Source organism: Brachionichthys hirsutus, unplaced genomic scaffold (genome assembly GCF_040956055.1).
Source record: "Brachionichthys hirsutus isolate HB-005 unplaced genomic scaffold, CSIRO-AGI_Bhir_v1 contig_783, whole genome shotgun sequence".
In the NCBI taxonomy this organism is placed as follows: domain Eukaryota; kingdom Metazoa; phylum Chordata; class Actinopteri; order Lophiiformes; family Brachionichthyidae; genus Brachionichthys; species Brachionichthys hirsutus.
The window spans coordinates 1-144179 of NW_027180366.1; the positions used below are offsets into that span (position 1 = coordinate 1).

A 144179-nucleotide genomic window follows, 5' to 3' on the forward strand; every position below is an offset into this window, starting at 1 on the left:
AATGAATCACATATTAAAGCTGTAATTATTTTCTTAACTCACTCGTGAAATCCCTTTCTGTCAATTAGCCAGAAATGTTTTTATTTATTTATTTGATTAACTAGATATGGGAAAATAAATCTGGTGTAATTATTTTGAATCATTAATTAATTCATTAAATACCTAAATTAATGAATTGCCCACTTACACCCCCCCCCCCCCCCCCCACACACACACACACACTCACATGTGGAAAAGGTGACCAATGTGTTGATTCTTAAGTGTTTAACTTCCCTTTGTGTATACCAGCCATAATTCCAACACGTCTTCCTCCAGTGATGTGAGCTCTTATCACGCAACACAGATGTCTGAGCTGATGCCAGTGGGCTCAGTTGGGTGACGGAAACGTACTCGTTTTGTGTGGTGGCACCTGGTGAGAGAACTGGTTTCCGAAGGGCAGACAGATAAATTATTTAGCCGGAAGCTTTGAATCAACACGGCTCAGATGGCAGCACATGAGAAGGATGAATTCATGCAATGTGCACAAGAGGACAAGGCGCTGAAGGAGAGGTGCCCACGAGTAGGTGGAGAAGAAAAGTGCTGCTCATTGTGGAAGAATGGACAGAAGAGCTGCGTTACAGATGATCAGGGTCGCATTTAAGATGCAGGTGATGAGGATGAGTTACTGTTTGTGCCGCTTCTATTCTTATTGCTCACAGGATTTATTGTCTTCAGATTATTTTAGTCATGAAAATCTTTGAACCTTATTTAAAAACACTGAGGGAAAACGCAAGCACATTTTGTTTATATACAAGTGTGTGTGTGTGTGTGCATGGTATTATGTGAGGTTTTGCAATCATGCACATTTGTTCGTTTGCTTGCAAAATAGCTGCTCAAGCTTTCAGTAGATTTTGAACAACATTATATATTTGTGAATCTGAATCTCTTTTTTCTTTTGTTCAACACTGGAGGATCTGACATTTTTCTATCATAATAACATGAAAACCAAAAGATGAATCCAAAACAGTAATAATGAGTAATAATGTATCTGTGAAAGAAAAGATCTGGATCCACCATCATATCACAACTCATATATATACTGATGATAAACATGCGATTGAGTCGATAGGATAAGATTTCCAGGGTCAGTTCTTATTTTGGCACGAAGTAGATGAATGAATCAAGCTATCTTTATGCATCCACACAGATGCGATCATCTAACGCTTGCCTGAGTGACTCCGACAAAGCCGGCATAACTGAATAGATATTGTTTGACTGACACGGCGAGGCTTGTCAGAGGGGCATTAGCAGACCATTAGCATTCCATGACATTTTCACATCCATCCAGAAAGCAAAGGTGGCCCTGTAAACAAAGTGCTGTTGTGGTGAATGGCAAGGAGAAAAGGGAATAGAATGTAAAATGGCATTGTTCCGTGGTCGAGGTAGCCCGTGTGCATTCTAATGTGGATCTACAGGCCAACCTCTGGCTGGCTGAAACAGAAGAGGGAGACGATAAGGGAGTGGACGAGTGGGACATGCAGCAGGGTAATTGAACGTGCTTGAGATTTTAAAGGCCAAATGCTACCAGAGGTTATCAGCTGCGGAAACAATCTGAATTTTATATGAGAGAAACTTATTATCCAGGCAAAAAAAAGCATAACTTCACAGAGGGCGTTCAGGATAAAGCAAGATCTTAGATGCAACAAGCAAACTTTAGAGAGCCAGTAAAGCACTCTGACATTACTTTAATCACCTTTTGTACCACATTTGAATTGTGTACTTAACATTCTTTTCAATAAATAGTGCTCCAGTTTAAAACCAGCCATTCCCTTGACAATAATTGTCTTGTGTAATGGAACAACCCTTATAATGTGGTATTTGTTTCGATTAACCTGCGCACAGTGAAATAGCTCTTTTCATGGATACTGGTAAAGATGCTTACATCATCACTTGTGTTACACGCAAATGTGAAAGATAAAATATGTCATCACAACCGATGGTTCATCACTGAGCGAGGTGAACACAAAATTACTTGACAATACACTCCAATGAAATATGTTTTGTCATTTGAGGATGCTCCAACACAATCCACACAAACAGACACAGTCATAGCATTTTCTAAATCAGTGGACAGCCTAAAGGAGAGCCCCAAGGCTAAAGGGATACTGATGACAAATCTGCATCTCATAAAACGGGAACACTCTTGCGCTGATCCCTGGGAGTGCAGGGCTGAAAAACAACATAGCTGGCAGATTCCTCTTCTCATGATAAAAAAAAAAGCCTTTCAGGACTAACGACACAGCTTGGCGGTAGTTCAAATGACTTCAAGTCTGAAAAGCATGAATTCATTGGGATTACAGTATTAGAAATCAGTTGTTGTATGTGCTAAAAATCAAACAATCAGCTATCAATTATACAGCTAACAAAATGTTTTTTATTTTCTTCCTGGTATTTTATTTCCTATTCGGCAAGAAACCAGCTACCTAAGCGCTACACGATGAAATGTTAAAAAAAAGAGTAAATAGTTGTTGTTTTGGCGCCTTCTTGTAAACAAAGTGTTTTACTCACCGACTCCAGTATTCATGCAGTCCACAGCCTCAGTGTCTGTGGCCATAGTTGCCCGGGGCAAGACTCACAGAAACGTGGCTGCGCAAACGGCCTCTCCGCCCACCACCAAACATACAGTCACACACCAGTGTGAGTGACACTGCAGGCAAGATGCGTGAAGTGTCTTGCCCAAGGACATAATGGCAGAGAGTGACAAGGATGGAGTGGGATTGAAACCCACCAACCCTTTAATTATCGGATGACCCGCTCTGCCTTCTGAACCACAGCCGCCGCTTAAAGCAACATTTTATATGAAGCACCACAAGTTTCCTAGGAGTAATTTCTGACTGCCGTGTTGTTAAAGCTGCAGACACAACAGAGATCGAGACAGATTTCCGTGCTCTAAATTTGAAGCTATAGAGAAAGTCATGATGTATATTTAGTATGTCAAGAGAGCAGAGCTTGCTCTTTAAAAAGCTTCTGAAGCCATAGCACAGGACAGTAAGGCATAGTATACGGTACAGTGCATTATGTGACATTACACTACAGTACAGTTTGTTTTTCTTGAAATATTAAACTGCATTATTCACTTTTTAACACTTTAGTTTAAAAATAAATAAATGAAATCTTTATGTCAGTTTAAAGCTCCGCACAGGAGCCTGCAGCTCAGGTTGCCGCACTACAAGCGCTCCTCGGTTGGGAGGCCCCTGCTGGCTAGCCTTTGGATGACTTGCAAGTCGCCGCTGTGCACCATTGTTATTCCTTTTCTTGCCACAATCACTCACATGATCTCAACTCAAAAAGGAAAGCATGCTTTCTAGCTCCTTAGAAGAGCCACAAACTGGGGACTACTGTGTAAAGAGCAATTTGCACAACACAAAAGCTTTTTGTCTCCAGCCCTTTGACTGCGAGACAGGTGGCTACTGTGGGAATAACCTGGCTTGCCCCTTTGAAAAATGACAGCGACAAAAGGGGTCGAGTAGGGGCAAGCCACGGAAAGGAGAGGATTTGTGTTTAATCACAAAGACTATAATGCAAGTCATTGTATCCTATTCAGTCCTATTTTGGTTTGACTTTATGATGCTCTTGTCTCACACCGAAACAATGGAACATGTATTTGACACTTCACATAAAATATTCCTTTTCTTTATTTTCTCATTAGTTGCAGATATGGCACCAAAGAAAAATGGGTGATAAATCAAGACAAATACAGTGGAAAAAGAAGCCTGATCATATATAAATATAGAGCACATAACAGAGAAGAGTGTCAGGTTGTCATTACAAGGTGTCGACACAGAACAAGATAAATAACATCACTGGGACAAAGCTTTCTCAGCAACCTCGATATTACAGCATCAACTCATTATTCCCAGGGGTATTTTAGAGAGTGGAAGGGTGGCAATTTTTTTCGCTGCGGCAAATGTCTTCATTTTGTCACCTTGCGCTGCTGATAACATTAGTGGACAAGTAAGAACACAGCCTGTGTGAGCGCTCAAGTTTCTCCCAGATGGAATGTGATTCCCAATCAGAGGAGGCGAAAGCAAGAGGAGGAGGAATGCCTATGGAAAGTGGAGTTGCTACCAAGAGGAAGCAGTGTCCCCCCCCCCCCCCCCCCCCCCCACTGGTGAAGTTGTCACACTGGGCCGATTTGCTATTAAATGCCGACACAGTGCGTCTTCCTTGACAGGATAAAATGAGATCTCTGAAATGCTCCTCTTCCAGTTATTTAGCACGACTGCAGTCGCCCTCCTGTCAAGAAGTCACTGGTTGCTGCCCAGCCACCATGCGAAAGAAGCCCGTTGCATTGAGACGGCAATATTACTCCTGGAACACATTCAACGCAGGGATGACAGATTCAGCAAAACAGTCATTCTGTTTCTGTTTGAGCGACTCTGACAACCAGATTTGCAGCGACTTGCGATTCTGTCTCTTATGGCCTCACCATAAGGCCCCCCCAACCCCTCCTCTTGGCACCAATTATCTGCCAAATCAATACTAAGAAAGAAGGTGGTCCTAGTAATAGTATGGCTACCGGCTATCATGGCAGCGCAATTGGATGCTTTTTTTTGGGGGGCGGGGGGGTGTAACTGAAATAGCACGATGAATGGCACAATGTGACAAAGCCCTTAGGTTGAACAGAAAATGACAACATGTCCACTCAAACAGGAACGCTGGGACCCTCAGAGCACTTGGTATTAAGCATTTAAATACAGTACATGTTAAGAATGATAAATCACAGCTGTAGCTGAGACGGTACTCACGGAAATTACAGCTGAATTAATTTAAAGAAGCCTTTTAAAGATTCGATATTGGAAACTATCAAAGTTCAGCTGCTTAACTGAGCAAGACCTTTATTTATTTTTTTACTTTTCATTTATACTCCAACATCAGAAGGTATGCACGCTCTAGGAATTAAGGCAATGCTTCGTTTTAAATGAGATTTTTCCATAAAGCAACTGGTAACGATCCTGCTCACATGGATAGGTTTAATCAAATTTACCAAATAATTCAAAAACTTGAACTTGTTTAAACATATTGCATGTTTCTGCAGCCAGGATAAACGGACAGACCATGCCCGTACAGTGCTTTTATTTAAACGGTATTACTCTGATCGCTGGGTACATCCATGCACAAATCCATAATCCATAATTAAATCTTTTCTCAAAGACCTATTTTTTTTTTACTTTGGTTAAGACCAAAATGTTTATGCTGCAAGTTATCAGAGAGGAAAGGGAAACGGCCAACTCCAGAACTAATCAGAAACCACAGACCTTTAACCCATTTTCTCTCATTACTTCATGTACACTGGCTTGTTTCCACAACCAAAAAAAAGCCCCTAATCTAATCAAAATAAAGTAAGAAAAAAAACTAAAAACAGAAACATTTCTATAAAAAAAACTGTAAATCCCCTCAAATTATACTTTGAAGTGGCTTAGAGGGTTTTTATCATTAAATTGGGCTACCTCGAATGCGCACTCGTACACATAAAGGGCAGAGGCTGCACAGCATGTTTGAGTTCTGCATAAAAATTGTACAGAAATTAAGTATACAGTATACAGGTTAGAGCAGCGATTCCATGGAAACAGACTATGATTCATTTTTCTGTCCAATGTCTATCCTTGAATCTGTGGAAATCGAAGTATGTTCTCTTCAGATGAAGGTTTTTGCTCGTATGCATGAATGTACCCAGAATTTAATAATGACAAAAGTAGGATGAAAATCTGGTCAGGATAACTGAATTGCACAGACTGATATCATTCCATGTGCAGAACAAATTTCCCAGCATGGTGATTTACAGACTTAGACATACATGTATATAAAATGCGCTTGCTTTTGCAGTTTGATGAACAATCGTATTTGCTTTTAACTGGGAATTTGACAAGAGGTTATAATCCTGCAGTCAGACCACCAATTAGTGTAGCCAAAATTCAAGAAATACTTTGGCAAAAAACCAAAACAATAGTTGCCTGCCGACAAGCTTGTGGTGATATCGTCCATTAAATGTATTGTTTTAATTTATTAGGAATTAATTAATCTGCTTTGCCTTACTTTCAGTCTTTCAATTGGCCGAACGAGATCTCTGCAAAAAACGATGTTAAACTATTACTTCTCAACTTTAACATTATAGTGATACTAATGGTATTCCTTCATTTCAATTCAGCTGTAATTTTTTTTTAATCATTCATGTAATTGGAGATCTGGCTCTTATGACATGAGGATTCTCATAAATTAAGCAGGGTGCTCAGTCTGTACCAAAATATCTCATATGCATACTTGGTGAGAGTTTAAAAACAACATGGGGCAATTTGGCACTTTTATTTACCCACCTTACCAGAGGATATGACAGCTAAAAGATGTTTAATCTTATCTTTGAGATTTGAGTAAAAAGCCTGTGTGGAAGTCAGGCAAACTTCATGTTCCTGATGGGTGGAAAATCAACAACAACACAAAACGATGAAAATTCTCTTCATCCAAAGCACAGAAGGACCTGTTTTAGTAAAACAACACATCAGTAAGACTGTAAGAAAGACGTCGCCACCCCAGAACTCCATTTACATTCATTGTGATCTGGGCCTCATGGAGATTGAAAACGTAGACATGAAAGAATATAAGGAACAAAAATGGACCAAAATAGCTGCGGAAACGACACCGTACAGAACATAATGGTATTCTGCTCTGCTCTGCTTAGCATATTTATCATCTGTACATATCACGCCTATTGTACACATCTTTAAGTCCACGCATGTACGTCACCCCCCTTCAGACTAACCCAGGCTTCCACTTCAGAGGCTACATATGCTGCACAACCCCAGAACCCCAGAGTTTCTGATTTCACATATGCTTCATTAATGCTCCGGACCTCTTTGTGTTCTTCAGTGTTGTGGCTGGACTAGAAATATTAATGTCACAGGTGGAAAAAAAAAACCTGTCAATTTGCTGTTAAACGCAGACTTATCCAGAGCGCTGGAAAGCCGGCGGGAGTTGGTTACCTATGCGCGAGAGAACTATGAAATGGATTTCATATGTTGCAACCTTATACTGTATGTTGTGCTTCCTGTACCCCAACATAAAACATTTATCATAAACCTTTGAATAGAGCTTCTTTAACATTTACAAGTTATACAAGTTACCAAAATTGCTTCACTTCTTATGCTTCCAGCTTTGATGCTTAAGCAATGCAAAGGGAGACAACAAGAAGAGAAAGGAATTGAAGTCATCATTAACAGAAAAGATAAGAAACAAAGACACGAGTCCTCAAAACATTTTTCATAACCAACAATGAACGGAATTTCCATTTTCTCTCTTTTTTTTACAACACATTTTTTAAAAACCCCGCTGGTTAAGGTTATGGTCTCAGGTAGATCTTCCACAGTCAATCTTCACAGTTTGTGTAAAAGCAGAGAAACATTCTCCCTAGAGTAATAAAATATGACTATTATTATGGTCATTATCATCTTTTATTCTCATATTGTTCCATATAAATGGTGGAGGGTAGGGGCGAGGCATGTCACCCCAGTGAAGAGCCTACAGTTCCAAAGTTCCTACTCTCCCCCCTGTACAATGCAATGTTTTATTCAGCAGTTGTTCTTTTCTTTAGTTACAAAATGCTCACCCTCAGGGAAGGAGAATTATGGGAAGAAAGAGAGGGGGGGATTCATTTGGCAAAGTGTCTTTATCCTCCTGATTGATCTTAAACTGTCTTTCTGCAAAAACAAAGATCAAGAGCCTCCCTTTCCTGGTTGCCGGTGGTGGTTTCCAAGTGGTTCCCAAATCTGGTCTGCCAGCACCGCCTAGTCGGCCGCCCTCGCATCCAACTACCAATCGGCATAGGCTTAGGTGCATGCACACACACACACACGCACACACAAACAGACACACTTAGACGCACACACAAACACAAACTCACAAGACAACTGTCCCATCATGCGTTAAATCCGGGTGTAGTGCGGCCGCCATATTCCCTCCGAACACGCTTGCCCTCCCCGTCAGCACTTGAGGGGCAAAAGAAACATGTAGAAAATAGCCCATCAGAGGAAACATGAACAGAGATGTGTCCGATGTTGATTAACACCCAGGCTCACGATTCGGTTTGTAATCTGAAGGCACTTTGTTTCATGGCAGAAAGTAAAGTGGCTTCTGTTCCACAGGCGGACCGCTGACTGGATATTCGAGTCAGGCCTAACTACCGTAATCGGATTTTTCAATCCTCTCTGCTCGCTCCTCCTTTTCCTCCAATCCTCCTCCCCTCTCTCTCTCTCTCTCTCTCCACCTTTACTTAAACTCCGTCTCCTTTCCGGTCCAGCTGTCTACACCTCCACTCATTCTTCTGTGATTTTATTTGCTCTTCCACCGTATGGTCAGTTGGCCACTTGGACTCGTGAGCACAGTGTTAAAATATATACGTAGGCAGCTACAGGGGAGAAAAGCCGACAGATCAAAAAATGTTGCCACAGTCCTTGTTTCTCTACAATACAGCACCAAGCAGAAAAAGAAATGCCAAGGACTGATGTGAGGTTGGGCTCTAGTGAAAAACAGGTGTCGGTGATTGGCATCAGGTGCAAGAAGATGAAGATAAAGATGCACAGAGAAAGGTCTGATTCCATATATTCGTGAGTGGGGAAATGCTTTTTCCTCTTAAAAAGTCAGCAGTGTCTATATTCCGCCGCCTTCCAGAGATATTTTCAGAATATCATAAAATTGTTCTTGTGCTTTACAAACTGTCCTCCCTCGACGCTTGTGAAGTCTTTTGCCAAAGTCCAAGCCTGTTCATCCGCCGACCTGCCTTTGTGCTCGTAAAGACACCCCAAGTCCTGCACCGAGGGCTGGTTTATGTAAAAGAGGTCTCTTTAAAAAATATTAACGCATCTTCTTTATTACGTTTTGTGGAACTTTGTATTTTTTTTATTTTTTAAATCACTATTTTTTCTCTCTTTCATGTGATTCGGTCCCTTCGCGGCCTGCCAGGGATCCCCCTGCTGCTTTCAGGATGCATGAATCTTTGGTGATTGGATGTCGAAGGTAAAGTTCACAGACAGCGGGTCACCTTTGACCTTCAAGGAGGGTCATCACCAAGGCGATGCATAGCAGCCATATATGGGAGGATTTGAACGGATCCTTGGAGTTGAGAGCTAGACACAGAAAAGAGAACAGCTGTTGATTTGATGCACTCGAATGATAACATACATAGGGACACAACAAGAGCACAACATCCATTGAGACAGATGTATCTGAATGATTTCAGGAAATATACTTATTCAATTCCATACAAAAAGGCTAGCTGCCTGGAACCAAATCAATCAAGTGTAAAAATCATATAATCTGTTTTGTTTGTTTGTTTATTGTTGGACTTTTCCAAAACCGATAAGAAGATGAATAAATAAATGATTCAAATGAAGTATTAAAGTGACGCCAGAGTTCAAGAAGCATGTGGGAATAATATTTTCAAACATATTGTTTGCCTGTTAATGTACCTTTTCAAATGCACGCCATTTTCTACGTCCTGCTTTTAAGTTTTTCTTTATTCCTGCAGTGTAATTACAGGGCTCCACTCTGCCAGCATGGCTATCATTCCCGTAATTACAGCACTGTTGCTACAGCAACCATGCTTTCCCCGTGAGGTGGTAGTTCAATGTTGGGAGTCTAGCTGTCTGAGGTTAGGCTTCTTCTCGTAAATCACATTCTGATCGAGCAGGAACCCGGAGCTATGATAAGATGGACACTAGAGGGGATGTGAGGGCACTCACTGGGCGGTGGGTTTCGACACTCCCCCTCCTCCAACGTGACATCATCAATGGCGATGTCTCCTTCGATACCTGGACCCCGGACGCCTTCGATGACCACCTTCAGAGAGAGAGAGAGCGAGAGAGAAAGAAAAGTCTTCTTCCTGAATGTTCAACCTTGATTGTGCTTATAAACAAAAATAAAATTAGCACTTGTCTGAGAAAATAACTGAACATAAGCAGACAGTGTAAATTTGTTTCCGCTGTCATAAAATATAACGAACTGGTAATGTTTGTTGTTAGTAGAACAGTTAGAAGCCAGAGAGAGGAACAAAAAAAAAAACCCACTGAAGTGCGGCTGAAGCTATAATTACTTCCTACAACTGCAGTTGTAAAAATGATGGAGAATATTGCAGGTCTATATTCACAGCCCACACAAATTAGGCTTCCTGATGGCAAAGTGTGAATGATAGCGCTTTCTCAACAGCAAACACTGTCTATGGATCCCGTCCACCCCTGGGCTTAATATCGAGGCAGGCGGAGCGCCACATCAATAAGCATCCCCTGGTGAAACTAATACTTCACCCACATAAACACAGTCAGAGGAGAAAATAGAGGGCAGCAAGGGGAATATAATTGTCTTCTATTTTAGTCTTACCTGGAAGGATGCTGTTGGATGGACGCTTACTTTGGCCTGCTTCCAGCGGTCGCCTTGGTTACCACTCAGCGACCACACGGCGCCCTCGGAAGTCATTTGGCCCTTCTGCTTTAGGAGGGCATTTAGAGTTCCTGCATGAGGAGGACAGACAGTTGTATACAGAGATCAGAAACTCTGTGTCGTTTCCATCCTGTTGGTGGCGGGCCAAAGAACATGCAGCATATGCTGCTGCAGTGTGGTCAACTAAATACACTAAAATACACATAACTCAGATAAATTACTAAGTGTAAATGGCACAACTATTTCAGTAGTGAATATTTTGGGTAAATTAATTTATATGGTGCCAAATCCTAACAAGGAGAGCAGAGCTAGACCGATCTATTCCATTCTACAGACACCCGATAAACTGCATTTAAAAGGCAGAAACCTCAAGCAGAGCCAAGACTAAAGGTGAGCAGAGCCTCTGCTTTGAAGGGTTTGGGAGAGAGAGAGAGAGAGGGAGTGAGAAAGATTGGGAAATGGGACAGGGAGACAAGGGAAGGATAGGTGGAGAGAAGGTGAGAGGATGAGGGACACCGATATCTATCTGCAACCACAACAGTAATAGCAGCTTTTATAAATAATAAAGTTTGTAAAATCTGAACTATTTCATTAACGCCACTGATAACAGTAATAGCTATATTTGTCATAATAATGTCAGCGGGTGTCGAACGCAACATCTGTGGTATAAGGTTATCATGCAGCGATGCAAGACAACCGTGTGAGAGCAACACTTAAAGTGTAGGGAAGCGGTCCGTTTGATTTTACTGATCTGACATGGAGCCTGGCCGAGTTAAGTTTCTCTCTCCTGCCCGTGCTCTACCTCATCATCTAAGACAAGTCATACCAAGGTTTATTTGCTGTCAGAGAGAACCAGCGGTGACAGAATCAGGATGAAAGAAATAGAAAAACACAAGTGCGAAGATAGAGACCAATCCATCCAGGTTATGACTCCATACTGAATGAGCCATGACAGAATGAATGAATGAGATCCAAATAAAACAAATTAGGTTCACACTGTCATATTAAACATTTTAAGAGAGGAAACAAAACAGGACGGACCTGGTTATTTCAGCAAAGAACGTCTTTTTATTAAAAACCTTATTGTGCTCAGGAGATTATAGAAAAAGTCATGGCAAAAGGTCAACATCTACTGCCACCGCAAATAATCTAAAGTACTGCAAAACCAAAAGCTTTAAATGGCAACGATGCAACTTTTCTACTCTCCCAAATACTACAATACTGGCCTTATATGGATGCGGCACAGAAATTGGGTCTACATTTAATATTCATCTCTGACTCCCGCATTTCAAATTTAAGTATTCCCACACATTTAAAGCGGTACAGCAGCAAAGGTTAAATTCAGGTCATGTGAATTGATACATTTATTAAGACAAGTTCTGCCAGCACTAATAAATTATTCTCTGGATCATATTATTTCCAAGTAATTACCAGTAATAGCAAAAGTGTTCCGATAATTTTTTTGGTGTTCACACTTTACACTGTGGAGAATGCCAAACTGGATTCCTGCACTAGAGAAACTACTGGATATCACTGCTGAAATGAATCCAACAACTGGAAATCCAATATGAAGGTTCCATTCCAAAGTGGATACGTACGTAACCCTCACCCAGAATACAGTGAGACAGAATAAACTATATGCCAGGTCTGCATTGGAGACTCCTTTCAGTGGGACATCTCGTCTGGGCCTGGAGCTTTGATATAAAACTTTCAGATGATGACACCGAGTGCAACCACTTTACCGTCTTCTCCAAGCACACCGATTGTGGTATTTCTCTTACTTTGGCATGGAGAAACATAGAGCAAGACAGCGTGAGCAGAAACCAAAGACCCAAACTATCTCCGACACCACAGCAAAGCCCTGCAAGACCACTGCGCTGAAGTCAAAAGGCATTTCACACATATGGAAAACAGCACATTCGGGTTGGCACGATTGGGTAGTCTAACAACAGCAGCAACTACGGCTGCAACCTTGCTTCTTGAAGCATCTTTGCCTCAGCGTGGCACCTCATTACTGTACAGTCCCCTTCAACAACAGCCTGGGGCGACCCGACGGGAAGCCCCGGTCATGTTCTCTCATCAGCATGGCGTACACTCCCCCCCCCAATGACAGCACAATCTCCAGCGAGAGACGAGCTCCAGTAAAGAACATGACCTGCTGTTTCATCTCCCGTTGACGAGTTTAGGATGTAGGAGGATTCCTCGCTAAGCTGACTGGCTTACATCTTCTTTGAACTCATCGAGACGTGGGTGGTTATGTCAGTGTCATCACATCCTGAGCAAAGGCATATGCTGTTCACTCTTTGTATTACTTTCCCTTAAAAAAAAAAAAAAAAAGATACCTGCTGCAGACACTGAAATGTAAAAAAAGATCAGAGAAGACGAGGAGGTGAGTGTAGTGAAATGTGAGAAATAGCTCCTGGGGGCGGGGGGGGGGGGGGGGGGGGGGCGTACCACCCTCCTCGCTAATGAAAGGATGACTCCATTGCTTCTCAGAAGGTCAGGCTTAAAACAGACTTGCTTGGTGTGCTTTGCTGGAGACTTAATCCCATAAACAAATGCGACACGGGCTCCAAAGGCAAACTTTGATGTGCGGCTCAGTAATTAAGTGTGACCTCTCAGGTATCCCCCTGCGAGCTAACTATGGAGGAGTTCCTTTGAGCCTGTGCCACTGTTCTCATCAGCGTGTAGGCGAAACTCCTAATCGACTGATCCTGGCCTTCAGTGGTGCCGTGCCACGACTCCACTGTGATTCACCTCAGCAGCACAGTCCCAAAGAGCAGCAAACTCGCAGGGTTTCAAGAGCTGCGCCGCGCCGCGCCACGCCCCGCCACGCCCCGCCACGCCCCGCCACGCCCCGCCACGCCACGCCACGACTCGCAGATCCAAATGGAAAAGATCTTTGAACTTGATAAAACAACACAGCTCCCTGCAATAAGAAAGGACACGCAGTACAGTTACACATATGCTGCTTGGACTATTTACCTCAAGCTTCCTCTTCTCCACAATAAAACACTTCAGTGTTCAGGGGAACATTTCTATCACAGCCAGAGATGCAGAATACTAAATGGAGCATAGCTATGTGGGATCTGAGCAGGGTTTCAAGTCCTTGACATTTAGCCCATTCATCATTGCACGCCACAGTCTGGGCATGGGCTTCGCCACAGACAGGGAGGGCAGGGAGGAGAGGTTCTGGCTGGCGATCAATTTGAGCAAATTGGAAATGTCACGGCCTACTCAACCTCAGCAGGGAGCCGGAGGAGCTCTCATCTCCCTGCCAAGTTGCCCTTCGACACCTCTATCCTTACACGCTCTCCGCCTTCCCAGCCTCCACTTCTACACATGTTTGGTCCACTCCCCCCCCCCAACTCCGGACATTTGGACTTTCCTCCGAGGATGGCTGAAATGTGGACCGGCTGATTTTCAGAACCTGTTGAGCCATGCTGTCTACTCAGTACCAAGCGTAAAAGGGTCGGGTCAGCCGAAATACATAAATATGAAATAAAATGAATATGTCTGCAGCTTATTGTTATCTGGCTGTGCACAGACTGGCTTTATTTGGAGTCTCATATTTATTTTCTCTTGAGTTGTTTGGCACTATCAAATACTATCGAGGTGCTGTGCACGGTATATTTGACCCTTCTGCTTTATTTTTACTATTCACATTTTCCAGAATCTAAATTTGCTGCGACATTTGTTGATAAAACAAAATAAGTCTATCATCAAATCTGCCAAAAAGGCAAATCTGAACACACATAAAAAAAGCATATTTATAATAAAAAACAAATCTTTTAGCATTAATTCACTCATTTTCCTGACTGCTCTATCCGTAGTCCGGGTTGCCGTTGTTGCTGCAGCATATCCCAGCAGTCTACGGGCGAGAGGTGGGGTACACCATGGATGCATTGCAGGGCCACACATAGACAATCACACTCACACCTACGGATAGTTTAGCCTCACCTCGGCTGCTTGTTTTTGGCAGTGGGAGGGAGCCGGAGAACCCGGAGAGAACCCACGCAGACATGGGGAGAACATGCAAACTCCTCACAGCAAGGCCCCAAGATGGAATCGAATCTGTGACCTTCTTGCTGTGAGGCAACAGCGCTACCCACTGTGCCACTGTGCTGCCCAGCCTTTTAGCAATCAATGTGAAAAATATAAGATGGATTAACCAAAAAAAAATAAAAATACTAAAGTCAATGCACCCAAATGGAGAGCAAGAGGAGAAGAGATGATGCTGAGCCGTTTGGAGTTGGAGCATCAGGTCCGACAGAAGCTCGGATGGAGCAGGTGCAGGGCGGAGCTGACTGATGCCACCGGTGTCCCACCTGAATACTGAAGTTAATGTTGCCAAACGTTCGCTGTAGACATCTAATCATGCGAGAGTAGACCATAGCTGGCAGCTTTTAGCCACTTCACAGGTTACTGATCCTTTCGTTCGCAAGCGCCACTCTTTATCTATCGTTTGGTACCAATTTATTGAGTTACGGTATTTTTTAGTGTTATGTAATTTTTAATCAAAATGATATGGGGATTTCCTTTATTGAAAAGCCGTGATGACACTCTCTTCTTCTTCTCCCCCCCTTGTCGTAACGACGATGATGATGATGGAGTCCCACCTGTCTCTTAAAGCGTTAACACATCCGTTTTTGAACATGAGAGGCTGCTTTGTTTTGGGTTGTTTTCATGTACCTCAGTGAACCAATCAGGAATGTATTACTATTTCTGATCCGTGTCAAGCTGATCTAATCAAACTTTTCCAAACAGATTTGGGCCCAAGTTTTTTGGGGCTTTAATACTTCTTTACGTAGGATTTTAAAATCAGCTTGGAGTGGCTCTAAAAGGAAAAGACACTGTCGGAGCGAGATGCAAGTTATTGTGTCTCACCTGTAAGACAAACTTTGCTTCAAGGCTGCTGCTCTTATCTGAGTCCACACTTTGCTCTGCATGTAAAAGGGCCGCTAAGAGCTTCAAGGTTGAGTTGAATTACTTTGAATTAGTCTGGATCATTGTGTGGTTACACTGGGTGTTTTCAAGATACCAATGCCAAATTCAATTCATGCATAGAGTTACCTGTAAGATGTTTTTGCAAAGTATTGAAAGGTGTATAACATCTAAGACCATGTCATGTGACGTCCTCTCTGACCTGCCTTTTGATTATTTTGACAACGTGGGCAGCACTTCTATTCTTCAGAAGAACACTGGATTTCTGTAGACGCTATTAAATTCAGAAAGCCTGTACAATTTACAGGCATTCCATGAGGGCTGACACACCGTCTACGGTGAAGGTCCATAACAAGAGATACCTCCGATGTTAGCAAAGAGAGGTCACGAGATAAAAGTTGGAGATATATGTTGGCTTCAGTCTTAACAAGTAATAACAAGCCAGAAAGAGTTTGGTGTTAAATATTGCCTTAAGACATTTGAAGCTCCCTTTGTGATTCTGAAAAAGGGCATTCTAAAATAAATCTTACTGACCCCCCCCTCCCCTTTTTTAGGCTTAATTTCAAAATGAGTTCTGGCTTTCTACCTAACAAGCTGCTCTCATGGTACCAATTTAGACACCAAGCTGACCCTGCAACTCCACCCAACAGCGCCCCTCTCTCGGTTTATGAACCGGCACAGCAGCTAATGATACAGGCAGACGATGAGGCAGACAACCCGTTACTGGAGGCTTTCAACAATGCATGAGCCTACAGTTATTGCGCAAGAGATCCAATCTTACTCAGCACACCCAAACGCATGGGCAAGCACTCAGAGGAGTCTACAGTGTTAGCTTGTGGGCCTGCTGATTGCATCCCTGGTGAAGGGAGCCAAAGGAACAGAGAGGAAAAGAGCTCTCCTTCAGCCTCGATTGGGCCGTGCGAGGTTGCCATCTACAGCCACAAAGGAATGCCGGCACTAATGTGCTGCATTTGTGCACACACCTTTGAAGGGTTTTGTTGAGAAATGAAATAAAAACATATTTCTTTTTGCTTGAAACCCCTGATGGTTGCACTTCTGAAAGTTAGGAATCAAAGCCCCTCCCCTTCCCATTGGGACTGTCTGACAGCTTACTAGAGAAAGTGCTGCTGTTCTCCCTTTTCTACCTGGGCATGACTACTCTGCACAAGGATGGAGGATAGCAAGTTAAGATTCAAATGTACCTGTATGTATTTATCTTCTTACTATATATATATATATAGTAAGAATACCTCCTCAGCAGACATATGGCAAGTAAAATCCAAGAAGAACAGATTAATTTGCCATACACTTTGGGAACACTGAAGCACGTGAGGAATCCTCTTACCTATGTGTTTTCCGTTCATGTGGTAGAAGAAGCCGAAGCAGTACCCCGGCGGGTTGGTGATACCGTAAGGATTCTTGGGTGCTATGTTGAAATACGGGCTCACGAGTCGAGCCCGGTCTCCGTCTTTTCGTGGTCTTGACGTCTCGATGTACATGTAGAAACCTTTAAGCACAGGGACATATAAAGACATAAATGCATGCAGGGGGATACTCCATCACCTGGCTTTACAATTCAGGTTACTGAAGGAGCTGCTTCTTATTTCTGAAAGTATAGTTTTTCATCCATCCATCCATTTTCTTCCTTTGCTTTGCAGGTCACGGGTGTTGCTGGAGCCTGTTCCAGCTTGCTATGGGCGTGAGGAGGGGTACACCCCGAATGTGTCACCAGCGCATCACGGGGCCACACAGAGAGAATCAACCACTCACGCACAAAATCCCGCAAACAGTTTCTGACAATCTACTGAAGACCGGCACATTTTTTGTTATACTCTAAAGAGCAGGAAACAGCAGGTGAGCAGACTCCTGTGATAGAACGATGGAAAAGGTTTTCCATGAAGGTCACCTCTGCTTTTATTAGTACAATGCGATAACGATGGGGTTCCGTTTAGACTCCCGAATCATGAGCAGCAGCAGCGGAGATGGCAAACAGTCTTCCGATGCGTCTGATGCCAGAGTCCGCTGGACGCAGGCGTAGCAGGTACCTGGTGAGAGGCTCCACTTTTGTCCAGCCAAAAGCAAATGGAATGTCTCCCTTGGTTGAATCTCATATCAGATAATTATATGCAAACAGGAATGGGGCCCGGAATGAAATGTTGGACGTTTTGAAACCATTAGGTGATTAAAGCCAATGCATTATTTACTGCTTCAGCTGCTGCTGGTGCTACAGCACCATAATGAGCACTTACAGTATATTCCGCCTCAGATGGGTTCCTACAAATCTAATTTAGGTAATTCTGTATTTATTAAGTTCTTGAATATATAATGAAAATAGAGCATCCAACAGATTTTTGTATGTACAAGCCTCACGTGCTTAACAAACGGCTGGGATTCTGGTAGGGGAACCGGATTCTGTTCAGGGATATGAAGTCTATTATATGATAAATAACACACTATTTGGGAGAATGTTCAGGTGATTGTTATCCTGATGTGAATATGTCATCAATATGATATTTACTGATGCTGAATAAATGTGTGTGTTTTCCAGAACAGAAGTAAAGCTGAGAAATCCAGTCAGAATAGGTGGAATAGCCTAGACGTTAATTGAACTCTGTCCCCATAGGGCTCCCGAGAAGCTGCTGCTCTCACTGCTACAGCATAAAAATGTAACATTGCAGAAGTCACTTTATGATAGCTGCAGGTAGTTCACTATTTCCCCTTTAACTTGAATCAAAGTCCACCTCTCATGCAGCTAAGCTATAACCACTTTAATGAACAGTTCAATCTCAAATCAAGCTTTCAGGTGACTTACCCTGCTTGGAACCGCTGCGGTCCCCACTGGGCCCTGTGTTGGGCGTGTACTTTGTGTCGCGGGTAGCGGCGCTGTGACGTGTCCAGTCAAAGTCATCGTTTTTGTCCTGCGTGAACATGCAGATTGGCTCATCCTCAAAGCTGCAGTGAAACTCTCCTGGTGAATGAGAGAGCAGAACCCGACTTTAGCATGCACTTCATTATGAAGGAGCATGAACCGCCGAGATGATGAAGAGCCTGTGTGTATCTGAACTGGCTCCCAGAGGGTATACCATTAAAGCCCACTATTAAGACATGGATTGCATTTAATAAATACACAATCACACACACATTGCCCCGAGAATGAAGGATGAAGGTTGAGCTACAAAACTGTCATTTTTGCTGAAGTGATTTTAGAAACTTTCTGTTATTATGGCTGAAAGTAGAGATTTGTTGATCGCCCTTGGATGTTTGCCTCACTAGCAGGACTCTGTGTAATCACTTTTTCAAATGGACACCACCTCCTTCCTTCTTTATCACGCCCCATCTCCTGTCATGTAGATATTACACCCCCCCCCAATTCCCAACCTCCCCTTTCCTCCTTTGTCGCTCTCCACGCCTCTTTGACCGCAATTTTTAAAGTAGTGAAGTAGTTTCAAGTTGCCCGTTGTACTAAGGTGCAAAAATAAATTTGTTGTGTGCTTGCAGTGTAACAATGACAACGATAAAGCTTTCTTTCTTTCTAGTGGAGTGTTCAGGGAGATAATGAAGGTTTTGTCACACTTCAAGAAAAAAATAAAAGTAATTGTAAATACATCACATACGAGGGAAAGGGCAAACGTGAAAGCACTGATAGTAGGTTGGAAATCATATGCGTGGGGGGCTAGTCCACTAAATGTAATGAAAGGGTGCCGGGAGCATCTCTAGTGTCAAAACCTCCAGTTAATCCTTGCAGCAAACGAACAACAACACCCAAAATAAAAGACACAACACTGCCGAGAAGTGTCCTGAATGAGATAGTAAAAAGGAATATTTGGATTCAGGATGCAGGCATGTGTTCTGTTAAATATTCATTGATTTATTAAAACATAGCTGGGAGCAGTTTAGAGTGGTGACCTTGAGAGGAGTAGAGTTTGCTGCTTTGACTTTGGTGATGGAGGTAACACAGAGTGATGAAGAGCGTGGGCGGATGGACAAAGGGGACAAAGAGGGAAACGATGCCGGAGAAAAGCTAGTAAGGGAGTGCAGGAGAGAAAGAATCGGCAGAGTGAGCGAGCGGAGGAAGGGGCCGAGTTGCAGGCACTGTTGACTCTTCTCCTCACAGGCATCCACATTTAAATGGAGGCCTAGCTCCCAGCGTTAGACGTTAAGCCCCCCCCATCCACTATGAGCTAAGGAAAATTGTTCCACCTTCTGTGAATGGAGGAGATAGGAGGATTTGGAGAAGAGGCAGACAAGTGGAAAAAGCAGAGGCAAATCAGGTAAGGAGGTTTCCTTCAGGGATTTGGGTAATGATGTTGGTGATTAGGAGTTTGTTATTCTGTTGGCAGTGTTAGTGTGAAAACCCGACAAAAAATGCATCTTAATACAGGAAATAAAGAAAGCACAATACATAACGGCACACTGCAGCACAATAACAAAGTGTACACACACACACACACACACACACACTCCACCCATCAATTCCTGCAGAGATCTCAAACTCTCACAGCGTGCAACAGGCAGATGTAGGGTTACTAGGAATTCCTTAAGTTAAGTTTGATTTATTTCCACATAACTTAGTGCCACCTTATAGAACACCTTAAATTGCATCTTAAGAGCTTGCAGTTACAATAATTATGTTGTTCTTGCAGAGACAGAAGGAGAGTTTTCTCTAGAAGGACATGCTATGTGAGGTACACATCACTTACTCAAGTGAGGGTTGATGGGAGCTGTGAAAGAAAAAGGACAGGGAAAGTCATTAGTGCAGAATATCCTGGCTATCGAACATCACGTGATGCACTGATTAAAAGATGTGCTTACGGAACGTTATGGAACAAAGTTACAGTGAACACAACGCAAGCATGCACACAGTAGCTGCTTCTATCAATCCTTGCATCCTGCTGTCATCCGCTGTTTAGGGACCGCGCTCTTAAACGTCTTCATGTACAAAACCTACTCTTAAGTCAATGTTTCTGCTGCAAAAAGGAAACGAAAGACACCTATAGGAAGATCGGAAATCCCACCAGTGATATAAGAACACAAGTAGCACATCAGAAAAGATCCGAGTCCCTCTTCATCGAGTGGTTTTTCTTTTTTGTGGAGTGTAAACAACAAGACACGGGCAAACAGAAAGCTATCCAGTGCAACACATGCATTCAATGAGCAACGAGTGGACAGAGTGGAAGATGTGTGGGTGGAAAAGGTGACAGCAGTCACTCGCCCCCTGTTATCAAATGAAAAAGACAAAGGGATTAGGAGGACCAGCCTGACCACATTAATAAGCTTAGTGGAAAAACGGCTTATCATTACTGCCGTTAAATGACATTACTGATGGTCGCCTTCAAGGTGACTTCCAATTACAGAACTCAGTCTATTTAATTCTTCCATTTAGAGGTCGATAAAAAAAAACCCAAGCCCTGACTAATAACTACAAGTAGTTTTCTGCTGATTGCTTATTGTTCCCTCTGTGTTTCCAACACCATCATGGTGGGGGGGCTTTTCGATCAACAACTGATGTGATTCCAGTCAAACGCATGCGTACAGCAGCTTTTGCATTCCTTTCACCGAACCTCGGTTCAACGCTTCCCTCATTGATAATTTAAGATGGCACCGCAGAAGCAAACACAGAAAGGTCAAGGGTATCACGCAGAGTAGCACCGAGCTAGTTTGTCGGGACTTCACTTTTTGCAGAGTAAATACCATTTAGCCTGTCAAGAAGATTCATGAGCATTTTCATGATCGATTGCTGACCGACTGAATAGATGCAATACATCAGGATTCACCGCAAAAGCACGTTGCTGCTTGATTTATGGAACCCCACTGTTGGTGGGGAGAATTGATTTTAATCTAACCAATTAAAATGAGTAATAACCGATAAAAGAAAACATGTGCTGAAGAGTGAAGATGCGCCGCAGAGCTGGTGGAATTGGCCTTTTTTTTTAAAAAAAAGAGGTGACTCCTGCTTGTTGGTTCATGAAAATGCACGTTCCACTTGTTTATTTGAGTTGTAGAAAGAACTTACGGATGGAAAACATGAGACAATATAACATTGTAATTTACAATTAAATGGGAGAAAACATTCAATAATGATGCACATGTCGCCGCACTATGAGGGTTGCATTATTTTGGAAAGAGCAGGCAGTGCACCCTCAGCAAATGAAAGCTCTAATAATCTTTTATGTTGCAGAATGTGAATACCTGCTTCCCAACACCCGGCGTTCTCTGCTCAATCTACTCTGGGCCACACAGGGAGGCTCTGCTGCATTGAGAGACTGCAGCGCACGGACATCATGTGGGTCGTTGCAGGAAAAATGTTTTAAATGACAACCAAGAGCCTCAGGCCTGTGAAACGGATGCCGAGTTCTCCTCTATTCCTCCAGCTCACCCCCCCCTGTTTGCCTCATCTTTCACTTTCAGCCTCCCATTTTCCTGCTATTTTTCCCTATTCCCTATAAAATCCTTCGTGCTTCACCCTGCTTCTTTCTTCCATTACGGTTATTAAAATATGCCAGTTCTTTCCAACACCCCCAGGTGGACTCAGTGTGCCTAAATCCAGATGCATTCCATATGAATATGTCTGGTCCAGGAATGCACAGAGCAGGTCCCTGGGATTCTTGGACTGCTGCGGCTTGTATGCTTTTGACATTTTACAGCATTTTCTTTGACCATTTCTGTATCACCTCTGTGGGCAGGATGCCAAACGCCAATTTACTCTGTGGCTGTTTAATTGGTGAGCTATTGTGTGAAGGGTTATCGTTTCTGATGCTCAAGCAGCACGTCAATTGGAAGCCTCTGTCACTGCTGCATGAACGTTTGGCTGAATGGGTGAACAATTGCTTTTTTTGTGGAACGTTTGCATGGTCAGTCAGACAAGAGAGGAGCTTTGTAAATGCAGGACATTTACAATTTAGGTTTTAAAAAGACGAAATGACTTCAAAGACTCTCAAAATCGATGTTAAATCCTAGCACGCTACAAAGGCTTCACAAACACCTCTAATTTCCATCCTAACTCTGCAGCACCCCCTCCCAGCCTAAACAGTCTCATATAATGATCCAGGTGTAATTTTGATAGTTCTCAAGATGTACGTAAGCGAACTCGTTGACCGCCAAAGCACAGCGATAGCTGGAGAACTTTCCATACACAAACGTTGACTTCATCTTGGCAGGATTCCCTGCCCTCCTGGTTCACGGCTGTATTACAAAGCAGCAGATAATTCGATGGCTGCAGCCAAGTATCACCCCCAGACAACAGCAGGCCAGCTTATATACCGTATATATTTTTTATTTAACACACTCTCCAAGATTCCCATCCATCATGTTTACGGGGTCTGGGTTGGTGCCATGACGTTCTGAGAAAGCCCCGTCTCAGTTTCAAAGCTCCAACTAGCAGTTGGAATTATAACAGTGTGGGTTAATGCAATTTGCCAGTCTTCCTCTCATGTCATCCTGACAAAAATAACATGAGCAACTACACAAGTAGTGTGTCCTTCTATCAGTCTACCTATTCTGCACTGATTCTGCAGTGACACATACGGACCACTGGACAAACTGATGTCCAACAGCGTTCTGTGATCTCTCCATATATGTGATTCCTTAATGGACTTCCAGCTACACTGTACTTTAAATGGTAATTGATTAAGAAATAAAACGTGGGAGAAAACAACAAAGCGCATGCACTGTTAGCAGAAGATGAGAAGATCAATACTATTGCCATGCGTATCCACTGAATATGAAGCTAGAGCCAGGGGGAGTGTATCTGTGTTGCCAAGGGCCCTGGGAGTCCCAGCTCAATATTGTGTTTTTATCTCTTAAGGAGAGTTGGATTAGACGATTGTTACCTGTCAGTTGGTGGTTAGCGTAGCACAAGGCAATACTTTGTTAAATTCTCTGCTCTAATTGGCCAGTCACAGCTTTATACAGCTTGTTATTTCAGTAGCTCACTTCTCAGATTACGGTTCTGATCATAGATTCTGCAGAACAGGGCCAAATTTATCGAATTCACTGCAAGGAGAATTAAAAAAACCCCATTGCCAAAAGGGTAAGCTTTGCATTATTGTAAGTACAGCAACAACAACACGGCCATCACACCACCACCGATGAGGATGAGGGAGATAATAATAATAATAATATTAAAAAAACACTTTGCATGTCTTCAGCTCACTTAATAGAATAATAGTTCCAACTGAAACTCAAAAAAGTTACTCAGTTAATTGCTTTATACCTTGTGCTAAGGTGGAATAACTGGCATCTGTAGCCTTACATTTAACAGACTTCCAGTATTTGAAATTGTCTCTGATGTTTGCAGCTAACGGAATAAGAGTATTTCCAGAAATGTTGAGCCGTTCCTTAACAAGTGTCTCTACCTCAGTTCCAAATACACAAAAACAATGTTTTTCTTGAAAAACAGGGCATTACTTTCAATATAACCAGAGAAATATGATCTAGATGTAAAAGTTATTCATTATGCAAGTATTTAATGTTGACTTTAGTTACACATAAACTCAAGAAGGTCATTCTGGAACAGAAAGTGAGGGATAATGGAGATAATCATGGACTGCATCTCTCATGTCGGGGCATCTTACAGGATCCTGCTCAGACCCACATTAGGCTGCTGCTGCTGTGGTTCTACGCTGTGCGTGGGAGAACAGAGCTGCCCTAGAGTGATAATTAGTCCAGTCTCTTGTTGGGCAGCTACATCAGCATTGGCTCTCTGTTGCTTTATTTTGCTTCAGTTCATTCTTCTGCATCTTCATTTTTTTCCCTCCTCAGCCCCAGCCCCAGCCCCGCTACTTCCGCTTCTCCTTCTGTGCCTCTCTTTTTCTTAATTAGACTCAATTCTCTTCACTTCAGTTTGACTGGATGCAATTTGAACAGATTCAGCAGAATTCAAGGTTGAGTAGAGGAGACCACTCGTACTGTCATGCAACTAGCAGGAGGGAAAGTTGCTCCATCTCTCTCTCTCTCCTTCCGTTCTTTCCACTTCTCACAATTCATGTTGAGCTGCAGTGAAACTGAATAATTCACAACTGCAGCAGCACCACTCAGAGAGACCTCAGCAATCAGCAATAGGCAGAAAACAGTTGGGGGGTTGTTTCTGAAAATGAATACCTCCAGTAGCTGTGCATGTGTTCGCCGGCGCCGGGCCCTCTGTGGGTTCTAATATGGCTTTTGAGTATGTCACATTTGCAATCACAGAGGCTATTTCAGTCTGCAGAAAACAGAATGCGTTTTGATATTGTCTAAATGGTGCATCATACAGTCCTAATCTTCATGTGGTCACTGAGGCCGCTATTCTGTTCTTATAGTCCTAATGCAAATCCTAAAATATTGCCAAATCCTTTTTGCATTGAAACACAGGCCATATGGGGTCTGCGATGCCGTGGACCTTTCAAAAATAATGGAATGCACTATTTATTAAAGCTATTTGTAATATCCCAGGAGACAATTCACATCCTCTGGCAATAACAGACGAAATCACACACAAAAATTCACCGAGGTGTGGGGGGGGTTCTGCATGTGACCCAGACTACATGTTTGACTCATCAGATATGTGATGTCATGATGATGATGATTCACAGAAACGGGAAATCGTTTCTGTCCCACTCTGGACCTGACTCCAGTAATGAAGGTCACAAGGAGGAGATGATTCATCATTTGACCAGCCTTCATTCAAACTGGCACGCCGATTTCAAGCCGTCTTTTAATGACTGAACATGTTGGGATGCAATTCACCGGCTCGTCCTCATGCATGTCATAACTAATACATCTTCATCGTGGTTGATCAGTATGATTGCCGATACCAGAACTAACTTTTAATTACCGTCTAGCCTTGACGAACATGTGTCTTAATGCAGCAGTTCACTTTAAAATGCATCCGAATGAGCTGAAAGGTGACATCAGCGCCACTCACCGCTGTAAGTGACGATTCGGATTGTGGAGTCGCCCTCGCCGAAACGCGTGATGGGTGTGAGGCGCACCTCGTATGACTCTGGCTTTATGAGCTCGGTCAAGTTGTGCATCATGAGCTCTCCTTTGTTGATTGTAGCGTCCACGGGGATCTCCTGCTCCCACCAGCGCTGCAACCCCATCTGGAAGAGAGGAGGATCCACAAACGTTGAGATTAACATCCACCACAGTCTATAACTCATATTCTACCCATGGGTTTCAGAAAGTTGAGACTCGAAAATGTCTGATAGCTGACAAGTAAACCTGTAATACAGACATGGGCAAACTACGGCCCGGGGGGCCATATACGGCCCGTTAGGCTTTATAATACGGCCCGCCGAACTTGTCCAAATAATATAATTAAATAAAATTTTATTATAAACCTCATTCATTTTACCTTTTCCCCTGTAATGCACCCTGTAAAAGGCCATATCCTTTCATATAATGGCTTTTACATGTAATTTATATTAGTTCACACAAACACTCCAGCCTGGCCTGGCCCCTCTGTCAAATTTTAGAACCCATTGTGGCCCACAAGTCAAAAAGTTTGCCCACCCCTGCTGTAATATCTCTAGCTCGGATGTGGTTTCTGGGCACCCTCCTGGTTTTCTTATGTGACAACAGTCACAGAGTATCTCAAAGATTATAGTGTAAAGTCTGGGGAGGAGTCATTTTCACCAGACTAAAGCAATAATAATAATCTCAACTGTTCCTTGTGTTATGAGTCAGTTTGAATTTAAGTATACCAGCTTTAACCAGCATTTCTTTCATGTCACATAACTTCTTGCGGCTCGTGGGGGGGGAAAAGGGGACGGCCATGAATCAAATGAACTAAGGAGACGGGCAAAGGCCACTGTTCAAATCAATGAAACTAATAAAACAACAAAAGACACGCCCTAAGGCTGCAAGCTGAAAAGTCTTTATGCAATGTCGTTCAAAATGAACAACAAAAACAGAGAATAATAATTCAAATCTGCAGTTTTGCTCGGCTCTGCGAAGATGTATAGCAACCTTTGGCCCTGTTTTTATAGGCCAAAACTGAACTGCCTTTGTTCCTGGCTCAGACGAAAGCTGTGCAGTGTCAGCCCAACCAAAAAGCAAACAGAGAGACGCTGTAGCTGAATGACTAACCGTGAAACACAGTGGAATTTTTAGCTACTACAGATCCAGAAGATCTGCCCAGGAGACCAAAAAAATAAGAGCATGAGAGTGAATAATTTATATTTAAATACCAGCTGGCAAGAAACCTACAGTACGGTGCAGGATATCCCCTTGTAACTAGAACTCATAACATCAAGGACCATACTGCTGCAATAAAACAATCGATCATGACATTAAAATCTGTTGATTCCTTACATTTCCATAGCATCCCTGGTAGCTTTGTAGGTGTGTGTGAATTAATTCATGTTCTTCTCCTGGGAACATATTGGGAACGTCGCCAGAGTAAATATGCATTCCCTTCACCATCAGTGCAGAATATTCAGCATTATCTGCCAGTTAACCTTGTTTAGGCATTTGTAAGATCTCCCAACAGTAAATGCTACACAACCAAAAAAATAAAAAATTCTCTGTTCACTGTTGACAGCTATCTGCTCATTAGCTGCATTTACTTTCAAAGGAGCTCTAATTCTCTGCTATTAACAAGCAACACAGATCATTTTGCAAGTGGTGGGAAAAAGAAAATAATCCCCATCTCATTTTTCCTATTAAAGGCAAGAGTCAGTCTTCATTATTGTGGTCACAAACATGCTTTTACAAGGAGGGCCTCCAGAACAACATTGCTGTGCTGTACATGATTGTGCTCTATGGCATTTTGCCATCCCTTCCCCACCTTGTCTTTGCACAATGCAGGATATGCAAGCAAATCTGTTTTCAGGTCAGTATATCTCAGGTATCAAACAAAGAATTAGCCTGTGCTTTTCTTGTCTTGTAACACAATAAAACCCCAAAGAAACAAATGGAGAGCTTGTTGCCGCAGTAGCTGGGGGCAAAGAGATAAGAGGTAACGGTACATTTTATCCTTGAGAATCAGTGAAAGAGGCAAAGCTGCACAAAAACATGTTGCAGCTTCTGCATCATAATTAGTGACTTTACGTGCCCTTCGCAGTCAAAGGAAAAGAGATTCTGTGCTAGGAGGAAATGAAAGTGTGATTTCAGTGAAGCAGTTCGTGTGTGCATTTGTCGATTCCCGTCAAATATATTTGAGCAATATCAATTAAGTAATTACTGAGCATCCGGATGATCCCACATTATAGTCATTGGTTTGCAGGTAAGAGTTCCTCTTCTTATATATTGTGTGTTCCCAGAGCTGGATGGAAGCGAGCTAGAAATGATAGCGCGGGCAAAACCTGCCTCAAGCTCAAAATGGCAAGGGAAAGCAAATAGTCTTATTTTTCCACATCATATGTGCTCAAATGCTTAAAACAAATCAAGCTTGAGATGACTGAGAAAATCATTTCACTTTTCAGACGCTTTCAATCATAGTCATACTTATTGGGTTATGGATTTTTGCACTTCTGTTTTGATTCCATTAATGTTGACTGAATCAACACATCTGGGCTTAATTAAGGTTTTTGTTTACATCCCATTACCTCTTATTCTCCACATGTTTCCCCCCCCCCCCCAAAGACGCTGAGTTACATATTGATTTCATTTCATTTGTTTGTGGCTGCAGTTCATATTTGTTATGGCAACTTTAAAAAAAACTGCAGGATTTAAGTTATTGCAGGAACAAACAAACAAAAAAACTAGAACATGATGGATCCTGATAATCTGTTTGGCGGTAATTAAAAGTTGTTTCTGGATTCAGATCAACATGTGATTAATTATGAGGGGAATGAGCTGCTCGGTGGTGGTCTGCGCTCCTTGAGTGCTTTTCTAGTTGCTCAATGCAATTTGCTTTTATGTTTCAACTCTTCATCAAAAAAACAACAACTTATTTTTACTTATCAGTCTGAATTCAAAGCTCCACGACCACAGAGCGTACGTCATAAATCCAGTAAAAAAACATTTTAAAATTTTCACTGCAGCAAATCATCTCTTCCATCAAAGAAAGAGGAGGCTGTGCTGTTATGCCTTGCAGGAAGGAAATAATGGTGGCAAAACACACCTTGTTGTGATTATCAAGACAGAAACTTGGAAGAAAATGAATTTGCCCAAACAATGATTGTCGTCTAAAATAGACTGTTCTCTTTAATAAGCAAACAAACAAAAGGTTGAAATGCTAATTTGATCCCTGAATTGCACCGGGTCCTAGCACAGATGCACATGTAATAATCTGTTGGTAATTAGCCGATTATCTGGAAATAGGCAAATGCAAACATATCATTCTCGAAATGTTTACAGTCAGGCGCCTGGCAAGCACAAACATGGGCTCAGTGAGAACAACAACATCATTTATTTCCAAACAGAACAACTAAGATGGCTGACAGAAAAAGAAATATGATTGTGCAACACAAACATAACCGGTTTCGAATGTGCTTTCAAGCTTCAATTCCTTGAGGGTGTATCGTGAAACAAACATAGAATTGCATTATTCATTGCAAAGACAACTGTCAGGCTATGTTTGCTAATTCTGAGCAGAACTGAGATGGATATAGCATTACAGCCTTAGATGCTTTTAATGTATGTTGTTAGTTTCCCCAAATGGTGGCCTAATGCTTGCAGTTCCAAGGCAATGCTTCCTTGACAATCCGAACCAATTCATTATGCCAAACCAAAGGTGGCACAACACCTGTTCCTGCAAAGACCTAGCGGAAGAGCAAGAGGAAGATGAGTGAGAGAGGAAAAATAGGAGGGCGTGCATTGATTGCTAAAGAAAGAAAATGTAGCCATGCCATCCATCAATGCGGCAAGGCTGTCATCTGTGGAGTTTACTTGTGAAGCAGGGAAAAGAGAAGATATGCTTTCTAGTCGTCTCTCCGGGGTTTCCTTCCACCGAGCTTCCGATGGAGACAGAAAACAGAAGCGATTTTTGAAACTACAGAACCCATTGAAACGACGGCCCCTGACAAGTTCTTACTTATCCTGCCCGGCCCGCAGAGGCTCACTCGCATCATCAAAAAGCAGCCGAATACGACAGACAGACATTGAATCAAAAGCGTGAGATTTGGTACTGCCAAACGGGATACAACAAGCAAGCACAAGCTGTGCCAACTTCTTCCATCATATGCTTCAATTTGCAGTAAGAAAGGCCTCTATTGCACCATGCCACAAAATTTGCTCTAAAGCATCTAAGAAAGTGAAAAGTTGAAGAATTGGATGGCCACTACCAATGACTCAAGTATTATCATGCCTAGAGTCAGAATTTCAGACTTTTCAACCATATTTTCGTGCTGTGAAGAAGCTCCCACACTTTTCTCTGCAGCACAAATGAACCTCAGTGTTCATGAAACACGGAACGAAAGACAAGAGACTCGATATATAAGCCTGGCCAAACATCCCCCACCTGTCTGATGCCCAGTCTGTAGGCCACAATCCGGTCCACAGCGTTGGGATTCATCTGGGTCCACTGGAGCTTGAAGCCGTAGACTCTGGGTCTGTTCTGCCACAGGGGGCTGTAGGTATCGTAGTAGAACTCCGGAGGGTAGGCTTTACCTGGAGAGAAAGCATGTTATTAACACTTCTAAAATACAAGACAATATAGTGGGATTTAACAGTGTTCCACATCTGAAACAGAAGCCCTTGATTAAGTTTTTTTCTTCTAACAAGTTAATGTTGATTTCATCACCGGATTTATTTTGACTCCCCCCACATTGGTAGATTTCGGCAGTGACAGAGCACTGCAGGTGTGTGTCCAGATTATTCATTCATTGTCAGCTAATGAGGGCTGAATGAACGCTTATGGATCAGCCTTTATTCTAAACACATGGTGATAGAATATTTCAGATGTTCAGATTACCATGATTTTCTTTCCTGGAACTATTCTTTGTTACCCCACTATATACTCGTATATTCATCCCGTACATAATTAAATACTTAAATAATATACAGTATGTATTGATTCAAAGAAACATATTAAGATTATTGCCACGCATTGTGAATGGATGACGCACATTCCAGGACTGCTTCAACAGGAGAAACTGTACCTGAAATAGACCTGACTGTCTGTTACTATAGAAACCTCTCTAATCAGTGACGATTTCACTTCCATTAACATCACTTTAGAACAGGATTAATGTAAAAACGTTCAGGCAAGCGTCTCTAAATTGACATCCTCAACTGACTGCAATAATCTTTAAATGGAGAAGAAGAAAAAAAGACTGCCACTGTGAAGACTCAAACATCCACAGCACTCCCTCACAAGTGTTTCTGTATAACGGAGACGATGACATGGCTGTGCAGTGATTAATACGGAAGATAATGCAGATCATGACGTACAGTGGACTCTCGGTTGGTATTCGAACAAAAAGAAAATGGAGTTTAAATTGCCTTGGAAGTTGAACAGATTTTCGGATTAATCTAGTTTCCATTATTTCTTATGGGATATATAGTTTCAGTTTTGGAACAAATTGGTTTTGGAACAGAAATTACGGAACAAATGATGTTCGACAACTGAGGTTTCACTGTATTTGAATCATAGTCAGCAATGTAACTGATAAACAACTAGAAATCTTAAGTCAATATCTCAATTAGAAAAAAGATATTCTGCACAACTAGTGCACATTTTACTGTATCATCATATCATCCTGCCTTATTCACACCTCATCATGCATGCTTAGATTGAATTTTCTGCTGTCACTCTCAGGCAGTCAAGTGACATCTCAATCTCATCCTTCTTACTACCAGCTTGATGCTATGATTCTTTCTGTTTCTCTATTTATTTCCATAAGACTTTCCCTGAAACTCCTAATTACCACATGATTTTGGGAGATTCACCAACTTCTTTATTACCGGTACATATTTTTGTCAGTCTCAGCAGATTTATCAGCAACCACCACCACTGTCTGGACTCCATGTGGTATTGATCATTCTGCTACCAGAGTCTCTTCAATTACTTCATATTACTTTATGACAGATTAAACATCAAATATCTGATATAATAAATAATTATTCTCATCCACTTGTCTCTTTTGGCTGAAATGGCAGTACATAGTTGTTGTTTTTTTAATCATCATTATTTATTACAATTTGAATTATATCTGCAGGCCTTGTGTGCAATATCTGCCCTGCTGTAGTGGTTGCAGGGATTCTTCTACACGAGATTAAATATTTCATTCTCACATTGGTGAAAAAACGTTCAGAATTTGCATACCAATGAAGTGTCTTTTTTTTCTCCCATTACTTTTTGTTCTATTTTTATCCTCATTGTTTTCCCCTTTTTCTGCACCAAGTTCATTGAAGTCTCATTTTTATGTTACCTGACAAACAGTATTACATGACACCGAATCAAAGCATGTGCCAGATCAGAGTATGTCACAGGAATGAAACTACATCTTTGTCTCTTCCATGCAATGGCAAATCCAACTCGAGTACTAAATCCCTTTTCTGTCATAGACTCTCCTTTGAAACAAGTTGTTCTGGAACCTTAACTTTCTGAGAGGATTTATTTTTCTCAGCTTTCCACTCGCACTAGATTTCTGACAGCTGCCGAAAGCGGTGGCAGAACATTGTATTTTAATCGAGAGCTAGAAGCAAACTTAAAGGATGACCTCCCAGGTAAAAACAATACTTCACTGTCTATTCTGCTGCTATTTGTTGTTGTTTACTGAAGGATGAAAATACCCAAGGCATATGAATATTAATGACCATGAAAATATAGCCGAGCGGCTATGTTAGCAGCTCTGGGGTTTGCGGCGTCAGAGTTGCAACAAGTAATATGAGATTTATGTCAGTCTGTTTGGATGGATATGTCAAGTTATTTATGCGTTATTGATGAATTATAATGCCGTTTGTTGGTTTCGATTGCTTTTGATTTCAGTCCACGCATGGCACACGTGGCAGGAAATAAAATATGGATTTCATGAAGATTGTAAATTCAAATGTGAATATTTGTTTCTGTTTTTAACCTTCTTACAGAAACACAGCAACAGCGTCTAGAGCTGAATCTGTGGTCTTTGTTAGATACACCTTTATCACCAGAAATCGGTGAATTTAAATGGAATTGTTGCAAGAACGGAAAGAGGCAAGTCATTTCAGCATTCAAATTCACTATTTGCATCAAATTCAACTATTGTGATGCAAATTCTTGCTGCTGACAAAAAGCAAAACAACATGCCATTTCTATTTGCGGAAACCGAGAGCAGCAGAGCATAAAATCTCACCAGGGTTCACTTATTATTGAGCACAATGATCAGTGTCATCAATACGCGGCTGCAGGGCAGACATTTTCCTGTAGCAAGAAACTATTAATGATTGTTGCATTGCTGCTATATTTTGTGCAGACCTGCTGTCACTGGGACACTCAATGCAACCAACTTGTCATTGTGACAATTCAAAATGTCTGCTGTGCAAACCAGGAACAACGGAGGCTGGAGCTGAAAAATACATTTTTGGTTGTGCACTTTTGTAGACAATAAGAAAAATCTAGAATATAGAAAGTCTTATCCTTAAAGGACAATTTATGTGAAATCTGGAGAAGAGAAACAGTAAGGGAATCCTTGCTCAATTGCATAATCTTGGAGCATTAGCTGTAAGTGATGCGAGATGCTAAAAGTAGCCATCGTTTTGAGATGAACCAAGGAAACCTATATGAGGCAAACGCTGCTGAACAGAAACATAATCCACAAACATGAGAAAATATAATAATTTCTTTAATTACATTGTACATTTCAGATGTAAAAATGCAGATTAATAGATATACTTAAAAAAAAACTTAATTAGAGGTTTTCTTCCTGCATCTGACTGGTTTGATCAATTCTCATAATCGCCCATGAAAATCAGTGAAGATCAATACTTGAGGGCATTTCATTTTACATTTTTGAAAACAAATCTGGCTAATGATGTTTTGGGCGGATCATTTGCCCTTTTCATAGATGGAGCTATTTAAAATTCAATATTGTAATCTGAGGAAAAAGAAGGGTAATTCATCAGCCGTATGAAGTCATGCAGAGAGAGAGAAGAAAAAAGAACTACCGGTACTGTTAATGACTCAATAATGTCATTGATTTTGAATGAGTTTATTTTGAAGCGAAGGGATACTTTTCATACGCGTTGATGGCTTCAGAATTGTTCTTGCAAATGCAGAAAAAAAATAGCAAAGATAAGTTGCGGCTGAACTGCACTTGGCGGTGTTGCTCCGCATCAAGCCAGCTGTGTTTACTTCATACTGTACTGCATGCGTTACATAAGCAAGCCTGGCAGATACTGTCACTTTTGTTCATGCAACTGATACGACATGGAGGCTGGTGCAAAAATGAAGAGGTTGCATTTTGCAGTGGGGAGAAGGCAGGGAGGGATAATTAAAGTGACTCGCATCTTTTTAGCTCTGCTTTAGGAAAACATGACTGAAAGGATATTTATCCACACACAGAGCCTTTAAAAGTCTTAAAAAGACAACCTTTATTGAACAAACTGCTTTGTGCTTATCTGTTACACCAAATGTGGTTCGTATAGAGACTTTTTGAGAGACGTCTTTTAAAAACATTTCGTCGAGTGCATTTACATTAAAAGCAGAATAATTGTTCCAAACTTGCTAGCGAGTGCATTTGTAGTATTCAAAATACACAATGTGAAGTAATGGTGTGAAATGGCTCTCACTCCTAATAATACCTTACATGTGGAGAAGCACGATGAATAAGCCCACTTAAAACAGACAACCCTGGGTGGAAGACATCAAACGCAAAATGTAGAATTCTAAAAAAAAAGATACTTCTAAAACCTGTCAAGAAGAGAGAATCGATGCAGTAACAAAAACAGTTTATTTAAAACGCCTTCAGGCAAGAAGTTTACCTTGTGTGCAGATTTCCAATTCTTTTTCAAGGGCTTAATGAACATATTTTCACCTTCAGGACAACACTTTGTCCCCAATGTACGGTGAGCCTTGCTACACGGTGCAGGGCCGATGTTTGATGTCGGCCTTCGTGGCATAAATTTTGCTGACATTTGGATGCACAGTCGGCCAAGACAAACCCAACAGCACGGCATGAATAACCAACTGACTGTGGAGAGAAGACATTAGGGGACTCAGGGGTAATTGCCTGGTTGGGACAGAAAATGAAATGTCTCAGTGGCTTTCAAACTTGAAATGAGTCTTCCTACTCCCTACATTCGTCTGAGGGGGAAAAAAATAATGATTTTAATTGTTGATCAAAGGATTCTGTTCGTCTTGAAGCCCTTTTTAGCAAGTGCAAATGAGAGGCTAACCAGAAGCTAACCTTGAGTAACTATATTGATTTAAACTGATCAGGACACACAAAGACACATACAGAATGAAGGCAGCAGAATGGATTGTGTCCGTCCTTGGGTCCTGACAGACCATTTAGTCTGATCACAGATAACATTACTCATATCCTGCCTGTTTACTCTGACCATGCAACGCCAGTCATGGCTACCTGCAGAATGCATCAATGTCAGCGTCTCTACGAATTGTGGAAGACATTCTGCACTATCCGCTATTTTCCGTGGCGCTGGAGTTCAGCCGACATGAACTGATCACAGGCTGTAAACGCGGACAGCTGAGTCGCTAAAGATCCCGTCCGAGACACCGACGCCGAAAAGGTTCATAAATCCCTCAGATAGAGGATGAGCATGTTTGAGGGTAAAAATCCATATCATGAATCAATATCAGTTTTTGTCTTTGACTTGAAGGTATGAAAAATGACAACTATAAAACACACACACAAGGCCCGAGAGGCCTATTTAAGACACTTCAAAAGTCAGAGCAAAAATAAATCAAGACAGCAAAAGCAGCACTTAAAACAGATGAGGGATAAAATAATAATACATCAAACTGGACTGCGCGGAGATGAGAGACTGATATGAGATGTGTGTGTATGTGTGTGCGTGTGTGTGTGTGTGTGTGTGTGAGAGAGAGGGAGAGAGAGAGTTCACGTAAAACGAATGCATTTTGGTATAACACAACATATGCAGATATGTCGCTGCATCATTAGAAAGAATGAAAACTGGAAGCTGAGACTACCCAAAAACATAATTATGTAGAATCTGAATTCATTCACAAAAGAGGCCAATGAATATCTGAACATTGTCTCTTAGAATTTCCTTCTTCCAATTCATGACAAACTGCCAAAAGGAAGACATGATTGTGGGAGGAATGAGAAATAATTATTGCCCTTCCTTGGTGACGTTCAGAAACTGCAGTTTGCATTGAGAGAGCGGCAGCACTACGGACACTTTTGTAGAATGAGTTATTTTATCATACTTGTCATGAGATAAATTGCCTTTTCACACACAAAGTTCAGTATATTCCATAATGATATACTGATTAAACGATCGCGTTGCAAAATGAATTGGGAGGAGGATTTTAATTCCCATCAGGAATACGTGCTTAAATGTCTGCCTGTTCGCTGCCCAGCCGTCACCACTGCCTTCACTGGATTGAAAGAAGGAATGCAGCCCACTCTTTCTTTATTCTAACTTTCCTTACCATTCAAAGGAGCGTGATTGCAGCATTTTTTTTTTAACTGCAGTTTTTCAATGACGGAGAGCCAGAGCCAGAACTCAGTGGTACACATTACATCCCACTGAGGGGTCGCTCCCAAGGCACAGTTTAATGGCCAACTTGGCCCTCACCGCGAACTCTCTGTTTCCACAGATGTCCTGATGGCTTGGCACATGGGCATGTATGCTCCTCCCACTCTCTCTCCCTCTCTCTGAACAGCACACCTTTTGAGACAACAGCCTTTATACAAGACACAGAAATGACCTGATCATCGGCCGTTGACATGGTTACGTGCATGCTGGCCGAATCGGTGTAATTGTGTCACTGTGACTTTGAGACCAAAACAACCGGCTTCATTACAGCGCATCCCAGGAGGAGGCCCAGGAGAAGGAGGTGAATGAAAAGCAGGAGTCTTTCACCAATTACTTCCCTACTATGTGAGCAGTAACAAATACATCATGAGCTTCATCTTGTAGTGGGTCCCCTGGCCCACTCCAGGTCACAGTTATGCACAAATAATTGTTTCAGCCACACTACTGAACGGTTCTGCAGCTCATGTTGAGGTTATTGGGTTCCGCAATAAGAATAAAATAAATCTTGAAGAACAAGAGCTGGAGATGAAGGCATGGGGACATGCCAGATTTCACAGATGCTGGGAGGAACCAAACTGGATTTTCTGCACGACGCTTTTGCACTTAGGGGTTTACGAAAAGAGCCTCCATACTGTTGGCAGCCATCGAGTCCAGATGGTGGGGATCTAGTGCAATGGGTGGGAGGAATAGGGCAATGATGAGTGAGGGAAGGGGAAAGGAGGGATGGAGGACGAAAGGGGGGTGCAATATAAATTAAACCTTAGCCAGTTGAGAAAAACAAATGACTGAAGGGGAGGATGCTCTTCTGTGCCTCGGGTCCACCTGTTTTCACAGCGAGGACTGATTCATGGAACACTTATGGGACAATAGAGACTCTTAAAGTGAGAAAGATGAAGAATGTGAATACGATCAAATGTTGAGAGAATGAGCAAGGAGTAGAAAGGAGAAAAATAAGGGCAGAAAGGTATGATTGGAAGATAGCAATACATCGAGAGGGATATCAAACAGGAGAGCAACCTAAATGGGAGAGGAGCACAGTGACAAATGTCCCTCCGGTGGCCCTGCAGCTCCGGTCTCTAATGGAAGGTCTGGGAGATGAAACCTTGGCCAGAGTTCCTGCGGTCACCAAACTAATTCAATCTTGCCACAACAACCAGCAAGAAGACGGAAAAACAAGGTATCTCTTCAAAAAGAACGACTCAACAAGGTGGTGAGCAGATATTATGCAAGCGCTTACTACATCAGACAGATAAAGAGATAACGTGATTGACGCAAACCCATTCAGATTTACGACGTACACATTTAAAAAAATGTTTTACTCGTCTCTCAAATGAATTGTCTGTAAGCAGAAACGTCCATGCATCTAAAACTGTGTGACAAAGATTGTAAATGTTTGAAGAGGCAATTTCAGCTGTCTAAAAACGTCTCGGTGAAGATTCTAATTAAAAACTGGAGTGCATGCTGGAGAAGTCGTCGTATAGGCATGCAGATGTGTGGCAGCAAAATGGCTGCCAATGAATGTAGCGTCAAGATAAATTAAATTTATCATTTGCAGAGACAATTTCAAGCCAAAACTTAACAGACTACCAGTCAGAATTTTCAAATAAACCTCATTTCTCCAACAGCGTGGCCTCCTCCACAATCGCAGCAAACGCGTTCCCAATTTAGGGAAATTAGGACCATATCGTTAGCCCCCTCGCATAATTTCCCCATCATCAAGAGGCATTGCCTAAAACTTAGGCAATTATGCTCTTAGGCTAACGATTATGAGTGTAAAGCATTGAAAAGTCTAAAAGTAAATGAACAAAAGATGCATCTACTCTAAGCTGCCCGTGTTAGCATATCCAGCTAGTGTCTCTTGCGCCTTCCCTGCAGTAAAAACTAATAATATCATCTTCCGATTTCTTTCAAGGCCAAGAAGTACTACTTAATATACTTTTTTGTGGGGTTATAGGTGACATTGGAGAAGAAGAGTAATTATGGGTTGGTTGAGGGTGGGATAGGCCACGTGTGCATGTGAATGGTGCGATGCACGTCTACTGGATCCATAACATTTGTGTTAAAACAAGCCTAGATAAGGTATGTAGGCAAGACGAAACACAACAATTGTCTCCATCATTTCACTCTACAAAATAAAACAAAACTTTAGAGGAGCAATGTTTTGTAAGGACATGCGAATTAGTAAAGTGCCAAATCATAACAGTATAACGCTACGAAGAATAAAAATATTTAATGGCAAGCCCTCCATACCTGTAACCTGGAAGGTGCATTTTCCTGCTCCGGCCTCATTGATGACATTACAGGTGTACTCCCCCCAGCCGTCTCGATTTAGGTTGCGAATGGTGTACTCCGTTTCATCACGTTGAGCATCAAAAGCTCCGGCGTGGAGCAGTCGGTTGGAGAGAAGCCACTCGAATCGCAGCACACGGGAAGGATGGGCTCGCAGCACTCTGCAGGTCATCACCACCGGCCTCCCAAGTCCCTGACGCATCTCCATGTAACCCGGCTCCACGGTCGGCGGGTCTGAGAGGGACGCAGGTAGAGCCACATCAGTTCAGCTACATTTGATAGGGACTGTGCCAAGGATGCTGATTCAGAGGGAATAAGAAATAAAAGTTTGAATGTAGAAATGTGAAGGTGAATGTGTGGGAGGAAGGTGTATTGACATCCAAACATGATAAGACTATTCAGGTGTCTAAAAAGATGAATAAATACATTGCTTAAAAACTGCGGACAAGGACATTAAAGTGTGAAAACTAAGGGAAAATGGAGCTGAGTGATGCTGTGAAGCTCACTCAAGGCCTAAAACAATAACATACATATTTGATTTCATATGAAAGCAAGAGAAACATTTTAAAATACAGTTCAACATTACCATGAATGGGAGGACATCAGGGTTTGACATACACTGTAAACATTAAACCCTCAATACATCTCAGTAATAAATGAAAAAGCAAGTTCGGCAGCGGCGTCGAATGCGGGAGCATCAATTCTGCAGTAAAGCTGGAGCAAGCATTCTGAACGTAATCAGTCACGCTTCACAGAGACTTGATGAACGGATAAGGAAGTGTACACCTCAAGGTTTCAAGGAGGAAAATTAATAACACATTTGAGTGTCTGACAGACTTTACCTCATCCGACACCACCTGATGGTGAATTATTTAGCCAAGACGTCAGAGCGACGTCAAGGGCTGAATGCAACCCCAGACCAGCCCGTACATGCCTCTAAAACACATGATATGCAATTTCACATGTCATTGTAGTAACTTGCATAAAAAAAAAAACCCATGCGTGCAGGTTTTGTGAGTACAGAACATGCCTAAGTGCTTCTGCGTGCAAGCACTAAAGCAATTAGGAATGATTTCCCCATCTTGAACATCTTTGCTCTTGACATGCCCATTAAGATGCTTGACAGAAGTCAACAGCAGTGCTTAAAAACCAACAGTGAATGCAGGGGAGAAAAGACATTATGACACAAAGCCCCTTAATTGACTTGAATTTACATAATTCCTAATGGCTTCCTAAAGGAGAGGCGGCTAGCTGTAGGCAGGGATGGGATGTTACTTTTTAAAATGTAATCTGTTACAGATCACTGGCTACCTGATTGAAACTGTAATCTGCACCATAATCTTCTACATTATTCACACACAGTAATATTATTTAATTACAGAACCCTCCAAACTTGATATGCAATTAAATTAATATTTTAGTGCATATAATTTAATATCACCATTAATGTCATTTTTTTTAAAGATGCGAAAGAATCTGAAAACTGCTTCCTGTTTTTCAGGATGCCTTTGCTGATTTTAGACAAAGCAACTGTCCATATGGTTTTTCTGTTGAACTAAACTTGGCCTGTGGAACATGTCCTCCAGGCCCCAGCATTGCATGCATGCAAACAACGTACCGGCTATAACAAGCCATGGTGGACTTTTCATGTGGCTGCCTTCAACGCTAATCATTACCAGGCATGCGGATGTCTACATTTCACACAGCTATTCTGATTAATGGTGGCTCAATAGATTGTCTTAAATGTGGACTATGATAATTCATGACAAAAAAAGTAGACACAAATCTTTGGACCGAAAGCAAATTTTGACTCCTTCGATGAATGTGGACAAAATCGTGTTTTCCTGCCCTCCAAAGGAAACCGCAATCAGTTGCCTCCTTTAAATGAGCCATCCATAAGCTTTTACCTAAACCCACCGCTTCTTCTATCTGGACCTACAAGACGAGACTCAATTTGTACTTATCACATTAAACTTAATTTTTTTTTGGGGGGATGAATCTCCACTGCTTCCCTGAGTGGCACTATACCAAATTGTAATAAGTGCATTTCCATTGATACACAAATAAAATGAATATTATATAACCAAGACATCCTTGAGAACACGCCTCATATCTCCCCCATCGTGCATGTTCTGAGAAACAGCTGGCCGGCAAACGTGGAGAGAAAGGAATGACAAGGTCCGGTGATATTCCCTGAGTGCTCTCCATGGTTAGCGTAGCAGGGAGGGCAGCGAGGGCTCAGAGTCGCTGTAAGTCACAAGCTTAGGGAAAACCCAGAGCACTGGCTGAGATGTAATCCATCATCAGTCGCCACTGGATATCTTGACAATAACACGGTGAAAAACAACATTCACGAGCACAGAGGCCTTTTCCAGATGGTCCACATGGACCACCAACTACAGGGAGTCGGGCAGAACGTGGATATGGGTGTACTCTGGGGAAATACATACTGGTATGTGTGTGTGTGTGTGTGTGTGTCTGTGTGTGTGTGTGTCGTGACTGGTAAGCTGAAGTGAATTTCTGAGCATGCACGCACCTGCAGTTTATATACTGCTTGACTGACTTACACTAATCCTCAGCTTCAGCTGTAATGGTTTACATTTTTCTTCCATGTTCTTTGGGTTAGCACATCAAGAAAATAAACACGCAACTCCAGTGTGCACAACTACACGAGTAGATTGCGTTGTACAGTCTGTGTATATGTGCACACAAAGTGTGTTTGTGAGGTTGAATTCCTTTCTGTGTCAAATTTAATGGCTGAATGCTCAGTTGTTTCCTCGGTACTCATTTTTAAATTACCCTCACAACAATGTAAAAATGCTACCAGAAAAAAAAAGTCCTGTGTGTAAAATCCTGCTTAAATCTAACTAATGGACTTGTTGACAGTGAAGATCAATTTGGGTGAATTTGAATGTAAAAGTCAGTCACAGTGAAATGGGGGCAAAAAGATCATACACTGAAGAGAAGTTATGGGCTCAATTTATCCGCTGCCTTTCCCAGCCGCACGCACGATACATTCAGAATGTACATTTTCACATGGCTTTCCATCAGCCGAACAACAAAGTCACGTTACACTCATCCCTCTGCTGAAAAAGGAAGGCTGCAAGACTCTTAATCCAAATACTGCTAGTGAGGTGTTGAGTTTTATTCACAGAGCCCTGACAAAGTTTGGGGAATAAGTCAACGTGGAAGATGACTTGTGCTGTACCGATGAAAAGAATGCTGTGGAAAAGTTCATTCTACTGACTGTATTATAGGTAAACTAGAAGAAAGACAAAAAAAAATAATGGGAGAAGAGGAAATATTCGAAATAAGACATTAAATGTAAAAACTCTCGATAATTATATATATATACATATACACACACACACACCCTAATTCAACTGATTTATAATGAGTCCCTCTGCTGAATAATGGAAACACTGCTCTGCATGAATGTGTCGTTCTTTCCTCCTGCTATATCCACTGCAGTCAAACAGGGAACAGAAGCAACATCTGGATTACAATACTGATATGAAAACTTAGAGTTCATTTACTAACTTAAATATATGACTTATAACAATCAATCGAGCATCTTCAGTGTGAGGAACAGCCTGGTGATCAGCTAATAGTTTGAGCTTGACAATGTTGTGCCCTGTTTACTACCTCTATATCTGCTGACCTTTTCTGGTGTGGATTTGATATGGCTGATCAAGTCAGTATTGTTCCATAAAAACGGTTATTAAAATTTCATCCCCAAATGTGGAGTGTGAGCCCTTCTGTAATGCAAAAGATTAATTTGCTGGTGTCAGGCTAATGTGAATCGCTTTAATACGATTCGCATTAGAGTGGGCCTCAGGGGCAAGTATTGCAGACCTTCTTGATGCAGAGAGGAAAATTAATTAAAAACAATGATCGTGTAATTCTGCCCATTACTTTTGCCCAGACGGTAGCTCTTTATCCCTGTGTGTTTTGCTGATGCGTGTCAGATAGCGAGCAGCTCGCTCAAGGGCAGGCGGGGGGCGGGACAATCGCACAGTTGCATCATGCAGCTGTCAATGACTGCGCGAAGGGGAACAGAAGGGAAGCTCGGATAAAAGATCCTTGTGCATCTGGGCTCAAGTGCAGCTTGAAAACGCTCCCTCTGACAGACAGTGGTATCTAGGACAGGAAACCACTCCACGTCTCCTCCTTCTCCCTATTTCTCCATTTCTTCATTCCCTCTCTCAAGCCTCTGGAGCATGCCAAGCCAGTTTGACTAAGAACATTAGGGTGTCACAGCTAGGGATTTTCTGTTTGCAATTCTATTAGAGCGATGACTCCAAAGGCAGGCGTCTTCCATTCCCTTTACCTCCTCCTGGCGCTGCGTCTGCCTGCCAGCAGATGCAGATTTTTACATATCAAAGCTGTTGACTTGCCAGAGCCATTCCTTCACGCCTCTAAAGCTCTTTGCTTCAGAGGACTGTACCTCAGTCCCATGATCAAGTTAGGCTACTAAACGCGGCTTTGCACATGGCTCACCACCAAAGGCGGGCAGTTCATGCTGGGAGCTGGAAAGGCAGGCGAGGAAAGCATCTCAGAGGGATTGGCTTGTGCTTACACATCTTGAGGCAGGCCGAGAGAAAAGAAGGGAGGGAGCATGCCGACAGTCACACGGAGAAAACAACAAAAGCAGGGTCGGACGGTGTTAAAGTCAATTCTCAAGCGGAGAGCGACGGGAAAACGCACCAGAGTCAACAGTGTGCCTTTTAAAGTTGAGCTTGGAAGCCAACTATTAATAAGTAGCAAGACTCTGACAAGGAGCACAACCAGCTGTGAAGTGAGAGTGTGGTATAAGGATCGATTTATCAACATGAAGGCTATAATAACGCTCTTCCATCATGTGTTCTGCTTTGAAGATGGCAAACTGATGAAAGTGCCATGTGACATCAAGACCTGTAGCGCAACAAAAATCCTTTATCAGAAAAATATGGCATAATGAGAAATAATTGCATTCTTTGAATGCTTGCATTGAAAGGAAGATCATTCATATTTCAAGGCAAATATATCCAGTTATATTATCACTTCAGTGGGCCATGAAAACTATGTAATGCATATAAAACCTTGGGCGTTTTGCATTCAATGTACAATCAGCAGATGTCTGAGGCGATCTTCTTTTAGTCAGGAGGTCCTTCCTTCGCTCCTTTGAGATAATCTGTTAGTCAGATACAGGAAAAAATATTACATTTTAACATTGAAAACCCCATTTATTAATTAAAAAATTCAAAAAAGGGGAATGAGCTACTTGCCGGAGGTCTGCGCTCTCTGAGTGTTTGTATAGTTATCATGATTATTATTCTTTAAATTTCTCTTACATTTTTAACAATTTTTAAAAACTTTTCTCACCTCTCATCCTTAAAATAAACTCAATAAATATTAATATTAACTTTGGGGGAGATTGTTTGACTGTGGTAAAGAAGAACTGCAGCCATGTTTGCAGGTCATGTATGATCAACGTGGCGACAGATACTTTGTGGGAGTATTACCACTGACTTCGTTTTTGTACTGCAGCATCGTCTTATCAGTGTCTTACTGTATTTCTCATTCATCCCAGATTTAGCATAAAGACATGTAGTACAAAAAAAAAAAAACATCTGACATTATATACAATGTCAAAATGCTAATATCTTTAAAATCCTTTTCAACCAAATTGTTAAATACTTGTTTATTTTTATAATTATACTCTCATTCTAAATTTGCATGACACATACTTTGGTTTGGATAAGTGCATGTTTGCTATTGTGTTACATCATCTTTTCATTCAGTAAGTGCTGAGGAAAAGAGCACACTAACTGCCAAAGTTTTGAAAGTGCAGTCGTTCTGCATATCGAGGTCTTTATCGTTGTATTGGGTTCATAATGCACTGCACATTTCCAGTGGAGGACAGGTCTGAAACGCAGACGGGACAGACTGTTACTCAGCTTCTCAGCCTGAAGCCTCGCTCTAAGAGGCAGGATGTGGGCTGACGTTGTCTCACTAGAATAAGTAGAGACGTCCCGCGGCATCTTTTCTAAACAACATTAGTGGCGCCTTCACAGATGTGCAAGTCCCCCACGTCGTAGGCACTAGCACGGCTCTTTAAGCAGATGCTGAGTTTTGAACTTTAGTTTGGATTGAATAATCTGGATGTCTGGAGGACACGATGTCTCCGACTTCCAAAAACCACAACACGAGGACCAAATACTTTTATTATCAAGAAGAATAATTAAATTGTAAATAAGCTCTGATCCCAAGTGGAATACATGTTGACATGCAAGTTGAAGCTGTTCACTTGTAATCCACATTAATACCAGCCATAAACAGATTGTATAATCAGTCTGACAAATAGTGATACCTTAATTCATATGCTAATAAGATACATTATTTGCCCGCACTGTGCCATTATAATCTTGCCATCTTACTTTTACCACAGTCAGGGTAATATTGGGTCTTCTGTATTGTGTTCAGGTTTTCTGAGTGTGTCCATATAAAATGTATGGTAAAACAATACTTCTTCATTCCAGCAAAGCATTTGGTAAGTTTTCCCATTTCACAATCACAGTTGTTAATATGTGTATTATTGTGTAACAGGTTAATTATTATTATGTCATAACTCTTGACATGGTAAGACTTTTGTGAAATTGTTTTGCTCTTATTCCTCCGTTAGAATAAGTCTCAACTAATTCATAAAAAAAGAAAACAAATTTTTTTGAGGAGACTGTCTAATTTGTGTTTTTTTTTTTTACTCACAGGTGAAGCTGTGGTGCTTGATGAGGCGCCACAATAAAAAAGTATGTTCATATTAGCGGTTAACCAAAAAGCTTGAGCAAAGTTTGCACTTGAGTGGTTCTTTTTCAATCTTCCCGTGATTCCCTGATAAAAAGGCACACAAAGTACTCTGCGTGTCCCTGCCAATTTCAGAATGGTAGACAAGATCGCTGTGACCTGCTGGTGCTTGTGGCAGCAACCTCCTCTCCAGTGAGAGGAAGCAGAATGCAGCATCATCCATGCTTTAACTCTCTGTAAACAGTCAGATAGGAATGTGTACTAACATTAATGTGACTGCCGCACATATGGCAGATCGTTCTCCTTTGTCTTTATCTTTCAGACTATTTGTCACTGTCACCCAAAAGCACTTTGCAGCAGGTCCAGCTTGTGTTGCTAATTAACACCCAGCATTTCAGAGTCCACATCCTTTGTTTACTTTTCTGCGTCAGCACCAGTGCGTGGCAAAGCCACTGTTGTTGATATCGGATGTCGTCGCTGCGTAATGATAATCAATTTAACTCAAATTTAACAGTATTTTTCAAAGCATGACAAATCTTGATTAATTTTTCTTTACACAGCATGCTTGGCAGCCGCAAAGCTGGAATGTGAATGCAATTGCAAGGAAAGCAATAAAACTCATTAACAAAAAAGTATGCCGGAACTAAGCCATGTTGGCAACAATACCAGAATAAAAGTCGCTCTCGAGCCTAATTCCAAATATTGTTAGTGGTTGCTTCTAGTTCATCTTGAAGTAAAAACATTTTTGTTTTGTTTTTCAAATATAAGGAAATCTTAGTGTTAAATAAGGATTGGAGGAGGTACATCTTAGATCAGAAGTTGAAGCCCAATAAGTGTTCTGCTGTTTTGAGTTCTACACTCATCCTATAGATTTAAAATTGTGATGTTAATAATTAATTTCAGCTATTGAGGAAAACCCCGAATTTGAAAATAAAATATGTATTTATATTTTTTGTTTTTAAGTATTTTATATAATATTATTTATCTTTTTTGCATCATGAAGGGTACTGTGAACAGATTTACAGATAACTCACATAATTGTGGTCTTTTGGAAAAATGTTTCCTAGATGCTGTAAAAAATTATAATTCTGCAATATCATGAAAGGTCACGAGGCAAAACTGGAAGCAAGGCAAAGACGTAGATGGGCCTAAATCATATATTCATGAGATTAACTAAATAGGCCACAAGAAAACAATGGGATGTTGGCTAAGAGACTCAGTTTTTCTATTTCTTCACTACACTTGCCAGAGTTGGTAGCACCAAACATGGATCATTTTCATTTCCTTCCTATCTGACTTTTGATTTTTAATTGCAGAGAAACATCCAAAGCCCTCAAATGAATGGCATCATTTAAAATGCCAGAAATTATTTCTTAATATTCCATTCAAGTCTCCATAAATGAATGAATGAATTGAAATAAATTAGCTACTAACTAATTACCCATTGAGCCATCTTTGAATGCCACATCTTAAGGAATGGAAGGATTTATTCAAACGGGCAATGGCCAGGGATACAGCACAGATACTCACACACACACACACACGCACACGCACACACAGTCAAGTGTGGGCATCAGAACGGAGAGCTCTCTGACTTAGCCAGGTAGAGTCAGAGCTGCTTCTGACCTGCTGAAGGTATCAAGGGACTGAGCTAATTTTACAACCTTCAGAAGGAAATTGGATGGGCATGGAAAGCAAGAGAGGAAGAATTCAAGAGACCCCAATTTCAGCCACAGTGGGCCTGAGTAGTAAGATTAATTACACAATATACATGGAAAATGCACCAGAGGGACAACGGTGCACAGGAACTCACCTGCTGGTGCGAGATCCCTGCTGCTAGTTGCACCACAACATTATGACGCGCATACATAAATACAAAGACACACATAAATCTGCATAGTCTGTCAACTCACATTGTACGATGAGCTCCACCACAGCCTCCCGGGGCTTCACGTTGAACCCATTATACTGGCTGGTCTGGCAGCGGTACGAACCCGTCATCTCCCTGGACACATTAACAATACGAAGCACACCGTCGTAGGTTTCCATCTGCATGCTGCCATCCGGCATGGGCGCCTCCTTATCAGCTCGCGACCACAGGATGATGGGCTTAGGTTTTCCTGAAACAAGGCACTCCAGTTCCACCGTGTCACCCTCGCGGGCCACCAAGGGGGACTTGCCGCGAGGAACTGTCAGGTTTGGGGGAACTAAGAAAGAGAAAAACAGAGGAGGGACTGATATGGGGCTCTAGAAAGTCAACATGTAGGGTAAGAGGAAATTGTTGACTGGGGAGAGAAGTGGCATGGATGGTGTGTGTGTGTGTGTGTGTGGGAGCGAATGAGCATCCAAGTTGCAATGAAAATGAGGCCATGAGTCTCAGCTTCAAAGTTTGTATGAAGGGTCCATGCAGATATTAGCAGCAAAAATGAACAAAAACTGGGGCTTCAACCACATAAAACCGTCAGGGAGGGCAGCAGCGAGGAATTATAACGCAACTAAGCAATGGCATACAGCAAAAATTCAATGGAGAGCTGACAAACAAATGCACTTTGAAACCACGTCAGTCACAAACAAGAGCTCTCGGAGAGCGCAAACCTCCGAGAAGGTTAACAATCCTCGACACCGTTTTTAATCCAGCAGTACGAGTCGCATCATTCCTAACCCTAACCCAAAAATAATGTACAGGCAGTGTCAAGGAGTGAACATCTTTTCAGTGATGATGAAACCGTGTCATGCTTCCCTGACGGTTTTTTGAATCGCTGTCATTCTGCCCAAACATCGCTGCCGCTGGAATGAAGGTCGAGCTGCGTCGGAATATCATGGTGATGAAATCTCTGGCAATCGTCAGAAAACAAAACAGAGTCCAGCTGCATCTCTTTTGACCCCATTTCTGTTTGGGGCAGAGAGGTGAAAATGCCATGGTCATCTCTGCACAGCAACTACCAGATACTTCTTTGGCCCTCCAGGGAACCAAAAAGGCACAACTCAAAACAGTGAAACTGCAATGCATAAACCTGGATGTGATTTCAAGCTTAAGTTAAAGAGAGAAAAAGGTCAACATCTCATCATTTTATGTGGCTGTGCTGAACGCAAACCCATATGTAATAAAATGACTACCAACTATTATATAAGGCCTTGATGGACCTAGTCTAAGTACTGGACATTGGTGTTGCTGAGAATATTACAAAATGCTTTCTATGACACGCATTTGTGGAAACATCTTTATATGGTGTGAACTAATATTCACACCAAAGGCAAAATTCCCACATCGTCGTACTTTTATAGCTTCACTCACACAAATATCACAGCAGGACAATTTCAGTTTACTCAAGTCACTCGTGGCAGTTTTAACCCATTTTCACTGCATGTACGTAAACGACATTCATTCCTCTCACGCCTTTTCAGCTATTGCACCACACATTCAAGGTTCAGCGAGTTCTTATCACTTATTTCTAGCTTCTCATGCAAGTAATGCATAAACATACTGGTGCCATTCACACAAGATAATTGAAGGCTGGTCCTTCGCAAATAAATCTTGGCAGTGCTGTTTGGCACTAAAAGAGCGGCAAGAATTATCTCCAGACAAGACAATGGCACCAGATATTCATTTCACTCTCATATATTTGCTGATTAGTATTCACTGAGGCAGCCAGGTGTCAGGAGCTGACATTTTTCTTTCCACGGCATATTTTCTTCCCTTTTGCGTATGGTGTCTTGAGCCCAAATGGTGAGTGAAATGGTGAATTGACAGCAGCGGCATTGGAGAGCAGCGGCACACATCCATTAGCGAGCGGAGGAGAAGTGCTTTCATTGAGTTGCCATCATTACACCTGGCCTCGCAGCAGCCCAGATTAGCCAGGCAATTACAGTTGTCAGCCTATCAAGTTTGGCAGCAGGAGTACCGGCTATCAGCTGCCATTGTCTCTCTGCAAAATCATGGGAACGCAACCTGCCATACATCCTTACAGCCCACTCGTTCATCACTCTTCCTTGCATGCTCCGTGTTTCATTCGTCCTGCTGCTCTGTCATTCCACCCTGCCTCTGTGTGGGACTGACCACCGAGAGGCTCAGCGTGGCAGAGAGTCTGCTGCTGGTCTGCACTGTGTTCTCATTGAAGTAAAGCCATCTACGTGCCAAAGATGCCTGCAAGACACACCCACGTTTTGTTTCTACGTCTGTTTAGTGTGAGCCTGTGTGGTTTTATTTCACTGTGTGTATAATAGGGTGACACCATGCTGTGATCAACCATGCTTGTTGTGGACTGAAACGCTGCATCGGTCTCTGCACACTTGTGCACACTATCAGACTAAATTAATGACCGGATCTCCTTGTTTGTCCACAACAACGCTGCCCATCCCTGAGGCCTCCACTGGCATGATCCTCCATGTGCAGACACTGACCGATGGAAGCTATAGACACAGAGCCAATTGTGAGTTGATTGCAAAACAGAAAAAATAAAGTTGCCACTTTGCATTTTCTAACAGCAAAGGCAGCCAGAGCTTTTTTTATTTTTAGAAAAAAAAACCTCCACCCCTTTTCAGTTAAGTGCTCTGACATAACTCGCCGTCACCATGGAAACATAGAATTCTCTCTGCTGTGGTAGAATTTGGAGGATTCTGCAACTCCTACAAAGTGTGTGCTCAGACAGCTTGAGGCCAATGAGGCAGTCACTAACTTCGCTGTGTCCTGGACCTCCAGGGACAAAGAAAGGATACCCTTGCGTCCACCGAGGACTTGTTTGTGAATCTGAGTGTGCTTTTGAGAGAGAGAGAGAGAGAGAGAGAGAGAGAGAATGGCATATGCACCCTGAAAGGCTGAATTGTAAATAAATCCACACAAATTTGCTGCATTGACATATTTAGTGACCACAGTGAGATTCTGCAGTGCTTTGCGTTGAGCTCTTTTCTGGTCCCCTGAGATTTCACAAGAATCACATCTCCTGCCTGTGTCATCCACTACCAAAACTCCCATGGTTTGTAACTGGATGTCTAGTCAAAACGTTCTCTGAAAAGTTAACCTTGTGGTTTTTTTTTTTTTTTGTCCAGCATGTACCTAAGCAGTCCAGAGTAAATTACATTCACAGATACAAACCACTAGTTGTACTTCTCTATAAGCACAGAGTCACTTCTCTGAAAAGACCAGAGTTTATGTACATCACTAGAGGGGCCTCGCCAGTGGTTAATGAGGAAGGGAATAATGTTTCTTATTCATGTTTCCCTCCCAGATTTTCCCCAGCTGGCTGGGGAGGTGATTTCCCAGACGGCTACCTCTATAAAGCATGACTTCAGGTGAGTTCAGCTCAGGCATTATGCAAATATACTGAGTGCTGTGCTGAGTTATCCAGGCTTATTAACATATTATATGGATTTGCAAAAAAATAAGAAGCACTCCCAATAATCCAGCGACCAGTAAGCGTCTAGCCATCACTTTTTGATGTCCCAGATCTCGCTGAGTGAAGTCAATGTTTGTGTTAACAGACCGTAATGCTATATTTTTACAGTTTCGACATCTGCAATCTTCCTCAGAAAACGGTAGCAGGTGTGCACATGCTGCCAGGTGGTTATATGTTTTATGTTTTTCTGATTCTAGAAGTGGTATGGTCTGACTCGTGGCATCTACTGTTGCCATATGGTAGATTTTGCAGGACAGAGTCCCAGCTTTGGGACAGCTGTTAGGCCACTTCCTGGCAGTTCCCAGCTCACAGGGCTTGTTTACAAGGCCCCCTATTTTTTTTTCTCCTATAAATCCACTGCCAAAACCAATGACTCATACTATTTTAGCCCGGCTTATAGCTGGTCTGCATACATGCATTATTCACTGAAATATTAATTTCAGTAAAAGGGCAGTAGCATATTTTCAGGGTAGATGGATTTTATGACTCCGTTGTTAGATTTTATGAATGTTTCAGTTGTACTATTATCATAGTTGGGCTACCCAGGACAAGGTATACATATATTCACATGCCTGCTATTTGGGTCATTGATCAGCATCCTACCAAATAACTTTGGGTCCTAAATGTCATGTCCCTTTCCCAGCTCTGTTTTGTTGTGACATTTGGGTTGGCATTTAACTCCATAGATAAACAGAAATACAACATTGAGAGGTGGTGCTAAAAACTTGAATTAGAAAAGTTAGGGCAATGCGCTTCCTCTTCATACCTACAACTGAAAAAGTCACATTTAAATGTGTATTATTATTATTATTATTAAAGAGATAATGAACATATGATCACCGACCTCATGAAAAATGTGCTTGCACATTGTGTTTATTAAACCAGCTATTTTAATCAACTGAGCGGCTAATTGATTTGCTTAATTCATTAACTGCAGTGATTCTTGAGATTGACAGAAACACTGGGTGGTGCCAGAGTTTTAGGTGTGAGCAGGATGCTAATTGAAGGGCTCATCATGGAAGGATTTATCGCTCGCTCATGAAGAGAAGGTGACTTTGATGCTAATACTTTCTTTGTAAACATCAATCAGAGTGAGGATGAGACGCTGACATGCGTTTGAGATAAGTTAAGGTAACAGAAACTATTTGCACCACAGCAGTTTATGACATTTTCTTTAACGGTAGGACCCGTAGGACTTTTTACACAACAAGGCCAGTGTGTATTGTAGGTATCAGATGTGTGAGACATTTTTAGGTCAAGAAACTGTCCTTTATAACTGCACGCGCTTAACAAATATATCTCATGGAAATATAAGTTCACTAAAACCAAGCCATTTCTCCTTGAATTCAGTGTTTATTTCTTTATGTTGAGCTGACTTCAGGTTTTTGCACTCATGGTCATCATAATCGTTTTCAGAGACACTCATAAATGTCCCTTAGTCATGCAAGCAAAGGGAGAAAAAAAACCCCTGCTAATTTAATAGATTAATGTTAGTCAATGCCAGTACTATTGTGCAAAAGGGAGACATTAAGGCTATCGGAATCCATCTTTGTAATAAATAAATAAATATATATTTCCTTTTGTAAAGATGTGCTATAGCCTCAGGCTAAGCCATGCCAATCCTGCAAAAGACAGCAAACTGAAAGTGTTCGAAATAGGGACACTTTAGGCTCACTCACTTTCCAACCACTTCCCTGCCACTGAATCCGAGCAGACCTGCACGGTAATCTTCCCCGAATGCTTTTATTAAGATTTCTAATTTCCACTCAGGCTTTCTTCCTTCACGAACAAAGTCAGATGAATGAAAGCTGGGCTTATTCCCCGGAAAAGGGCTGCAGGTTTAAGGCAAAGCAGATTCACAAGTCGCTTTAATACACAGCAGCTATATGTGGCGCCGGGAAGATGGGGAAGACACTTTTTTGAGTCATGGCATAAATCTCACTATAAGAAATGGCACACATAACAGGCATTCACTAGGAAAAACGGCACAGTCGCACCCAGGAAGGAGCAGGAATTGAAAGTGGCAAAAGCAAAATGTAATCTATTGCCACCTATGAGAGAAATGGCTCCATGACAATGCAACACTTTCACAAGATTTCATAGCCACACATCTGACAAGAAAAACATAAAAAACAACCTGTTCCAAGCCTGAAGGAAATATTTCATTTCACATGACCACAATTGAGGCAGCCATTTATGCAATAATTTTCTCAGTTCCAAAGCAGTATTTATTTTTTCAAATTTAAAAGTTATATGTTATTGCACTGGCATCATATCCTGGCACTCCAAAAGAAGAGACTGCACTACTGTTAGGATCCTTGTCAACTACTTAAAAGGTAATGAGGAAATAATCTTGGCAGGTGTGATTGATCCCACTGTTTTATAGTGCAGGGATTATCAAAGGATTATCTTGAAATAATTATGCGCCAAGGTTGACGCTGCTTTCATGCTTATGCTGTGAGCGGCAGGGTGTGTGTGTGTTTAAAAAACAACAACAACAAGGCAGTGAGAGGATGTAAGGGTGCCTGAGTGGTGATGTGGGCGCATGTGTGTGTGTGCGAAATAAAGCGCGATACAAGACCGATTATAAATCGCAAAATATGACAAAACCCAAAAGTCTCTTATCAGGATCGGACACAGGACGGGGGATTCAATGCAAAAATCAGATATCTGTCACTCCAACCGGAGGCGCAGCCCATAAGAACCCCCAACATGGCTCTCAGTCATTGGGTCTCTGCAGGCAGGGAGTCAATGGGGTCACACTCCCACTGCAGATTACGGGGGGTGCACCGGATCATGTGCTGCTCACTGACTGGCTTCACACTAGAGATTCCAGATTAGCACCTTGCCTAACAGTTGACATTCACAATTATTGCAGAGCCTGTAGGGCAGGGGTGTCAAACTCATTTTTTCTGAGGGCCACATCAGCATTATGGTTGCCTTCAAAGGGCCAGTTGTAAATGTAACGTCGTGTAAATGTAACTAAATGTAATGTAATGTAAATAAAATGTAACTACTCCTTAACATGCTGCTAAATAACTGTATTTACTACTACATACTTAATTAAATTATAAATATTACATATGCAATTGCAGATTTCTAAAAATATATCGATACCTTACTGCTGTAAAAATATCCGCCGAGGTTATGTAATCGCCGGCGTCTGTCTGTAATGTGGCCCGCCACAAAAAATGACGTGGCGGGCCACATTGGCACCCGGGCCTTGAGTTTGACACACATGCTGTAGGGGTTTAAGTACAAATTGTATTGCTAACAGTATCAAATGTGCCCTATTGCAGTCCCTTAAAGGTCAAGCTCTCTTTAGTTTCTTGTAAAGCCATTCCCTTTTCATGAAGCCCAACAATGAGATGAATGATTAACTGAAAAATCTCAACCAATTGACAAAATAATAATAATACATGTCTGACAGCAGTTTTGATCTTTTAGAGACCAAAAGAAGACGTTAAAAACCTTCCATAACATTTTTCTCTTTCTGAAGGGCTGCAGAAATACTGTGACTGAAACTACAACAAAGCCATCAAGTAGGCAAGGTGAACTGTTAATTACATGCCGCACAAGTATATACAAATGTTAGTCAGAACAATGGTGGACGCAGCCAATTATATGGGAGGATGATGGATGTTTAGTCTTCGATTAGTCAGATTGATGGAGAAAAGCATCAAAGTGGTTGTAAAGCAATGGCGTCAGTGCAATACAATAATTATCTGCACAAACTATAATAGAAGACAGTGATTCTTTCAGCCCGGGACAGATTACTGGAATTAAGTCTGCCAGTGAACAACAGTCAGAAGAAGACATATCATCAGCATGTTTATCCTGTGGAGACGGTCCAGGAAGAAGGCTTAAAGGGTTGGTTCACCCAAATCACACATGCAACAAAAATATCTTTATTTTATTTTATTTTTTTTACTTGTCAACTGTTGATGCTTATTTGACTTTGAATTTCTTTAAGATACAAATAAAACTAAACAAAACCCCAGAGCAGTGGATTATTATTAAATGCTCATTGTACTAAAAATAGACATGTCAAATGATTGCAGTTTAATGCATTTCGCACAATCTTTATGAATAATGCACATGCATTTTTTTTTCAAGAAGCTTGTTACTGTAGATTTATAGTTAAAATTTGGATTACCGGTAGTATTTAATTTAATTTAAAGAATAACCAGTAAACATACACCGGGGCCTAGGTTGCTTGGGTTTGACTCATTTCCCTTCAAATCTAATCCTGGCCGATAATAATTCTTTTTTATTTCTAGTATGATTATGGAATCCAGATTCCATGTCAAGATGCTGACTTCCAAAGAAATGTGTGACAATGCAACCGACAAAAACTGCAAACATGAGAATGAAGATCGTTAAGAAAAATCAAAGAAACACGGCCGGCGTAGCGTAGCGACAGACTGTCTGATTATTGATCGTGTTGAGGGAGGTGTGAAGATGCTTCACTGACAGAAAGGGGTTTGAGGCTCACCAGTAGTGGAGGAGATGTTCACGTCGATGCTGATCTCAGGAATGCCCCCTCCCTTCAGCGCAGCCACACACGTGTACGTGCCGAAATCGGTGAACTTGAGGTCTATGATGTCCAGGTTGGTGGTGCCGGGGGAGATGTCGGGATCAGTCTGGGTGATGACCATACGCTCCGAGCTCCGCAGGGCACGGCCGTTTTTCAGCCAGCTGAAGGTCAGCTCCTCTGGTGGCGTCGCCTCCACCTGGAGCATGGAGTCTGTGATTATATTGATCATTAAATCCATAGTACAATGTTATTCGTACACCTGTGCTTACTTTACCTGACAGGAGATCTTGACTTCACGTCCAATCTGGATGTTGTCATCATTGTGGTAGGGGTCAGGGGTGATCCAGAAGCGCCCCTTTTTCAAAGCTGTGAAAAGATTGATTCAAATCAAAGTTATGTTCACACACACGCGATCCCAAATAAAAATGTTTCACTGTTTGGACTTTTAATATATTCACACACTGGTTTTGAGATTCCCGCTATGCATTTCCGCTTCATGTGAATTGTTATTTGTACCGGCTCAGCCTTTGCGTGATTTGCATATTGTTCAAATGCCATCTGATAGAAATGATATGAGCGTGACATTGCAAGCAAAATATATTTGCCGCGTGACACTCCAGTAATTGGGTTGTGAAATCACAAGAGTGGTATTAAACCAGACAACATGGATTTAACTACTCTAACTGTTCTAATCAAACAACAACCAAATGTTTAGCTTTAGATCCTGTAAGAGGTCACATAAAGAAATCAACAGATGAAGAAAATCCTGTTTTTTTAGGGGATTAAAGCTGTGAACCAACATATAGTGCATACGACAGCTGCACATACACACACACATATACACACAGTCGTGCAAACACACACTGTGAAATTGGAGAAACACCTAACAAAATATGCACCATTTCTAATCCAATTTGCTTTCGCAAACTCCATTTGCAAAGCATAGCTTCTATAAAAGAAGAAACAAAAAAAAGGCAATTTCATTATAATGCATGCTCCATTGGTGCCAAACCCTGCACCTCCCGTTCAGTTCATCCCTTCAGCAAAAAAAAAAAAAAAACCCCTGACGGCATCATGGAAATCTTCTCATCTGGCAATACCCAAGTGACATCATATTCAGTTTGGTAAAGGGAAAACGAAAACAAAACCCGTGTGTCAGATTTAAACACAGGAAATTGAATGTGCAAAACACAGAGATGCCAAGCCAAGCTGCACACTGAATGGCGAGACAAGTGACACATGCCTCCTTGACATCAGCGCTGGCAGGCAAAGAATCCTATTTCTGACGCATGTCAGATACAAATATTGCAATCACGTCACCGCTTTCCCAAATTCTGAAAGGCCTTACCTAACAAACATCTTGTAAATAATTCAGTAACGCTGCCATAGCAGGAAGTGTGGCAATTATAAGAATATTGTCTGCAGTGCATGGCTGTGACCTTTATGGCTATGGAGATAATACTAAGCGTTATCTCCAACCCACGCACATGTCCCACACAGCGTTAGCTCAGCATCAGTCTGCATCTACAGCATTCACTGCACGATTCAATTTCCTTAAAGTCAACATACACAGTACATAGTTAATGCGATGATATGAAGTCCATGGTGGAAGCCATAAAGTGAGCATATCTGTAAGGAAACACTCTGAGGCAAAGTTTTAGTCACATCTCGACAGTTTGAAAAGGCTTTTGTGCGACACCCTAAGCAGAGTCACTGTGCTGTCGCAGGACACAATGTATAAACATATGGATTATCTGCCTGTTAATTGAAATGTTATTCTTCACCTTTGCACTTCAGCAGATCATTCTTGCAATTCAATTCAGAGCAATGTTATTTTTATCTTCTCAACCGCATTCTCAGCTTTTGTAGTCTGTGTCGACCAGCCCCCCTGACTTCCTCTTACTCATCTGTGTACCTGAGGAATCCTCTTTATTAGCACTCCACTCACCCACAACCAGTAAATCTGACCTTCTCTCTGAGCTACCCCGCTCGCAACAGAGGAAACGATAGCTTTAATTTGGTTATTAGCGAAGCATCAGGAAGGCATGGATTTTAAGATTGCCTCAGAGGCAAACATTAATCTACAATGTAGCGACGTGCCAATGTTATCTATGGGCAATAACAAGATTGGCCGTTGAACAAAATTGGACCCTCTTGTGCTGCGTGGAGACACTTCACTGCCCGCAGTGTGTGATGAATCAAACTATAAAGTGTCCCACGGCCCCAATGATCCTACCAGGATACAACGTGGACCATGCACATTTGGGATGGGATGACTGGGCACGCTGTCAAAACTGGATCGGTGATGATGTGTTACATCATGTTGGCCAATGGCAGGAAAGATAATTGATAATTGCCCTTTTTTTCCCCTGCAACCTGCCTTCAATAAAGGTTGAAAAAAATAAAAAAGAAGACAATCCAGCCCACGTCAATTACAAAATCTCGCTGGATATTTATTTGAGCTCTGAACTGATGACTGACTAAGGATGAAACTAGAAAAGCACTCCGGGTTTATGTTAACTGATTTATGAATCCATAAATGGGGATTTCAATGTTAAAATATAATATGTTTTCCTGACCTCATTCTGGATCAGATCCAGAAGACATTTTGCATGATAGTGCATATCGGACCCCTTTATGATTTTTGGTGAGAGAATTGAATGCATATTTTACAAGATCTGATTTTTTTGTAAAATTGTTTTTGCTTCCATTATAAGTGAATAGGATTTTTTCTTTTTTTCTTATCGAGACAGGTATCCGGAACACTCTCAAAATTTAAAGGGATCTAAGTCACACCATAAACCATCTTCAGTTTTTTTTTCCATCAAGATCCGTCCAGCAGTTTTTATATAACAAACAGAAAAATGCAGTCAAAAACACAACCCAAAGGTTAAATCTCAATGTTCACTTTTGTGTTCCTACTTTCTTCCAGTCTTCTTCCCTCACTGACTCAGCCTTCGCTCATTTCCGTATGGAGCTGCAGTGTATGCCCAAATAGCCAGCGTTGCATATGCGCACTCATGCATATTTCAGAATTAGTCCCGTCTGGCCCCTTCGCGTCCGAACCTCCTTTCCTGCAATTTTATCCGACCATAAATATTGAATAGTAAACGTAGGCATTCCCGTAAATCGACTACATTTGTGTACAAGAGAGATAAGTGGGCATTACTTCCTCCGGTTTGAGTAAATTTTGCTGGACAGCTGCGGTGACTAAAATGACCTGTTCTGTTATGCATGAGGGAGAAGCTAAAACTTGAGCTTTTCTGAAAGGGACTGTGGTGAATTTACGATGTGACACAGGCAGAGTTGAGATTCTTTATCAGGTGACGGAGCACTGTCACTCTTCTACCCCCATTTCAGATAACCAATTCATGGCAGAAAAACCACATCAATATTTAAGGGGGTCCCCACTTGGACATAGAAATGTCCCATTTCCCCTAAATCTATATATATACTGCATCTGATTGACCAAACTGACAGAAGTCAGTGCAAGTCGACCAGAGTGTAGAGTCAATGATTACAGATAAGGCATGTAAACCTAAGAGCCCTTACAAGCAATGCTGTCCCAATCACAAAGATGATCAAAGACAGGACCAAAAACACAAACAGTAAACTACTAAGAGATTCCGATAAGATCCTTCTCACAATTCTTAACAGGGATGGAAGATGTGAGGTTTTCTCCTGCAGGGAGTAACAAAATGTAAAGGAAAGAGATGTAGACCAAAATAAATGGATGTGATTGTTGCTAATAATGGAAATGGCTTTAAGAGATTCATTTCTCATCCTATTCTTTCTCTACGGGCTCTTTATGACTTTTCTTTCCAAGCCTATGAACTTGACATCCTCTTTAAAACTCAGAATACATGAACCAGCCATCTTTGGAAGAAAACCCAGCTGCTGTGCACTATAGAAAACCGGAACACAACAGAAAAGCTGATTAACTCATCATTTGTTCCCATCAGTAGCTCACATCACTCCAAAAGCACAATGGCACACCTTAATTATAAGCCAATCACCTCCCTGCTGTCTTTTTAATGTGAATCTCTCCATTTATCTAGTTCTTTGACTCTGCCATATGCTCGCCCTCCACCTCCCCATCGCCGCCCAGTCCTCACTTGGTAACATCAAGAGGAAACATATAGGGCCTATTGCTATTTTACATTTAAATACTATGTGTAAACAGCCTTAGTACTAGCTTGCAGCAAGCCGACATGATTCTCCATAGCTGGATCAGCCTGTGGGAATAGTGTCTGGCCAGTACATGAAAAGCACAGATAATCATACAAAGAAGAAAGCCCCTGTTTGAGGCCTTCAACAGAAAGCTTATGTCACACACATTACAATGCCACCTCTAGGGAGCATCTTAGTGGGGCAAAAGTACAGAGCCCCCCCCTCCACACACTGCCTTTGACACGCACGTATGTAGGATCATAATTACAAACACAATGTGCCTCCCTCTGCTCTCTACAGAGCATTTCCCCTGCCTTTGTTCCCTGGAGAAGAAAGGCATGTCTCACTTTGCTCTCATGTTGAATTACGCTTCTTTCTCCCCCCATCAGCTCATCGGTCCATCTCATTTCTCAGCGAGGGCTCTCTGTCTGTCTGTCTGTCGCAGCAAGTGTCACACCGTGCTCGCCGTTCTGTCTCGAGAAGAGAAGATCAGCATGTGAATCTGAAGTCGCCTCTTCGAGCCAGATGGATGCTTCTTTCTCTGCCACTCTGTCTCTCCTCCTCCACCCAAGGTTAAACAGAGGAAAGGACACTGGGGTCTTCAGCACGGCTCACGGCAACAGGCGCGACCAACGTTTAAACATCGTCACATCATGCTCATATTGTAACTCTGTGTGTCTGTTTATTACAATGTCATGACCACAGACGCACTTGTAACCTTTCCTGAGTGAGAATGCTATTTTAAAGGCTGCACTCACCCTTCGGGCTGACCGATGGCTTTGCATTGGAACCCCTTCACATGTGCACACAGACACAAACAATTACACAAACAAAAGGCTCATGCACGCACATCCACGCAGGCACAGTCTTTTGGACTGAAGTGACTGTCCTGCTGAGCCAGCAATGGCAAACCAGTTGTTAAATCTGGCATTCATAAATGGAAATATATTCAGCTTTTGATCAGAATTCATTCCAAAGCAAATTTGATAAGGGCCATTCACATGTTGATTCAGACGCTGACAGCCAGGTTTAACAAAGCTTCCCATGATTGTTTTCACCTTACCAAACAGCAGGAAGCTCACTCTGGAAAAAAAAAAGACTTGCTCTTTCTTTTGTTTGTTTTTTTGACTCTCTAATAAACAACAAGTTTCAAATCAGAGTTACAAAGTGCAGACGGTGAATGCTGGACTTGACTTTGTGTGGTTTGTGCTTGTGTGCAAGCATGTGGGTGTGTGTGTCAGCAGGTAGGAGTGATGGATGGCTTGGGTGTAAAGACGTCACACCTGAATTTGTCAGGTGCCTTTGTCCCAGAGGAATCAGCAAATAAATAAATAAATAAATAAATCCATCGAAGGACAACATGGCAGCATTTGATTTTGAACCGTTTGATGTCTACAGCGGTGCTTATTTCGATACCACACAGAGGGAAACAACGCTTTTGTGAAAATAATACACAAATATTTGTCAGCTCTCCTGTGTGCCGGGAGACATGAAAATAAAACGCATGGCCGGCTGTCTCTGTCTCAATTCACCAACTGTGCATTTAACTCGCATTTGAGAAGAGGAAAGAAAGGGACAACCAGTTTTGGTGCCGTGTCGCAGCAGATGTATCACAAACAGGTGTGTTTGTGTGTGTGAGCACAAAATGGACTGAAGTGGCATGCAGTAAAAAAGCAGGGTATTGACCTGCTTCTGCTTCGTGTTGCAGACACGTTACAGATAAACCGGATCTTGCCAGTGGGGTGATGTGATGCCAGAAGACTACTGGGCTTGCTGTGAAGAAGGCCAAGCCCTGCAAGGCATTCTAGCTGGTGGGACAGCATGGCCAGAGAAACTACCATCTGCTGGGGAGAGATGTGTGTTTACACACACACATGGCTCCCTTTGGCAACAGCAGTATTGAGAGGGTTTGTCAAGGACTTGAGAGGAGCTGAGGCAAGCAACAACAAAGAGGTCAAGGGGTGACCTGCATGTAAAATATTCAGAATGACGTTGATGTTTCAAAACCTTATCAGCTGCATCCACTTAAACTGTATGATGCACAGAAATATTAAAAACACAGCAGAGGGAGCAGCATTTCTCGCCAAATGCTTTTAATTGGGATGATGGGCTGTGGTTGCTCAGTCCATCGGGACTTGGCTTGGGGACTGGAGGGGGGCCGGTTCAAGACAAGCGCAGACCGCAGTATGGAGTGTGGACTGGTGGTTGGGGAGGCGCCAGTTCACAACCACCAAGTGCCTGCCCTCCACTTCAGCACTTCATTACTCTGTGTGTGTGTGTGTATTTAGGCCTACATGTGTGTGAAATAACTGTGTGTGTGTGTGTGTGTGTGTGGTAAGTGTTAAAAGAACTCCCCAGTGAGGGCGAACAAAGGATTCTTCTTCTTAATTAACAATCTGCAGTCTTAGTTTTATCTGAGAAGGTTTTGCTGTCAAGTCAAGATATTGTAAAAAAGAAATCGAAAGGCGTGAAAGAACTGGAGGTGAAAAAGTATTAGAGTTCACATGGCCATTCTTTGCACAAGCGCACCCACACTATAGACACCAACAAAGAGCAACCAAAGGTCTGCCTGAAGCCGAGCTTATATACACTTTCATTTTCTCTCTACTTGCTACTTCAAAGTATCACATCCTTTAAAAGATGCCAGCGGGGTGAGTGTGCTGTAAGATTTTGACACAAAGACAATTAAAATAAATCATATTTATGTGACAATATGACAATAATTTTCATTAAATCTGGCCACCTTGACAGGTGTCTGCGATAAGATTAATTTCGTCACAAAGGAACAACTGCCAAGACTATTGTTGACATAGTCGTACAGAGTAAAAAATGCTGATCGGTAACAAGAAATTACAGAATATATTCGCGGGAGGCGACATCCCCCCAACAACTGCAGAGGAAGTTGATTATTTAATTGTAAGAACATTCTGCATGTCCTCATTATTAAAGGATCCTTTGAACATAATTATTAGTTTGCCAGATCCACTTTCCACAAACTTAAACTCCCAAAAAGAAATAATCAGACTTTCTTGCACCTGTCTAATTACTAGTTTGGTCGTGCATCATAAGTCTTCCTGCATTCTCAGCACTGACACTGCTTGTGTTATAGAACTAGCATTAGCATGTCTTATTGACGTATGGACACACGTGCATCAGGGATATAGCATCGCCTGTAATCCGATGTACTTGTGCTGCTTAATGTGCAGCATATTGTGAAGAAAAACATCTAGACCTTGATATATTTCTATTAATAATGTCGTCTCCCGAAGTTTCCTCCCACCCTCGTCGCCTGGCGGAAGCTGACCCCGAACTCGCTTCAGTCGCAGCTCATCACAGTGAGGAGGCGATCATTAGATGTGTGAGAACTAATGTCTGTCCCCAAAAATATATATATAAAAAATAAATTGCTATGTTTTGGCATTTAGAACTTGGACAGCATCTATAAATTAAAATTCCTCTTGACATGAGCAATTGGACTTCAGAGTGTTTCTGGTGAAATTATGTCACTCAAGTTTCTCTACATGTCTAATGGGCTTTGCTATGGTGATCGATATGTGTTAATGTAAAAGCTAGATTGACGTCCATAGGTCGTAGCAAAGCATAGTGCGTTTTGGCTGGTTAGACCTCATTTTTCTGTTCTTAATTGACTGATAACTAATTAACTATCAATCCCGACTGTTCATCCATCTCACGTGAATGTTCCCAATTTGTTTTCTGTTTTTCATCCCTAAATTGCCTTGTCACATATTGATAAATTATTTACCCTCTCCTCATTGAATTAGTGCCAAGATTTCTTTGGGTTGTTTCCCCTCAAAACTCACACTTCCAGATGTCTTGCTGGTTAATTTACTGAGCACCCTACCCTGTATGACCGATTAAGCATCTACGGCAAATTACTCAGAGGCACAGTCAGAAAATATTCACTGCTCCTAACTGATTTTAGTCCATCGGCAATGCGTGCTTATCACGAAGCAAGAGGGATATCTTTAATTCACCTGTGTAGAAAATTCAACAGATTTATGCATGAATCAACAACGATTCTTCACTGTCAGATGACTAGGGCAACATTGAATAATCAATCTATTGTAGGCTTCAGGTAGGATGGAGATACATTAATCCAAGTTCTTTTTTCAGACTGCACTTCAGTAACTAAAAAAATAAAAATAAAAATTCCTTAAGTCAAGAAGAATATTACATATCCATCCTGTTTAACTTTTAAAGATGATGCTGTGGAACTTTAAATGTGGGATCAATGCATTTGTTTTCATGTTTGTGAAGGGGTGGTGATTTTGATTATGTTATTGCCAAGGTCCCATTTGAGAAGCAATGTCAGCACCAAACACATCAGAGAGAGAGAGAGCGTGCGATATTGACTGTGGTGATTGACTGCATTGTGTGTGTTCTGACTTCTTCTGTTTGTCTCTTAAGTCCTCAACTATATGGGAACTATCACCATAAAAAGAAGGGGCTTATCTGTCCACAGAGCCATCAAAAATGATTTGTTGACGCTTTGATTTTCATCCTAGGGAGAATATGGCAGCATAAATAAAAGCTTACACACAGACGAGCACAGACATGACCTGATGATGGAGCTGTGGCTTAATCTCCGAGACAAAAGGAGAAAACTTTCTGAGCCAAACTGCTAAAGTCAAATTCAAATGTGTCCCACTTGATGTGGGCTGGGAAAAGAAATTTACATTTGGATCATCCCATGAAGGATGTTTCCTTTGCAAGGATTTCACTAATCAATGCATCATTTTATTCGCCTCTTAGAGGCTCATAGAGCGTGTTAGCATATTCTGTTATGCCAATGATGAAAGCCTAGTTGCACATCACTCTTAATCCTCAAGGTAGCAGTCAGTTTAAGGGGATGAGAACTGATTCCCTCACGCAAGCATACACATCTATTAAAGTCCTACAATGAAATAAAAATGTTGGTCTGATCATTTTATTTATTCTATTTTATTATTTTTTGCAAAATGTTTTAGAAATTGACATTTTTAAGTTAGTTCCGACTTTTAATTTCTTTCATACTGCATGTCCATATTGTGACCTGGAGTTAATTTCTTATACATTTTTGGCGCAAAGATTTGGTACAGTTTGTGGCGTAAGCATACATTAATTTCAATTTAATTAATTTTAACAATAATGGGAAAAAAAGAAACAAGTAAATGAATGCAAATTTGTTTTGTATTAATCTTCTCATGGAAAATTCAAAAGGAGCTAAACATGCCAACAGCTTTCATTTGTTTTTTGCAACTGACAGGAAGAAGCTCGCTAGCCAGCTAGCTGCCACTTGCTGCTCTAGTGATATCTACATCATCATGAAGTTTTAATACAAAATATAAGGTATCATTTTTTTAAGTCAAAATTCTCATGCTGAAATAAAATGAACTCTAACAATAAAATCTATTGAACAACTTTACAGAATTATTATTTGATTTTAAATAATAATTGTTATTTTGGGCTTCATATGCCTTCATGCACATCTGATGTCTTCTCACCTCGCACTACGATGGTGGTGGACTTCTTGGCTGGGTTTCCCACATTGTTGCTGGCCACGCAGCTGTAGACCCCCGCCTCATGTGAGGTGATGGCTGGAAGCGTGAGGGTACCACCTTTCACCACGCTCCTTTGAGGCAGGCTGTCGTTACTGCCCACCCAGGCGAGGATGGGTGGAGGCTCTCCACCGGTGGTGATGCACACCAGGGACACTGTCTGGCCAGGATTCACCACAATAGGATCCTCCACTAGTAGCTTAATGGACGGGGAGGCTGTGGAGAACAGGCAGCAGGAGCCATTGAAAACCTTTCAGAAGATGAGCTGCATGCGCTCATCATCATCGTCTGTCTTTCAATTATCAGGAAAGCTTCATAGGTTAATGATTAGGCAGAAAAGCCAATAGTGTGAGCATACCCGTCTTATTGGTGAGTCTGAAGATAACACTGCGGTCAGGAATCCCACACACATTTCTGACAGAGGCGATGCAGCTGTAGTTGGCGTAATCCTGAGGGCGCAGGTTCTTCAGCTTCAAAATCTTCGTTTCCCCCTGCAGCTCAGACCAAACCAACACGGATATGCAAATGTGTGCAAAAGATATCAACATAATCGAGTCAAGGAAATGCAGAAAACTATGTACAAAGAGGGAGATGACAAAGGCCAAACTGCTCAGAGGAAAGGTTAGAGAGATGAATATGCATTCAGATTTAATGAAACCAAGAGACAAGGCAGCTGAGTTCAAGAATATGAGCAGGAAAAAATATGTTGGTATTTTATTAAGGATGTTAATCCGCCACCACACTCAATATATCTACAATAGCAAGGATTTTTGTTCTCCCTTTTATGGCCTGCAGCATTTTTACATTTAGCAATGTAAAGTGAGTCCTTTGTCACATAAAGAACTCCCATGTGAGGGTGTTGGGATGCGGTGAGCGGTTGGGATGAGGAAAGATGCAGACATGAGTCAGCCACATGCTACAGTCAATACACTGGGACAATCATTTATGTCTATCAAGAACTTTCCCACCTAATGACCCACATGGATCGCTAAATTGTGTTAGCTTAGTCATGGAAACCATGCTCCATTCTCTCGCTCTCTCTCTCTCGCTCATCTGCTCCAAATCAGATATGGTGATTTTCAAATGGTTTGAAGCTTTCCTCACAGCAGGCGGGAACAGGCATGGAGAAAATGTAATGGCAGTGAAGAGGATTGAAGTCAATGCTTATGTAAAGAATACTAAAGTATAAAACAGATTTAGGAACTAGATTTGTGGTTGCATGAGATGAAAAGGAAATATTTGGAGTTGTTTTACACTGCCGGGTTCAGTTTGTCTTATTCAGATTGAATGCTTATCCTCAGGAAAAATAAATGACTGAAGAAAATGAAGAAAATAGCGATAATATTTGTTATAATTGACATGAATGTGAATTGAACCTCAGTGGAGCGATGAAGAATACCTTTTAAATGGCTATTTTAAAGGTTACCTTCTCAAGATCTCAACAAGACCTCAAAGAGAAAATGGCACCACAAGGAAACACATGTTGACTGCTATAAAGAGGTAAGCATCTAATGGGTGGATAAGAAATGGCTCCATTACGCCTATGAAAATTGTGTTATTCATTGGTACTTTGTGGAAGAAAATTGGAGAGAGAGGTAAAAGAGCATGTTAAAGAAAGGACAGGGTGCCCTCAATGAAAGCACAGCCCTGGGCTTAATTATAAACTAGTTCTGAGAGTCTGAAATGCCACCACTGCATTTCTACAGTATCAGTGGGCATATCACAAAGTTGATTGAAATGTTGCTCAGGAGTGAAGGTGGACTGATAAATAATGGAGGAAGAAGAACTTGGCATGTTTTGCCTCGCCAAATGGAGTCCCGGTTGGATCAATGTCACTCAGTTCTGACTTTGTGACTCAATTATCGGAGTTTCAGGAAAGTTCAGATATATAGTAGAAAGAGATTGTTCGTAGACATTCAGATGAGCAAATTACTAGGAGTTCAGTCAGGATTTATTTTGAGCTGTACACACAAAGCTAATCTCCGGGTTTGGGTTGCATTAAAAATTTCCAGACGCAATTATTGCTTTAATAGAGGGCAGGATGAAGGAGCGAGAAGGAGAAAAGAGGTATGAAGAGCAGGATGGAGAAGGGAAAAGTGTCTAATGAGGCCCAATTGTGCAGCTTCTTTATCCTCTGCCTACTCCATTAGTTCCCGGCAATCTTTCTTCATTTGCCCAAACATCACTTTCAGTTCCTTTCTTTCCATTTCTCAGACCTCTTTTTCACCCCAGTATGTCTTTGTGCCTTTTTCGCTTGTAGATTTAAATTCCCTCTAATGCCCAATTCAACATACAAATTGCATTCAGTTTGAACAATTCAAAAACTACAATTGCCTTGCTTGTGACACAACAATCTCAATCAGGCCCTTGTTCGCTACACAAATACCTTTTTAGAACAAAGACCCACTCAATTTTCAAACTGCAAAGAAAATAGAAATTTCAATTTCAGTGTCTGACATTCCTCATTATGGCTTCAGCTCCAGTACCAGTCAAAACCTTGGACACTAATTCAGTGCTTTAATTTTTTTTTTTCACAATAATCCAATCCAAACAAAGAAATAAAATATATTACCGGTACATTAAGTTTAAACGGCTCAAAATATTGGTACTTTTAAAGGTTGGTTTTGCAGTAGCATTAGAGTTCCAATTTTAGTCGATCAATTTGTTGGCTAAATTTCTTTCACGTTACTGTTCAACCCAGCTTGGTCTCTTTGAGGCTATTCATTTATCCATGCAGACTTTAATATGAGCTGCTCTTAATTGTGTGATTTCTGAGGCTGCTAACTAATGAGCTCATCCTCTGCTGCAGAGGTAAGTCTTCGCTGGCACAGTCCCCATGAGGGCTGGTTTCATTACAGCGTTTGATGCTTTCCGCAATTCAAAGTTCTTGCATTTTTCCAATCAGAAAGGCAATACAATACTAGTATTGTTGTACTCTTTACTGAGTTGAGTGATTCATAACCTAAAAGTTGACTCCTGTATTGCCAAACAGATCTATTTACTGTAAAACCCTAATACTTGAAATGAATTTCATCATAATGATGGATGATTTTTTTTTTAAATTTTTGTATAGCAGCAAATCACAACTAAAGTTATTTCAATACACTTTTACAGTACGAGTAGTCCTAGATTCTACATTTGTAATTCAATATTCAGCAATTGTCCCATGAGCGGGCAGTTCGTGATAGTGGTGAGAAAACACTTCGAACAACAAATCATGGTGTCAAATGAATTAACAAGGCAAGAAGAAATCCACTAATTCACTTTTGAATAGATACAACTGGTAATTGAAGCATTCCAGATGACTCCCTCATTAAGCTGTTAAGATAATAGACATCAGCTGCCATCAAGGCAAACAGAGGCTACCATAAAGTACCTAAAACATGTTACGTACATCATGTTTTTTTTTTAAATGAGTAAATAATCCCATTTGAATTCATAATCTCCAACTGATTAATGAATGATTTTAAGATAAAGATCTGTGATAGTAGGTGTGTTCAAACTTTTCACTGGTATTGCTTCTTCAACCGGATCAACAAAAGTCAAGTTGCTGTTAGTAAGGTCCAATAGGGGTGGCGCTACAAGTAGCAACAAAAAAGAAATACTTTCAGTGACTGACAATGCAATACAGACTCCAGCTGAATGCGGATTTGGTCTTTTTAAAGGCCTTTAAAACTTTTATGAAATGGTACTTTTTTCCTTTTGCTACACCAGAGTTGCAACCTATTATGAGTGCATCTCCTAATTTGAGAGTGCACTACTGTCTAGCAAGCATTGAGAAACCTTAGCTCCACCCTTTTATCTGTGCCTGTTTTTCACATTCCATATTCTATATTAGCATAACCATCCTTTTTTGAGTACCATTAAAACACCCTAAAAGCCCTCCTCTTTTGTTGTTCATTGGCAACAGCTACAAGCATTTGGCCTGAATAAATCAATGTATTTTTGGATTAGCTGTTTTCTGATTTGGTGTTTCTATCCATATGATGTCGCCTCTGTCTTACCTGAGTGAAAAACGGCTCATAGATCTCCACGCCCTTGTCTGAACCTTGAGTCAGGACCTCTCTCCCGCGATGCCAGCTGTAGCGGATAGGTGGGTTGGAATTTGCCACACAGCGCAAAAACACAGTTCTTTCATAGTAGAACTTTTCCTTAGCTTCTCCTATACTCTGGTGCACTGTCACTACTGGGTCATCAAGGTCTGTGAGTTGGGAAACACAAGAAGAGAGGGAGAAAGCGTCAATAAACACTCGCACGGATTGTCGACATCTCAATCGAAGGCCATAAGTTGCATAAACATATGGATATTTGTGTACCTTTGGCAGCAGTGACAAACACAAATGCAATCTCCAACCATTATTTTCATTGTGGTTTAAGATCAGAGGAAAAAGGTCAGAATTAGCATTGTATCGGGGGAGCCAGAGATCAGCATGCAGACAAGGGTCGATGAAAGGAGGCGAGAAGCCCCCAGCTTTAACTACTCAAGTCAATAGGACGCAGCATAAGGGTACATTGACTTCCCAGTCAATGAGAGAGTCGCTGTGTTTCATGACACAGTCAATTGGAGCAACAGACACCAGGCTTGTGTGCACAAAGTGATATTTGCTGTCTGTCTCATAGAACGATGTTTAGCTGGCCTCTGCTCTGACTCAGCCACTGCCTGATCGGACACATCTGTTAGTCTCCCCGATTTCTCAGCATATCTGAGGGAAGATTTGCCCCAACGCGATACAGTTGGTTATTTGAAAAAGCGCTTGTGGCTGATTAAATGGATTCAGAGTTAATCATCTTACCCAGCTATCACATTAGGCCTTGGCAAATGATGTTCATCGTAGCTGTGGTTTCTTTTAGCATGCTAATACTCATCTTGTAGATTACGTCCATTTGCACGCTCACAGAATGTGGGGAGCCGGCTTTTTCCCTTTCATCTCCATGAGAGATGCAATCACTGCAAGAAGGCAATTTAAGGGAAAGGATGAGAGAAGCTAATGAAAGTTATCCCGAACTGATAAAGGCTGGCTTTTTTTTTTTGCATGTGACTGATAAGCTATTGAGGGTATTCACGAGTGAGCGAGCGTGTCGACGAGTGAGCAGCACGGCGGATGATTGACTGATTGAGACAGTTAGTGTGAGAGAGAGACGGCAAGCGGTTTAGAGAACATTAGATTTTAAATAAATAAATAAGTCTTTACCAAAGCCCAATGAAAAATTATCCACTACAGGTGATACAAATAGACAAATGCATCTATTTTAATTCAATAGTGCTTGTTCTCCTCTGGATTAGTTGAGGGTCGGGTCCTAATCAGGGCTCCTGTGCGCCACGGTGGACTGGCATTCTTCGATGCACCAGTAAGAGAATGCTGATTCCTCAGTTTCATTAAAGCCGTGTCCTGCTCTACAGCCCTTTAATCAAAATCTAGCAGCGGTCAATACTTCATCCATGATCAATTACAGTGTCTCAGGTAAGAGCAATTACCTTTGCGGGGGGCTGACAACGTTTCAGAGAAGACAGAGCAACTGCTATGCCATTTTAGAGGGAAAGGTTGCTCAAAGTAAATACACTGATTCATTATAGAGAGGATGGGGGGAGAGCATGAATCCTACACTTCCTATCTCTGGCTCTGCCCAGCCTCCCGCTCATCTCTCTCCTGCTTCAACCAACCAATTTACCAACAGTGGCAGAAATGGAGTGATTCATTGGGAGCCCTATCTACCTTCAAATAACATGTGTCTTTGAACGCTGTACCTGATAGGAGGTTGTCTTGTTTTTTCCCCTGTGGTGAGAAGACTGCGAGGGTGTGTTTCTGAATGTTCGCGCATTAGGTAAGGAGTGGTTGGAGCTAATAATAGGGCTGAAATGATATGCAGAGAGGAAGTGCACGCCCGGAGCAGAGAGAGATAAATATGGAAATATGGAAATGTACGCACTGCATTAAAATTTGATGAATTTCAAACAAAATTCCACCTCCGCCATTAGTCTCTCTCCCATAAGGTTGTGCACATGCATGTGGGTGCATGTATGTCACTCTTGTGCAATTAGCTTCGAAGTCACGCTTGACTGATTGTGACGCTTAAATCCCTGAGCCCAGAGGAAAACTGCAGTATGCAGGACGTCTGTTCCAGAGTTGTTAGGGTTTGTAATTGCAGGTTTATGGGTTCACGGGCCAATAATTCTGCCCATGCACAGCTAAACGCTCCAGCGAGCTAACCTTAGCATCACTGCGGCTCACTCCCACCAACCATGACAAGTCTGAAAGCTCAGGGTTTTCTCCATATATTAAGATGCACGGGAGGGGTGGTCATGACACACAGTTGTGCAAATGCCAGAATAATTGCATGTGTGAGTCAGAAAACATAAAATAAAATAAAATAAAGAGGTACAACATTCAGATTATCGTCAAGATACTCGTGCTGGGGATGTTGGTATTCCTGTTTGGATAGCAAACTACTATCTACTTTATAGGCCGAGCAAAACATTTATTGGACAAATGAGTGGTTAGAATGAAAGAGGATGAAAATAAAGATGGGGCTTCATTATCATTTCAAGCCTGAGCTCGTTCCTTTTATGTCCCCCAGCCCCCCCCCCCCCCCAAGAAACAACACAAATGGAAAAAAAAACACTCTCCCCCACACACAAGTCAACCACACAACAACATCAACGTGCAAGCACACGCACACACACACCTTTTCTGTCTCCCCAGTATTAATCTCATGAAAGCTTTCTCCTCTTTTTTTTTTGCCTGGCTTTGATGTCATTCACTCTCTGGATCACTTTTGCATGATCTGCTGAAATCTCCTGGAAAGCAAACAACCAACATGCTTCCCAGGAAGTCAACCATGAGTGACAGAGAAGCCTGTGATTAATTTATGCCAATCAGTGTCCCAACTTGATTACCAGCGGGAGTCACTGACCTGACCTGAAGAGGAGATAGAAGGTACAGCGGCGGCAGAGAGACAGGGACTAATTTGTTGATATACAGATGCTGTGTTAATGAGGTGATAATACTATATGGCAGCTGTCTCCTGCTCTTATTCAAAATAAGGGCAACGTGTTCTCTTTGTAGAAGGATTTTCTGTAGAGATATGGGCACAAGGCACGAGCGATTAGAGAAGTTATTACTTGGCAGCCTGCCTCGTGAAGGACCTCACCTTCAAGCTTTTTGTAGAAACTGGAGTTAAAAAGTTAATCCTAAAAAAAAAAATAAAAGATTACAGCCACCTCCATAAATAGGAAGCAATGGCGGTGAATTATTTGAGACATTCCTTTACCAGATTAAATCCATATCAAAGGCATCTGCTTATACAAAAACTGGGGAATATAGTGAAGGAGTGCAATTCTCTTTTAGTTTTTTTAAAGTATCACTTTTTAAATAAAAAGCTGCAGATAAAAGACATTTAGATAATGGGCAGCGAGGATATGAGATAAAAGGTCTGAGATATTTGCACTGTTTTCCGTTATGCATGTGGAACTGATGCATTGTAAGATGCCCTAAAATTGCTAACATGCAGCGTCAGTACACTGTGTGTAAACACAGTACATCAAATAAGACAGCACAAATAATATACATAATACATTATATAGATATAATACCAAACGGCGTGCTTCGATGCATTTCATTTATGTGGGGCAAAAGGTTAATAAGTTATATTGGTGATATATGACTTGTATCTCGTATGAGGGGGTGGGGGCTGTGATGGAATATGTGAAGCGAGCATGTAATTTACTGTCAAAACATTTCCTCTCCCTTCATTCCTCAGACGCCAGGCAACAGTGACCTCTATCTCATGGTTGTACTCCGCAACAACTAGCTGCTGCTAGCTGCATCTATTTGTTGTCTGCGCTTGCTTCACACTAAAGTGTGATTGTGGACGGTGGTTGGACGTGTTTGGATTGCAGGTGAGGGCATGGTGCATCAATTCCTGCAATGGGTCCACTGTGATGGTGGCGCCTGCGTAACGCAGATATCTCAGTAAACTGAAAGCCATTCTCAGAGACATGAGATATGAGCTGCAGCATCCTCATGGGCTGTCAAGAGAATAAAAGGAGAGGCACGACTTACAAGGAGAGGGATATCTGGATGAGAGCGTGACACACACACATCTTTATGTTGAGAAACACATAAACAGTGATTGGATAGATTAGGGGGAAAAAGGAAAGATAAATTAAACACAAAATTAAAATGGCAATAGATTAGTGTGAGAATGAAAAGTCCAGCAATGGCACACCCCATGCGGGAACTATTTTAATGTCAGGAACAACAACTTGTTGGAGGCTGCTGCTTGCTCTGGGAACCTCGTGGCGACAACAGCAGTCATTAATTCCAGAAATTAACCGGTATTCCATACTATGGAGTGGCCATATGATGGTCTTTTACAATGTACATGTTGCCAACATTTGTTTTCTCTACGAGTCGCCACAGTGGATTATCTTTTTCTGCCCAACCTGACAATAGAATCTGATTAGCTATCTGCATGATTTGATTCGGCACTCGTATGCTTCCTGGAACCATTCCTATTCATCAAACTTTGGAAACAGCGATTACATTTTTGCTGGTATGTGCATCCACAATGGAGCAACCTGGGGATCCATATCTCACCCAAAGATACTTGGACATGTAGAGGGGGGGGGGGGGGGGGGTGGCTAAACTGCCAAAATATAAATCAGTCTATTCTTTCATATCCGGTATGAAACACATTTTCATTTGTTGTGATTTTCACAAAATTATGAAATTCATCTGTGAATGACAGCAATTCAGTTGAGATGATGAATCATCTTTGGAAATTTAGATATTTATCTAAATATTTATCTAACTTTCCAAATGTCATTGTCTTTGACACTATTAAAATCATTTAGTGAATATTTGTGTCTTCATTAGACATTATGGACATTGAAGTTATGCTGCAGTTACTATTATGGTGCAGAGTAAAGTCAACCCATGTGTTCTAATAACAGTGATAATGGATGTATTACCAAAAGAAAATGCAATGAAAGAGAGCTAAAGTATAAACAGAGTAAAAGAAAGTTGTGCCCCTCGTTACGAGAGGACAATACAATATACGTTACCATACAATACAATTAATATGTAATGAGGTGATGCAAATTCATCAACTGAACATTAATGAACATCCAAGTCTTAATAAGTAATATGTATAAATAATTGCAGATGTTCTTTTTACACGAGGCAGCTGTACGAATGTGAATATCTGAGGGTGAAATGTAATCAATGAGGTAGCCTCTAGGGCTGGAAACAACTTTGAAAAGGGGCAGACCATTTAATCCAAGTCTTTCATGTAGGTTAATGTTCTGTCTCTGCCAGAAACGCAGCAACGGTGAGTCAAGGCAAGTTGGGTTAAGGTTTGTAAAGGGCAACGCAACAGCCCTGCCAAAGCTGCTGTTCGGAACGCTTGTGTGGAGCAGTAACAAGCCCTGAATTATTCATTAAGCATTTCCACATCCCTGCTTTAACTTGAACATAAATTTCTTCTGAGGAGGTCGGATGATGCTCCTTTGCGCGCTCTCTCTGTAAAAGCATCTTTACTTGACGTGGTAGTCTCTCTCTCTCTCTCTCTCTCTCTCTCTCTCTCTCTCTCTCTCTCAGAATATGCAGTGCACATTACGATAATAGTAACGAACTCCCTCTCTGAGGCCACCGTCATCAGGCCTGGTTAAATGTAATTACTGGCAATTAAAGCCGCAATGCAGAATGGAGTCAATGAAGCAATAGCATGCTACATCATTGGCAGTAGAGTGGTCTAAATGGATATAGGATGTGACAGTATATTTTGTACTCCAAGAAGGTACTGTAATGCCGAGTACAGTAAGCCTTGAGCTGGTTGTTAAGTCTTAAAAATCAGAAATGATTCAGATAATATCTGGAATGGTTCTAAAAGAGCTTTTTTATTTGTGCTTTAAACAAACCTCCAGATCTTCAGTATAGATTTGAAATGACTCATTTTCCCTTGAAGTCAAAACTATGCAAATAGATGATATTAAAGCTTTAAAGTGATGCTTCCCTCTAACCAGATGCAGTCAGTGTGTTGCTGTAAGAGCTAGAGCTTTATGCAGGAAGCTGCTGCCCACTTGCACACTGCTGCACCTCCATCTTCCTCACTGACAGTGTTTTTCCATGGAAGCCATCATTGAAAGAACAATTTGTGTGTGTGTGAGAGAGAGAGAGATTGTATTGATGTACACATGGACAGTGTGTGCTGATAAATGCAGGGGCAGATGTCAGCAGCCTCACAGCACAGCCAGCAACCCCGCACCTCCTCCCAGTGATGGAGATGAGGAAATAATGAGGCGCCATTCTGCCGTTGTGCTTGTGCTCGTAGGTGTATTAGAGGCTGAGGAGGGATGAATCTCTTCCTCATCCTTTCCGTTCGACAGTGCCGTCTGTCTCAGTCCATCTTCTCTCTCATTCATCTCCCTAGAAAACAGCAGAGCACTGATCTAAACAACACCTCGAAAGCCATCATTAGTGGCAAAGCGCCAGTGACATGATGAAGTCCTTGTCCAGTTTTAGCCTAATGGCCATCTCCTCTCTTTGCTCTGTACAAGGCGCAGCCAATGATGGCTGGGAATGTCATAGTCTCATCACCAGAACTAATAGAATAGTAAAGGTTTTATCAGTATAATCACGTCATTGTGATACTGCTTGGAGTCCGCTGTCGTGCCTATAGAAGGGCGTGTTGAGCATCAAGGCTGTTCGGACTATTGTGTTCTTTTATCTAAGAAAATGTATTTTACTATTAAGTCAGTTACTGACCATTATGTTACAATAAATGCTTTACTTTTCAACAGGAATAATTTACACTAAAGATTGATTCTCTCATTGTGTTACATCCACATCCAAATGTTAGGGGACCAAAACCAATCAGCGCATACCAGTTGAATTTCTGTTAATATAAATGAGCAGAGGTCAAGATCAATAATATCATTATGCTAAATGAATGATAATTCCCCCCCCCCCTCGTATTTGGGACATATACTGCATATAATTGTTAGCACTTCTGTGGCAGTTTTTTTGCCCCAAGAGAAATTGAAAAGCAGATAAGAATGAAATTCTTCACCAGATTATCACATTAGCATAGAAAAAGCTAACACGCTGCGGTGTGCTTTAAGCTCCTGGATGGGAGAAAAACGGAGAAAAGATGAGGTTGACTTTACGATTCTAATTTAAGACACCTCCCCAAAGGAAGTGCTTGAAAGAGTAATGGGCAGACGAGAACTGGCTTTACCTCCATTAACCAACCAGCAAACATTTACATAATACACACATCATGTGCTGATTCTCTCTGTCCTGATGCAAACAAGACTAAGATAACCAACCGTGTCTGCATCCCGCCATTCATCACACAGGGTCCTTTACATCCAACAGCACTTAATCTGCTGCACAATTCAATCTCGTCGATACACAATAAGGGATCTTGTCTATTATAATTCTATACATGTTGTTTCGTAGACGCAAAAATGTACCGGGTTCGAATCCTATCTATGTGGAGTTTGTACGTTCTCCCCGTTCCTGCGTGGGTTCTCTCCAGAGTTCTCCAGTTTCCTCACATGTCAAAAACATGCAATTTAGCTGACTTGATCATTCCAAATTGTATGTAGTGTGTGAGAGTGTGCCTGAGTGGTTGTCTGTCTACGTGACCCCATGATGGGCTGGCGACCCATCCGGAATGTACCCCACCTTTTTCCCATAGTCGGCTGGGATAGGCGACTCCCGTGACCTGCAAGACGAGCCGATTAAGGTCGCCTCATCTACAAGAAAACGGATGGAAGGATAAACTCTGTCAAACAGCTGTGAGCTAGTCAGAATTTGGCGAAATGGAATATGCACCTTGGTCAATTGCTGCATGGATTTCTCATCATAGAGCTGTCGTGCAAGAAAACAGAGCATATGTAAAATCCGAAAATCAAAAAACAAGACTAAATCCATAATAATTAATTGACTGTGGAGGTACAATTATCTTGCTCGCCGCGGGTTTTGATTTTACTAATGGCCCTTTGATGGATATTTTCCATGCACTCTCTTCCATATTTTTTTACCATTTAAACTTGTATGCTTAAAGTGCAGTAGCCTGTAAGATACAGGCTACCGTACTTTCCGCATGCAGACTTCTTTACTGCTTGCAAACTAAATGAGCTCAGCCAGAAGTATTTAAGTCATCTGGCAAATATTAGGCTACCGTAAAAAGTTAACTAATATCAGTTAACTAAAAACACAACTAACGCTATTGAACATAAAAGTTTGACACAATCAGACGATTGTGCACCAGTTAACAATTAAGTCTTCCTTCAAGCGACTGAAAATGTCTGCTTTATCAGATCAGCAGCCAAACAGCCGTAATGAAGGCATGCGGTAATTAATAAGAAGTGGCACGAACATGAATCATATTTAGATTTTCAGCATTCCGTTTTGCATCTCTGTAAAGTAAACGATTCCTCCACAACCTTCTTGCCTTCTCTTCTTCTGCACACATTTACGCAGGCAACCTGCAGCCGGGCAGAACAAATTGGACAACTGATGAGATAGGAAGCGCGAGTTCTACTGAGCGACTGAATGGAACAAAGCCAACATGGACGTTAAACAAACCGTCAATTCCTCTTTGGTCTCCGAGCTCCTTCTTGAACTCCATCGATAGAAGGTAAACATAATGCAGACACATTTCCTGCGATCAGCCGCAGACCGCATGCTGCTGCACGGCGTTCGGTTGCACAGCTGAGAAGGCTCTTGCCAAGGCAAGTTAAGCCTTTGACATGTGTGCGAGTCACGACCCCACCGGTGGAGTGTGTTCATACATACTCATGTGCTTGAACCCAATGTGCAACCTCCATTTTTATTTCTTCACCCACACCATGAGCTCACGGTGATAGTGACACACATTCACACATTGAGGATTAAGCCCATGTGTAGACAAACACACAAAAGTTTCCTCATTCAAATTCTCCAGTTCTTCTTCTAGCAGTGTGGAGTGAGGGCTGTAGAACTCCGTCATGAGATAACACAGGCAAAGACGGCTATTGTCTTATCCTAATCATTCTTTTGAAGGAATGTAGTGTGAAAAACACAGTTCAGTGTTCATGTAACACAAGAAATGCATCAGTCACCTGATTCTCACGAGTTTACTGCTACTGACAACTGCCACTGGTTGACTGGACAGACAACGTTAATGTCACATGCACAAAATTAAAATTCTTGTTTTTTTTCTACCTATCTACCTTATTTTCTTCTCTATTATTGTTCGCCGCTTCTTCTGACAGATTCATAATGATTTCAAGTGTTTAAAGTTGTATTTTATCACAACCTGAGAGGTTTAAGGAAAATGTTTTGCAATTTGTCGTTCAACTGAAATCATACTGCTTCTTTCCTTCCGCTGTAATTTGTCATTGTTTATATGCGGGAACCTGTGACAAACACACAAAGCCATTAAACTGCCAGTGAGATTTTTTTTCGACAGTGAATGAATTATTATATGAATTCTTTTTAATCAAAATATTTGAATATTTAAAGACAGTCACACATTTTCGGTGATTTTCTTATTTTCTCCGATATGTCAATTTATTATTATTATCTCTGCAAATGTGCAGAAACAGAAGCTCCTACATTGCAATGACCTGGCAGCTTGTCCAGGGTGTACCCCACCTCTCGTCTGTACACAGCCGGGATAGGCTCCAGCACGACCCGGTAACGGACAAAGCGGTTAAGAAGATGAATGAATAAACCTTTTTTGAGCACAATTATGTGAAATTTATAGTAATAGTACTTTAAAAACTGATCATCAATTAGAGGAGCATTATTAACAACGTATTGTACATAGGAATGTTGGGACATATTACTGATAGCGGTTGTCTTCAGTCTATTGACCTTGCCCGTCGAGTCACCTTCATACCAAATCTCTCTGAGATGGGCTCATATTGTTCTGATGATGGTCAGAGAAACTTTAAGGACGCAATAAGCTGCCCCTGCAGAGCTTCAAAACCCTCCTCGACCAGTCACTCAAGGAAACATTAGATGCTGCAAAAAAATTAATGCAGCTGAAATTAAATGAAAACACTGAAAAGACTCCCCTGTAGGAAAAAAGAGGCGAGCCACTTAAGTTCAAAATCGATCAGTGTAGGACTTGGGCAAGGTTCTTTATTAACTTTGCAGAGGACATTCCCTGTGGACCAAAGTGCCGACAAACACAACTGATGTGTCAGCACAGGTATAAAATGTGCTTAGACGGACTTCTGAGCTTTGTAAATATGTTACCTTTGAGCCGGCTATAGTGCTCCTCTGGGCCGCAGAGGTCAGTTATTGCCATACATTATCTCTTCCTGCTCTCATCTGCTGCTCACAGTCTCCTTTAGAGAAGCCTTCACTGTCTGTCTCTCCTCATGTAGCCCGTCTTACATCCTTAATTTAATTTCTGTGAAAGATGCAAACAACGTGTGTAAAAAAATCATCGTACATTAAAGGCTATTAGACTCGGCAGCAGTCGCTCGATAGCGGACATGCCACTGTACCCGAAAGCTCCAAATCTATTGCTGAATTTATCTTGAATTCAAACAGCTCTATCCCACTTTAGGTGTATGCTTTGTGATGCCACACTTAATACTAATGTTGTGGTACTATACTTAAAACATGTGAGCAAGGTATAAGTCAAGGCTAACAATATTGCAAGACAATCAGTGTTCTCAGAAGAAAACACAGGAGGAGACCGGCAGGATTGCTCAGTCTTCCTAATGCAACGCATCCTGGTGCCTTGCTTCTAACCAAGCAGAGTATCTTTCCTGTGGTGCAGCGGTGCGTCCAACTTGTTCTTCCAACAGTACAATAAACAGACATATATGCAAGAGACAACAATTCAAGGCATTATGCGGAAAGGTCCCGCTTCAAAACAGAAAAGCTGATACTGCATTAAAACACTCCAAACCACTATTTATAGCATTTGCTGCAGAGGGCCATGAATTAAAGTCACTCAGGGGAACACGTATAACATTGCTCAGGGAGGAATGATGCTGGATGTGCAATAACAATTCTAGCTAATGGAGAATGCGTGTATTGTGTTTACCAGGCTCAAAGGACATCATATCTATGTGTATTGAGAACAAACATTTGTGTATGTACGCGTGTGCATGTACTACACACATTTAATATAGTTAAAGTATTTCCTGAAGTGATCAGGATCTTCGTTTACCTGAATTGCAGAAGGTAGAAATCTATTTTTAAGAACACATGCTTATAAGAAAACCAGCCCTGTATTTCTAATTTATTCAGTGTTATTAACACTTCTACTGTACTTTCGGTCACCAAGGCAAATCAACATTCTCCACTTCACCCGGTCCTTTGCATCGTCCTCCCCAACACCAGCCATTCTCATGTCCTCCCTCACTACGTCCATGTATCTTCTCCTGCGTCAACCTCTAGCCCTGTTCCCTGGCAGTTCCATCCTCAGCATCCTTCTACTGATATAGTCCCTATCTCTCCGCTGGACACGTCCAAACCATCGAAGTCTGGTCTCCAAAATGTCAGCCAAGTTGTCAATTTACGGTCTTTAGAACTTAACTCCGTTGTTACTAGATACGGCTGCTTAGCAACCCTACAAGGCACAAGGTGTTACAGAAAATGTATGGTTGAAGAAATTCCCCTCTGCAAGTACCAGGAGCTCAGAGAGGAGAATTCTCCTCACATGAGCTGGACCCCTGGAGATCTCTTTCCTTTCATTTCTTCACAACCCCTTAAAAGGCGGCATGAGAGTTGAGTTTGGTGTCATTGAACTCAGCAGCGAGGACAATTAGGATTCTGTGGGTTTCACCATGCGTCAACAGTGGTGGATGACATCACATCAAACCAACCAGTAGTCTTGTCCATTTCCCACTTTTTCTACGATCACACTAGAGCTTGCAGACTTTGTTGAAATTATCAGAAGATTGAATAAGCGTCTAATTTGGAAGATCTATTTCCGGGCCTCGGTATTGCAGAATAAAAAGGTAAACAGATTAAAGTAGTTAGTGAGTAATCACCAGGTAGTGGAGAATTAAATACTTGAAGTAATTAAAATGGGTGAATGAGGAGCACCTCCAACACACCAGGACGCGAAGAGCTGGAGAACTTTCCTAATATAGGAGTCAAACAGAGTCACTCTGCAGTTTGAGCATTCAGCACCCAGCTGTTCACAGAAAGGGGCAATCAGTGTCCCGGAAATCAATTGCTTTCACTTTACGAACTACTCCTTTACATATAAAGGGGTTTGATGCTGCTGGGTTTTTAGAGAGGACTACAGTGAGAGGACTTGTTTCATGGCTCATGGTTTTCAGAGCCAATTCCTCTCCCCTTAGGGTTTAACAGCACTGGAACAAACAATATCAAACCAAACCACAGTGTCATCCTTGGCAAATTTATCTTTAAAGAGCCTTTAAAGAGCTGTTGGCCTTGCCAGGATAGTCAACAATTGAAACCAGCTTCTTAGTGTGGAGGACAAGCTATTGCTGGGCCATGGTTTTCCAGCATTGGGTGAAGTTGAAGTTGCTTTTATCTGCTACTTTTGGGTTAACCCAGTGTGTACTTAAGGGGATAGGCTATATTTATATATTTGCTTTTATGTTTGTTGACCACGCCGCAGGCCATTATTACCACTTTTATCTGATGACCATTTGTGGAAAGAGGGCACTTAATTATTATGTGCTACATGCAGCTTTATAATTAGTCTGGAGTTGGTCAAAGTTTTTCCACATTTATTTTACATAAATAGTTGCACATTAAAAAGTCCACAGTTTTACAATATAAAATCCTGTAACTTGATGATATATAAATTATTATCTTATTTAGAATAGTTCAAGTACATGTTGGCATTTCAGAGAATTATACCACAAACCATACGATCATTACCATATTTTCTGGACTATAAGCCGCTACTTTTTTCCTATACGCTTTGAACCCTGCAACTTTTAATTTATGGACTTTTACAGGCTAAAATGTTACCATGTTACCATTTAGCCTCTTCCCATCAGACCAATGACATTATCAAACAGGTCACAGTGTACCAATGAAACTATTCGAATTATATCAAACACACTCACTAAATTCTTCAGTCATTTTGTGCTTCATGCACGCACAGGCCTGTTTACCAGTACGCCTATTGCAGACAGTATTCCGAACTTATTTCAGCCATAATCAACAAATGATCACCCTATATTCTGAACCACAAGCAACATCAGGATGAGAAAAGTCCTAGATTTGTGTGAAGCTGCTTCAAAAGTGTGAAAAGACGGCTATATATATACACACCATCGTATGAGGAGTTCAAGCGGAGCCGTAAATCTAAACAAAAATATTTCCTAATGTGGAATACGCTTTTCCATCTCAAAATACGCTAAATGGCTAAAATAATCCACTTTTTCTTGATTAGTGGTAAACAGGTCTGCACACACCCTCATCATGGAAAACACACGAAGGAACGCATATGATGCAGCTTTCAGGTTAAAGAGGATCAATCTGGCTACCGAATAAGGAAACAGCGCTGCTGCACGTAAGCTTGGCATCAATGAATTGATGCCAACTGCATCAATGAATTGATGCCAAGTAAAGATTTAACACAAACGATAACAGTAATGTCTTCAATATGTCAGAAGAAGCACATTCAGTACGGACGTCATCCAGTTATCAACAGGCCCGTCTCTGGTGTGTTATCTGGCTTCACTTCCGTGACTGCTAGTCCAGCTCTGTAGAGCAGCCAAGGTGAAATGGTGCACAGAGAAAACAAGGCTTTGATGGTCAGCTCCTGATGCACATCCAGCCTTTGCTCTGTTGCCTTGCTCGGTCTTCCACAAGCTCTCTAAAGACAGTTCAATCACACAACCTCTGTCTGTCCAAACAAACAAGATACAAGGATGTGGCTCACAGGGGCAAGAATAAACAACAAGACGGAAAGGAGATATGGATGAAAGAAAAGAAAGCCGCGACTACAAACTGTCTCAGCGCCACCTGCACAACTTCAGCACGAGGGTAGCGTTAATGCGTCAAATGAGTGGGCTGGAGAACTGCATCTTCTTTATTGCCAGCATGTTCTGCTCTACTGCAGTCTTTCCTATGCAAATGTAATTTTGATTTGCTTGTTTGGAAACAATTAAAGGCAGAGGGGTCTGCTTTCTTTATTTTCCAGCTTGGGATGTTAAAGAAAACAGGGATTCAGTGCAACGATGGATGATGCAGAAGAAGACCAAAGAAAAAATATCATGGGGGCACCTTTAGAAATATTGATAAAGTAACAAACAATTCATTTTAAGGCATCTTTCTTTCCTTCTTTCTATGAGGTCGAAATCCAAATATATACACATTTACAGCAGATACGTGGGACCACATCAAGCTGTAAGTTCCCATGTTGGAATTGTTTGAGCTGTGAATGTCTTAACAGAGTTGTCTGTGTTTAAGATATTTAAACGATTTCCGGTAAATGTAAAAAATAATATGCAGTACTTCTTTCATTTCACATACCGGTAAGTACTTTTCAAATAATTTTGATTGGCCAAAGCATAGTTTGCAAATTCATGCATACATTTCAATTGAAAAGCTAACTTTGCAAGCAGCTGCACAATATTTAAATTGTTAATAGACATGTTACATGATTTGAATGATAAAGAGAATGGTATTCGTAAAGTCTATACAAATTAGAAAGAAACACGAAACAAAACAAAAAAAGGTAATTCCACAAAGAAAGGGCGTCAAAAATGGAAAAAAAAATATTGGGAAGAGTCGTAAGTGAATTTGAAAACTTAAACAAAATCTGATGAAGATATATCTGTGCTCCATTATCTCCAGTGTTAAGTCACGTGTGGCGCACTTACAGTAGACGTCCACCCTGATGGATTTGATGGCAGGCGTTCCAAGGCCGTTTTCAGCCTTGCAGTAGTAGCGACCTCCTTGCGTCCGTAGGATTTTTGCAATGTGCAACGTTTCGTTGAACACACTGGAGTCCTGGAAACGGTCCGACACACTACCGGCTGTCTTGGTCCATCGGATCTGGACAAAAACAAAGGAAAGAAAAAAGAAATGACTTCCAATGTGGTTTCAAGTGTTTTCTGTTGTTTGCATAAACAAGGTGTATGTGTGTGTGAGAAAGGGAGAGAGAGAGAGCTAGAGAGTTTCGAGCTATTGAATGTCTGGTTTTGATAATGAGCCACCCAGAGAAGTGATTTTAGTTGATCGTGGTTGTCAGCAGCATGTGTTTTTAAATGTCTAATGGGGTGTTTCTCAGTCTCGCACCTCATTAAAATGAATGGGTCATTATGAGACATCTGCAGCGCTTGATGAGAGCTGATCATTGAATCAGGTGTGTTGGAAAAGAGAAACATCTGAAAATGCAGACGGAAGGTCTTCACAACATGGCATAGTTAGGTGTAAAATGTTCCTTCTATACACTCTAAACCGTCGGCGACTTCACAATACGACACCATTACTGAGACAATCAGTCAGATCAAGTCCAAAGATACATTTGAACCACTAAAAAAAGACAATCAAGAAAGGTATGAGACTTAATGCGCTTCATGAAGGCAACATAGAAAAGTCTCTAGTTATTGCATTTGGGTTGTCTTACAAGTGAGAAATATGTTTTAATTTTTTTACATTTATTGTAAGCTTTGCCAATCGCTCAATGTTTTTATATTTGACCAGAATTTGCAGGTTTGTTATTTGACTGTTATTTATTTAGTAATTCAATTCCATTCAAGCATTTTATTGTGGATAAGACGACCGCAACCGTCTCCTCTGCAACCACATCCGCCTTGTGGGTCACAGATGTTGCTGAAGTCTATCCCGGCTGACTACGAGCAAGGTACACCCCAGATGAGACGCCAGCTCATTGCAGGGCTACACGAAAGATAAAGAAGCAGGAATGAATCAACGTATGTTAGCACAATTGGAAATAAAGGCTTGTCTTCTATGTCTGTTCCGTTTTGCAGAAACAAATTGTTAATTGCGTGAATGTTTGCTGTGCGATCCTGTCTTTACAACATGATTCTGAATATGTTGCATGTCCCAGGAAGCGCATCCCCTATTATTGCAAGTAAAAAAGAGCAGATACTGTAGATAAGAATATCTTTGTAAATTCACTCTCTGTGGCGTCGTCGCCATGAGCCCCTTTCACTGACTGATGAAACACAGTTAGCCCATGGCATGAGGTGTCATGAAAGGTGAAATGGTGTTACTTTCCATCATGAGATTGTGATAGACTCTTTATCATCTCCCTCTCATGTCCTCATTAAAGCATAACCTGAACAGTCCTGTGACATTTCTGTCCTGGAGGCCATGAAACGGGGACAACATGAAGCCTCATTCAGTTCCTTGTCTTAAGTAAACCACAGATGGACTTGGCTTCGCTTTCAGCACATCACACGTCTCGGTCTAGGCTGGGAGGCTGCGACTTACATTCCAATATCTTCACGCTGTGAGGTGTGGCATCGTCGTGGTTGCTGATAACATCCTAATTTAGAGCGATCATATGGAACAGGGACAAGGAGAGACGGGGACTGGGTGCTATCTCGGTAGATTGTCACTGCATTGCTTTAGCTGCAGGCCTCAACCTGTGAAAACTCCAGCCACAGGTGACGGCAGCTTAAAGTCTGGTCATTTTTCAAACAGATTGGAGAAAATAAATTAATCGGACGGTGGTCCAAAGCCTGATAATGGTGGCCTTTTCCACTGACTTCTGTGGCGCTTGGGGATAGAGGATGACAGGAATTCACATGCAGCTAAACTTTATCAGAGGAGTTTTAGACTTTCTTTCTTGCTTGGGGTGGCAAAAATAAATTAACTAAATGCTGAAAGACTCCCTTTCACCATCTTCGGCCTTTCAAAAAGAGACAAGTCTGCAGTTCGGCCATATTTCTCTCCTATAGCCCTTAAATCAATATACTACATTAAAAATACATGCCTATAAATGAACACGCTGCAAAGACAAGCCTTCATTCAGCTGGTTTCAAACGCATCAAGAGGCACCGAGAGGAAATTCTCGATGAAGAAGCCCAAACTCAGCAAGTGATCAATTCCAATGCCCTATATCCAGGGCCCTACATTAACATTTGGGAACATTGTGAGTTCAGCAAAACAGGTCCTGAAATAAGTTGATTAGAAATTTGATGGAGAAAAGTTTTTGAATTCCTCACTCTGGATCTTCTCATGCAAATACAAAGCAAGCTGGCTTTTGGCAAACCTCAGCAGAATGCAATATTCTTCCGGCTTATACCTTCAGTCATTCCCCTTTGCTTTTGTGCAAGCTTTGAGTTTTAAGAAAGTGCAGCATCAAAAAGTGCACTGTTAAAATGACACTATGACGTGGGCATTCAAATAACACTTAATATTTTCAAGAAGAAAGTGCTTCCGTTTGTTTCAGAAGAGCAGCAGACCACGTCTTACAGTTGAGCTTTCAACATTTCAAGCACCCTCAAGCTATTTTCATTCCCCGACTCCTTTGACTTTTTCCATCTGAGCACCTCTGCCCACGGGGGGCAGTCCTGAATTATGCCTGGAGAAAACCGTTTGACCCTCTTCATTCTCCCCAGCCCAATGCAAATACTCTTGGTGTGAGAGGAGTTTGCAAATTTGAGCAATGTGATAATTGCTCCTCCAAGCTGCAGGAACAGCCTGGCAGAATTTGTGAAGCTCTCTTTTTATTCCTCCACTGACATGTATGATGCGCCTGAAAGCATACACTGGTATGTACCCTGCCACTGTTTCATGGCACACAGGTATCATTCTTGTCTGCCCCTTGTAATGTTGTGCATGTATCATAATCATGCAATCTATCATGTTTAAATTCACACAATTACATACAAAAGGTATTTTGAATTTTATTTTCGAGAAAAAAATAAAATACAGAAAAACATGACACCCCTTATTTCCGCAGTGTAAAGCAATGTCAACACGATAAAAAAAACACCATAAAATAAATCAGACCTCTAAATGGAACGATCAGCATTTGCTCACGTGCACGAAAGTCAGAGCTCGTCGAGATTAGCATCCAACTGAAAATCCCAGCAGCGTTTGAGACCACACATGCTGCGATAGCACGGCAAGAGCTAATTAAAATGCGCAGAGTGTCTGTTGTTATGCAGGGATCATATGCCGGAGCACGCGTCCTGGGTGAATCTCCTGCAGTGTTTCGCTGTGACGATTCCCTCTTCCTCCCTCCAGACTGGATTCTAATTGCCTGCCATCTTTTTTTTTTCTTTTAGGCATCGCTGGCAGTTCTGTGTCGCTCCGTGGCGCAGACAAGTGTGGCTGAGCATGACAATCAAGTCATCAGAAGAAGCAACAGGGGGTCCAAATCACAAGTTGTGACTGTGGTGGCTACACAGTTCTATATGACAGTGTACTGTCCTTGGGAAATACTGGATGTGAAACACGTCAAAGCAAGTGTTTTATTCAGTATTTTATACAGAATAAAACTCAGAATACACTACGAAGACAAATATCAAATGGAGAGAGTAAATGACAACTGAGTGAAAATGACTGAAAATTGATGATGAAGTCTATATAGCAAACAAAGGGAAAAACATGCAAGGCTAAATCATGTTGAGCACCATCTGCTAAAGACACCAGCACGGTGTGCTAACTGTCATGGGAGCATCCAGAACAGATCACATACTCCAGTTGGTCTGTATAAAGCTAAATGTTCCAGGGCTTAAGGTCATCTTATTTGTTCTTGCTGACCCGTGGTGCTGTGAGTTGAATCTGCTCAAGCTATTATTGAAACGAAAAAAAAAAGGTGTTTGCAATGTGGTGTTGCTGGCTATTGGGGCCGGGTACTCAAACAAAGCAGTGTGGACATGATGGATAGAGGCCAGGGGAGGGGAGACGGGGGCAGATGGCTTTATCATCCGGGCCTCTTTGATGTCTATTCATTGCATCAAACACAATCAACAAAGCCAGAAAACAGTGGCCATGAAAATACGAACACAAAAAGCTGCTCATGCACCTATGTGGTGCTCTGCTGCAGTCATGGAGCGATAAAGATGAAGGTAGCGAGTGTTTCTATTAATGGAGGCAGGGATTAACGTATTCTTTATTGTTGATTACTTTATAGATTAAGTCTATGATTCCGTAATGCATAAAATGTCAAGAAAATATGTTAATTCTTGGGGATTAACTGTTACAGATGTAAAATATCTCGACAATTCAACTTCTTATCACTGGACTAATCTCAGCTGTACTCCTGTCCTGGGCATCCCGCTTTCATTTAGCCAGTGTCAGCTTATGCCCCATTGATGACATATTCACATCAGGATAACAATCACTGGAACAGTCTCCCAAATAGCCTGCTGTTTCTCACTTAATTAACATAATTTCCCTGCTATTCCCTGACGGGAAACCCAACCCTACCAAAACTCTGTTCAGGTCAGCGACTCGGTAAATGTGTGTGTGTGTTCTTATTTATTTCTTGTTTCCATTTCCCTTGTTTTTCTCCACTGCACCTTCTCCTCAAATAATCATGTTTTCACTTACTTTTGCAGTTCCCTCCGGCATTTTATGTGTAAGAGAATGCATCCTGTTGATGCCAACAGTCTTCACGCTCAGTCCATATAGTAACAACTTGAAAGGCCAAACCTACGAGGCTCAGGGTAAATTGTATACAGCCTGCTGCTGACTGACAGGAACATATATTTATCTGACAATTAAATGTGAAGGCAAGATACATGTTGCCTCTGTAGTGTGTGCGCGTGTGTGTGTGTTTTGTTGTTGTTGCAAAGTTGGATGTGTGTTTTCATAATGAGAATGTCTTTGTTGTTTCTGTGAGGAGGGTGGATGGACGTGCACAGGGCTGACTGAGAGGCCTCCTGTGAGGGAGCTGCTGCTGCCCGTTTGGAAAGAATCCAGAGAGTCCATCAGTTGAAAAATCTGAGGGCCGTCCATGCAAAAGAAAAAGTGTCCACAGTGATAGACAGATGAAGAGTTAAAGGGTAGTGGTGCTGATGTTGAACTTGATAAACCCCCCCCCCCCCCCCCCCCCCCCTGCCTCCAGTATGTAATATCATGGACGTCAAACGCATCTCAAAATCAAGGAGTGAGACTCAAATCAGGGCAGTAATGGTGAATCTTTGTTTTTGGGTGATTTGTTAATGCAGAACTAACTGAGGCCCTTTCCAGTGATCAAGTGGCATAACTCGGGCCTCTGTGATATTGAGGTGCAGATGAGGAGTGTCGTTTCAGTCACGATAGAAAGATAAACGTATTTCCCTTTCCCAGTTGACAAGTGGCTCAAATGCCTTCTGCAGATCCTCATTATCCAGTGCCGCTCATCACGTGTGGCCTTTTCTTTTCTTTAGCTGTAAACACGTGTTATGTGGTTCGGTTTGAGTGGGTGCATTAAACACAGGTTCTTCAACTTTCTGTTTCGGAGCTCAGGCCAATTTTCCTGCAGACAGCTTTCATGGCCTCTCAGTCATGAAAGTGAACCAATAAGAGAGCAAAGCCTAGACTATGATTCATTCCTGAAAGCTGGAACATTACCTACTGGCTATTTTTCTGTTTTCCGTCAGTAGAAGAACAATTTTCTGTTCTTTCTTTTTTATTTTTACACTCTCAAATCAGATTCAACAGCAATGAAGCAAAAAATAAAAATAATATTTTTGAAAACTGAACCGAAGCTTGGTCCTACATTTGAGAAGTTGCACAAAATCATACTGACCTCATCTCATGCATCCAAATGATGAAAGCAAATGTCACTGCCCTTTATCAGAACGGCACAAGAGGGAATGGGTAAGACACCTTTGCAAAGAATACTGATTAAGTTTTTCCACACATATGTTGCTGAAAGATGAAGGATCTCGAATTAAAATTAATTTCGAGTGAAGAAAGATTCCGACTTTGTTCTGAGAATTAATATTTCATTCAAATGAAAAGACGAGCTGTCATTGCTGTATTTAATAATATAACTTTGTGAGGTAGCACGCCCGCTTCACAAAGCCAGACTCGGATCTACGGCCACCCCGGATAACCTCAGAAGGAAATGTCGAAATCAATCGGAAGGAGCGTGCAGCCCCCTGGTCCAAAGACGTCAATGGGGACATCCCAAAGTCCATCGAGACCCGGCAGGGAGCGGCTGGGCCAGGTGATCTCTGGGAGCTTCATAATGATTTGGTTTCAAAGGAGCATCCTGCCTTTCCTGCCACAGCCATGCTGGGCTTTTGATCTCCCACTCTCCTCATCCCGCTGTCCTCCCCTCCCTCTGTTCAAGTCTTCAGAAATTCTAATTAAAAAGAAAGACAGAGATGATGAGTGTAAAGTTGCCCCTCCTGACAACCGGAGGAGATGAACAGAGTGCGTCTGAACCGCTCGCTAATTTAAGAGGCCTCACCTTTTCAAACCAAACACAAAAATCAATAAGAGTGTTTGCTTGGGAGCGCAGAGGAGTACAAACTAATGGCTCTGTCCATCGATCAAACGGGGAATTATATTAATGTAAATGAGCTCAGTCTCGCCCAGAAATAGAATATCGTGAATCTCGGAAGCACATTGGAAACAACATTCAATAAGTGCCCAAAAGGTTTGTGTGTTCAAATTCTGCCCTGAGTAATACTGGAATAAAAAGTGATGGTCAGGTAGTTTGTGACGGAGGCGACATTTTTTACCCTCACAGATAAAGTTAGTTCATATTTTGCCTTTGGAAGTAAATGGGACATTCTTCCTTTTTAAATCAGCTTATATTATTCATGAGAAAAACAACATGCAGAAGGTAAAAAAGACCAAATAAAAAGCTAATTTTCTCCAGAAAGAGTGGAGGATTGTTTTCTTAATTAGTTTAGATCATAGCAAGGGGTGGGTGAAAAAAACAAAAGCTTTTTCATAAGGCGAGGACCCGAGTGCATTCACATGACCCAGAGTCTTCAAACTGTGGCCTGATTCTTGCTTGCTATGGTTTACTTTGCCAGATGTTTCAGCTGCCTTTCACGGCATTCTCGGCGGCTTTCACTATTAACACTCAGGTTCATCCTCAACCATCAATAATTCAATCATCAAAATTTTGAGAGATTTAGCACAGAAATTTGTGGTGTGCCATGAAATGAAACTAAGGCAGTCTGAGAAAAAAAAACTTATATGAGCAATGAAATTGGAAAAGACGATAAAATTAAAAGTTTTCTTGTCAGTTAAGGTGGGACGAAACGTCCTTACCTGAGGTCGAGGGTGTCCCATTACAAGGCAGGCGAGCTCCAGGGTCTCCCCTTCTCTGATGGTGTAGACTCTCTCCATGTGCCTCTCCTCCTCCACATTACAGGCATGCCCTGAGTGTATAATTCGCACAGTCGGAGGGGCTGGAGACCGAAAGAGAGACAAAAAGCGCAGCAATTGTTAGCATTCTGGTCATTTCTGAAGGAATGAGTAGTTTAGCACGACAGCTGGTGTATTGATAAGGGGTCGCCTCACTTAGCACAGCCATAGACATATTTGCACTGCACACATCAGACCGGAGGTGCTTGAACATGTGGTTTTTAAGATGCAAAACTGATTTTTGTTAGTTTATTCATATGTTATAAACACTGTCCACAGTGGAAGCAGATGGCTTAGCTTCTACCTTTTTTTCTTTTTTTTTAATCTTCAGCATAATAACAAATACATTTCTCCAATAGGGAACACTAATTAGTTCATGTTTTCAGTGTTTTCTTTTTCAAATTGGTATTAAAATAAAAAAATAGAACAGTAGTATCACATTGGCCTAAATCACACATCCTGACAAATAATAATTATATGTAAAAATATTAGGTAGTTATGACAGCAACCAGTTAGTTTTGCTTCACTTTGATTTTCAAGTGATCCTCAATTTACAGCCGAAACAAAGTAGCTCGTGTGAGCTTCAATAATTTAAATTGCAGCATCAAGTTGATGACCAGCTCTGAGGAATTGATGGCAGGCAACAAATCAAGCAATTCCTCTCACCCACTCCTTATCCTCTAAATGTCCTTTGTACAGGAAAACTTCACAATTAACTTTCAATACTATGTAATTACATGCCAGGAGGGTCTCATTATACGGGGCCATTTTATATATACTGTTTCAACTAATGAGGAGGAAAAATAATATGTTCTAAAATGAGTGAGCAATATTTAACACTCTATTCCACAATATCATTTTATACTTGACTTGTTAAAATGACTAATATAATTCACCAAATTTAAATATTGAGCAAAAATTATCTCAGCTGTCATTAGACCGTATGTGCTGGACATCCATGTTTAAAGAGGTGGGACTCTCGTTCGGAACAGAAGCCATTGAACACAGTACAGCATATAATCCTAATGCCATTACATGGTAATGGAGACACAGTGATGCCTGAAAATTACAATCCCTACTCAGCAGCACAAGCACGCAGTGGTGTACGGTCAGCACAGTACTATTCCAAACTACCTGTCCACAGCTGCAGCTACGTCAGCGGCCTTTTGCTTTACCATTATTTGTTCCTTGTGAGACAGTGAGGGCAGTAAAATATGTCCCCATCCCAACAAATCACCAGAAAGAGCTAAATCCCAGTAGCATTTTACAACCCCTGACAATACTAGCATCTAGCATAGGCATGTGGTCTTCTCCAGCAGACATGAGAAGTGAAGAGGCTGGGATGAGATTATTTAAAGTGCACAAATACAGGATATGACGAGGAAAAGGAGTACACATTTTGACGTTGCAGGGGCAGCTTCCTGTGTGGGCCCCTCCCAACAGACTCAGCACCGGCAGCAGACTGACTTCTACTTCTATACGCTGATGCTAATGAGCGAGGCGACACTCCTCCCTTACGCTGCATTGGGAGTCTCAGCCAGCGTGTACTCTTAGCCGCGTGCTAACCGCTTATCCTTCCCTTTCACCGACCATGTTGTTCGTCTCATTCAGCCTGTTAGCCGTTGTTAACTGGCTACTCAAAATGTCTCATTGGATTATTCTTGCTTTTACCCTTCATTATTTCCCTTTCCATATTTGGAGATTAATACACTGGAGATAAATTCCATAGGGGCAGATAAGGGTTTGAGAAATAGGCTTGGCATAAAGGAGCTTCTTGCAAGGCCGTGACTTGGGGGGGGGGGGGGGGGGGGGGGATATAAAATAAAGAAAAAGGCTGAGAAACAAGACCCCAGGGTCCCAGAGTGACGAAGGATTAATGCCATTTACTCCAATGAGGCAGTATCTCTGCAGCAACCGATCGTTCCTGCAGTAAAGTAGGGAAATACCCCCGGTTAATTATTTCAAAGTGCCGTAGCTGCGACCGCAACGCCTATATATTCACATATACATGTGTACACTCGGACTTTGTGCAGACAGCAATAAGCTTGCAGGGACAAAAGCAAATAAACATCACTTAAACATTAACAATGAACATATTGTTCTTACAGTTGCATATTTATATAATTGTATAGCAAAGTCTGGCTCTGTTAGATTGCTTGGCCCAAAGCATGAGCTGAAGTCACGCTCATTAGAGCATAATTAGCTGTTTAGTCTTGATAAAAATCACTTGATGTTTAGTTGACAGTAAATACTCAAAGTGAACAGATTGGTGAGGATGGATGAGACACGAATGCTGAAACTTCCAGATGTGTAAAGTTAAACTGGTAGAGGGGATATGGGGGGGATGCATTAGACCACTTATCAGAAGGTCAGTGGGTCGATCCCCAGCCACTGCAGCCTACACATCCTTGAGCAAGATAATGGATCCCAAATTGCTAACAACAGCGTTGAATGTTTGTGTGAATGGTTATGGCTCTTGGTGAGCTGTTGGTGAACTGCCTTGCCCGCCATAAATGTATGGCTTGTGCTGTAAAGAGTTCTCAGTGGCCGGTCAGACAAGAAAGGTGCTGCAAGTACAGTTCATTTAACATTATAGCAGGAAAGGCAAAGCTAGTTCTATCCCTAAATGACTTAACTGCATCCCATACGAGTTTATCATCAGGAATAGGATTCCGTCTGATTAACTGGAAATGTTATGGCGTAATTAAAATATAACTTTTTCAGTCAGTGCACTAAACACGTACTTGTAAACTGGTCAATAAAAAGGTATGCTGGGCAAATAAGCCTTCTTTGTTTAATGTTGATGATATTTTTACCACAGTTTTGTTGCCTTTCATTATTGAGAAAGCAGCCCTTTAATATTGTAATTATCTCAAATGAAGCTAACTTTATATAATTTTGGATAGGGCTGGAAAGAGCTTTGATCACGTGACAGTTCTGAAATGGATCCAGTTAAAGGGGTGGACTCAGGAATCTGGTTAAGAGTTTGATTTAATTTATTCGGACCGCTACGCTGTATTTCGCATCAAATAAAACAATATGTGTTATTAGAACTGTCAAATAACTCTGACAAATGGAAATTCTTCTGTGCCTGTGGTGTATTTCAATGAACAACGCTGCTCTATGGTGTTTTGTGCAGAACCCATATAAAAGTAATTCAAGCTTGCTTTCCGCAGCAACAGTCAGTTCCATATCACACAGAGTTTAGAAACGCCTTTGAAAATACAGAGTTCTGTTTCAGGAGATGCAGTGCAAATTAACAAGGTCCTGCAACTTTTATTTATTATCAGATATGTCCTTCGACATTCTTTAAAGTCTCATCCAAACGTCATGTGAACATGCTGAAGGCCGATTAATCAATTACTTATCTAAACTACCCTACCTATCCCCTTGGGGTGAAAGACCTTACAGGAGTGAGTGCTCATGTGCTATTTTGAACTGCCAAGGAGAAGCCATTTGGGAGCTGTGAACAGAACAAAAAAAGATTCTGCTGGTGGCACATGTAGACGTTGATTAGACCAGTTGAAGAATTGGCATTGACATAAGAGGCACATCTGCCAGTCGCCGTGATGTGACAAGCACAAAAGAGTGCAGGGGAAAACCACTGCTACATATTGATTAGATTTTTTCAGTTAATTTAATGAAGAATTATTCTGAAATCGTGTTTATTTGATCTGCATGCTGTCGTAATTAAATGGCCTTGGCGCTGATGTTGAGCAACATGCATATAAAACTCTGAGCTGCATATTGAGATATTATATTTGTATTAGTGTGCACGTCAGACTGTAGTGTTACAACCCCCCCACCCCCCCGCACTCCTCAACCTGCCCAACCATCTGCAGTCACATGCATACACTAAATTAAATTCACATGCACACAGCTGCAAGATTGCTGTAAGGTTAAAGAAGGGCCTGGAGATGCCACGAGCTAGGAGCAGAAATCTTTGATGAACCGCTCTTTCTTCATTTCATTATCTCATTTCCATAACAGTGACATTATTTCCCCGTCTACAGAGGCACAAAGTGGTGGGAGGAAAGGTGGGACATGGGGGAGATGGGGGGAGAACAAAAGGCCGGCTCAGCATTGTGCATGTTAGACTGCTAGTTCAGTGTTCTCTCCACATTTGCATTACATTTGTGTGTATGTCAAGTTGCATTCAGGTGCACAGTACGTTGCTGTGTGCTGACTGAGCAGCTCCCAGTACAGTGCTAGCGTTCCTTAGCCGTAGCGGGGGGATATGGAGACAGTTTTACCCCCTAGCAGGCTTGTTGCCACAGTTTGGAACACCTGGGTGATAGAGAGGGTTCCTGACAAAAATAAATAGACTCTAAATTTGACAAACAAATGGATGCAGAAAAACAGTTGGGGCTTTTTGTTGCATTGAGCTTAATGTCCTCAGACTAAACACTCAGGGCCATTAACCCTATCCTACCAGTTCTCTGGTGCTCCAACTCCGCTGAATGAAAGGATACAATATATATGAGGTGACATTAAAAACAGATTTGGGTATCAGGGGCTCACTAACATAAGTTATATATTTATTTCTAAGGTTGCAGACGTTAGATAACATTTGTCTCCACATTCACCCTTGAATTAGAATTGACAAATATATTGTGTAAAGACTTATTGGCAACTATAGGGGCAGTATCACAGCACAAATACGTCAAACTCTGCACCTAATCCTCAGGGATATACTTCTCTTTTCAGTCACTAACTTCTTCAGCATTTCCACTATGTAGCTACTAGATTTGTCTCCTGCTATTTGCTGCTCAAAGGGCAACATTTAATTAGACTTTTCTTAATTAAATTAGCCGCCTGCTGCTGCTGCTGCTGGAAACAAGGTTTATGACAGCAAAGGGACTCAGCCTTTACTAAAATGTTGGGGTTCCATCCATCAACCGTCTATCTAGCACCACTGACAGTTTCCAGGAACAATAGAGGTCAGAGCTCATTTTGCATGCATTTGGTGAAATATAAGGTACAGGTCACCGACATACGGAAACAAACAGCCCTTTATTCCCACTCTCATCTTGACTTTGGACTGTGGGAGGAAGTAGCCCAGGATGCACACAGGAAGGTCTCAGGTGGCACTGAATCCAGGAATTCATGGAGTTGCTGTTTCTGTAACTTGCTATAATTTGCCATTGCAATGTGATCAAACCATTGAATAACAATACCGATAAATGTAGATATAATTGAGAGTAAAATAATGCATCACTCAAGCAAAATCTATTATAAGGTTCTGATTATGCTATTATAAAATCATACAGCCCTATATATAGTGAACTTGATTGATATCATCTTTCCCCTTTCGTAACACAGACAGCAGGCCCACCCATATTATATTTATGACCCATATATATATATATGAAATTGAGTAATGGGGAGCAGCATTGGCCGTGTCTGTTCAAGCAACGCAGAATCCAAGCATTGGTTATATCAGTGTGAATTCAATGGATTCTTACTTTGAGAATGGATAAACATGGTCGATTGCCAGAGGCGACACACAATAAATTATATTATTTTCTTTGCTTCCCCCCATGCCTCACATTTTCGAACCCGTAAAGCTTATAAAACACCTAACCGTTCCTCCTGTATAATTGAGAAGCAACTCATCCACGGGGTCACCCATGTGTGTAAGGCCTTGAAATGGTTTTCCAACAGCACATGCATATTATTACATCAGGGCTTGTCAGGGCGTATTGATTACACAGCGTAATGCACTCGCATGCACTCCTCAGCCTACGCTGTTATTGTAAATGAGACTCTGTATAGATCCGGCTTCCCACTATCAGCACACCTCATCTATCAAAGTATGTACGGTGGCCCGGAAAACACAGACATCCATACGGTGCAGACGCTGCAGCATCGCAGGAAACACGGCAGCATATTTGTTCAGCTCAACAGAAAAGGACAGACCGCCATTATCTGGATCAAGAGGGACATGTCAGGTGGTCTTTTTGTGGCACAAGGGGGGACAGACTGAATCTTACCGGCATCATTTGGGTTGGCTTGAGAAGAAATATTTCATTAGCCGCAAGAGCAGAAAAAGGCTCAGATGTGCTATTTAAAAAGAAAAACATAACCGCACACGTGTGTGATGCCCTGCTGAGATGGAAGGAGAGGAGTGAGAGAAGATTGTGGAAGATGTTGGTGTGGCGATTTAGAGGTCAGATTCGCCATTCCACAGAGTGCTGAAGCACAGCAGGGGTTATCGAGCTTGAATGCATGCAGCTGCATCTATTATGTTCATGCAACTTTTAAGCCACGAACACCATCTTGAGGAAGCGACAGAAAAACAAGTCTGGTTCCAGCCGATGCATTACCTAAAAGCTGATAAGGTGATACTAGCTGTTTCGCTGCAAAGCAAAATTGTTGTGAGAGGCTCTTTGGTGTTTTGCTTGAAACAGTGCTGTGCTGGTGCTGTCTCTGTCCGTGGTGCTGAAACATGCAAGAGTCGTTGCAGCCACTTAAATCCATTGTTTTTGGGTTTTGCTGTAAATTTATAGGATTTTGGATAAATTCTACAAAGACTACTTGCACTTCAATATAAAATTGCAAGTTGTGTTTAAACATAGATTTAAATCAGCACATATCAGCAATCATTCAGGCAAAGTTACTGTTGCCTTTTCCAGCTTCACAAATGTGAACAATTGCTGTTTTTCTTTCTCTGCTCTGATAATTACCTCCGCTGAGGCGGGGGTTATGTAATCGCCGACTGTCCTTCCATCCCTCCCTTAGCAAGATAAGTCAAAAGTTTACCGACGGATCTTGATGACATTTTCAGGAGATTTTGGGAATGTTACCAGGAATGGATGATTACATTTTGGTGATGATCCCGAAGAGATCCTGGATTCTGGAGCAGTTTGACGTAGGGTGGGGGTCTCTATCTCACAACCGAATTTCATCTGGATCCGATCCAGAATGACGTTAGGAAGAAATATTACATTTCAACATTGAAAACCCGATTTACAGATTAAAAAATCACTTAAAAATTAGCTCCAATTCACTTTTACTTTTCATGGTTGGTGTATAAAGATACCAAGAATAATTTATAACCTTTTGATGATGATCCAGATCATCATGTGGACGGTGTAAATCTAATTAGGAGGGGAATGAGCTGCTCGGCGAAGGTCTGCGCTCTCTGGGTGCTTTGAGTTAATCATTTTATCTGTTGGCCTGGAAAGAACCACTTGGAATCAAAGCGTGATGAACATTTTAGGTCCATGTTTAATATTAAAAAAGGGGAAAAAAGCACCACTACATTCGGTTGTCTGATTCCTTAATGTTTGATCATGTGTACGACCAACCTGTTATCAACGCTCATGTAATTCATATACAATATCAGATAAAATAACATGCTGGACAGTTTACCAGTTTTTCTGGTACTATATACTAGTACTATATATAAATTATAGTTTATAATATTATTTAGCAAAACCATGAACAAATAAATACACTTTGGATTTCCTATAGCCAGAAAAGAAAACAAGAATGAAATACTCAGGATCCCCGAATATGGAAGCATTTCACTGACACAAGACAGCTCAAAGGGACTTATTCTTGCTTTCAAAATTCATTACAATTGTTAATTGCTTTTGTGAGGAAAAACTTCAAATCTTAAAATTGAAACTCCTCTGAAATTGAGCAGTGCATGTTAGCCCATGGTATAAATAATGCAGTTCATGTAGCTATAAACAATGCTGCATGGCCAAATGCTCCCTGACAGAGCATCACAGCTTGACAGCCAGAGCATCAGCTAAGTAACCCTTTGCAGGTTTTTCCTATCCCAGTCAGCCAGTCTCTCCATTCATCGCTCCACACTGGCATAACAGGCCTGTTGTGGCAGTTTGATTTCCCTAAACAGTACTAATCAGACATCTGTAGGGAAGGATAAAGCCCAGATTGGCTGTAACTGTGCAGCAGGTCTCTGTTGATAGGCCTAACTCTCGCCAACACTCACACAATTGGCTAGCGTCAGGCAGCAGCTTTCTTTATGGCTGGCTAGTGGCGAGCCAGCAAGCTCATGGAGGATACAGTATCTGGCAAACCTCTGAAGATTGGGCGCCTGCCGCCAAAGACCTGTCTGATGATTGGTTGTGCTGACTCCAGCGTAAACTGATTGTCCTATCAATGCCCACGGCACAGGCTGGCTGACAGTGCTGCCTGCTGGCTTTTTTGCAGCACGCAGCTATACATAACACCTCCAGGGGGAAAATGCCCATTTGTCTGTGTGTGTGTGTGTGTGTGTGTGTGTGTACCATGCATACTGTAACTTTTTGAGGAAGGAGCTGCGTAGCTAAGCCCTGCCAGCAGCCTGTAACACCTCATCATTTCAAGCCAGGCAGGAAATGGGTTTTAGAGATCTCTCACTGAGCAATGCTCCTGGAAATGAGGGTTACAGGTCTCCATATATCAGCAGCACAGGCCTGGAAAAGGGCCCATTTAAGTTAGCTTCACTGCGACACTCCAGTATCAAAACCATTTGACTATATCCACTTAGAGCAATATCACCAAACCCAAACTGTTGCAGTCATTTGAAAATTATTTAGGGTCTGAGGCTTTTTTTTTTTCCATTTTGTAATGAATGTTAATTTTTTCCACTGCATCTTGCTCACTGAAGGGTGCTTATTCAATGGGATGTTGAAGACAGCTCAGTGAAATGGTGAATATGAAAAACGGCAGTTCTTAAGAGCCTCATTAGGGGATTTTCTTCATTTGGGTGAAAACCATAAGTAAGTCAGTGCATATAGTCTGTGAGGCAATAAAATAATGGTTTAATGGAATTGCCAGAGGAAAGAAGATTAAGAGACGGGAAAAGATAAGAAAAGAAAGCATTAGAGATCATTCCCCTAAATGATGCGTTTGAATAGTTTGACAGGTGAGTTCACATCGTGTTTTGTCATCACACATTAACCACGTAACCCGTCATATTTTTCAATATTTTAGGTAGACTTCCACTTCAAGCAAGGATAACAGAAGATCCAAAGTCTTTTCAACTGCCTTTTTTTTTGTTAAGTCGGATGTAAACCTCTGTCTCTGCATCAAGCCTCCTTTAGGGGATATCGCAACAGTACGACTCACCACACCTCCACTACTCAGCTCGCACGGCAAACACAAATGACCTCTGCACTATGTTCATTGATAAAACAAGCTGTCAACTAAAGCCATGTCTTTAACATGCATCTACACCACCACCCATTAGCCAAGGTGTGACCAATGTAAACGGTGTGTGACCACAGTCAGCAACTACAAACAGAGGACATTGTGTTTCCTATAATCCAACATCCTCCACAATGCACAAAGAGGCTTATTTCAAGATCTGCAGACGTAGAGGGTCTATGAAATGGTTCACTTTGAGCTACAGGCTAACAGTCGATAGATAATACATTTGTAGAGACAGCACTGATGTTTAGCATGTTCAGGCACCCCTCACAGGGGATGAAAATACATCTAGATTCACAACAAGAAATCAACACCTTGATAGTATCTCTGATATTTGGACAAAGGCATACCTTTAGTGAACGCATCGGGGCCATTGGGAGATTAATCGAACAAATTACGATGGCTATTCAACTCATGACCTCTGCTATAAAACATGTAGAACACAGTGCAATAACGAAGGTTCGTAGGGCATATCGCAATAATTACAGGAAACAGACTCATCTCTCCACGGAGGAACACATATTTTTAATTTGAGATCTTTCGATAAGTTATTTTAATTATACAGGAGAGGTTTATATCGGTTGTCAGACGTGAGTAAGCCTCTTCTCCGTCAGCTCTTGGGGTGTTAAGCGGGAGACGTGGGCGGGAAAAGCAGATGATTCAACAGTAACAGTAAGTTTCTGATGTGCACTTTAGCAAGGGAAATGGAAGAGGTGTCAATCATATCTGAAAAAGTACACATACAAAATGACAGCCTGAAATGATTATTACTAAAAGAAAGTGTCTTTGAAGTTGGAACTATTGACCGGTAGAACTGTAGATCCCGGCAGATCATTCTTCCTACTTCTACTGCTTTCTTCTTTCTGCACTCGTTTATTTCTATCAGCTCCAACACATTTCATAGAACGACTTGCCAATCCACTTCATAAAGCTCTTGACATCTCATCCATCAAACAGAATTATTCCCTGAAAGAGCTGTGCAACAAGACTGCAGCTCAATCAATTGCATTGGTACATTAATACACCTGATTTAATTTACTATTTGTGTGGCTCTTACAACATTCACAATTCTCTCCAATTAATCTGGCGTTTGTATCGAGTGCGTTTGTCTGAATGTCAATTAATATAAGCAAGATGTAAACTGTCGTATGAACAGGGGGAGGCAGGCAGGCTGATCATTTTCATCTTCATAGGGAGAAAACAAATAATTATATTACTTTGAGTGACTAATGTCATAAAAACCAGATCGTTGCCCACAAATGTTCAAATATATGAGAAATAGTCTTATATCAGGCAATCCGCAGGAAAAATATTTGCCTTATTCATCAAATATTTATATTAATTGCTCCATAATGAACGTAGCCCACGCAACAATTTATTGTTAGGTTGACGTGAAGTCAGATGTGGAGCAAAATGGGAGAGGAAGACAAGCATCTGTGTTGGATAAGACGACAAACTGCAGGAGGAGACAGAACGGGAATGAGAGAGAGGCAGCAGAGCAGGCTAATGCATTTCATTTCTCAGGATGCTTATCACAGCAGTGGACTTCCTGGAACGCACTTACAACGGAACATCAGTGCAGCTATCCGAAATGTTAAGCACATTGTTAAACAGTCCATTACATAAATTGGTATTGCTCATTGAATGTTGTCCTTGGCTGCCCACGTAGAGTGGTGGACAAAAAGACAAAGATGTACTCTAGCGAGTGGATGGCTAACCTGGGGTTGCGTCACTGTTGTTGGGTGTTAGTTGGAACAATCTGCTCCACGTTCTTCCTACCTTTCAATGTTATCAAAGGACAACAAACATATTTTAAATTAAATGAAGGTTTGAGCTTTGTAAAGAAAAAGATCAGTGCGATGATTGTTGTCAGGTTAAAACCAGAGGATCTTTATTTTTCCGTCTGTTTGTTTGTTTGTCTGTCTGTTATCAGGATTACAGAAAAACATCATCATGGATCTAGATGAAAATTAATATTACATTTTAACATTGAAAACCCCATTTACAGTGTAAATTCAATTGCGAGGGTAATGAACTGCTTCCTGGGGGTTTGTGCTCTCCGGGTGCTTTTCCAGTTTAAATATTGGATCAGAAACAGCTGCTGCCTGATATCTTGAACACTGATTGATCATATGAGTATTTTATTTCCAAAGGTGACAGAGGTAAACACAGTGCTTGAATAATTACTAAAAAAAACGCTGATTGACTCAACCACATTATTGTCTCCTTCTTTCTCTCTTTCTTTCAAGAAAGCTGAGAGAAGTAATCCCTGTGCCTTCTCCTGGGTTTGTCATTAAGTGACTGTTTCGGCTTTAATGCAATAGTTTAAAAATTCAGTTTGTAGGATTATTTTTTGATATTCAAGGGGAACTTATTACATTTTAAATATACATTATCATAATATGACATTGTTTTGTAAAGTCCCTCTGCCAGTGTCATCACAATCCTGTAAGTTCTACCTCTAAAAGGTTCTCGTGGTGGCAGCATGGTGTTGCATTTCCTTTTTGGCTGTTTGCCTGCAAGAAAAAAGTGTTTTTTTTATTGAATCAGCATTCTTCATTTTCAAATCAAAAACAAACAAAAACCTAGATGAGTGACTACTTTTCACTGTCAATGTTAGACTATCAGAATTGTGCTAAATTACAGAAGGAAAATGCTTCCCTTTACTGCTGAACATCAATGGACCTTTGTGTTTCCATTAAAGTCATTGAACCCATGAAGAAGAGAAACATGTAGAACAAGCTTAATTGAGATTACACTGTCACCATGTACTCTAATTTATCAGTCCAGCAATCCTTTTTGAAGCTTCTCCACTGCTTAACTAAATGCAAATGTTTGGTGAGAACTCAGAAATCTTTGCAGGTTGCACTGGACTGACATCCAATTGAATAAGATCTACTCCCCCTGCAGTCGGAGAGGCATTAGGAATGAAGCTCAATGGAATCGATGGGTCATACATCATTGAGCATGACTAGTGCTGTGCCTGTGCCTCTAAAACACAAATTGCATTACCTGTGCAGCCACACGGATCACCTCAATTGGACATGCAGGAAACACACACATCCAAGCACGCATGCAAGCACGTAGGCACATGCAGGCGTCCATGTGCAAAATGCACGATGCAAACCCTGTAAATTGCACAGCTCTATAGAGTTTTACTGGGCTTGCACCACCTGCAGTTCATCTCTCTTAAAGACACAAACACACGCACACACACACACACAGTGTAATTTTTGTTCCCCAGTAATAAATGCCACATTATTGTGATGTACAGTGGAGGGTCCTATCATATAAAGGTTGCAGTGAGGGAATCTCAGCTTGAAGCTGCCGGCCTTGACATGCAAAATCAGATCCTAAAACTGTTTATGGTGCCATGAAGCCAGACAGCATCCCTCTTCGCTTGTAAACAGTCCCCTGGAAGCTGATGATGTATTAGCGAGCCATTCCAATAAATCTGAATACTCAGCTCTCTAAACAACCCATTTGTGGATTTTCAGTGTTTAGAAGGCTGTGTTGTGTTTCTAACAGTCTGGTGGCCTAGGTTTGGTCGTTCCAGCAGAGATCATCACTGATGCAGCAATAACAGCAGCGCCTCAGTAATGAATTCAGGACTTTAAGGCGACTCACTAATTGAGCTATTATTATTATGATTTGAAAGAGCAAATTTTAAACAGGACTGCACAGTAGTACCATAGGCCACACACAATGTAAAGTGTAAAGGTCATTGTGAAATTCATGGGGGGGGGGGTGGGGTCGGTAAATTAAAAACAACTGGTTAGTTTATTGGGAAATAGGGCTTTCATTTAGATATATGCTGCATGTATCCATAGCACTGAAGTTAAGTTTTGTTTGTCAGATCATTGGATCAGATATTAAGTTTGTCCTCATGCTAATAGCAACATTAGCTGCTTTTTGAAATGACAGAAAATCAGGCCACCCCCCCCCCCCCCAATTAAAAATAAATCACGAATAAAAAAGCAAAACCCTGAAAAAATATGATTTAAATAATATGAAGTGACAGACACAATGGATGCGTCTGTTGTTGATTGGACAGGCCCGGGCATCATGAGTGGACCCCCGGCTGGGTAAAAAAGCCATCTGATGCTATTTGAGCTAACAGATCCCCCTAAAATAAGATTATTCTGTGTGGCCACAGTAATCTTGGGTGGATAATGGCAGTCCCATCAGCTGTGTGTCTAAGACTGGGCCATTAAACACATACCAGTAATCTGTGCACACATACACTCCCTGACAACCTGCATATAAAGACAGCTCCGACAGCACTTCAGCATCAGTCCTCATTGAGACGAGTCAGGAATCAGATTATCAGTGCAGTCAGGAAATGATGGACTTCAGGAAGATGGCTTCTCTGCTGCTGCTGCTGCTTCTGGGCCTCTGCAACGCTCATCCCAGCAATGTAAGGAATTACCCATGACATATTATATAGAACAGCGTAATGGCGTTCATGTGATATATATACAGCAAATGGAGCTTCTCATGTTTGTCTTAGTCCAGATCGTTGCATTAAAAGTTAAGAGTTTCAAAAATAAAGTATTTTTCCCCCCCAGGATCATGACGCTGATAACGGTAAGTACAGAAATGACTATATCAGAAAAAATATATGAGATAAATCACTTTGTCAGTGTGAACAAAATAGTACTACAGCTTTGCTTGCACTGATTAGAGAGCTCAGGGGATGGCTCTGACTCTGAGGACATGACCGCAACTATACTGAGGATGAATAATGGTGAGTATTCAATCGTGATTATTTTAATTCAATTACAGAAACTGCTTTTCTTCTTTGATTTTCCAGCTATTCTGATAAGTGGATTAAAATGTCTATTTTCCAATAGGATCTCCTGATCTTTTGCTGGAAGGAGACTTGGTCATTTCACGAGTCAGGAATGCTATGAAGTGCCATCATGACTTGAATAGCTGTCTGTGGCCAAAGTCCGCTAATGGGAATGTGGAAATCCCTTTCCTTATGAGCAATAAATATGGTATATAATTTTGCGAAGAATTCATACATTAATGGAACTGGATTCTGTATGTTCATGTGTCTCTTTCACGCAGCGAATGGACATTGTTACTGATGATGTGCTTTTCTAACTGTAGATAAAACGGAGAAGATAAAAATACTGAAAGCGATTAAGGACTTGGAATCCAAGACCTGCATTCGCTTCATTCCACGCAAGAATCAGACGGCGTACATAAGCATCGAACCAAGATATGGGTGAGTCATCTATGCACCAGACGTACAAATACACAAATGCAAAAAATACTGTTGTCCGGTTTGGACTTTGGACACTTTACAAGTCAGACTGCACTAGTGTGAAAGCTGATACTGACACATCTATCTGATGGTGCACACCAAGCATTGAAGAGACAGGGGGCTGGAATAAGATCAACCGCCATCAAACAGTGCCATGGCAACACACAAAAGCATCATTGCATTTAAATATAGTAAGAATAATGCTAAAATAGTCCGACAGAATATCAGCTCTCCATTTCACGATTTTTATTGTGAGTTTCTAGAATATTTTATGTTGTGTGTTCTTTAATTTAATAATTCTGTGCCAGTAGAAACTGGCACAGAATTATTGTAGACAGATACAAAACGACCAAGTAGAGATGGAAAAAAATGGAATGTAATACGAATAGACAAAAAAAAATAACAGACATACAAAACTAACAATAATTTATTTTATAGGAAGATAATGACTCCGTCCTGTCATTACCATATTTTTGACTTCTTGTTCCTGCAGAGTGGGGCTTTAGGTGTCCATCCGTGCACACAGGTTATAACTGCAACATGCATGTTGCTTTTAATTAGCTCACAACAAGAGCTTCAGGAGAAAGAAAGAGCTGTTAGAACAGGGGTGGGCAAACTTTTTTTACTCGCGGGCCACAATGGGTTCTAAAATTTGACAGAGGGGCCGGGCCAGGAACAGATGGATGGAGTGTTTGTGTGAACTAATATAAACGACGTGTAAAAGCGATTACAGAAAAGGATTTTGCCGTTTATAGGTAGCATTACAGGGAAAAAGGTAAAATGAAAGAGGTTTATAATAACATTTTATTTAATGATATTATTTGGACAAGTTCGGCGGGCCGTATTATAAAGCCGAACCGGCCGTATATGGCCCCCGGGCCTTTGTTTGCCCATGTCTGTGTTAGAAAGTCAGATCATAGTGAAGAGAAAAATAAAAACAAAAACAAACAAACAAACCAGAAACTCTAATAATGTCAAAAGAGAGGTAATTATAAATACATATACGCATACAGTGGCTAGTAAAATAAATGCAATTAATTATTGAATCAATTGTCAATGCATGCAGTGGTAATTAATATTAGTGATCTCTATCTTTTGTATTACAGCTGTTCCTCTTCACTTGGTTATATTGGAGACAAGCAGGTAGTGTCACTTCAAAGGGCTGGCTGTGTACGTAACGGCATCATCCAGCACGAACTGCTGCACGCCCTGGGTTTCAACCACGAACAGACCCGAAGCGACCGTGACAAGCACGTGAAAATTATTTGGGCAAACCTCGATAAATGTAAGAAACTCAAAGCGTTTGTTCATGAGCCAGAGATTCCGACTGACGTTAGTCCGTCTCTTATTTATTGATCTTTTTTATGTCAACAGATTATTGGATAAACTTCCGAAAGCAGGACACTAATAATCTCAACACTCCATATGACTATTCCTCTGTTATGCATTATGGAAGGTAAGAGAGAACAAAAACATTACAGCTATAGTGAAATTTACAAACTCATTTCACCATTGTGCCGTGTGTCATCAACATTGTCCAAATCTATAGGAGGGCCTTTGGAAAGTTTGGAGCAGTATCCATAATTCCCATCCCGGACCCTTCGGTTACCATTGGGCAGAAAGAAGGTGTGTCCAACATTGACATCCTCAGGATCAACAAGCTCTACAATTGCTGCAGTTACATTTAGAATATGTGACAGTGCAACAATAAAACAGAGGTTTTAATATTAACTTTGCCTCTTGTCCTTTTTAATCAGAGAAATATGTATTTTGTGTTCTATGAAAATTGACATCCACATTTAAAGAGGAGGTATTTTTCCTTCGGAGTAAAAAAAAACCTTTTAAGAAATTTGGCCATGGAACTAAATTATGATTTAGAGGGTTTACGGGCAGGAGGCATTTAAGGGAAGATACTCAGCATTGCAATCTGGGAAGTGTGGAGCCGAAATACAAGTCAAGAAATCTCTGGCTCAATTACTTCCATTTTGACGAGGGCTCCAACTTTATTGAGATGTTAAGGGAAAACTGATTCAGTCTAGGGATATTCTTTACATTCTGACACTACGCTGTAAAACTAGATAGATTTACAGTTGAATCTGCAGTTTTCTGGGGTCACACAGGAAGGTGCTGTGAACCACAATGCACTCTGGGAGAGATAAAGCATGATTTCAGCACTTTGAGAGAATTGTATTATTTACAGAGATTTACTGTTAACATATATGTAAGCAGCAGTGCATCATGGGAAGGTGAAAGTGGGGGGGAATTAATTTTGACATGCTGGAACAAGCTCAAACGTTTGACACAAAAGTCGTCACCACTTTTATTCTGCCTGAAAGTCTTAAAATGTCACGGAGTGACAAAGGTGTGGCATCATATTAGTAATTCATAGTATTTTTAATTTTTATTTTTACTAGTATTTATTATCAGGAGTAGCATTATTGCTTACATAACATCATCCAATAATTACACGGTACTTTACTGACAAAACCTTAAATAGTTATGTGTTGTAAATGTTCATGAATACAGTAATGAACTTTATACTTCAAGTATTATATTGTAATTCTAACTGCAGGTACGGACCTAAAACGTCGTTTCGTGCTATTTCTTTTTTTCTCCTCACACTCCGCCTAGATTCTGGATGAAAAAAAAGTCAGGAATCGGAGGAGAAAGGTAAATTTAATCTGATATAGAAGTACATGGTACAATACCTTCATAATTAAGTTATTTTCAATTTCTGGTCTTAGTAATTAAGTTTGGGATTTGTACACTCGCGAGGAGTACAGTGTTGCATTGAGGTACATCAACACTGCGGTATATTTGCCTCTGCAGGAAGGCAACGATGTGGTAGAGCATCAGATAAATCCCTCTCCTCCTACTCTTAAACCCTGCAAAGACATGAGTTTTTCACTTGGCCACATCCCACACTTTTGAATGCTTTCTTCGCCCTTTGAAATCCTACGCATTGTTTTTGTTCCGTGTTCACCCCAATGAGAGAGAGAGAGAGAGAGGGAAAAAGTCAGAGCGGCATTGAGCGAGGGAGAAGTGGTGTGGGAGTATAGGGGTGAGATAATGGAGAAGGCCTGGGAAAGAGAATCGATTCTTATTAAGCACATTTTCCTCCTCCCAGGATGTATGAGCACACAAACAACCTGCTGTCGTTTCTCCACCGTTCCGCTTTACACCCAGCTAAAGAGGTCACAGCACAAGTTAGGCAATCTGTACAGAACAGACGGACACAGCGCCCTTAATGTTTCAGCTCATATCAATCCTACTGCACATGAAATATTAAAATCTACATGTTTATTGAAATATTTAAGGCTCCGGGCTCTATTCATGCGCCAAGAGGCCGCGAGAGACTCGCATCCTGCTGGCAATGAAGGTTTTCTGCAAGTCCTGATTAAAATAAGATTGCAGATGAGAGCAAGTAGGAACGCAGAGTGGTAAACATAAAATAAATAGAATAATAAAATAACTGAATCTTCAATGAAACCAGAGTCTAATGAAACTCATCTCTTTATGAATCGCAAGGCTCCAGTCAACTAAAACACATTAGCTAAAATATTTATATCTCCTCTAATTAATTTACCAGGGAGGAATCTTTAGTTTTAGGGGCACCCACCCTTTTTTTTTTTAAATCCACAAGAATGTGAAATGAAAGCCCGATCGATGCATGCTAGGATTGTGCAGTGGTATATTGATAACAGCTTTAAAGTGTTGTCTGTGAGGCCTTTACACTTGCTCTTTGACCACACTTTAAAGGGCAGTCGGAGTAAAACCAGCAGGGTCTCCTGTAGGATGTCTGCTCTAATGAGAGCAGGCTGACTGGAGCCAAATGCAGTCTGATCTGTGATGTCATTCGTAATATGCTGGCAGGCCGTAACTGCCGGCTGGCTGAGCGGCTCCTCACCCCCCGTGTTATTAAGAACACAGAGCAGCGTACCTGCCTGTCTTCAGAAGGGATGAGCGTCAACATACATCTCTCCTCAAGTCACTGCTAATTACCTGCGCCGAGGCGAGGCGAAGGCGGGGGTTATGTAATTGCCGGCATCTGTCTGCTCAAAAGGTTCTGGGCGGATTTGGATGTAATCTTTAGGAAATGTTCGGAATGTTACCAGGAGCAGATTATTACATTTTAGTGACGATCCAGAAGAGATCCTGGATTCTGGATCACTTTGAATTATTCCGTATTGTTGCCGTCAATGGCGCTTCAAAATTTGTTCCTCAATATCTCGGTTGATTATTGACCAATGTTTATGGAATTTGACACAGCCTTCTAGGGTGGGGATCTCTGTCTCGCGGCTGAATTTCATCCCAATCAGATTTGTAACTTTTTGAGTTATCTTGCTAACAGAGAGATAGACAGACAAACAAACCAACGCCTGTGATTCCATAATGGCCGCCTTGGCAGAGGTAATCCTCGCTCTAGCAGAGCTGCATTGTGTCCAGCAAAGACAAAGGAGTCTAAACCGCAAAAATTACAAACGGTATAATTTACATGAAAACCAATTTATAATTGTGCAAATTAAGAAAGGTATTAAGAGAGGACAAAAACATCCAATATTGAGACGAGAAGAACGAAGGACTGAAGACAAAATATGTCAATGAAGGAGACAAACAATGTGCAGATAAACAATTGCTGCTAAAATCTAATGTAAATATTTTCCTCAAAACCACCTTGTCCAAATCTACAAAACATCAAATGAAAGCAGTAAAAAAAAAAAAAGTATTATCCGCTGACAAACACAAATAAACAAACTACCGTATAACGAATAACGTCCTCTGTGCAGGAAAAGCTGCGTAACTATATAATTCCCATTTAGTTTTTAACATTGCCGTTGTCTCGTTGAAGTCACTGAGTGGTGAAATGCATTTTCTGCACAGAAGGATGTGGATTTAATCCCCACCATTCATTGCATTAAAATATGTGTCTTATCTTGACCGGTGTGGCGGAAGAGTGAATGATAGCACCGTCCAGAAGCTCTTAAACAGTCATATGGGTGTGTGCAGAATAAATAACATATGGCGCTGCCTCCTCCTGAATATAATCAAACAGCCTAATAACCAAGATAATTTTGAAAGACAACAGAAACAGTTGCTCGCACAGATCACTTGATTTTTGCAACGTGCCTTCAAAGCCTGTCCCGGGTCACGAGTGACTTAACTGTTAAGTGCCCCTTTCGAGAGAGATGAAAGCAGCGCTGAACAAAAAACAAGCACATTTAGTTAAGGATGCCATCAAAGGAAACAACAGATTGGCATCCAGATCCAGGGAGACTTTGTTGTTGCCCTGCAGGACCCAGTGGAAATGATTAGCAGCCAAGGGGAGCAAAGGCAGGCGAACTCCGACACGTGCTATTGTTGAAGCTTTCATGGAGTTTTGCTCGGCTTCTTCTGCAGATCTGAGGAGCCGAAAATTAACTTCTGAGACGTCTGAACCTAGAATAGCATGCTGGCAACGTCCTTTCTGTTGTCACTGCATTCTCAAATCCCATGAATGTTTCATACCTCATGCGCCGAGATACTCGCAGCAGACATGATATGAAAAGACGGACATTTCAGAAAGCTAAAGCAGTGTGAAGCGGTTCTGATGACAGTGGAGATCGACTGCTACAAAGCTGTTTTCTTTGCAGACCGTAAATGTTACCGCCTGTGCGTGCTAAAGAGAAATGACGTTTTTTTTTTTTAAAAGTCCCTTGTAAATGTGTAAATCAGACCGGGGCATTAGTCTACAATCCCTCTGAGCTGCATTCACAGAGCTGCGCCACATTTCTGTATGTCAGCAGTGAGGAATCACAGCTGTCGGAAATGATGCGGTCCCATTAGTGACGGAATCCAAACTGAGACGGAGCCAGCCGGAAAGCCACTGAGGGGACAAGACGATAACAAGGTACTCATTGGAGACGTGAGGGATGTGTTTGTGCATCACTTTCCCAGTGTGTCTGAGGAGAACGGGGAAGGAGGAGGAGGAGATGGAGGGGGTAAGAGAAAGATAGAGAGCGAAGGCATGACGAGTGACGGGGAAATGATGGGGGAGATAAGATGAGACAAATAGAGAGGGGAACAATGAGGCTGGGGAGCAAGAGGGAGTGACTGGGAGCATAATCAAGGCAAGACGGTGCTGAAACAGATGAATCAAAGGAGTGCCTAAAGCAAGTGAGTTGGAGTTCAAGTGGGGAGACACGGGGGCCAATAGCCAGCTCCCTGAGAGATTAGCCGGTTTATTCACGGAGAGTTACTGATCTCTCATCCTTCAGATTGCTTCCCCTTTGAGGTATGCCGTGTGCATCATCACCGAATAGACGCCGCCACATTACAAGAGCCTCAGAGGAAATCACTTCACTGCAACAGGGGTCTGATGTCACAAAGCAGGAGAAGCTCTCAACAGCACATTAAAACGCAGCCGATGAGCCACCCAGCGTAGAAGCCAGGCCAGCCAGACCATCTTTAACGTCTCCATTAGCCGACCTAAAGAAACTAAATGCATAACAGCTAAGAGAGAGGCTGCTGACGTTCAAATAGCTATTATGATGACAGGGTGTGTGTGGACGATCTGCTACCAATAGAGTCTTAAACGCTGTACTTACTTTAAAGAAAATACACTTTAAAAAGTTTTGATCAAGCTAAAATGCTTCTTGTGTTCTTAATCATATAATAATAACAGAATCGTTAATGTCTTGTTTTGGTCTGCTAACCATGTCACTCAACAGGTGTCCTCACAATTGATGTTTTTTCCATCACTTAATCCCATTGATCAAGGTCTTTGTTCAGCACGTTAAATTAATGCTTGAGAACTTGAGCGTCCGCTGAGGACCAGCAGAGCAGAGTGTACATTCTAAAAGTGCGATTGTAAAATTACACCTATAGAAATATAATTACAATCTTTAAACGTGGCAATTACATGTGACAACTACACAGGAGTCTGATTCCTGTGAGCAGCACAGCTAATGGCAGCTTCCCATATCTATGAATTCTTGCAAGGCTGTTGATTCCATGTCATTAATGACACCCATCTGCTTTCACAGGGAGGGCGCCTCGTCTTACTGCTGCAGCTAATTATCATGGCATTAGGCAAGCAGCACTTCACTTTCTTTGTCCTTGGTGGATTTTGCCAATAATCCCGGGTGGATTGTGATTTTCCGACAGCTGTTTCTGATTTTCCGTTGATTATACGTCCTCGGTGTTTTGGAGAGAGCCTAATTAAGTTTTTGGTGATGGCTCCCAAATCACTTTCAAGCCAATAAACTGGACTGTAATTTACAATTGAACTGTGGCGTAATCGTAGCAAAGTCGTATCTCCAGCACAGACGAAAAATCTCATGAAACGGATAAAAGACGACGGTGAGACGACGGGACGATGAAGCAGATCCCGACAGCGGCCAGGGAGCCATTTCCAATGTAGGACTTCCGCTGGATGGAAGAGTTGCACAAACACAAAGGTTCTTTAAGTATTTTAGTGCTCCAATAAGAAGAAATGACTCTCCTTTTTAATCTAAATGTTTCTTTTTATTTCTTTACTAAGTAATGTTGTAGGAGGACATGTTATCCCTGCAGATATGTGCTGAACACTTAAGATATTTTTAACCGTCTTGTGTATGGCCCAATTAAAGCTATAATTAATGCAGTAGCATTGTCCTTGTGCTGAAATATAATTTAAATATATATATATATATAATATAAGTGTATTCTTTTTTACAAGAAAGAATAAACTATTACAATATATTTTAGTTTAGTTTTAGTCAATCAGTAGTTTATTGGTCTAATTTTAATCAACAAAAAATTCATTATAAATGAATTTACAAAGTGCAACATTGTTAATTGGGCAGTAAATTTGAATAATTTTGAGCTCTTTCGAAATGTGTCACTAAATTTCAGATGTTTCCAGCCCCTTCTTTTAACTTCTATCCAATCTCTTGTACTGCGTAAAATCATTTGAAGATTTTAATCACAATTTCAGTCTCATTAACTACCCCTTATTCAATCTGACTCTAATCCCAATCAGCAAAAGTATCACTTTGATCAAAAGCATGACCAAATATTTGAATCGTCAGTATAAACACCATTTCTGAAATGTAATGTTGAAAATAATGCTCATAACAAACTGACAGGATCAAGCACCAAAAATCATTCTACATGCCATCATTTAGCAAACGATAATTGAAAAATATACCTTCCTTGTTGACTGAATGGGTTGTAGAGTGCATGATGGTCCATTTGGGCGATGCTACTCTGTTTTAGACATAAACACTCCGCACACAAGGACATGCTAAACGAGTAGAACGGTCAACCTGATGGCTGCAGAGGGAGGACTTCAGAAGAACATTTGTTACAATAAGCAATAGGCAATAACATTTCTACAGGAAATATAAAATAAACCTTTTTTTTTTCCCCAGTTCAAGTTTGTATTGCACTTGTGGCTACGGTCGTTCGAGCAGAGCTCCATTTCATTCTCCCTTGACTTAAAAATAAACCAGTAGAGAACGCTTAGAAAGGGGATATCATGTTCCCGTTCCTCTGACTTTATCACGGCGTTATAGAAACTGGAGAAACTTTCTACTTCTATGAAGGGAAAAACCAATTTAAGCTGCTTTTGAAACTCAAAAGTTGTTAACAAAGTACAGATAAATCCATAAGATGAAATGTCTCTGCTCTCAGCAAAGCAAATGACAAGAGCAGCCAGTGTTGTGGGTACTTCCTCATGCTGCGAGTTAATCCCATCTGACAAAAACTTGAACAAAGGACCCTGTAGTTCTTCCAAGAACTCTTGTCAGCAGTAAGTGAAAGTGGGAGAGTGTGTCAGCCTGTGGTCTGCACATAACGCTGACGATCCTCCGCTGCTGCCTCCCCTCTTGCATCAACGCACCCTGAAAACTGTCAACGGTGGTGCTGGTGCATTGCAACATGCATGGAGTCGTTAGCGTGGCCTTCAGATCACTTCTGCTCATTAGTCTGTTCCTCATCAGAATGCCAATCACGACTGTGTTGCATTTTTAAAATGGCTTTACATGTTTGAAATCTCAAAGTTTTATGGGATTAAATGTTTGTTTGTTGTTATCTCAGCAACATGAGTAACTTTGTTTATCTGGTAGTTGTTTTGAGGTTTTTATACTCCCAAAGTAGGATAAAAAAAAACTACTTTGGGAAAATACAGGTTTTTTTTTAGCTGATTCTCAGACTAATTTTCAGACACGTTGGAAGTTAGTCTGATACCTCTCGCAAATAAGAGCTCATTAGACCATGAAATTGAGCAATGTCACCTTTCCTGGTGAAACAATATTTGTGAGGGAGAAAAAGAAGGTAATTGTCGTTTGTTGTCGACAAGTATGAAAGAAAAAAAGTCTCACAGGTCCCCCGAGGAATAATGGTGTGTGTGTGTGTGTGTGTGTGTGGGCGGGGGGGGGGGAAGGGACTAGCCATAATGAAGTCTAAATATGTTTTATGTTTGACAACTGTTTTAATGTGAACCTGATGGAAAAGGTTTCCATGCAGAGCAGCACGGTGAGGGTTCTTACCCGACCTGCGAAGAGTAATAAACTTCTTCTCGGATAACATCGAGGTTTAACATGCTGCGGAGTGAAAATGATAGCAGTCTGGAAATGGTTGTGCGAGGTGAGTAGTGAGTAGCAATAATAAAACAGCGCCTTGCCGTGGAGTGTAAAGTATGAAAGTATGAGAATTTCGCAGCGTGCAGAGAGAGGGGAGGGGGGGGCAGAAGGGGAAAGGCGGGGAAGCACAGGTCGCTGGGGCAATTTAGCACTGATCGCTGAGCATTTCTGTGAGGTCTTGAAAGAGAAGCCCATGCATCACACCTTAGCTCCTTGCAGAGGGTGCTCTTATGATTGATCACCACACCGTCTGGTTTAATACAAAGTCAATGGCATCTATAGATACCTGTCAGAGTGGACAAACCTGCGCTGCCTCCTCACCCGCCAGAACCCTCAGTTCTACGAGGGAGGAGCCGTCAAAAGCAGAGCAAAGCTTCACTGGCCCAGGAACGAAAGGAGGAGAATGGGATAGACCCTGGTGATCTCTCATCCAGCTGTTTTATTCCTGGCAGCTGTGACCGGAAGTGTAAAGTGTCCACGGGCAATTTGAGGGAAAGATGGATAATAATCTTTTCCTGGGAATATTCCCAACATTTCCTGAACATTTCATCAAGTTTAGTTTGTAAGGGTTCGAGTTATGTTGCTAAAAGACAGACAGACAAACAAACCAATGCCGGTGATTACATAACTGCCGCCTCGGCGGGGGTTATGATTTCTAGTTTTCAGCTATTGTATTTTATTTTTGGCATTGAACTGAAGGGCCTCCAAATCGGAACACGGTGTTGTCGACTTATGTGTGTTCCAGATCATATCCTTTTGTTTATGAGCACAAAATTGAATGTGATATTTTTAGTTTTTGTCTAAATAAAGGTGACAAAGTTATTCTTTAGCGTCTTCTTGTTCTTAGTACAGTTGAATACATCCTCCAAAGTGCCTTAAAAAGTCCTCTAGCTAATGGAATATGTTTGAGTGTCTTTGACTGCTGGGATTCACCGGTTCCTGGACAATGAACATCATCTTATAGAAACTAATGCCTCACGTAGTGTCAATTGGTTAAACCAATATGAGTTAGTTAGCAGTTCCAGGCGAGTACAGTAAGGTAAAAGTATTTTAAAAACGTATATCAACGTACATCGGTAAGGTAGCAACTTTTCAGAATTTACATACAACTTTAGATTTTGTTTCAAACCCATTTGTTTGAATTCAGCAAAGAGAAACACATTTATTACCATGACATTTAATTATCATAATTAAGAATACTTTAATTGATGACAGACAACGACAAATGCTGTCCATCTGTCCTAACTGGCTCCAAATACCCTGATTCAAGGTTCTAAATAAAGAATTTTAGTCTTGCATCCCCCCATCACGACTGTTAAATCAGACCCTTGGGGTCCCTGCTGGCAAAACCATAGTCTGATGTGTAGCCCCTGACCTCCTTATTTATAATGCAGGACCTTTCCCCAGAAGTCATGACGGGAAGCTCCAGGAGTTCTAAAAGCTCTAGCCTGGAGCAGCAGCAATATGAATATCTAACAGCTGTTAAAGTTTAAGGGCATGAATGATCAACAGTGCGTGCACACACATACACACACGCACACTTACAATTGCTGTACTTACAGTCAGTTACATTACATGGCCCTGATGTATACGTCTGAGTTGACTGTTAAAATAAATAAATTTCCCAAAAATAAGGGCAAATAAAAATGTGTGTGGTGACTTCACCCTGCAGTGTGAATGTAGTCAATGTGAACACAAACTACCACCACTGCATCTGTGTTCCTTTCACACACAGTAAACTGCGTACAATTGCACCTTGTCACTCCGTAGCTCCAAATTGGTGTTTGCATGGTTCTGCCTTTACACATACGCAGGCGTGACTATCTGTCATACAGAATCTCCACTTTAGATTCCCTCCATTTTGCTCTCTAATTGAGATAAAGGCCTGTGCCTATCCATCCAGAAACTGCAAAAATAGTAAATCATCATCATTCAGTCATAAAGTCAAAGTGGTCAAAGAAAGTGGAGGTCCTCTGTTATGTGGTGCTCAGTCAAAGTGTATTGTTTGCAGGCAAGGCCAAGCACCCAGTTTCTACCAGACGCATCAGATAAATTATTACTGCAAGCCAGAGTTTACTCTATTGGACAGGTGTAGCGTTTCATAAAATGATGATGTAGAATACTCAGAGTGCAGCATGACTTTCATGCCAATGGATTTGCAAGATTTGAAGGATCAGATGTCAAGGAAAGTACTTGATTACCATCCTAAAATCTTTGAATAAATTCAATATGATGGCTGTATAATCTGCAACACCTGGTCAAGCACGATTTCAGAACCGGTGGGATGAGAAACAATGTCAGAGAGTAATATATCAAACACTTAATTCTTAATTAGTTCAGACCGGCTTGGCATTAAACTGCTTAATTGTGACTGATGCTCAACATATCTGGCGTTAGTTGAGGACATTAGATGAAAATCAGCCATGGAAAGACTGGGTCATCACAGTTGCACCCAGAATAGTACATGCACCAGACAGACTCTTATTACAGGCAAAAATCTCTTAGCAAAAGTGTAGATGGCTCACCACCAGTTCACACACACACACAAAAAAAACAGGATCAAACAGAAAAACTCCCGCTACCCTCAAAAGTAAGTCCCCCTGCAAGGAAAACCTCTGTCCCTCATTAGGCATTTGCTCCAAAATGCATCATACAGAAATAGATTTTAGAACCAGCGAGAAACTAAGTAACCAACCGGGTTAGTCATAACGCTTCCTGAATCCAGCTGAAGTCATTGTGAAACTGAAGTGAAACAAAACCAAATCAATGAGACTTTCAAATGGGCTTGGATGCACGATTTCCACGTATTTCATGCGTGTTCAAGCAAATCAACTCCAAACTGAAGAAATGACATATAAACAGATACAATTATGCCGTCAGCAAATGGTGTATTGTTTCTTGCACTGCAGTGGACCATACAGGTCATTCACTTGGTGACAGAGGCATGACAGGCAGCCATTTACAGATACCTGCAAGTGCAGCCTTTCTGCTGCGCACCATTAAAGGCTGTCATCTACATAGGAACTCTTCCATTGGGAGACGTTTACAGGCAGCTTAGTTTGCACCTCATAAGAGCTTTTATTTCCTTGTGCCTTACAAGTATTCACCATGCACATAACTAAACGTGTGCCTATTTGCATGTACATTACATGTGAAGCTTGAGAGTGCCCAAGCCAAACAGTTTCCTGCTCGCTACTTAATGTCCCACTCAAATGCCACAGGCATGACAGAGCTCCTCTAATAGCACGGACTTAGTCAACGCAGGCATTGTTGAAATTTGAAAATCAATCACAGATGATAGCTCGCTTATGCTATCTACCATGGGTAAGCAGAGTAAGGGAATAAAAAGACTAGAAATCTCAATTACAATTACCATTTTCTGCATGGATATTTGCAACCTCCGGCTGCTTGTATAACGATGTGGGCATAACTTATGCAAGGAAGTTTAAGAATCACAACAAAATGAATGTTGAGCAACGTGAGGAATATTTCAGCGGAGGGCAAGCGATGAGAGCAGAGGCAGGCATCATCTCGCCGTCATTCTGTCAAAGGCAAATTATCCCATACAGCTGGTTGAATCGGACTACCTTAATTTAATTAGAATGATTAGAGGACAGCATGCTATACTGACAAGTATCAGCCGAAAGCAAACACTATATATAGCGCATATTAGTGTGTGGGGCCTCAGACTTTAAGTTCAACTTCAAACACAAATCAAAAGATGAGATCATCAGGCGTCTCACCAACAGAAGCTTGCAAGACCCATTTAACCTTCTTGCAAACTATGCAAACTCCACAATCTGTTCATTGGCCCTTCGGTCACCCATGGACAGAATGCCACAGTGGCCTCCCATGGAGTCAGGCTGCTCAAAACTAATATAATTTACATCCAGGCAATTTAATAAAACACAAGAGCCATTTCCCCTCCTCCTCCTCCTCCTCCCCCTCCTGCCCACTTTCTATATACTATCCCTGCGGAACTACAATGATTCATAGGTGATGTGGTGGCGCCTCTCAATACGCAATGAGCGAAAGGCACCTTGGGGAATTTTATGATCCATGACGAAGCGTCCGGGATCATTTTGGATGTATGCATGTGTCACTGCATATTAATAATGGCCTCTGTCTCATGAAAGAGCCAGCACACCTTCAAAGGAGATAATTTAATCTTCTCCCCGCTGAGCCTCCTCTCCCCTCTTCACTAATGCTTTGCCTCTGACTCCCAGGCAAAGGAGCTGCTGCTTATATTGTACACACCTTGGTTTTAGGATGATACAAAAAAGAAGAAACAGGCAATATTAGAGGAAGTCGAAAATAAGAAGGAGGAAATAAACCCCGGCTCCATGACCACTGGAAGATGATAAACACCGTCAAGATGGAAAATATTCATTCTCTTTAAAATACGAAATGAAACAGTCATGCTACATTATCAAGGAGCCACTTGGGGAGATTGACATTTTGCCTTTCTGAGCTACCTGTACTCTGCTGAGAATCATGAGCAGCCTGTAAAAATCCCCTCATTAAAAAAATTACTGTCCTGCAGCGCACTTTATTTAATTTTTTGCTGTCCCGGTTTTTGCACAGTAAGGCTGCAAGCACATGGAGTGAGCTCCATGTGCCCATTATCTCACAGAAAGATTTTGCTCTCGTCAAGGAGCTAGTTCCCTGCAGCGAAGCCCACAAACGAGGAGACCACTGTTGGATCTCAGGCTTGTTTATGGGATACGGCGACAAGTGAAAGCAGAGGCGATGCTCAGGACTGCACTGCACACAGATGATGATCCAATATCTACATGTCATATATGTTCTCTGGTGAGAACCCTGCTGTAAAATGATAGCACACAGCAGCCACACATACAATTACATGTTGCTGTTTAAAGCCAGATGTAAGCTGGGTAAATGCTTTAAAAAGACACTTAAGCTTATGATCGCAGCTATTTATAGTCAATCTAAAGAACACCCATCTGGAGAAAGAAGCAACGTCGGAAACTAATGTCATACATCAAAGTCAACACAGCGCAGGATTGCAAATTAATGTAAATCTGCGGTAGGAAATTCCTTTTTTTTTTATGCTTTAAACACGTGGCAAATTGACATAACAGGCTGAACTCACGATCCAGATGGGTGTCAATTTGAATTGTTTCAGCATGTGTAACCTTAACCTTCTGAATGATTGTGATCTTCTTTCCCCTTTCCTACAGCATTTAGGGTTTGGATTAAAACAGGTGCATGGTTTCCAGCGAAGACGTCTGTCTGTGTTGCATTGTTGCAGCTGGGATTACAAGTGTACTAAAAAAAAAACGTGGAGAAGATATGAAGAAAGCTTTGAAAATATTAGTCAAAATATTTTAAAGCATCCCCTCACAAAACTGTGCTATTATTCCTAACAGAGGCAGTAATCCATTATCAATGAGGCCCGGAAAGATGAATACGCTGGAGTAAACCTCATTTATTTTAACACTTGGTGAGAGGAAATGGCTGACAGAGGTGTTGGCTCGGTTCAGCTGCAGTCGAGGATCTAGCATCGCATCATGCATGACGAGAGACCTTTTTATGCTCTGCTGTTGATGAGTGAAAACATTAATCAATTAGAGTGAGACAATATAATCCTATTGACTAATAGCTACCCATGCATCAGTGGCTGCAGAACCACTCGCAATTCATCATCGTCTTGACTGTTATTATAATCCTTATCTTCGGCGAATTTTTAGATTTTCCTCCTCACTATACACATGAGAATGATAAATCAATAAATCAATAATAAGTTTTGCTAAGCTATACTACTTGAACTATCCCTTTAAAATTTCTGTTTGTGTTAGTCCATCACGGGCAATGTTGGGAATCAGTAAACAGGGACGTGTTGCTTTATGGCAACCTTTGCTTTTTATATGATTATTGCCTCATTAAATACCTGATTAAGTTTATTGATAGGCTTCTTAAATTAGTATTTAACTCATCAGATACTCCCATCTAATCATCTTAATCCATAAAGATTTTAAGAGATACTTCAGAAAATGAACCTTCATGACGTACATGTTGTAGGAGATTATTTTATTCATAGTGCTCAGTTCTAGTCGCAAGCAAACTTCTTTCCATCCTCTGCAGCAGTGCTTGAGGGGCTACACATGAAAACTATGCAATTGTATGGGATTAGTTAATGAGTTTTATCAGTGTCATCGCACAGGGAAGGGAAGGTTTCCCACAGCAGTTCCTCTTGATTTTCCAGTGATGTTAGCATCCTGGCTCCCCACAGTGTGATCCTGTGAGTGTGTGTGGGAACTGCATGGTGCTCTTTTATCCTCACGCACTTTGTTTGTGACAATGACAAAATCTCCCACTGTTGTGGGGGGGGGGGGGGGGGGGCAGTGTTTGTGACTGCTAGGGAGTTTAAAGTTTCCTTTTGTTGTTCAAGATGATGGAGGAGGTAAAGAGGGTGCGGAGCTTCAGCTGTCAACACAGTTTAGATCAATGTCCCGCCTCCACCACGTCTACCTAGTTTTGCCCTCCACCCGAACCTCCAGCAGTGTCTTATGCAACAAGGATGTAGAAATGTGGAGTAGAGGAAAGGAAAGGATTGCACAATACACTTGCAGTGTATGATTCGGCAGGAGGTCAGACCACATGAATAAGAGAGCATGTAAAACATATACAAATGCAGGCAGAAACACATTAAGTGACACGAAGAAGCACAAAATGGGCACAAACTGAACCAATCAGACGATGGCAGTTCAAGAGTTCATGAGGGTTTCATCAAGACATGGCCCATCACACAGTATGTGAGTTTAAAAATTACTTCTGCATCTCACCAGGGATTCTAAATATTAACTAGGGAGAAGCCAGAGGTTTTGATTAACAGCTAGGAATAAAACAAAATATGTGTATTTTAACTATTAATGCGCACAATATGTGTACCCTGCCTCTCGCACGTAGACTAGGCTCCAGTAGATCACGCGACATGGATTTCGGATTAAGTTGTTAAGAAATGGATGAATTTGCACAAACATTTTTAATACAAGACTGGAGCAGAGGTTGAAATGGCAAGAAAAAAAAAATCACGTTCTTGGTATTTATCCATAAACAAAATATTAACATTCTCCTCTTGAACAGGCTGTTTAACAGGGCTTATATCACTTAAAGGCTGGCTGTGAGTGTGAGTGTGTGTGTGTGTGTGTGTGTGGGAGAAGATGCATGGGTCAGGATTGTGCTAACGGATTGGGAAAGTAAACAGACAAAGAACTTCATCCTTGATTTCCATTTAAGGCTTTGTAGTTGAAAAACGTAACTGATAGAACTGACTGTTGTTGCTTTTGGAACAGAGCCTCGGGTGCCACACACACACACACACACACACACGCACACACACCTACACACAGACAAATTGCCTCAACCATTGATTGAAAAATGCTGTTCTAAAGTCAACCATTTTTCCTGTTAATGAACCGTCTGGGGTTTAAGGTCATGCAGATATAAACCCTAATCTGAACCCGGCTTGTGTTTCTCAATACTGGAAGGAAATAACTGTCAAGTTTGGTGTTGCTTTTCAGCATAACATCGCCACTATAACCTGGTCATTATTTCTTCGCTTCAGCGTACTGCATTAATTAGGCCAGGGTTAGGGTTCAAACAAGGATGGTCTTGCAGTCTCTGTACCCACTACTTGTACACACTTTTAATGCATAGCTCAACTCTGACATTGCAGACATATTCATCCACCCACCGCCCGTCCGAGTGTGTTTGCTCTAATTTAGAGAGACTTGTTCTTGGCTCAGGATTTCTCAGGGGGACAGTAATTAACCTTAGATCCTGTCTGCATGCTGGGAGAGTCCCTTGTGCGTAAAAAGGCAAAGACAACTGAAACTGCTGCTGGAGGGTTGCTGCAGGTAATTAATCTTTTCCGAAATAAAAGCTGTAATATTTCCCTGAACTGATCCCATCTACAATTAATTAGTATTATGGTTTGCATTGTCTTTTTTAATTGCCTATTGTGTATGCATCCGGCCCTTAGTGTGAATAAACAGGCCTAAACTACTTGGCGACTAATTCCAGAGGTCACAGAACCTGTGGCCAAGAAATCTTCTTATCAGATACAATAAGATATTTGCTGAATCCCTGGAATTGGCACACCTTGAGGCGGGCCTGTGTCCTTCCCCCACTAACTCTCCCTGTCTTCCCCTCTCCTGTGCTCCTGCAATAAGTTCATTCCCGTCACCTGTACTCCTGCCATCAGACCGGACTCTACATATACCCTATTCAGACACCACACCCCTACCAGATTGTCAGTGATGCGTCCTACTTTCCAGCAATTCAGACCGACCTCCCGTGTTTCGACCCTGCCTGTTTCCCGGACTCTGTCTCTTCGCCTGCCCCATGGGATCTGTCTGTCCGTCTGTTTGGATTTCCTGGTTTGTGACCCCTGCCCGTCTTTTGGACCTTCCCTTTGCCTGCCCCTTCAGATCTGTCTGCTGGTTTGGACTGACTACCTGGTAACAAAAAATAAAGCTCCGTTTTTGGATTCCCACTCTACTGTTGTGCATTTGGATTTTTTCCTGCCAGGAATAAAGCAACTTCAAACATCCCTCCATTATTACTATTGCAGCTCATCTCTGAGCGAATATTTAGTATGAAAATGTGACATTCTAAAAATCAGTTAATTGCTCATTCCCTCGGTTATTTACATGCTAATGTTGTTGTGTTGGCTTGCAGGCACAACTCGTTTTTTTTGTTTGTTATATCTGCTGTCAGCAGTCGTTATTCCAAAGCCGATAAGCCATCGTTAATTAAATTCTGACTACAAAAATCAACACCATATCAGGGTGCAGCGAAACATCCACCCATCAGGGGTGATTCACCACTCTTGATGCTTTTGAGCCGCTGCCCCCAGAACTGTATCAGCTCCACGAAATGATCAGCTGCACCAATCCTCCAACTATAAATGTCAATGACAAATCAAGAGTCAATAATTGGGAGAAACCCTAACCCCCCCCCCCCAAGCTGTATGTGTCCCCATGATGGCCTCGCATGTGTACAGTCATGTCATTACATCTTAATGGGCTTTTCCCCTGATGCTGCAGCAGAGCAGAGAGTCAGAGGCTCTGATGGAGAGAACAGGGAACCATTTGATGTCTGCCAGTTGAAAGAATAAGCCTTACTTTGGGCTGCGCTCTCCACAGAGGCATGCTGGGATTGAAAGAGCGCTTGCCCAGAGCTAAAGGGGATTTTTGGTGGGCGTCACGCATCCAATTACCTCAGTAGCATCACAGAAAACCATAGGGAATGCACACACAAACAGATAGATACACATTTGAGCACAAGCACCCATATACAGAGCTTGTAAGAGACCCACTGCAGGAGGCGCTCGGTTGAGAGGGGGCGCAGCTAAATTCTGCTGCACCAGTTGCTACAGAATTCATGAATATTATCGAGACGTGCTGCTATGTGGCTTATGATATAAATATGGATAGAAGGAGAAGCAACTCTTTCGAGAGTATTGTCATGATATTCAGTGAAGAAAATACACGATGACGAGCCAAGAGAATCAATGGATCCGCTAAAATGTTGAGGATTATTGGTGCAACTGAAAGACGTTTTAAAATCCTCTATTCTGGGGAAAACATTGGAATTTCTTTTAATTTGCACTTAAAATTAAGGTAATCACAACAGAAATACTGTAGACAAAATCATTTACAAATCAGCATCATGCAATGAACGCATTTAATATTTCCCATCTCCTTGTAGGGGGCCCAAAAATCCCAAAGGGAAATCCCACTTCACCAGGCGGTAGTAAGAAATCGATTGTGTGGTACATTTTTTAATTACAAAGTTTTATCATTTCTTTTAATAAAGTGATGAAAATGCCTCGAGCACCACTTTTCCCTCACTAGAGCTGATGAATTTGTAACATTCAAATACCAAAGGGGAAATCACTCCTCACTTGGTAAATATACACACATTTGTTAAATACATATTCAAATTAAGTTTGGTCATAGCTTTTGCCAATTTCAAGTCAGGGGAAGTTTTAGCAATTACTTTGATTAAAATAATTTGACGTTCATTTGTTTCTTATTTGCATTTCAACCATGAACGCCAGCCTAAATTATACAAGCAATGTGAGCTTTCATTGAGAGCGTGCTGCTGTTCTTTAAATCCCAAAATAATTGCACAGCAGCCCCTGGAGATTGACCTGGCATTTCACACCGTCAGCCTTACCCCAAAATGTCAGAGGACAAAACCCCTGGCTGTTAAGGAGAGCTTTTATCCTCAACACAGACCTTTGATTCAAGTCTGTGCTGAGATCAATTTTTAGCAACCTCCTCAAGGTGACGATGCCAATGAAGATTCCACTGGAGAGTTCAAGCCAGCCATTTCCTTATTAAAAATTTTTAACTGCTCAGACTTGATGACATGATTATGAAGATTTTGGTGAAGTGGAACTGAAGGAATAAAAATATTGCGTGAGATGGAAAAGGCGCTGAAAGGGCACAGAGGAATAAATCTGGAGAGGGAGAGGAAATAAAGAACAAAGGGCAGAGGGTATAAGGCTCAAACTGAAAGTGGCATTTGAGGTGGCTTCAATCGTCTGACGTGAAAGACAAGTGACAAGGATTTAAAGCGCGTGTCTGTACACACATGTACTCCATTTGAGTGTTATTCTCATTCTTAATCAGCAAAATGAAAGTTCATTAAGGGATGGAATCAGATTTCTAATGAGAATATAAGGAGCAGCATGTAATCCAATTCTCCACGGCACAGCAGTTTCGAATTCATCAGCAGTTTGACTTGTTTTTAAATTTGCATAGGTCATAGGTTTGCTGCAGCTCATATTACTTGGATACATCAGGGTAACAAATTGATTTAGCCGACTACAATAAAAACAAAGGAACACTTGAAGTGACTCAGCAGAAGTCTTGCAGAGAATAGCTGGTGCATGGGAGGGATTGCAAGCGAACAAAAAAAGTAAGAATTTTATCAAAGGCGAGTGAAGCGTGGGTGGACTCTTCCACGCTTCATGACGAATGAGAAGCTTTTCCAGAAGGAATCACTCCTCATGCTGTGCAGACGTGTTTAGACTGGCTCATGAGCCAGATTGGATTTCTAAGAAGGGGCCAAAGCACGGGCTTCTGAGATGACGCACCAGATTGCGCGAAGATTCCGGCACACCACTGAGTTAAATAATTTTCTTCATATCCTGCTCTCATTTGACTGTTATTGCCGTTTTGTTGATGGGTGGCTACCTCCATAAAGTAATCCCTATACAACCACAGTGTACAAATGTAGCGCATAACTTCTGGTACAATGACTACACTGTGCAGAGCTTCTGCCGCAGGAGCCTGAATCAGATAAGACAAGAAGAGAAGCGCCAGAGAATCAGACCTGGGCGAGAACTCCAACATCTGCATTAATTCTCGCTGTGAGATTTCTTTTCACCATTTAGGGAAATCCCAGAGGAGAAGCACTTTACCTTCTCCAGATAACAGCCTGCTTTGCCATATAGGAATCCATTTGCTGATCACAGCTTGAGGTTATCCCCATGGGTATAAAATGCCTCTGGAATATACCGCGTCTGTCGGAGCAATGAAGAGAGCATGACGCTAAAGAGATTAACTACTGCATTGTGAATTTCTGTTAGAAGAATGAGGTTTTTAGGGACTATTGAGGTTTACACTGAGCGCTAAATAATACAAAAAGGGCTCAGCAGACAGTGAGCTTTCCTGTTGAGAAGGTTAGGAGGTTTAGTGAGTGCAAAAGCACATGTAATGACTGCTTTTCTGCCCGTTTCAAAGAATAGTGAGGCAGGTTCGACATCCGCGATAGGTGAACGTTATAACTTTAAATCATGTTGTTAAATTAATACCACAGCATAGTCAGCAAAGGGTTGCCCTTTAGAGCAGGCATGGGCAAACTAAGGCCCGGGGGCCATATGCGGCCCGTTGGGCTATTTAATCCGGCCCGCCGAACTTGTCCAAATTATATCATTAAATTAAGTTTTATTGTAATTAAACCCCAATCTTTGACATTTTGCCTGTAATGCTACCTGTAAAAGGCCAAATCCTTTAATGTAATGGCTTTTGCATGTAATTTCTATTCCATCCGTCTGTTCCTGGCCCGGCTCCTCTGGCTAATTTTATAACCTGCGAGTGGCCCACGAGTCGAAAAGTTTGCCCACCCCTGCTCTAGATAGATGAAAAAAGCAGATGGAGAGTGAGTAGCCTGCACATGCAACTCCCTAAACAAACAAACGCATGCATGTTGAATGCTTGTAAATGTTTTGCAGTGCCCCTGCAGAGTCATGTACAATTCCATTCACCTTTTGCCGGAAGATGAATGACTGGATTTTCAAGGAGGAGGAGGATGGGGGGGGGTAAAGCATGTATGCTTGTTTTATGTATTGTGCATTAGCATAGATGACCATGGATGGGAGGTACGGATATGTCTTATATGCGGGGCTGTTTCCATGTGTGGCTCCTCTGTTGCCTGGCATTGGGTTTGAAGCCAGAGCCTGCTGCCAACACATTTACTCCGCCACTGTTCCTGCTTGTCAGAGAAGCTTAAGCATTACTTAACACAATGGTAAGCAGGCCTCTTCCTGCAGTCGCCTCACAGCAATGCAATTGTGGTTATTTTTTTGAAGAGACACATTCAGTCTCAATCCCCCATTCCCAAAACCTCCGACCCTCCACCTCCCCAGGAGCAATCTCATTTTCTCTTGTGCACAATAGTAGGGCTGCTGCAAGTAACTTGCGCTTCTGCAATCACTTCACATTTGTTTCAGCGATTGATTTCCTGGCATGTGAGGGCGAGGGGAGAACCAGAGAGTGAGGGAGTCGGCGGTGAAGGAGGGAGGACGGGAGAGGAGGGGCGTGCAGAGGGAGGTGATGGGGAAGCCAGAGGATGTGCAATGCAAGGCTCACATACTGTTACCATGACAACAGACATCACTTCACAGGAGCCGCACTTAGGATGCTTGTGTGGGCTGAAGTGACGCGATGGTTGAAGGTTGGCATTAGCCTCTTGTGGGTGCCACAATGCTTGATTGTTTGTATTGCTGCTTTGCTTAATTTCCTCACCTGCTCAAAGGCGCTTCATTGCGCTTTTCAGCAACCTTGCGAGCACCGAGTGATTTGTATACAACTTTAGCTAAACAGAGACAATCCAATTGAAGATCATATGGGAAGAGGCAAGGAGACAGTCAGTCAATGGCCCCCTTTCATCAGTTGCATCACTTTGAAGCTGCTGAGCATGTTTAATTCTCTGTGATTTAAAATGACGCCAATCATGGAAATTATAACTTGATATACGGAAACAAACTAAAAAGAATCTTAATCCGACTGCTCTTTAGGAAAAAGATGAAAGCTTTTTACAATTAATGTGCCCTTTCAATGGAACGTCTGGAGAACAAGACAAAATATAATTGACCTTCACTGCAGACCGCTGTAGGACAGTGACCTACCAGACAATCACAAATGCAGAATTGTGTTCGAGCCTAAATAAACCAGGCCAAAATGCATCAGAGCAGGACTCGATGAATCATTAGCAGCTTTCCATCCTCAGAACTGTACAGAGTAGGGAAAGTAGCTCGTGGTTTGGGAATGTGGGCTTAACAGTTGAAGCAGCCAGCCAGGTTTCAATAAGCTTCTTTGGTCCACGGTGGGGATTTGGCCCTGAATGATCCTTGAATTGAATGAATGTGTTCCTGAACTCATCCAAATCCTCCCCAGCAGAAAGAAGAAAGTATTACAGCTGCTCATGATGTGTGCAAAGTATCCGAAGCTGAAGTACATTACACTTTCCTCTTTTTTTTTAGTTTCAAAAACAAATCAAGAGAAAATATAACGCTGAGTGAACATCCAAAACGAAAAAATATATTCAATTTATCCCATCTGTGCACTTCTCTGTATGGATTTAAATTATGTCTAAGAAAGAGGGAATGGAACAGCTTGTTTTTTGTGCCAATGCTGAAGATGTTGCAATCAGTTCAGCGTTGAAATCTCAGCCACAAACTGGAGAGTTTTAGATCCATTCTCCATGTGGCTTACTGGCAAGTTTCAAAAGTGTTAAAGAAGTAGAGAGAGGGCGCACACACACAGAGAGAGAGCTTAAAATTAGCAATTGAGTGTTCTGGCTTCACAGTTAAACAGGAAGTTGCGGGGATTGAAAGGTGGATTTTTCACATTCCCAGAAGTCTGGCTGGGTGTCTGTGGCTGCCTTCTGAGAAACCAACCCTGATCATGTCATCATGATTACTACTCAAACAATACTACTACAACACTATACACTGTGGGTGGCATTATTGGAAAATTATGACCACAATTTCTTGGGGGATATGTCATCAGGATATTTTTGGCCTCTGCTTCCATTTACGTTAAATCTATCAGTTTCAAATTAGTGAAGCTCTCAGATTTAACCACTGAAAAGCACCTTAATTGCCCTGTAACACCGTCAGAGACTGAACACAGCAGGGGTGCCTCAGACTTTAAGGTCAAACATTGTCTCTACAGTGTACATTCAGCCCCTCGTCTCAGAGGACTCATCCCAAAGAGACCTGACACTCGGTATGATTAATTTGGTGGTATCTGAAGCCCCACAAAGAGTACGTTGTAATCCCCAATGTGCTCCGCACACCGTTCCAATGCAAGGAATTACTTCTTCTGCACCACACCAGGCTTTATATCCGTTTTCCTCTGATTGAAGTGCATATACTGTAGACGTCCATTCGCAGCTTTGTTCCTGAGATTAATGGGGGGGGGGGCAGGCAGTGGAGGAAGGCAAGCGAGGAGATGGTGACTGCGAGTGGGAAGGAGGAGAAGAGATAAAGTTATCCTTGGTCTCATTACGGTGGGGAAATGCGAGGGTCTCGATCCAAGGGAATGATGAAGGACTCTGTGGAGGAGGCCTCTGAGAACCAACAAAGACGGCTTTAGTTTCACTGGCAGAATGCATTTGCATAGCTTAGAAGCCAAAGCGTCTGAACCGGGGCTCATGAAAAGAAACCCCAGAAATTGGTTGGACTTCAATGCAAACGAGAGGGAGTGAGAGACAGAGAGGGGAAGAGAGAAAGAGAGAGAAGTGGGATGGAAGAAAAACAGTAGGAAGCTTTTCTCTTCAGTGGCATTACACAGCACGAGATCAGGAGCATCTGCACATCCCATGGAGGTTGTCGCTGACTGACTTTGATGCAAAGAGAACATACCGAGGGTGGAACGTCTACAGACGATGTAACAAGCAGGAAAACATATCTGTGCTATTCTGAGAGTCATGTTGCATTGAGGCTGTTTGATAGTATTATTATTTAGTGCAGTTTGGCTGTCAGCAGCAGCATTAGGAGATAAATGCTAGCTGGGAAGATTCAAGAGGTTTGTGGAAGCTCCATTTAGCTAGAAAAGAAGAGCAGCTACAAGCCTGCTGGAGCTTTTAGAGAGTAACGTTCAGACGCCCCATTGTTACCCCACAAAGGACTGTCTGGGCTAATCAGGCGTTTGAGTTGTATCCAAATGTAGGGTTAGGGTTGGCCATGGCCATGCAAGTCACCGGCCGAATTGTCTGAACATAGGAGTGTCTGAGCAATATCGTTATCCCACACGCAGAGATAAACCCAAATTGAAATTAGGACTGTCTCTTAAAGAAGGGTACATGATTTTTGCATGTTTTGGGAGTATGCCGAAGTGAATTAAAAGATCATAAGGAGTGAGGAAGAGTAGAACAGATGCTTTACTTAGTGGTGTCTCTCTTTTTCCCCTCTATGGCCTGGAGTCATGCAAGGATGACATAGCCTTCATCAATCCCCCTTAATGAGTCTGGCAGCACCACTTAACGCACTAGTATGTGATTTCTCCATTACTACGCCATTATTCCACTATTTAGTCAGGGCCGAGGATGCATAACAACGCTTTGGTATAAAGAATAATTGGCAAACGGTCCCACTCATCTGCTCTCGAGTCAATTTAGAAAAATTGTCTAAAAGCAGCAGTGAATAGCCTTGGATGTGAGAAATTAAGAGATCAATTCGAGAAAAACTTTTTAGGATTCAGGTCTTGTCCTCTGCATAACGTGCTTTGTGCCGTTGTCATAGCCTTCATTTAATTGAGCTCCCCGCCTCAGATGCACAACATTCCCTCTACCCCCCCCCCCCAGATATGGATGATGCACACGAAGTGCATGCTAATCTTTTGCCACCGTTAATATTAAATATTGACTTTTGAGCCTTGCCAATATATTTCCATGTAAAGGAAGGTAATATATAGATATGAGTCCTTAAACATCTACTTTTCACAGTGCATGATGACAGTATAAAGCAGCAGCAGCAGCAAGAAAGCAGGGCATATGTAAATCCTGACTAAAGCGCTTACTACAGGACGGGTAAAATGCTGTAGTGGTGGAAAAAAATGGAGGTTGGCTGAAGGGTTTTTCAGGCTCCTCTAACAATCTAACCTGCTGCATCTCCCCATTTCACCTGTCGCTGCAGTGACAAGTCCACACATGTCTCTATGGAAATGGCAACATGGTGAGCATTATGGGAAATGAATCCTCCAAATGAGTTTGCATCGTCATCCGCACTGGCACGCGCGGCTCACTCGCACCGGGGATCTGCGGCTTTGATCTGACATGCACGTGATGGGCTTTGATGGCTAGCGTCATGTCCGGCCCCGTGCCTCTCGGAGAGACTAATTTACTGGGTAAGGATACTGACAGTGATTTCTTGAGACATGAGTGCTTGATGAGAGATTATGCCCACAGGCTTCAGGTAAAACCGGAGGAATTCGCTGACTTTCAACAGCAGCACCTGCTGACGAATCAGACATTGCCTGGAAAGTGCTCAGAGGTTGTTGTTCTTTTACTCTGAGATATGACATGAGTGATTGCGCATATCCAGTATGCCTCACTCGATATTCTCCTTCTGGAACAAAAGAGATAAAATCCTGGTGCATCACCGGACAGGTGTAGCGCCATGCCTGTTCCTGCCACGCTCACATTAACCCCATCTTTGCAACATCAACTCTGCATGCCTCTCCTTTTTTAACGCCTCAACTCAAGAGCATCGTCTCATGTTTCTCCCCAACCTCACACAACCTGTGGTGTGTGTTTAGAGCCGCTCGAGCCACGAGCAGGTCAGTTCTGTGGACCCAGAGTTCCCCGAGTGTCCAAATGTTAGTGCACATAAAATAATCATTCCCGCACGGTGCAGCCGCTGCTGTAGGGATGCCGATTCACAAGTGGCGCCATCCGTGCCACTGGTTGCACAAGAAGGCAGAGTAAAACACATAGGATGCATGCTCTCTGTTAAGTATAGGAGAGGGGAGGAAGAGGCCGAGCATTGAGGAAGAAAAAACAAAAGGCGGGAGATGGATCCATCGCATGCAAGAACAATCTGTGAATTCCAAATGCCACAGCTCAGGACACAATTACAGTCATTATGGTGACATTCAGAAATGCATTTGGACTCGTGTAAGACAGCGCCGACCTTTTGCATTAAAATGACCAAATTACATGTTTGAGAGGCTGCAGAATCTAATCTGCTAGTTCCCAGTGTAATAATATATTACTAACATAGTAAACTGAACCCGCTCAAGGACCATCGGGACTGATGGATTGGATGACAAAAGCGGTTGTGCATGATTGGCTGCACACGGGATTTGCCGTATAACCTCGGGGTATGGCTGAGAACATTTGGAGCTCCTCGCTCAGACATGACAGGCAGGCAGACCCGGTCTGTTGCCCTTACATGGACTCATGTTGTGCTTCGTTTTGTTTTTGAATCATTGTGAGGCTTAAAGGACCATTTATCAGCAACGGTTGTTTTGCAAGGTCACGATCATGTTTGTTTCCGGCAGGAAGGATGACACTCACCGTAGACGCCTTGGCAACGGACGCCCTGCACAATCAGCACCAGCAGCCCCCAAACACTGATGATTAGATCCATCCTTTCACGTTAAGCTCTGCATATCCAGCTCTCAACGGCAAGAAGTCCTTCCAGGGGCAGCGAGAGACACTCCACCCCGATGTCTTTTAGTCTCACTATTCTCTGTCAAGGTATTTATGTGAACGCACTCAGGTGGCGATGGTTTTGATGTCCACTGCCGCGCAGTGAAAACGCGGAGCTGGCGCGTAAGAGCCGCGCGGAGGATGCGGGGAAAGCAGGCGAGCACGGGGGGTGGGCTGCAGGAAAGCCGGCCTTAAAACACAGCGACCTCTCCTCGACTCCACATATGCGATCCACGAGAGCCGCGTGGACTTCAGCGGAGAGCGAATCCGACGCGTCACGCTGATGCTGACGGTTACAGGCAGACGTACCCACGCGCATCGCGGCTCATTTCCAGCTGTGGTCCCCTCCGCGGATGATGCTGATGCTGATGCTGCTGCGTTGACTGCCTGCTGTCAAGCGGAGCCATCACCTCCGCTCCGCGCGCGCACACGCACACGCACACACACACTGGGCAGGGTCCAGTCCGGCGAGGAGCGGCGGACGGTTTCTCCTCGGCGCCTCCGTGACGCACGCTGCTCGTCTCTGATGACTTTCTAATGGATTCACGCGACGTTGGGAGCCGGATGCGTCAGTCGTGGAGCCACGAGAGCATCAGTCACGTCCCGCAAAGACGTGCTACGGAGACCGAGTGGCACACGCAGCCGGTCTGTGGCTACGTCAAGAGATGCGTGGCTTCCAGCGCTCATCTGTATGGGAGGAAATGCGTGAGAGGCGCAGCTGCTGGACGCCGAGAGAGAGAGAGAGAGAGCGAGCGAGCGAGCGGGAGAGAGAGAGAATTGGCATTCAGGAGATCCAGCTCTGACAGACCTTTGCAATCAACACCGAACACACAGTCTCCACTCCTGTCTGCTCATGTTTCACAACGCGTCCTTTATCAGACAGGCAGGATGAGGCGCTGTCTGTCATGCAGCATTCATCCGGCTCCATCAGTGTATCTGGCTTTAAACCGGGAGATGTCTGTGTTAGTGTCTGCCCCCCACCCACACACACACGCACACACACACACACACACACACACCGCTGACGCATTCCTGCACGTTTTTGCAACTTTTTCTTTATGCAATGCATAACTTTTAAAGTTTCCAAAAGCTAAGTGGATCCCGAATGCGGCCCCGGTATGCCCTCAGGGGTCCTGCTGGCAGTCCAAGGGGGGTTTTGGAAAATGGCAAAAATCCATTCCATTAAATTCAGTCTTTCCATGAATTGAGCAGCTAGAAATAACCCTTATTAAAATGCATGTATTCTGACCACAGATTTCATACCACCATTGTCCTGCAAGTTACATAACGCTATCCAGTGCATTGTATTTCCTGTTGAAGCTGTATCAAATAGCTGTTTCCTAGCAACACTCTTAATGAAATCATTTTAATTTGCATGATTATATTTTCCCCGATGGACAAGCAAATGTTTTGCTTTTGGGACAAGTGTAGGTTAATAACAGGAGCCATTCCTCTTAAACGGGGTTGATTCATCATCATCAGAGCAGTTTTTTCTGTGCTGTGAAATAGTGCACTTGTGGGAGTAGCGATACACTTTAGTGACGCACCCAGCATAGAAAACACAAACCGGACAGTTAAGATTTGTTTTTCCTGGATGAAATTAAAGTCAAAGTTCAACCTCTCAAAATTATCTTGTTAAACATTTTATCTATACCGTTAGTGGTTGAATCTTTCTGTAAACAAAAGTAAAATAAATAAATAATAGCTTAATTTCATGCTGCAGCCGAGAAGAAACAGAAACTGCTTGTGCGAAGGTTGCACTTCATGGACAGCTGCGCATCAACTGGGGATCCCTGGAGCAGCAGCGGGTGGTTTGGCGCCCTCTGCAGGGCATCATCGAATGAACCCATGATCATCTAATTACTCGGGTTTGTGACCAGGCCATCGTTTTAATTGCACAAGCTCGCAGGTTCAAACAGAACATAGAGATGACATCATGGGCATCGCATCCCGAGGTACCATCACTGTTATTAAGCCGAGTTGTCGATATTTGATCTACAGACAAGGAGCTCACAGTGAAATAGCCAAGTAAAAATAAATTGAGTGGAGTTAATATTTTATGTGGGCTATTCTAAATTTAATTTTTGGCGCTGAATGATTTATCTCTTTCATCCCTTTCATACTGCCATTAGTGTAATGCCCTCGAATCCGAGGGTAGTGGAGCCGGGAAGGTAGCGAAAATCATTTTTAATCATTTGCCAATAATTGACAAAGTGTCTGAAGACAATCTTTTTGATTACCTTAATTGTTGTATACCTTTTTTTCTCATCTCGTAACTCTTTCAGTGCGTGTGTGTGTGTGCGCGCTTCTTTTGACCTCCAGTGGGGAGGTTATGCTTTTACTGGTATTTGAAGCTCTTTGGCTGCCTCTCAACAGTTTGGGCAGGAATATTAGTTTGCTGAATATCCTGACGATTGTAGGAATGTGTGGCCCGTCTGTATTTATCCCCTCTACCTCCCTGCTGCTCATCATTATGTTTCTCGCTGAACCTTTTGCGTCATCCAACCAGCAGGAAACCACCGTGGACGTTTCCGATTCAACTTCCCACCTGTCTGCTCCCAGTATTCCCCACTCCGTCTTTTTTACCTCCTGGAATATAATGCAAATCTTGCTTTAATCCAAGATGTGTCGTGCCACTACAATGCTTTGGAATGAATGTGACTATGATGTGCCTCCCGACTGCAGCGTCTCCATGCCTCATGAAGGGGTTTAGAAACAAGTCGTATCCTTACCGTTCTTGGAATTGGAATTGCTCGAGATGCCAGGTGGAGGTGGCATGAAACGAGACACTTTGGGATTTGGGGGAAGGCCTTTCGATGATGTCATGGCACAACACAAGGCTTGGGTCAGCCAAAGACGTATTCAGTGAGCGGGTGAGAAGGAACAGTGTTGCTATTCTGACAATATTCCGCTCTGGTGCCAGTGACCACCTGTGGAAGCTGTTCCACTGATGCCTGGAGCTCACAGAAAATGTTTTAAATCTTCTTTTTTAGTTTTGAGGCAGTGCTGCTTCACTTAAGTCAACAGCAACAGTATTGAACCGAGGCATTTGAAGTGAATAATATCCAAAACGCAGTTGCAGGTCTAACTTCCGTCCAAGCCCTGCATGCATGTTAGCTTCAGTAAACAAGTTCACGGGACCCATGCCTCCCTGAACGCCAGCGTTATCGAACGATTCACTGAGTAAATAGGTCACCAACGGGTTTTGCAGGAAATTTCAGAAGGGGCCAAGCATTTTAAAAAAAGGGCAAAGAATTCAGTTTCTCTGTCGTGATTCGTTTATAGTGTAGTAAAGCCTTGAGTTTGGCTTATCCGAGACCAGCCGGAGAGGGAGCAGGTGGAGAAAAAGCATTCTCCAAATGCACTCGGGAGTCCTGTTGCAGGATTCCCTTTAAAAAAGATCCAATGAGTCCTTATTCTAGTAAAACCTTGATGAGGCATTGCATGCTCTCCATTTCCCCAGAAAGCAGCACATGTCTTTTTATTTTTTATTGACAGCCATACCACATCTGTTCTTTATGCCCTTCTTTATGAAAGAAAGTACATCTCCATTTGGATTTAGTGTTTTTATTGTTCTGCAGAGGGAAGCAGTCATAAGACCTCCCGCTGAGGGACAGGCTTTAGCCTGACAAAAACAAAAAGGCAGATCTGACAGGCGTTTCTCTTCTACAAATGTTTCCTCGAACACCCCCGCTTGTCTCTGGGTAGCAGCACTTTGACACACTCAGTATTCACAGCAGCAGAAAGCCTGTCTGCAGTATTTACACACATAGCTGGGGTGAGAAGAGGAAGGTTTCACATTGAGGTGCAGCGGGTCACGGCAGCTAGTATCAAAATGCTGCCAGAACCCAGAAGGCGCAGCCTTTTGCGACCGTCTCCGGCGAGACATCAGGGGCGAGCCAACACATTCATTTAAGTGGTGCGAGGCTGCATCTGAATCCTTGTGAAACTGGCTGAAGAGAGTCAAGCTCTCAACGAGAGATTTGCAGAGAAGCCTTTACTCATTGCATTTGGATTGTTTTCAAGAAATGACACCCAATTAATTTAACTAAACTCTCAACACTGTGATCAAGTTGACCTTTACCAACTCTCTTTATATATCCATGCTACAGCCTCTCAATTTTTAGGCACAGGGAATCTTCCTATTGGCCTATTGATCAGCGCCGCTCCCAAATCATTGGGCCCAACTCCTATCGATTGCCTCACGGCTGTTTTGGTGACACAGCACAGTTAAAACGGCATGCTGATGAAGCCGTATGGTTCTAAACAAATAAGATCAGTACTCAAGACTTGACAACAGACTACTGGGATTTGTTTCACTCTCATATATAAAGATGTACTACGTCATAAATAACAATACAGTATAGTAAGAGAGTATTTAAAAACAGCTGGTTGTCGTCATCAACTTCACACTGCTCTTAGTTGTATTAGTTATTACTGGTATTAATTACACAGTGTAACGTAACGATCAAAATTACACAACTACACACAAACATGCCTGCAGTATTCAAAGTACGGTATCCATACACTGGAATGAATAATTACAGGATATCTTTTTCAGAGCATTATACACAAAAGTACATAATCATGTTTTAGCTTTTTGAATACATGAAATGGGAACAAAAATGGTCTTACCTGTCTTTCTTGAGCTTTAAGTAAGGTTTTGGGTGCTGTTAACAAACAGGTTGAAGAAAACCAAGTTGTGTTGAGGTGTGGCGGTAAACTGAGCCACAGCAGACAGGTGTCTTTTTTTCTGGTCCTTCTTGGGGTTTCTTTTTAATTATTAATTTTGCCAAAACTTACAATAAAAACTTTTAACTGAAAACTTTTCAGGAACATTATGTAAAGAACCAGCAGCATGTGGTACAGTCCTGTCTCAGAGGAGCGCACGGTCTTCCTCTCTCACACTCACACCTGCATCTAATCTTCATAGACTAAACCATTCTGAGTTTTACCTCAGACCCATAACCCCACCATATTCACCTAAATATATATATATATATATACAATAAATGAATATATGCTCTATTTACAACATTCATGGAACCATACAGGAAAACAAAAATGAACAACTAAAGAACCAACTAAAAAAAAGCCAAAAAAAAGTAGTCCAACACTCCCCCCTCACTCCATCCTGACAGCCAGGTACGGACCCAATCACTGATTAGTGCCAGCTGGTGACCCCTGGGTGCACCTCATGAACACGCCCCCTGGAGGCAGAACTCTGAGGGCAACAAAATAAAAGCACGACATAAATAAACAAAAACAACAACTTCCTGTATGAGTCCACTTCAGTCTGATTAACTTGACCTTAGTGAGGGGGGTGCTTTTCCAGGTCCATCACAATTGATAAAGACATATTATTATTATTGAAATAATAATAAAATATGATTATTATTTTCTTTCTGTTACAATTATCAGCTATAGTTGATAGTGGTCTACATATATGTAGAGTAGAAGGAAGTCGAACATTATGTTTCTGCTGGTAAAATAAAATATATTTTCATTTTGTAATACTGCATTGAAAATGTTCAGGGTCAGGCACATATTTTTTTTTAAATACCAATCGATGTCAAAGATTCATTTTGGTTCATGGTTAAGGAAATAAGCTGCCGAGTATTGAGTATTTCCACGGCGAGTTAATCACAGATACCATGATCTAAGCGAGCACAATCAGGTCTCCGATATAAAACCCTTCAACTGCTGAGAAAATGTGATTTCCAGTCTAGAATGTCGCGCCGCTTGACTCAGTTGCTGCGAATGTAATTATCCTCTATAAAGAAGTTAAATTGAAGCCCATGTTAGACTTTGTGTCCTTGGCTGCACTGGGGCAGGAGAATAAATCAGAGCAAATCTCATTCTGGCTACATTTATTACGCAGTCCACACTGCTCTTGATGAAGAGCAAATTACATGACTAAATCCAACTCAAATTCCAGGTAAAGAGTGTCGTACAGGGAATTTTCATTCAAAAGTAAACTGAGTATTGGATCAGTCTAAATTGCACCCTCGTCCAATCTGTAGCACTTGAAGCAGCATTAGTAATCACTGTTTTCCTGTGTGAGAGTACAAAAGTGCAGATAATTGAGTGTTTAGTAAGAACGGTACTATTACATGCATAATGATTTTCTTTTTCTGCAGCAGATCCTGTGTCTGATACTGTGTGAATGCAGAAAGCATTGTGAAACAGAGCTCTTTCTAGAACCGTATTCAGGCCTGAAGGCAGAAGCAGCAGCAGCAGGCAATGAAGTATGAGTAAGGTGGTTTGTGTGACGGAAATACAAATGGGATCGCATTGAGCCAGACAGACACAGACTGCGTGATTATTTCCCCATTTAAAAATTACAACTAACATTCATTTGAATGTTAGTTGTAATTTAGAAATTCAAATGCTCATTTTGAATGGAAGACGCTCGACTATCTGCATCTTCGTCATGTAACTTCCTCATGTGTCAGTTTGCTGAGTCTATGATCAACATGGATGCAGCATGATGTGCGTATGACAAGACCACACCTTAACCATTGTATGTTTTGTGTGTGCACCTTTCTCCTTATGAGTCAAAGCCTAACTAGGCATTACGACTAACTACCAGAAAAACCATCAAGCCCTGCAGAAAAATACACCCAAATGAAAAAGGGCCACAATCACTTTGGGCTGAGCTGTAAGCAAACAAATTAATTATTTATGGCTAATGAATATTGCATATTGCTCTCAAATTTGTTGTTGCCTCTCCTTCTTAAGCCAGCAGATTTGATTTACAGAGCTGGATGTTCACTTCCTCGGAAGCTGAATTCTAATCAGTTGTTCCACGTTAGCACAAGGCGACAGGGAGGAGCAGCCAACATGCAGTTGTCATTTGTGACACAGAACGATAAAACATTTATAGTGTGTGTATTTGTTTTTTTAAAGGATAACTGTGTTAAATTATTTGTAACATGCAGTAAAGATGCAGTCCCTCCATTGGACACTAAAACGGTTTTTTCCAAAGATGGAGACCCATCCAGTTTATGATAAACCCTGTTTCCCTCCCTCATATCCACCCGACATTGCATCCTGATGCGCCCACTTTAAAAAGTAATTGAGTGGTCAAACAAAGCTTGAAACAGCCACTGTGTAACCGCTGGCTTTTCTATTTTGCACTGTGGTTTATGTATAGGGTAGTAATGGGTTTGCCATCTGTGCACCCACTTGTCCTTAAAATGTTCTTATTTTGCTCTCGGCTTAAATAAAAAAAAGATGTATACTGCTGGATGAAATCTTGTCTCAAATAATATTCCTTTCATTGCTATGATAGTCAAAGTTTCATCATCAGCCTTTCACAATTTGTGTTATAAAAATGAACAAGGCCATGGTGAATGGGTCACCAGTCTATGACAGATAGAAAGATAGAAAGACAGTCGCTTTGATACCTTCATTCAATTCTTTTTTATTATTTTACTTCACAGCAGTTGAATGTATCTGGACTGTGGCAGCAACATGGCTCACATGAAAGTAAGTAGGCCAAGGCAGGTTCAACTTTAGGTTCAACAATTATCCAACTTAGGTACTTTTTTTATTTGCATATATTCATTCTTTTTTTTCCCCCCTGACTACTCAGGGCAAGCGTAACACAATGAACCCGAGTTATCATGGCAAGTGTGATGGAAACATCGCTGTTCGTCACCATATTAAAGTTGATGTACTGAATGCATGTGGGAATATTTCACCTTTTCACACATCATATCAACTAGAAACGTGGGCAAAGAGGAAACAAGGCCAAATGAAACGTGGCAGGATGTGAAGTCGTTCTGACCTTTGAAGACTGACACTGAAACGAAAAGCAGGAGGTTCTCCAGCACCCTGGAGAGCGGCGTTATTTCCTTTCCACAAGCCGTAGTGTCTTAATATAACACATAATGCTGATCATTTGTAGGTCAGGTGGTTAATTGGCACATATTTCACCCTGGCCTGTGCATCTCGGCTGGGTAGTTACATACAGTGGATTTAATTATGAAGTCGCTGAGACTCACTCAGAACTGTCAAGCTGCAAGCTGTAAAAAACAATGAGCTGAAAGACACTAAAAAATAGAGGACACCTACAGAGCTGGGTGATGACTGCCTGCGGGTCTCTACAAATGATCATTTTCATCCTATAAAAAGTACTTCCATTCATTGTTAATATGAAATATATCAAGAGGAATAGCTTTAATCTTCAGAGTTTGGATCCCAAAAAGTAAAGGAACATCAATTTTAAAGTATATTCATCTTACATTTCCATCTAATAAAAGAAAAAGGAAGACAGTGTCTGAACAAAGAAAGGGTGATTTGGGGATCAAAGAGAGCTGATATACTTCAGTCAAACATTTCTGCAGGAATGGCGTGACAGCAGCAGCCAAAATACATTCAGTAAGATATAGCCTGGGGGGGGTGAGGGGGGTGATCCCTTTACAATATATCGTGAAATTTTAGAGGTGAGATGCTGCTCCCTTCATGGCAGATGATGGGTATAAATTTGACCAGGTTCTTTTATTTTTGCTACATGGAAAACTTTGCTGTTGGCGGACTTTTGCTTTATAGTCTGGTTGAAGAAAGCCTTTCTTCATTGCACACGCTGTCATCATGAATACTGCAATCCTCAGCCACGCAGTGATGCTGCTGGTCGAAGCAGCGCTAGCGCCAACTTGAATTGGGGTAATAATATATTAATGGAAGTAAAATATAACCCAAAAATTCATGCATCAGTGATAAATAACATGAACACTCTTTCTCTGACAGCATCTGCATTTGTTCCTGTGCTTTGTTGGTCTGTGAGAATCCGTTCAGTCTTTAGTTAAGTGGGCTTTTTTGGGGGGGGGGGGGAGGGGGGGGGGGGTCGTGTATCAGCCTACTTTTAAAGTTCTCTACCAACATCTCAATTATTCATGACTTTGTACGCTGCCCAGTAAAAGAGATCCGGGTTAGTGAGGCTAATGAAACCTCAACACACGTAATCATCTCTTAGACCTCTTGTAAAAATCTAAACCTCCCTCCAACGCATCACATGGGATGTAATCTGCTTTTGGTGCATATTTTTGAAAGAAATATTAAATTCAGAAACATGATCTGTTCCTTCAGCTGGTATTCCCTGTATTGTGTGTCCACTGTGGCTCAATTGTCAAGCGATATTTGTGTTAATTGCCGTCTGTGTGAGCTCTCTGTTCCCTGTAAATTTTGCAAGTTCAGACAATGAATCTTCCTGTGGAGCTCATTTTGAAATTAAATGTGATTTCTTTTTTCTGAAACGTTGATGTAAATTGCATCTGATGCGTGTTATTAGCGTGCATATGCACCATACAGTGTCAATGTTGCAAGTGAACATCGACACTTTGCAACAGCGGTGTTTAGAAATATTAGCATTTTCATTGTTCTCTATGAATATGCTATTTCCCACTCCTAACAAATATTCTGGATGTAATTTATTTATAACAGCTAACAGCCAACAGTGACTCTTTTACATTGCTAATGTTGGTGAAATGAGTACCTGCATTAACATGATATAAATACAAACGTTGCCACAGTAAAACATTTTCAGTTTTTCAGGCTGCAGAAATGACTGGACAATATCATTGGTTATTGTACAAATGTGTGACGTGCGATCCCATCTTCATTCACGCAAACGGACGATACCGGTACGTGTGCGCATGAGCTTGATTGTGAGATGTGAGAGTGTGTGTCTGTGTCAGCGGGGCTGTGGGGATTGGCTGTTCATTGTGTGTGTGTGTGTGTGTGTATGTGCTGACATAACAATGTGCCTCTGGGGAGCACAGCCAAGCAGAACTGTGATATGTGGAGGAGACCCTAATTATGTTGTGACACAGGTTCAATGTACTGGCCTCAGCATTGCTGACCAAACGCTTCTAATGGGACATGCAGATGCCGGAGAACACAGGAAAACATGCAAGGGCTGCTTAATAAATAGTCCGTCACATGAACGCTCCCCTCCCTCCCCCTCTTTGACTGATTGATGCTTCAGGCTGGCCCTCATTAAAGAGCAGACGCAGCATAACTTGTACGACAGGAATGACACCTGAATGTGCTTTACTCCTGCAAGGCTTCATTGAATGTTCTAGTTGTTACCATAACCTCCTTCCAGTTTGGTGCTGATGCTCGGCGATGCGAGAGAGCCCCTGGATGAGAGAACGGGCAAAGGAAGCGGCCTGGGAAGAATTAAACTCACCATCTGCAAAAAAGGGAGGCCGACAACAGATTTAACATCTCAGTGAGCGGGAAAGGAGGGTGCAAGCTGGCACGTCCCATTTCCTTTCCGTCTCCTTCTACACCCTGTCTTCACTCAGTCGAACTCGGTGGTGGTGGTGATGATGATGATGGTGGTAGCGGAGAAGCGGCGTTGGCAGCAGCAAGCCAGCTGGCATCCCATTGGAAGAGCTCATCAGGAAAGCAGCCAGCATGAACTGTCAGAGGCCTGCCAGGGCTGCCGAGGAGCCGGGCGCTCGCCGTTCTGCTAAACATAATGCAGTAACACACACACACACACACACGGCAGTGGACCATTATACAGTGCATTTCACAATCTTCAGCTATAATTTTATGCAGCGTGCAAAATCTTATATTGAGACTCTTCGCTGCATTCTTAGTCTCAAACATTAGATTTGAGTCATTCCAGGATTCAGTTACAGAGAAAAAAAATTACAATCAGTAAGTTGTTTAGCTAAAACTTTACAATTTCAACTGTGATCGATCTTAATCTTTAAATCATCGACTAATTTAAACTGTTTTACCTTAGCCAATTGAGGGAATAGACCAAAACAACACAAAACAACAGGCGTGTTGTGCTTATATTTAGATCTATATAAATTCATACAAGAGTAAAGGGAAAAAAATCCAGCAATAGTTATTTTGTAAAACAAAATACATAAAATGATGCACATAGATACAATTTAAAAGGTGCAAAATGAAAAATCCTAGATTTGGAAAGAAGCAACTAAAAGCACGAAAGGCTAGATGTGCGTTCCATCATCTGTTCATTATTGTCAGACATACTCAAACACAAAAAAAACACAGCATAAAAGAAAGAAGAAATTGCTCCACGTCTCCATCAGTGTTTTTATGCAGAACTCCATTCTTTAGTTTAGATTGAATCTTTCTGAGCAAAAGCGAAATGCAAACGTAGAATTGTTTTATTTTTAATTAAATATGAAATCTGCTACTGGAAGCT

The 144179-nt window shown here is 41.8% G+C and overlaps 2 protein-coding genes across 2 annotated transcripts; one reads left to right on the forward strand and one right to left on the reverse strand.

The window, feature by feature from the left end:
- Positions 1–9066: 9066 nt before the first annotated feature.
- On the reverse strand, positions 9067–91145 carry LOC137914108 (MAM domain-containing glycosylphosphatidylinositol anchor protein 2-like). The gene is made up of 18 exons (XM_068757725.1): positions 91127–91145; positions 90875–91014; positions 83554–83728; positions 68729–68925; positions 65083–65221; positions 64671–64940; positions 55271–55362; positions 54955–55192; positions 46980–47300; positions 38245–38517; positions 29792–29940; positions 25310–25487; positions 20109–20129; positions 18221–18376; positions 16754–16915; positions 10405–10535; positions 9771–9867; positions 9067–9155 (listed from the first exon to the last, which is right to left on the reverse strand). The coding sequence occupies exons 1-18, from the start codon at positions 91143–91145 to the stop codon at positions 9067–9069; spliced, it is 2847 nt and encodes a 948-aa protein (XP_068613826.1).
- A 13335-nt stretch (positions 91146–104480) lies between these two features.
- Positions 104481–107095, forward strand: LOC137914117 (low choriolytic enzyme-like). Its single transcript, XM_068757734.1, has 8 exons — positions 104481–104552; positions 104704–104722; positions 104820–104882; positions 104989–105135; positions 105251–105368; positions 106514–106692; positions 106782–106863; positions 106957–107095. Exons 1-8 carry the CDS (start codon positions 104481–104483, stop codon positions 107093–107095), a joined length of 819 nt encoding a protein of 272 aa, XP_068613835.1.
- The last annotated feature ends 37084 nt before the right edge of the window (positions 107096–144179 follow it).

Coding starts and splice junctions, on each gene's coding strand:
- LOC137914108 (XM_068757725.1), bottom strand. Junction 29,941..38,244: donor ATGCACCTTCCAGGTTACAG/GTATGGAGGGCT, acceptor CTTTCTCTCCAG/GTAAAGCCTACCCTCCGGAG. Junction 20,130..25,309: donor CCGAATCGTCACTTACAGCG/GTGAGTGGCGCT, acceptor TTTCTTTCACAG/CTCCCATCAACCCTCACTTG.
- LOC137914117 (XM_068757734.1), top strand. CDS start 104,481: ATGGACTTCAGGAAGATGGCTTCTCTGCTGCTGCTGCTGCTTCTGGGC. Junction 105,136..105,250: donor CCTTATGAGCAATAAATATG/GTATATAATTTT, acceptor TTCTAACTGTAG/ATAAAACGGAGAAGATAAAA. Junction 105,369..106,513: donor AGCATCGAACCAAGATATGG/GTGAGTCATCTA, acceptor TTTGTATTACAG/CTGTTCCTCTTCACTTGGTT.